Below are 132,654 nucleotides of genomic sequence, written 5' to 3' on the forward strand. Positions count from 1 at the left end.
TACAAACGAGACATACAAAACAAACGACAGAAAACATAAACACTTCGTCCGTCTCCGGCCGCTCTCCTCGCGGAGAACACGGAACCGCGGATTAGGACTCCGCACTCACTTCGTAGCTATGCTACGTCTCAGTCACACAGGGGTACTCACGGGATCCCACACATTCACACAGCGGTTTCGCTTACCCTTCTCCTGCTCATTAGCGGGTTCGTCCTGGCTCCCAAAATCTGAGACGCAGCGAAAACGCGGAACTTGCCTGGTTTACGTCCGCCCCCAGCTGGCAAGTTCCTAAACCCACCGGACCCACTCTGTCGGTGAGTCCCCTGCTTGCAAGACCTACCTACCAAGGGGAACTACGCAGTGCGCCAGACGTCTCTGCGCGCCTTACCAGCAGCCCCGGGTCAAGCGTACGACTTATAGACCCCCAAAATTACTGAAATAAATTTTAAAGCATACCGTTTCTCCGCAGCCGGCACAGGCTGTTGTCTGTCCTCGCAGTGAGGATAATTCCTCAAAGTCATGCGTACCTCAGTGTTGTTTCCCTCTACATTTATCCTCTAAAGTATATATATATTCATAAGGTTGCACAACACGCCTATACATATTCATATCCTACCCCCCCCCCCCCGCTTCGTATTATAATGAGCCAGAAGGTCCTCTGCGCCTGCGCATCGCCCCCTCTGGTCATGGGCAGGGGTCTCAAGATGAAGTAACTGAGTCTTCCTCCTGTGGGTAGGGGTCTTCAAGATGAAGTAAATGAGTCTTCCTCTCCTTGCACTTTTCACCTTTCAGTCTTCACATATGGCCTTAGGGTTTGGCCCGGTATCCCAGCCATAAACCATCTGCTTCTCCCCTTGTTAGTAGATTCAGGCTCTGCTTTTCCTTATCAATAGCTGCTTATCAAAAGGGCCAAGTGTCTGCTTTTCCTTATCAATAGCTGCTTATCAATAGGACCAAGTGTCTTCTTTTCCTTATCAATAGCTGCTTATCAAAAGGACCAAGTGACTTCTTTTCCTTATCAATAGCTGCTTATCAAAAGGACCAAGTGTCTGCTTTTCCTTATCAATAGCTGCTTATCAAAAGGACCAAGTGTCTGCTTTTCCTTATCAATAGCTGCTTACCAATAGGACCAGGTGTCTCCTTTGCTTATCAATAGCACCAGGTGCCTTTGTTCTGTTTAGCAGACATTTACAACAGACAATACTTTTGTTTAAGCAAGCAAATTCCTCTAACCCCCTTGTACAACCCCCCGGTACAACCCCCTTGTACAATATCCCTGTACTACCCCCCTGTACATTGGTCAACCCTCTGTATCCAACTCTGGACGCTAGTTCAGGAGGAACATAATAAAACTCATTGAGATAGCAAGTCTTTGTATAAATACTTAGATGAGCAAATTGAAGGAAGGAATCTATATATCATAGTTCAATTAGACAAATAAATTTTTACCAATATTTGGTGTTAACGAAATACTTTTTTAGGGTGGCCAGAAGCATTCCCTTGTAGGTTTTGGAGTACCAGAGGCACTTTCTTCTGACCAAGGCTCGCCCTTTAGTGCAAAATAGTTACAAGGGCAACTACTAAACCTCGGTCGAAAGAAGAGGCTATCCTATGTAAAAATTTTCTATGGAAGACCATATCAGTCCCAGTTTAAAGGAGAAAGTCTTCTGGAAGTGGGAGAAGGTTATCTCCTAAAATTTCTGGTCAATCTGGGAAAACAATTAGAAGAAATAAGAAAATACTAAGGACAAGAGTGAGACGCAAGGATTACCCAACTCACGCTTTTAGATCTAGAGACTGGGTTTATGTTAAGAATTTTTCAGGAGATCCTCTACAGGAGAAGTGGAGCGGACTGTATCAGACAATATTGGCCACCTTAACAGCAGTGAAGATGAAGGAACAACCTGCTTGCAAGAATAAAGCAAGCACCAGAACCAGAGAAGACATGGCGGATTGAACCTTCAGGACCCTCGCATATGAAATTATATCAGTCATAATTTGGATTTATGTGATAACTGACATACCATCTTGGGACTAATACTTATACCTGAAATTAATGCAGAATGTTACTAAAGTTGTTAATTGTAGTGACTGTTGGGTGTGTGCACAGTTGCCTGAATCAGAAGAAGATCAGGGCCTTCCTGAAACAGATAAGAAATGAAATTTAAATATGTATTACACCAGGAACCAGAATAGGAGACTATGTTTATTTAAATACCACAGGTGTAAGTCACTATTCAAATTGTATAGATGGTATTGTGGTTCAGTGATAGCTTGATTCCTGAAGGGAAAGGATGGTATTGGTCAAGCGAGGGTTTAACCCTATTGCTGAACAGAATACTGCATTTTGTGAGGCAGTCATAAATATCTCAGCAACCATAGAGGAAATGGAAAAAGTTAACTTCATGGTTACTGGATCTCTCCTGGTTAAGGCAACTGGTTACAGGAATATTACTATTAATTGTTTTAATATTGATTACTTGTGGTATAACAAAATTTTCTTCCTGGAATTGTAAACGATCTATGATAAAAAAACAATGAAAATTGAAAAAGAAATGAAATTTAAGTATCAAATAGAAACATCCGGATTGGATGAATGGTTAAATAACCTAGGAGTTACTGGATGGTTCAGGGGCATAATGAAACAAGGCCTTTTAATCTTGGCTATAGGACTACTCATTTTAATGACTGTACCTTGTATAATATAGTGTATATCAAAATAACTTCATAAATCAATAGAAGGAACATAGATAGCTCTGTCATGAATAATATAGTAAAAGAATTTACTAACTTTATAGAAAAAGGGGGGATTGATGCAGAGAGTTGACCAATGTACAGGGGGGTTGTACAAGGGGGTTGTAGGGGGTTACAAGCGGTTAGAGGAATTTGCTTGCTTAAACAAATGTATTGTCTGTTGTGAATGCCTGCTAAGCAGAACAAAGGCACCTGGTCCTATTGATAAGGAAAAGCAGACACTTGGTCCTATTGATAAGCAGCTATTGATAAGGAAATGCAGACACTTGATCCTATTGATAAGCAGCTATTGATAAGGAAAAGCAGATGCCTGAATCTACTGATAAGGGGGAGAAGCAGATGGTTTATGGCTGGGATACAGACCAAACCCTAAGGCCGTATGTGAAGACTGAAAGCTGAAAAGTGCAAGAAGGGGAAGACTCATTTACTTCATCTTGAAGACCCCTACCCACAGGAGAAGGACTCAGTTACTTCATCTTGAGACCCCTGCCCATGACCAGAGGGGGCACTGCGCAGGTGCAGAGGACCTTCTGGCTCATTATAATACGAAGCGGGGATAGGACATGAATATAGGCGTGTTGTGCAACCTTATAAATATATATAACTTTAGAGAATAAATGTAGAGGGAAACAACACTGAGGCACGCATGACTTTGAGGAATTATCCCCGTGCGTCTCAGCGCTGAATAAAAAGCATATCTACTTTACAACTTTAAGGAGTTGTGGAGTCAATCCGCGCATCAAAGTGATCTTTAAAGCATGGGAAGTTGCCAGCGTAGGAAAGATCAGAGGGCAACCCTCCCCGCTACTCTGGTTTCACACAGAACTCGCTGGAGGGGAAATTGGGAAGGAAAAATGTGAAGCCAGGTACCTAAAGCAGTGCTGGTGCCTTTAAGACAGGGGGTGGGAGCTGAGGGCCCGGTGTATGTTAAGGTACCTTTCTTGCCTGGAGATTTAATCATCTGGAAACAATCAGCAGGAACATATAGAGAAAACCCTGATAAAGTAGCCTGTGTAATGAAAATGATTATGAAAACTCAAAATCCAATTGGGAGAAAAAGAAGTAAAATTTTTAGTGGACACAGGGGCTACCTATTCAGTCTTAAATGACTTACACGGAAGGTTAGGGAAAAAGACAACCACAATCGTAGGGGCCACAGGGAAGGAGGAAACACGGCCGTTCCTACAGCCCCTAGATCTGCGATTTAGAGGGAAGGAATTAACACATGAATTTCTATATGTAGCTGAATGCCCCATTCCCCTTTTAGGACGGGACTTATTAGCCAAATTAGATGCAATGATCATTTTTGAAATTGTGAATTAACAATGCAGATTCCAGAATCCAAAGCAGGACAAATTTTGGTTTTGAAAGATAAACCTATTGCTCGAATCCCAGAGGAGGTAGAACAAGCTGTAATACCAACAGTTTGGGAAACAGAAATTCCAGGAAAATAAAAAACTGCTCAGCCAGTAATAGTGGAATTAAAGGATGGAGCTAGGCCAGTAAGAGTTAAACAATATCCCCTAAAATTAGAAGCAAGATATGGAATTATAAAAACAATTGAGAAATTTTTAAAATACCAAATTTTAGAAGAATGTGAATCAGAATATAACACCCCAATTTTTCCAGTGAAGAAACCTAATGGGGAGTACAGGTTAGTCCAGGATCTGAGGGCCATAAATGAGATAACAAAAGATATCCACCCAGTGGTTGCAAACCCTTACACATTGTTAACATCTGTGAAGGAAAAGTATAAATGGTTTACAGTAATTGATTTAAAGGATGCCTTCTTCTGCATCCCCCTTGACAAAAGTAGCAGGAAACTGTTTACATTTGAATGGCTAAAACCCACAGAATGGATGAAAGACACAATTAACATGGACCAGACTCCCGCAGAGATTTAAGAACAGTCCAACTCTCTTCGGAAACCAGCTGGCCAAAGAACTGGAAACATGGACCACTCAAGGAAAAATACAGGTACCGAGATCACAATATCTCCTATTGCAATATGTTGATGACATCTTTATTGCAACAGAACAGGAGTCATTGTGTATAAAGGTAACCATTGAAATCTTAAACCAACTAGGCCTGAATGGGTATAAGGTCTCAAAAGAAAAGGCACAAATTGCATGCACGACTGTGTTGTACTTAGCATGTGAAATTTCACAAGGGCAGCGAAAGCTGGGAATAAATCGCATAGAGGCAATTTGTGCCATTCCAGAACCGCGGAACCTACATGAGTTAAGAACATTTTTGGGTATGGCAGGGTGGTGCAGATTATGGATAATGGACTATGGACTCATTGCTAAACCCCTGTATGAGGCCCAAAAATCACCTGTTTTTGTTTGGAATAAACCACAGAAAGAGGCCTTTAAGAAACTGAAAGAGGCATTAATGAAATCTCCAGCTTTGGGACTCCCAGATCTGACAAAGGACTTTCAGTTATTCGTCCATGAGAGACAGAGATTAGCGCTGGGAGTGTTAACTCAGAAACTTGGAAGCTGGAAGAGACCAGTAGGATATTTCTCAAAACAGCTGGACCCGGTAAGTGCGGGATGGCCTGTATGTTTGAGAGCAGTAGCAGCGACTATTGTTCTAATACAGGAGGCCAGAAAACTGACTTTGGGAAAACACATGGAAGTGTTTGTGCCACATATGTTGACAATCGTCTTGGAACAAAAAGGGGGGTACTGGTTATCCCCTAGCAGGATGATGAAATATCAAGCAATTTTAACAGAACAAGATGATGTAAGTTTAAGGACTACTAACCTGTTAAATCCAGCAGCCTTTCTAGGAACGGACCTAGAAGAAGGGACGCTTGAACACAACTGTATAGAGGTCATAGAGCATACATATGTGTCGTGGTTTAAACTCAGTCAGGTAACTTGTTCACTCACTTCCCCCCCTTTCCTGCCCTCCCCCTGCTCCCGGAGGGACGGAGAGGAGAATCAAAAAGAATGAAACTCCCACGGGTTGAGATAAGAACAGTTCAGTAACCAAGGTACAACACAAATCACTACTGCCACCACCAATGACAACAATGGCAAAGGAAATAACAAGGGAAGAGAACACAACACCTCAGCACCAGCCGACCGACAACTCGCCCCCCTCAGCCCAACCAAGCACCTACCGATACCTCCTCCAACCCTGCAGTCTCCCAGCCCTTCTGGCTAACTCCCAGTTACATCCTGGGCATGACGTGCTGTGGTATGGAATACCTCTTTGGTCAGTTTGGGTCAGGTGTCCTGTCTCTGCTTCCTCTCAGCTTCCCCTCCTCCCTGGCATAGCATGAGGCTCACAAAGTCCTTGGCCAAACCAAAACATCGCTATCAGCTCTGTTCCCAGGCCGAAAGTCAAAACACTGCACTGCACCAGCTACCAAGAAGGAGAAAAATGACTGCTACTGCTGAACCCAGGACAATATGCAACTAGAACAGATTTAAAGGATGAACCTCTTGAACAACCTGACTGGGAACTTTTCACAGATGGTAGCAGCTTTGTGGAAAATGGAACACGGTATGCAGGATATGCTGTAACAACACAGCAAAAGATAATTGAAGCAAAAGCGCTACCTCCTGGAACATCAGCACAACGGGCTGAACTCATAGCTCTTATGAGAGCACTGGAACTGAGTAACAACAAAAAGGTAAATATCTGGACAGATTCAAAGTACGCGTTCGGCGTAGTACATATACATGGAGCATTATGGAAAGAATGAGGGCTTCTATCTTCTCAAGGGACTAATATAAAATATCAAAAAGAAATTTTGGAATTAATAATTGCTGTGCAAAAGCCTAAACAGGTGGCCATCATGCATTGCAAAGCGCATCAAGGAGGAACTTCAAAGATATCTGAAGGAAATACATTGGCAGACCGGACAGCTCGACAGGTGGCCCGGAAGGTATGGAATATAATGGCACTGATACCTCTCAAGGTAAGCCCACTCCATACCTATCTCTCACAAGATCCAAACTATTCAAAGGAAGATGAGAAATTGGCAGGACTTTTAAAGGCTCAAAAGAATTCTGAAGGATGGTATATAACAGTAACTGGACAAATAATAGTGCCACCAGCTATAATGCAAAAAATTCTACAGAACGAACATCAGAAATGTCATTGGGGTGCAGAAGTGACTTATTTAAAGCGAGGAATAATTTCCACACAGATGTTAACCATGGCAAAATCAGTAGGGTCAAAATGTGAAATTTGTTTGAAAAATAACCCAATAGTAAGGAAACAGGTTGAAATGGGAAGGATCAGAGTAGGGATGGAACCAGGAGATTATTGGCAAATTGATTTTGTGGAATTACCAAAGACACAAGGGTACAAATACTTATTAGTAGGGGTTGACACCTTTTCTCGATGGCCGGAGGCCCTTCCCTGTCACACCAATCAGGCAAAAGAGACAGTAAAGTGGTTGCTCAGAGAAATTATTCTACGATTTGGTGTTCCTTTAGGAATATCATCAGACAGAGGCCCACACTTTATTGCAACAATAGTACAGGAGATAAGTAAACTGCTAGGAATATCATGGAATCTACATATTCCCTGGAGACCTCAATCTAGTGGACAGGTGGAAAAGATGAATCAGACAATAAAAAGGCAGATCAGTAAAATATGCCAAGAGGCCAAAATAAAGCGGCCACAGGCACTGCCCATAGCCTTGTTGCGAATCAGAATAAAACCTAGAAGTGGAATGTCAGTAAGCCCCTATGAAAAACCATATGAGGCACCAGAACCTAATCCCAATACCCACATTAAAGGGAACCAGGATGTTTACAATTATGTGCTATCTCTAGGTAAAACCCTAACCAGACTGAGAAGCACCCTGGTGTGGAACAGGCCATTGTCCTTGAAAAATCCAGTGCATGACATTCAGCCAGGAGATCAAGTATACATCCGAAATTGGAATGAGGAACCATTAAAAGAAAGGTGGGACGGACCTCATCGAGTACTATTAACAACGTTCACTGCAGTAAAGGTAGAAGGGGTGGATTCTTGGATACATTATACGCGGGTAAAAAGAGTTCCAAAAGTCTGGGAAACACAGATACTAGGCCCTATGAAACTGAAGCTGAAATGTAAATAAGATGTCTGGGTTTTGTTACAAAATTTTGATTGTCATTTGGTCATTAACACAATTGACATTTAGCCCTATCCTAGGAATTTCTCAGAAAAATGGTTTGACAAAACTTAAAACAAGATGCCATTCTGACCTGCAAGTTCACGGAAACCATTCTGATGGGACCAACACTTTTAAAGGTAAACGGTTCTATAGGACTGAATCTGCAGTTAGCCACAGCGAAATCGAAGTTATGGGAAAAAGAACTAAAAGATCAGTGAATCCCACACAGATAATCCAATCATATCACCGAAATCCTGAAGAAAACCTAATGATAGGTCTGATTAAGGATTTCGCAAAAATGAAAAACACAAGTAGAATAACAGCATGTTTGCCGGTACCCAAAGCAGCTGGAGTAATACCGTTTTCACTTTCAGAAATTAACGGAACAATCATTTGTCAGGAAAAAGAGGTAACGAGAAATATAACAGTGATAGAATATCAGGAAAAAGGTGTCTTTGGGGATCCTGCAATTTTGATATTAAAATCAGTATGTGAAAGGTACCAAAATGCTCAGTTTACCTCTATAAGAAACGAGTGGGGAAAGTGTGTCTATAATAAAGGGAAGAAGATAAACAAACAAGAAAAAGTATGGGAATGTGAAAAAACAAATGGTTTAAAACAAAACTGGGACACGGCTTGGTCAATGAGCATTTTGCAGAAATTTCAATATATTGGAAACACATTTTGGTGCCTTAGATGGACAGGAAAGCAAAATGTGACAGAAAACATAAACATCAATAATTTGCTGTCCATAAACAGAGTTAGTCGAGATGTTATCAAAAATGTTCCTTGGTGGAATTGTACCAAAATTTTAGATTGCGACTCTGACCCCGAAGAAATCACAATGCCTCCAGTTAAAATTGCTTTAATGGCAGGATGTGCATGTCAAGGACTGAGAATTGGAGGAAAAGTGATACAGGTCCCAATTGACAATGTAGACTGTAAATATTCTACGGTGCGTAGTATAGGACATTTTGTTTGGGCAGCAAGTGATGGAACTTGGACTACCCACTTATCTGTGGATGGTCCAGCTAAAGAAATCACCTTAGAATTACCAACTCTTTGTCCAATTTGGAAGAAGTCGCCATTCAAAGGCAGATTAGAAGCCCTGCAGATTCGAACAAAAAGAGATATAGGTGATAACAACAGTGATGATGAAGACACTTGGCAGGAACCCTCCACAGGAGTTAAAAAAGGATGGGCTTTTGAATCCCTATTTGCCCAAGTAGCAGCATATCGAAATAGAGAGATGATTGACAGCCTGATTGGCCAAACAAAAAGATTAGCCAGAATAACAAAGAAAGGATTCAAAAATTTAAATTTGCAATTACAGGCAACAACTAAAATGACTTTGCAGAACAGAATGGCATTAGACATGTTGTTACTTAAGGAACATGGTGTCTGTGGATATTTAAAGGACAGAGTGGATCATTGCTGTATTCACATTCCTAATGTGACTGCAGATATAGAACACGACATTTCCCAACTAACCAACATTGAACGAGAAATAGAAAAAGAAAAAGAAAATGCTGAACAAGATTGGCTAGGGACAATATTTAGCAGGCTGGGCATTCACCTTACTGGATGGATTCGTTCCCTCATACAAACCGCAATTGTAATATTAATTGTGTTTTTGATAACATATCTGATGTATTTTTGTATCCGAAGGGAAATGACTCGCAACAGTGCCTGGACTCATCGAATCATAGGAGCAGTAACTAGGGAACATCCAAAGTACCCCACACCTCCACCTACCTATCAGGAGACAGCTACCTAAGAGAATGAAAATACTTGCTTAAGTTAAATGAAGTATTTTCAAAGGGGAGAAATGTTAGAGAGGGTGAAGTTTTTACAATAAAATAATCATATAAAATAGTAAAGTGATTATATTTGAGAAATTTATAAATCAATAGTGAGGCTTTGTATAGTAGAAGACGTTGTAACTTTGCCATTTTGTATCATAGTTACTCTGTAACTACATGATACAATGGTAGTCTTGGTAGCAAGAGCTAACATAACGGTATATGGTGAGGGGAGTATAGGTGTATGTATTGTAAAACTCTACCCAAGCAGAACCTAAGTTTAAGATAGCCCAAAACGGCATACCAGAAGCATCCTGGTGAAGATAAGAGAATGCTAACGTCCACAAGACGATTGGGACCTGGCCAAGTAGAGAAAAGGTGAAAAGGACAACCTGAGGAAGACTTCTTACTTCATCTGAGGAAGACTCCTTACTTCATCAGGGCGACCACCAGAGGGGGCTGCGCAAGCGCAGAAGAGGCTGATGTCGTAATAGATTGATGTAGCAATCTTTGATGCACATGTATTAGTCAATGATGTAATCTGTGTTGAATATGTATTAGTTACGAAATTTTTAGTGTATAAATTGCAAACGCGATGTGACGGGAATTGGAACCAGATTTGGGTGCGTACCCCTGGTTCCTGGCGCCTCAATAAAGCACCTCATATAACCATCCCAGTGGTCATGTGTTTGTCTCGACGCTAACACTGCAAGATGAAGTGGGCATCTCGTACAAAAGGTTTTGCGTTTTATTAGTATTGATTCGGAGAAAACTCCAGGAACTCGCCAACAAAGTTTTAAGTTGACAAGCAGGTATTCTTTTTTGCGGCCCCGGGAGACATGGGGGTTAGCTCCTCCAAGCGTGTCTCTCCCAGGCATCAACCAGGCTGTGATTATATTGTCCTAAACATACATATTCATTAGATCACATACATTACATCATACTTCTTGGACAATGCCTCCTGTATGCATACAAAGATGTGGTAGTGGGCTTTCGGACCCCCAGTGGTTATTTCTTCATCACTTTCTTTTAGGATCATTGTTGTATCAGTAACCACTAGGTGGTTCTGGCAAAGCTTATCTTAGTAATTTTCATTTTCTCTATAGTTGCTAACAAAGCAGAAGGTTCTTGAGGTTATTTATTTATAACCCTATTCTCCAGTCAACCGCATTCTTCAATCAACCCCATTCTTCAATCCACCCAATTCTTCTATCAACCCCACTCTTCAATCCCCCCTTTTTCTTGTCCTATTGCAAATTCTTTTGCAACTGAGTTATTTTATTTTTATTTAAAGTTTTCTGAAGTATTTCCCTGTTTCTACTTGGTGCTTAATTTTGTTTCTCTTCCATTCATCATAGTTCATCATGGTTTGTTTGCAACACCAAAAGGAGCATTGGACCGTTATGCATGTAATTACAACCATTCCTATTATTACAAATACAGTAAAAAACAACTGTCTGAACCAGGAGAGATTGGGTACCCATGATGTTAATTTTTCCCAAATTTCTTCAAATCCCCATGATGTGTTGTCCTGTGCCAGCTAATGAAATATTTTAACTTGTTTCCACATTTCCTTTAGATCAGTAGTAATTCTTCCACTTTGATCTATATAGGAACAACAGCTATCATTGACTACAGAACAAACTCCTCCTTGGGATGCTAACAGTGTTTCTAATGCCATTCTGTTTTGGAGCACTACTTTAGACAGGCTGGTTATTTCTTCTTGTATTGCTAGAATAGCATCAGTAGTTTGATTTCCCATTTCCTCAATTGCAGCTGAGATATTTACATTGCCCAGCTGCAATATGGGTAATTTCCTACTGACATGTTGCCTTGATTAAGAGTTTTTTTAGTGGTTACACATTTAACTTCTGACATATTTGAGGCTTGTATCCTTAAAACCTATCAATTTGTATGGCCCTTGTTGGTATAAAGAAGATCTCTCCATAATCTATTCCAATTTGTCTTAAAGGGGATAGGGAGGCCAATTAAAGGAAAACACAGTCTCTCTCCTGATTTAGGTAGCTGAGTACAGATCCAACAATCACTCTTGTTTAAGACATTAGTAACATTTTGTATCAATCTCAGATATAGATTTTGATTCCATGCTTCTACACCTATTATTATACAAGTCCAAATTATGATCAATGTAGTCTCATATGTGTGGGTCCTGAAGACTCAACGCACCATACTTTTTCTTGGTTCTGATGTGTTTCTGGTTCTGGCGCCTTATTGATTCTTGAGTAATGTATCCAAGCAGGCTGTTCCTTTATCTTCACTGATGTAAAGGTAGTCAGTAATACCTGGTATGGTCCACTCCACTTCTCTTCTAGGGGATCACCTGCAAAATTCTTAATAAAAACCCAATCTCCTGGCTTAAAAGGATGAATAGGATAATATAAACCTCTGGCCCTGGTCCCTAACACTCTGCCATTTGTTTCTTCTGTTTTCTCAAGTTTACCAAGAACTGTTGAAGGTATCCTTCTCCTTCTTCCTGAAGGCTCTCTCCTTTAAATTGAGATTGATATGGCCTTCCATATAGAATCTCAAATGGGCTAACTCCCTCCTTTGACCGAGGATTTGTTCTGATTTTCAATAAGGCCAATGGTAATGCTTGATACCAATACAACTTAGTCTCTTGACAAATCTTCCCAAGCTGTTGTTTAACTGATTCATTTTTTCCTCTTGCCTGAGGCCTATACGGAACATGTAATTGCCAATCTATTTCCAATTTCTTGCTGATTTCTTGTAATAATTTTGCACTGAAATGTGTACCCCGGTCAGAGGAGATAGTTGCTGGTACCCCAAAACGAGGTATTATTTCATTTAATAGCACCTTAATCACTTGTTTTGCATTATTTGTCTGGCAAGAAAATGCTTCTGGCCACCCTGAAGAAGTATCTGTCAATACCAACAAATATCGATAACCTCCTTTTCTAGGTAATTCAGAAAAATCTATTTGCCACTGTTGTCCTGGATAATTCACTTTTCCAGTTGTTCCTACCTGATTCCTGTTTTCAGTCTTAGGGTTATTTTTCAGACATAGTTGACGTTGTTTTGTCACTAATTGCACTATGGTATATAAATTTCTTCCTATGATCTGTTTGTTTAAATGTTTATACAAGGCATTAGTTCCCCAATGAGTTTTGTTATGTTCTTCTTGTATCAACTTCCATAATTGATTATAGGGGATCACTATTCGCCCATCAGGCATTTTTATGCAACCCTTTTCATTTCCCTGTCTTTCCAAGTCTTCAATTAGTTTCATATCTTCTTTAGAGTACATAGGTTTATTTTGCTCAATTACCCGTTTACCATCAGGAATTAAGGACATCACCTCAACTCTTTCTGTTTCTGCTGCCTGTTTAGCCTCACGATCAGCCAAATTATTTCCAATCTCTTGATCAGAGTTACCTCTTTGATGTCCTTTACAGTGTATGATAGCCACTTCATTGGGTAATTGTACAGTTCCTAACAATCGTAGAATTTCCATTGCATGTTTAACTTGTCTTCCCTGGGTATTTAAAAGTCCTCCTTCTTTCCAAATTGCTCCATGTGCATGACCTACACCAAAGGCAGATTTGGAATCAGTCCATATGTTTATCCGCTTGTCCTTTGCCAACTCCAAGGCTCTAGTCAAAGCTATTATTTCTGCCTTTTGTGCTGAGGTGTTAGAGGGTAATGGTTTAGCTTCTATTACCTTTGAAGTTGTAGTTATGGCATACCCTGCTCTTCATTTACCATCTTTAACACAGCTGCTGCCATCGGTGAACCAGGAATCTGCATTCTCCAGAGGCTCCTCCTTCAAATATGGTTGGCTTGAATATACTGTCTCTATAGTGGCCAAGCAGTCCTATCTATTTAGCCCTAGAAAGTTTAACAGTTCTACAGTCCATTTTACACATTCTTTCTCAGTTTTGATAGCAATTAACAGGTCATCAACATATTGCAGTAAAGTGCCTGTCTGGGTGGGTGCTTCCCAGGATTCTAAATTTCGTGCCAATTGATTTCCAGAAATGGTTGGACTGTTTTTAAATCCCTGAGGTAACACTGTCCAGGTGAGCTGTTTCCTTCTTCCTGTTTCAGGGTTTTCTCATTCAAAAGCAAATAAATTTTGACTTTCTTTGGCCAGGGGCAGACAGAAAAATACATCCTTTAAGTCCAGAACGGTAAACCACTCTTGATTAGCATTCAATTTAGTCAATAAGGTATACAGATTAGCTACTACTGGATGAATATCCTCCACAATTTTGTTGATTGCTCTGAGATCTTGAACTAATCTGGACCTTTTCCCATCAGATTTCTTTACTGGCAAGATAGGAATATTATATTCTGATTCACATTCAATTAATCGTCCATACTTTTAAAAATTTATCAATGATTTCTTTAATTCCCTTCCGATCCTCCAATTTTAAGGGATATTGTTTTATTCTAACTGGGTGGGCCCCCCCTTTTTATTTCTACTTTAATAGGAAAAGCATTTTTTGCCTTACCTGGAATTTCAGATGCCCATACTCCTGGATATACCTGATTAAAGACTTCTTCTATTTCAGGAAGGCTCTCATTAATTTTCTGTTGGATTAAAGATAAATTTAGAATTTTAATCAACTGATCATCTTTTACCTTCAATTCCATTACTCCTTCTTTAAATGTTATTATTGCTTTCAAATGTTCTAATAAGTCTCGTCCTAATAAGGATTTCATTGAATTTGGCATATTTAAGAATTCATGCACACCAATCTGTTTTCCTGTCTTATATCTTAAAGGTTTTGGAAAGAATGCTTTTTCTTGACGGCCAGTAGCTCCCACAACCGTTACAGACTCTTTTCCTTTTAATGTTAGATCTTGGTTCAGGACTGAATAAGTTGCCCCAGTATTTATAAGAAATTCCACTTCTTTTTCTGTGGTCCCTAGGTTGATTTTAACCAGTGGATCTGCTAGGGTAGATTCCCCAGGTCCCCGTCAATCTAATTCTAGTTCAGTAGTCAGTTGAGTTTATTGTTTTCCTTGTGGACATTCCCGTTTCCAGTGTCCAAACCCTTTACAGTTTGCACATTGATCCAGACTAAGGGAAGTCCTTCTATACCCCCCCCCCCCAATCACCATTCTCTGGCCACCACCTCTACCTCTCATTCCACTGTATCCCCCATTCGCTTGTTCCAATGCTGCGATTGTGGCTGTTGTCAAAACCTTTCCTAATTTCCTTTCTTTTACCTGTTCTCTATTCCTGTATACTTTCCGAGCCACTTCCAATAATTTTTCTATATCTCTTATTTCAGTCACAGATAATTTTTGGAGCTTTCGCCTGATATCCTCCGATGACTGCCCCACAAAGGAATTTGCAAGCTGTAATTTACCTTCCTCTGAGGAAGGATCCGTTGTGGTGCATTTTCGCATAGTTTCTCTGAGCTTGTCCAGAAACTCTGTCAGTGACTCCTTTGGCCCCTGTCTTATTTCAAACAGCACCAACCAATTTACTGCTTTAGGTATAGCATTTTCAAGCCCATATTTAATCCAATTTTAATATCTCTTTAGAGATGTGTAATCTCCAGCATCATTATAATCCCAGTATGGAGCTGTAAGGGGGATATGATCTTCAATCCTCCCAGCTATTGCCCCTGCAGTAATTTGAGCATTTACCTGTGTACAAGCAGTTTTTACAACCAGTTGTTTTTCTGTCTCTGTTAATTTACCCAATATTACATCTATGTCCTTCCAATCAGGATCCTGACTTTTTACCAGCATCTCAAATTTCTTATCTACCCCTACAGGGTCATTTCGATAGTTTTTTGTAATCTGCTTCCAATTATCCAAATCTCCTAAAAAGAAATTTACTTTTATCCTGGTACGCCCCTACGGTCCCATTGCTTGCTTAAGAGGGGCTTGCAGGACAGTCTTAGTTTTACTACGGACATGGGCAGCAACAGGAGTGGAAGAAATTTTTTCTATATTTTGTTCTTGCTCTTCATTTGAATCAGAGGATTCCTCCTGAATCGGAGGTGTTCTCTGATCCAGTACCATTGGAAAAACAAAATCCTGTCCCCAACCATGTTATCCTCAGCTCTTTCCTTAAGTTTCAAACACGTTTCCCCAATATCACAACCAGAACAACATCTTTCCAATCTATTCCCACCCTGCTTCCTTTCTTTTTCTAAAGCGAAAATTAAAGGATCCGAAGATGCTATATTAATTCCACATCCTTTCTGCCACTGGGGGTGGTTTCACAACGTGAAAAACATATCTGCATACATTACTTCATCCTGTTTTCCCTGCTGCCTCAAAACCAACATTAATTGTAACAATGTATTATAGTTCAAAGTTCGATTTTTAGGCCATTTCTCCTGATCCTCGAGAGTATACAATGGCCACCATTGGTTACAATATTTCACCAACGTTTTCTTATTTACTGAGCCCCCAGGAAACCCTCCCAGTTCTTTCCAATGTGCCAAAATGCACCCTAAAGGACTCTTTTTCAAGATCTCTCCACTCTGCTGATTTCCCATTATTAATCTTGCATTCACACACACACACACAGAGGATACCACAGACACACTCCACACAGTTACAACACTTGAGACAGAGACAAAAAATTGTATCAAACGAACAACAATTAATAACACAGCTATTCTGTCACCAATACCAAAATCCTTATATGGTCACTGGACATACTACATCATTTTCCAGAAAGTTTCCGGCAATCTAAGGACAGGATGATTGCTATGTCTGTAATGTTAATTAAGCTGGTTATGAAGACTTTTGGAAAAATAAGCAACCCTTACAGACAACCACCACATTTTTGTATGCATGCCGGAAACTTTCTGGAAAATGATGTAGTATGCCCAGTGACCATATAAGGATGGCCTGCATGGCAATACGGTCACACATGTTAGGAGGAGCTATCCCCCCTGTCTCCCGGCACCGCAATAAAGAATACCTGCTTGTCATCTTGAAACTCTGTTGGCGAGTTTGATCCTGGTGTTTCCTCCAAATCACTTCAGCTCTCCTCCAGGCCAGCCACTTAACACAAACGAGTTAAGGACATGCAGCTAGCAAGGCATCAGTGCTTCCAAGAACTCATATGACAATTAAATCCTTCCTAATCTGTCGTTTTAATCCTGTAGATTTTCAGATGTGAAATTTGAAAGAATGGGTTCTGCAAACCTCATCACACAACTTTTAAGCAAAACAACCCACAAACTCCCCTCGGCTGTGCTTTCAGGGCACGGTGACCTCGAACCCAGGGGCTGCTCATGATTCTTTGGCACCAACTCCACAGAAGTGACACTGAGGGATGTCTAGCCCTATTTGACTTCTCTGAAAAGTATCCGGATGACAGGGGCATCCCCAACACCGAGGCACCGACACAACCGATCGCCGCCAGGGGTCTTGCAGCCTCCCGCCCCCTCCACCTCCTCCTATTCAGTCAGCTATAGGCAACCTCCACCTGCTTCAGGTCGGTGAGAGACTGAATCTGCTCTATGGGGATTCAGAGAAATCTCCAGGAACTCGCCAACAAAGTTTTAAGTTGACAAACAGGTATTCTTTATTGCAGCGCTGGGAGACATGGGGGATCGCTCCTCCTAGCATGTCTCATCCAAGCATCAACCAGACTGTGATTATATTGTCCTTAAACATACATATTCATTAGATTACATACATTACATCATACTTCTTAGAGAATGTCTCCTGTATGCATACAAAAAAGTGGTAGTGGGCTTTTGGACCCCCGGTGGTTATTTCTTCATCACTTTGTTTTAGGATAATTGTCGTATCAGTGTTATAAAACCCTAATATTGCCAATCTGTTTTAATTGATTTTTATCTTAATTAATATTGAGAGGCAATAAGCAAACAGTGCTGGGAGCACCGGGGAGTCTCTGCTCCGCCCAAGACGCACGAGGGGAACTTCTGGGGATAGTCTCTTATACTTTTTGGTCTTGGGTTTCAGCCAATCCTGTTGTCTTCTTTTCCCGGGCTTCTTGGGTTTCAGACAATCCTGTTGTCTTCCTTTCCTGGGCTTCTCCACCTGTTGCTGGGGTCTTGTCTCCAGGTGAAGAAATAACTTTGAAAGGTTACTAAACGTCTTGGTAATGCATTAACAGGAAGATGTCTATCACAAGTCTGACCACCATCTTAGCACCCATAAATTCCACTTCTTATGTGTTTATTTGTTCAGTGCACAGATTTCACAATGTTCTGTAACAGGACATATCTCTAAGTTACCTACCCCCCCCTTTTCTAACAACATTCATGCAATTTAAACAATGAACAAAACATTTCTTTGCACAATATTGCAGTTGACCCAGGGGAATTATTCCCTTTTTTCTTCTTCCTCCTCACTGTGGTATTGACAGGGACACTTATCATACCCTTTGCACATAGCACAATGATCACAGGGGATTCCATCTCCACACAAAGTGCAATGATCGCTAGGAGTTGCTGACACGAATCACTCTGATGTAACTCACAATTCCCCCCTTTGTTTTTGTGTAAGTTATTGATTCGTGTCTTGGCCTCCAGTTTAATGACTGCTTTGCGAGCCACGGATAACATTGGAGTCATTAATGACTGGGTTTCCCCCTTGTTCGCTACCTCTGGTTCCAACGGCATGGCAGTGAATTGCATGTTTTGTACAACCGTATGTATCAGTCTGGTGAAACATGGGATTATATGTGGAATAATTAGTAATCCCCCAAATATTCCCAATATTCTTATGCCATCTTTAGTTATCCAGTCTCATTGAAAAATTGTCCCCAGGATCCTATTCCTCCGAAATTGATTCCATTCCATGTTTGTACTGGAACATGGGCTACCTCTTTCATCTCTCTTACAAGCTCACTTATGGCTTTTCCCTCATCATCTATTTCTAAACAGCAATTACTAAGATTGAATTTTCCACAGACCCTTCCTTCTTGAGCTATCAAATAATCTAAAGGCAGACGATTTTGGTATATTGGAGTTCTCATTTTAGTATTCTGCTTTGCAACTAATCCTAATGCATCTCCTGTTAGGAGTCCTGTATCCCCAGGACTCATCTTCGGCCCAAGTTGCCAGATCATAATAAGAGATTATTCTTTCAGGTGGCCACTCATTGTCCTTCCAATTACCAATTTGTAGTTCTCTTTTATATCATCGTTTTCTCCTTAGTTCTTCTGTTTCTGTGCATAACTGGACTCCTAAGCATTCTCCTCGGCTTATAGGTAATAAAAAGAAACTAGGTCTGATTGTTCCTGATATACATGATCCTGTCCAATTTTGAGGTAACAATGCAAAGGCTATTTTACCACAGATCCAATAATGTCCGTCTGGAGTGGGCCAGCCATTTGGTATATTAATTCCATTTGTCCAGTTACGGAATTGCCGATTCATTTCTATAGGATCTCCCCATTTTTCCCAGTCTCCCTTTGTTTTGTTCCATATATAACCTCCTTCACAAAGTAAATTCCCTACTGGTTTTCCATTACTTTCTAAGTTTTGCCAACAACTTTTTCCAATTATACTTGTTTGTAATATCCATTGTTGCCTCCTATTGTTCCCTTCTTGGTTTTTCCAGATTGTACAAAGAGATTTTTAGTAACTGTGGGAATTTCATATTGGACTCCTGTTTCCATTTCATGATAGAATTAATTGAATAATAAATGATGTTGTATTGATTCCTTAACACTTTCCATAATTTTAACTTGGACTATAGCTCCTGGATCTTTTCCAGCAGCCCATATCTTAGTTAGATTGAGTAGGGTACATTTGTGTGGCCCACAATTTGAGTTTACTGGGACATTCTGAATAGAAGCTTTTAGGTCAGGACAATGGTATTCATAACCCCAATTTGTGGTGGCCCAACATACACAGTCCCATCTGTATCCACAAAGGTGTCCTCCCAATATTGGGGTGCAACCAGGATTTCCATTCGCCATACATATATATTTTGTTAGACTTCCATAATATCTTCTCCACCCTATATCTCCACATATCGGAGACTTAAGGTTAGGGACTCTATTGTTAGAGAGGGTGAAGTTTTTACAATAAAATAATCATATAAAATAGTAAAATGATTATATTTGAGAAATTTATAAATCAATAGTGAGGCTTTGTATAGCAGAAGACGTTGTAACTTTGCCGTTTTGTATCATAGTTACTCTGTAACTAAATGATACAATGGTAGTCTTGGTAGCAAGAGCTAACATAACGGTATATGGTGAGGGGAGTATGGGTGTATGTATTGTAAAACTCTACCCAAGCAGAACCTAAGTTTAAGATAGCCAAAAACGGCATACCAGAAAAATCCTGGTGAAGATAAGAGAATGTTAACGTCCACAAGACAATTGGGACCTAGCCAAGTAGAGAAAAGGTGAAGAGGACTACCTGAGGAAGACTTCTTACTTCATCTGAGGAAGACTCCTTACTTCATCAGGGCGACCACCAGAGGGGGCTGCGCAAGCGCAGAAGAGGCTGATGTCATAATAGATTGATGTAGCAATCTTTGATGCATATGTATTAGTCAATGATGTAATCTGTGTTGAATATGTATTAGTTATGAAATTTTTAGTGTATAAATTGCAAACGCGATGTGACGGGAATCGGAACCAGATTTGGGTGCGTACCCCTGGTTCCCGGCGCCTCAATAAAGCACCTCATATAACCATCCCGGTGGTTATGTGTCAGTTCTTACGCTAACACTATTACTACTGCCAAGGGGTACACTCAGTTCAATTCTACCCAATATAGATAAGGGAGTTCTTTTGGATCAAAACATACTGTTTTAGTTTCTTCTTTATAAAGTCCATATTGGGTTTGGTTATGTATGCAGTAGCCGGTTATTGTTCCTTTACATTCATACATGGTGTGATAGATCAGTGTTTGATAGGTTACTCTCCCTCGTCTAGTTGTGGTAATGCATTCACTACTGTTGTTGGGAATGTCCTTAGAAGCCACAGCATTTCCCCATATGGTTCCTATCAGAACCAATACCAAAAGAGGTCCGGTCAGGATCATAGTGCTCAGTGGTCACAGCCCCAGGGGTTGCAGACCTTGGCAGACCTCTCCAGCTGCAGCACCGATTCCCTCCGGTCTTGCCCTCTCTGGTAGATCAGAGGTATATTCCCCGTCGGCTATTATAGCAATAATATTTGACCCACAACAACTGTTCTAATGAGGTTATAGTTTCACACCAAATGCAAAAGAACTGTAATTGGTTCTTCAGAAATTATTCCTGGTCTCCTCTCCAAGTAATAATATTTTGAGCAATTGGGACACCTTGTCCTAATATATATATAGGTTGCAACGTTTACAGATAGGAAGTGGACTGGTATTAGCCATTATTCTATTATTTATGGAAATGTTTTCAGTTACACCTGTTTTTCCCATATAATATCTATAGGAGTCAATATGGATTCCCCCAGTTACCTGTTTAAGTCCTCTTGAGGGTTAGCTTGGTGTCCCCAGGTTCAGTCACAACTCTCTATTCCTTTATGGGTCCTTTTACTCGTGACGCGTGTGTCCACCCTTTTTCAGCAGTTCTTATTGCTGTTTTGGCAGTTAGAAGAACAAGAAATGGTCCCTCCCAACGAGGGGTTAGACTATCCTCCTTCCAACTTTTTATCAATACCCTGTCCCCTGGTCGGATTTTATGTATTGAAAATTCCAAAGGAGTGCTTTGAGCTAGCATTCCTTTGGCTCTGAGTTCTTGCATGTTTTCATTCAAAATAGTGATATAGTCATATCTTCCAATTTGGGGTGGCTTACCGGTAGCCCTTGAGTGTAGGGCATCCCATATAGCATCTCAAAAGGTGAGATTCCAGTTGTCAAATTTGGCATAGTTCTAATATTTACCAGCGCCAAAGGGAGGCATTTTATCCATGTCATTTTAGTTTCAATCATGAATTTTGATAATTGATGTTTTAAGGTTTGGTTCATCCTTTCTACTCTCTCAGAACTTTGGGGATGCCAAGGAGTGTGATAATGCCATTGGATTCCCAAGGCTGATATAACATTTTTAAGGATTTTAGAGGTAAAATGTGATCCTTGATCTGAATCTATTACTTCGATCATCCCATATCTAGGAATAATATTCTCAAGTAGTTGTTTTGTCACCACCTGAGCCGTAGCCCTTGCAGTGGGAATGGCCTCAACCCAATGTGTTAATTGATCTATTATCACTAAAAGGTATTTATATCATCCCACTTTTGGTAGTTCGGTGAAATCAACCCGTATCCTCTCAAAAGGTCGGTGGGCCAAAGGTCTTCCCCCTTTGGGAGCCTGTCTCATCTGTTTCTTATTAACTTTTTGACATGTTAAACATCCTTGTACTTCTTGTGTTGCCATATCAAAAATTCCCATACAACCATAGAATTTTAAAAATTGATCAACAAGTGCTCTTGTTCCCCAATGTGTTTGCTGATGTAACCTACACAATATTCTTCTAGCATAACCCTTAGGTAACATTTCTCTCCCATCTGGTAATATCCATTTATTGTTTTCGAATTTGGCTCCTAATTTTTCATATTCCTTTATCTCATTTTGAGAGTATGTTTTGGGTTTGTTCATCTGTTCTCTCCCTGTTTCTAGGTGTTCACCAGCGGTTAAAACTAAAAGAGCTGCTCGTCTGGCTTCTTCATCTGCCAGGTTGTTTCCTCTGGTTCTGAACTGGAGCCCCTTCTGGTGTCCTCTAATATGAGTTATAGCTATTGCTTCAGGTTCTCTTATTGCTTGCAATATTTGTCTTATTAATTCCTCATGTATTAACCCTTTACCTTGTGTATTTATCAAACCCCTTTCTTCCCATATCTTCCCAAAGGTGTGGACTATACCAAAGGCGTAGTTTGAGTCTGTAAATATAGTCCCCTTTTTATTTCTTAGTCTTTTTAATGCTCTCAACAAGGCATATAACTCGCATGCCTGGGCTGACCAACTTGCACTCAATGGTCCAGACTCTATTACTTCCCATTTTCTCCCATCTACAATTACATATCCGAATTTTTGTTTTCCATCAATTACCCGTGAAGATCCATCCACAAATAATTTTTCTCCCTCTCCTAATTCTTCCTCCTCTAATTCTGGTCTAATTTTTGTCTGTAATTCTACCATACCTATACAATTGTGAGCAAGAGTTAAAGTTTCCTCCCATTCTCCAAATAAGAATTGTGCTGGATTTTGAGCTGTTGTTGATCTTAATTCCAGATCGGGGGAACAGATTAAAATAGCTTCATATTTTAATAGTCTGTTATCAGTGAGCCATTTATCTGCTTTTTGTTGGAGGACTCCCCAGATATCATGTGGGGTATAAACTACTAGGGATCCTCCAAAGGTTACCTTCCTAGCTTCTTCAACCAATAAGGCTACTGCTACTACTGCTTGTAGACACGTTGGCCAGCCTCTACTTACGGGATCTAACAATTTCGAGAAATATCCAACAGGCTTTTTACTGCCTGCCCAGTCCTGGGTTAATACCCCATATGCAGTTTGATTACTCGTATCTACAAATAATTGAAATGGTTTATCCAAATCTGGAAGGCTTAAAACAGGAGCTCTCATTAAAGTGTTTTTAATATGTTGGAATTTCTCTTCATCCTCGACAATAACCTAATAATCCTAACAGCTGTTGAACCTCCCTTTTTGTTCTTGGGGCAGGTAAGGCTATGATTCCTGCCACTCGATCTGGATCAAATTTCTTTCTCCCTTTACTAATCCAGTGTCCCAAGTATTTCATTTCCGGCTCTGTAAATTGCAATTTAGATTTTGAAACTTTCAATCCCTTTTCTCTGAGAAAGTTCAATAGACCTATAGTATTTTCCCAGACTTCCTCTTCCAATTTTCCAGCTATCAACAAATCATCCACATATTGTAGGAGTTTTACATTGCCCTCAGTTTCAAAGGATGTTAACAATTTTTCCAGAGCCTGTCCAAACAAGTTTGGTGATTCAGTAAAACCCGGGGGTAATACTGTCCATCTCAGTTGCTGCTTTCTACCTGTCTCCGGATCCTCCCACTCAAAAGCAAAATAATCCCTGCTCTTTTCTGCTAAAGGACAGGCCCAGAAGGCATCTTTTAGATCGATTACACTGTACCAGGCATGTCCTGGCGATACCTGATTCAATAAGGTGTATGGATTTGCCACCACCAGAAACCAGGTAACAGTTCTCTGATTAACTGCCCTTAAATCTTGCAATCCTTTCCTTCCTTCCAAGGAGATCGGGTATTGTCTGACCCTAATGGGCTCCTTTGGGTTTGTTATTTCCACTTCCAACGGTTCAATGTCTAATTTTCCTATTTCTCCCTTATTATGCCAGACTTTTAAATTAATCTGTTCTTCATCCGTTTCTGTTAATTGATATAAGTTTACAGTAATCGCTTCCTTTTCCATCTCTAAATTTATTCCTAACTTTATAATTAAATCTCGTCCTAATAGGTTACTCTCTGCCTCCTCCACTAGCAGAAAACCTCCTATGCAAATTTTCTTTTCAGATTCTATTTCTACATTTTTGAAAACAGGGACCCTAAAGGGTTCCCCTTTTGTGCCTACTACTAAGGTGGTATCTTTACTTATCTGACATCCCATAGGAATATGCTGAACCGTAGATCTTTCGGCTCCAGTATCAACTAGAAATATTATTTCTTCTCCCTGGGGACCTATCTTTAAATTTATCAAGGGCTCTGATGATGCTCTTGTCCCCAGAATATATAGCCCCTGACACCCCTATTCCTCATCTTTAAAGATCTTCTCATCCCACATCCGCTTTCTACAATTTCTTTTAAGCTGTCCCTTCTTTCCACAATAATTCTGGTACCTCTTCAGAGAGGGTCCTAGCCTTTTCCTTCTGTTCTGTCTGTTTCCTTTCTCAATACCCAGGTCCTGAAACCTTGGGTATTGATCTTGGCTGTTCTCGTTTCTGAGTGTCTCGCACTGCCGCTACAAATATTTTTGCCTTTGCTTTCTGTTTCTCCTCATCCCTCCATACATAGACTTTCTGGGCTTCTCTCAGCAATTCCTGCAATCCCCGATCTTGCCAATCATCTAATTTCTCTAACTTTCTTCTGATATCCCCCCAAGATCGTGCTACAAATTGGGTTTTTAAAAGTGCTTCTCCTACCAGGGAAGCCGGATCAACTCCGGAATACATTTGCAACGTTTTCCTCAATCTCTCTAACCAATCAGCAGGAGACTCATCTTTCTCCTGATGTTCACTAAAAGCTTTATTAATATTCTGTCCTCTTGGAACTGCCTCCCTAATTCCTTGTATAATAATTTCTCTCAAGTCCGTCATGTTTTGTCTGTCCTGAACATTTTAATTATTCCAATGGGGATTCTGATTAGGCCACTTTTGCTCTCCGGGAGGACCCTGCTGATGTCATCTCTCCCAATTTCGCATTCCGGCTTGTCTAATCATAGATCTTTCTTCCGCAGTAAATAATATCCCCAATATTGACTGCATCTCTTCCCAGGTATAAATATTAGGACCTAAGAATTGATCTAATCATTCAGAAACCCCCAAAAGGTCATCTAATAACCTGCCCAGTTCCTTTTTAAAGGATCTTACATCGCCGGTGTTCAGAGGTACTGCTACAAATCCAGTCCCTCCTACATTTCCTCCCATCGGAACCTCTAGGAGGGGAAATGAAGTTTCTCTTTCTTCTATTTTCTCTTGTGGATTTTTATCCTCCCGTATTTTTGTCTTACTTCTAGTACAACTGGAGGGAGGGGGAGAAGGGGGAGAAGGGGGAGAAGGGGGAGCCATTGGAATAGAATCGGGAGATAATGAAGGATAAATACCGTCTCCACTATTTCCCGTTCTGCCTTTGATAGGGGGGTGGTAAATTATCCAATGGCTCCCATGATGGCTTGTTTGTTTTCTCTGCTTTCCCTTTCTTCTCCCTCAGGGGAAATAGTGAAACCAGGATACTTTCCACAGTGCAGCATAATCACTTTCCTCCTGATTAAAGGGTTCCTTGCCATTTACATATGAATTTAAAGCCTGACAAATCCAATCATCAAAAGTCCCAAATATTGGCCAATATAAATGGTCAGGCTGAATTTCTTCTTTAGTCCATACTTCCATACAGTAATGGACCATTCTCTCCTTACTCTTCCCTTTTTGGGACGGCCAAAAGCCCCAGTTTTTAATCATTACCCCCAAGGGACTGTCTGGGGGTATTTCTGGTAATTCGCTCCCTGCCTTATTCTTGGGACCTCTCTGTGGGCCCCTTCCTGGGCTAGAGTTACGACTTTCACTCTGACCCATTTCCCACTGGGTGTGTCTCCGTCCAGTCGATCACTATCACTTCCCTCCTTCAGCAGCTAAGTCCCTCATGGGAGATTGGAAACACGCTTAGAAGAGGTCCACACTGGCTTCACAGATCTTGATGCCCCGGCCCGTATTTCACAGGCCCAGGATACCCAGTCCGTGTCTCAATCGTGCACAAACACAAATCTCCAAGCACTCCGTCTCTTCACCGGCCAATTCTCTCAGGGGAGATTGGGATCATGGTTAGAGGAAAACGTCTCAGTCACAGACACACACCAGCCTTCCCACCCAACCAAACGATACTTACAGTCCGTTGTTCTCGTCTGGGTCTTCGTGCACAAGAATTAAGGGTAATTTATACTGCAGTTTTCCGGGGAGCTCGAATTTCTTGGTTATTGACTGTTCATTGATCTCTCGAGACTGCCCGGGGCAACCTCTCCCGAGCCACAAGTTGTGGGGCGTCCCTCATAAGAGCTATAGTACCAGGCAGCCACACAGAGATCACATTGGGGTCACCAATTTTGTTATAAAAACCTAATATCGCCAATCTGTTTTAATTGTTTTTTATTATAATTAATACCAAGAGGCAATAAGCAAGCAGCACTGGGTGCGCCAGGGAGTCTCCGCTCTGCCCGAGGCGCACGAGGGGAACTTCTGGGGATAGTCTCTTATACTTTTTGGTCTTGGGTCTCAGACAATCCTGTTGTCTTCCTTTCCTGGGCTTCTCCATCTGTTGCTGGGGTCTTGTCTCCGGGTGAAGAAATATCTTAGAAAGGTTACTAAACGTCTTAGTAATGCATTAACAGGAAGATGTCTATCACAAGTCTGACCACCATCTTAGCACCCATAAATTCCACTCCTTATGTGTTTATTTGTTCAGTGCACAGATTTCACAACGTTCTGTAACAGGACATATCTCTAAGTTACCTTCCCCCCCCCCCCCCTTTTTCTAAGAACATTCATGCAATTTAAACAATGAACAAAACATTTCTTTGCACAATATTGCAGTTGACCCAGGGGAATTATTCCCTTTTTTCTTCTTCCTCCTCACTGTGGTATTGACAAAGACACTTATACCCTTTGCACGTAGCACAATGTTCACAAGGGATTCCATCTCCACACAAAGTGCAACGATCACTAGGACCCCTGAGTTGCTGACACGAATCACTCTGATGTAACTCACATCAGTAACCACCAGGTGGTTCTGGCAAAGTTTATTTTAGAAATTTCTTTTTCTCTATAGTTGCTAACAAAGCCTAACGTCCTTGAAGTTACTTATTTACAACCCTATTCTTCAATCAACCCCATTCTCCAAGGGAGAGGGGTGGAAGCGGCCTCTTCCCTCAGGCCCGATGCTATAGCAGCCGTTATCGTGGGGCTCAGCTGGGGCTGCCGATGTCGGTGCCTGAACGTTTGCCGCCGTTCGAATCCGCCTGGTAGCGCGGGAGAATCACGCTGCCCCGTTGCTCTACAGAAGAAGGCGGCTTAAGAGTATTATTTTTCCTTTGAGGATTTTGGTACAGGTAGCGGCTACCATCGCCCCCCGATCATTCAGGCGCCGCTTCAGGCAGCTACACGTCGCGCGCACGCTGGGCCTGGCGGAAAGGCCCGCCGAAGAGGTTCGGGAGGGCAGTGTTCTCTGGGGTTTATGGTGGTGTGGTTGTTTAGGTAGGACTATCATCCGCTGTCATCTGCTTCCGTACGGTATGGACGGTCCCGCCGCGCCTATTTTGCCTGGGGTAGTAGCTGTGGGTCCGAGTGCCGTGGGCCCCTAGGGTCTTGGCTTACGGGGGGTGGATCTGTGCCTGGTTCCCGGAGCCCGCCTGGGATGCTGGGCGGTGCTGGTCTGTGGGCCCGGCCAGGGCCTCGGTGAGGCTTGGGGCGTTGAAGCCCGGTTCCCCTGGCCTGCCGTCAGTGTGGAGCCCCCGTTCTCTCCCGTGTTAGCCTCGGAGCAAGGAATCGATTCCGGCATTCACCCTAAGCCGTTGTGGGTAGGTTTGGTTTGTGTTAAATGAAATGGCGACACGAGTGATGTGTAACGGCGTAGGATACCTCTAGAGGGATTATTCCCATGTTTTGTTTGGTTTCTGAACAACTAAAGCTGCAAGAGAAGTCATTAGCTCGGTGTCCTGCGCAGGCATGCTGCAGTAAGGAGCTCAGCAGCCTGGTCCTCTTTGAGAGAGCTTTTTGCTTCATAATAAATGCCACATAACTTCAGCTGGGTGGCGGGCAGTCTTCCAATGTGAGGTGATAGACAAGCAGGGGAGCAGTGGTTTTCTGTGCCTTATGGAAGCCTTTGGCTTTGCAGAGTATATATTTTTGGTCTACTTGTTACAGACTCAGTGGAGCTACGATAAAGTAGCACAAACCCGTTGCTAGCATGTTTCTCTACAACCTGACATTGCAGCGTGCTACTGGCATTAGCTATGCTATCCATGGCAATTTCTCAGGTAAGTTTCTCCTCCCTTCACATATCTAGGCTTGAGTGTTTTTGTGTTGTAGTGGAAAAAAGGTGTTTGTGTTTTATTTGGTTTGGTTGCTGAAGCTAGTTTGTTTCAGCATAGGTTTTTATTTCTATTTTTTACTGGTATATTGTCATTTGTTCTTGAGCTGTTGTAACTTGTGGAAGGATCAAGAGAAGTTTGGCTCAATTATCTATATATTTAATTTAGTATTTTTTCTGCTTTCCTGGTCTGTTAAAAGATGTTCAAACAATAGTGGCACTGAATGTAGTTAAGTTGCTTTGAATTCCTCCATAGGAATTGTAAAACTTGTTGGCATTTAGTAGTCATGAAGTTGTATCATCTTTCTTATAGTGCTTCTTAAAATTCAGTGTTCTGCTGCATTGTTGCTAACTCTTTGCCGTGTTTTGGGTTCTTTAGGAACCAAACAACAAGAAATTGTTGTTTCCCGGGGCAAGATCCTGGAGTTATTGCGCCCTGATCCTAACACAGGGAAGGTTCACACCCTGCTGACTGTGGAAGTGTTTGGAGTCATTTGCTCCCTCATGGCCTTCAGGCTGACAGGTGGCACCAAAGACTATATCATCGTAGGCAGTGATTCGGGACGTATTGTTATTCTGGAGTACCAGCCCTCAAAGAATGTGTTTGAGAAGATTCATCAGGAAACGTTTGGCAAGAGTGGATGTCGCAGAATCGTTCCAGGCCAGTACTTGGCTGTAGACCCAAAGGGCCGTGCAGTCATGATCAGTAAGTCAGTCTGTCAACTTGGTTTCACCGTACCTTTTTTTCCTCATGTCTTGTGGATGCTTATTTTGGAGAGAGTTTCTGCCAGGTGCAATTGGAAGTGTTTCTCAAGCAGTTTGTTAAGCTATAAGACATGTCAGAGAGAATGCAGGCATTCAGAATAGTTCTTGATGCTGATGGAATTGCACAAATGAATTCTAATGCTGGAAAGAGGCCATCTTTCTTGGCAGTGCACAGAGCCCCAGAGTGCCATGTCTGGGAGAGAAGTTGGGGTTGCATGCATCAGTGCTACTGTGTAGTCAGTCAGTTCCTGTAGCCTGAAATGCTGTTATGAGTTCCTGTCTCTTTTCTGAGATTTTTTTTTTTTTTTTTGGTGGGGGGGTGGTGTTGGTCATGTGTGTGTGTTTATAAGACTTGCCGCAAGGTGTCTTAGTGACTTGGTACATGAACTTCCTCAATTGCTGAAGCTAGCTTTGTGCAATGCTGCTTTCCTACATGCTGAAATCTTGTAGTGATAGGTACTTTAATAGTGCCTTTTTATGTTAGGAATATCGACAAATAATGTTTTTTTCTAACAAGTCTTGTTTTCATTGGTGAGGAGGTAGCAGAGTCACAGTTATGCCATTCATGTTGATAGTTGAATGGTTATGTTGTGGATACTGTGTATCATGCAGGAGTGGGTTTTCTTAGTTAAAATATTCCTGAGGAGAGGTCTTCTTGCCAAGTGACAAGAATAGTGAAACATCTGACTGTTTTCAATTTGGTTTTCCTTCCCTGCAGTCTGTCAGCACTCGTACAGTGAAATGAGTGAGTAAACCTGTTTGTAGCCATTGTAGATTGACTGTTAGGCTAGATGTACGTAGCTCAAAGGGTAAGGTTTTGTCTTTAAAGAGCTGGAGTTGGCATTTGTGCTTGCAGCCCAAAACATTTAAAATGAGACATTCAGAGTTAATCGGGACACAGAGATAAAAACTATTGGTGAGCTTCAGCAGAAGTAATGCTGACGTTCTTATGCAAGGTTGTGTATTGATACTGGACTGCAGGTATGGTCAGATTTGATCAGCAGGTGCTGTGCTTCAGGCACTGTTGTCCTTGCCTTGCAGGTGCAATTGAAAAGCAGAAGCTGGTGTATATCTTGAACAGAGATGCTGCTGCTCGTCTCACCATTTCTTCCCCGCTGGAAGCCCACAAGGCAAATACCTTGGTTTACCACGTGGTGGGAGTTGACGTGGGATTTGAAAACCCAATGTTTGCTTGTCTGGAAATGGATTATGAGGTGAGAAGAACTTGATCTCCCTTTGCTGTATTTTGAGCTTTGTCATTCCTCTCCTGTGATTAATCTGTCAGCGGAGGAAGGAAATGATGGCTGCTTTTGCTATCTGAGACAATTTTCATTTGTTACTGCCGTGGTTTAAGCCCAGCCGGCAACCCAGAACCATGCAGCCCCTTGCTCACTCCCCCCTTCTTCCCCCTGCTCCTGGAGAGATGGGGAGGAGAATTGAAAGAATGTAACTCCCACAGGTTGAAATCAGAACAGTCCAGTAACTAAGGTATAAAACAAACCACTACTGCTGCCACCAATAATAATAATAATGATAAGGGAAATAACAAGGTAAGAGAATACAACCACTCTCCACCTGCTGACCAATACCCAGCCCAACCTGAGCAGTGATCTAGCCCTTATTGGGTAACTGCCCCCAGTTTATATACTGGGCATGATGTGCTGTGGTATGGAATACCTCTTTGGCTAGTTTGGGTCAGGTGTCCTGTCCCTGCTTCCTCCTGGCTTCCCCTCCTCCTTGGCAGAGCATGAGACTCAGAAAGTCCTTGGTCAGAGGAAACATTACTGAGCAACAACTAAAAACGTCAGTGTTATCAGCGTTGTCCCCCGGCTGAAAGTCAAAACCACAGCACTGCACCAGTTACTAAGAAGGAGGAAAAATGACTGCTACTGCTGAACCCAGGACAGTACCCACCCCTTATTCCATACCATTCATGTCATGCTCAGATCTCACATTTTTCAATATACCATCACTCTTGTCTCGTGTGTGTATATATATATATACACATACACACACACACACAGAGCATTCCTTAGTGCATGGACCAATCCCTATAAAGCTGCTGAGTTCATGCTGTCCATGATGTTGGGCTCTATCTCTTGTAACAGTTTTTCAGAGCAGGAGAGGCTTTTTGCAGTGTTGGATTGTTGCATACTGATGACACAGTGGAACTTGTCTGGTTTCATCAAAGCTCATTCTTTGTTGGGATGATGGTCGGAGGGAAGTCAGAGCCAGTTCCTGATGACCTGAAGATATCTAGTTTGTGGTCTATAAAAGTGCTACATAGCAGGCAACAGCATACAATTGAGTTCATTAGCTGTTTTCCCCTAAATTCAAATTCCCTTGAGGTACACATCGCAATTACCCATCTGCCCGCATAACCCTCTAAGTATGTCCAGCTCTTTGAGCAAAAGCAATCCCACGAGCGGGTTTTCTTTTGCCTGAATCGGCAATAACCCAGACTGGTTGCCCCAGCACATCCTTTATGTGCACCCCAGGAACTTCATCCCCCTCTATGGTATGTAAAGGTTCTGACTGGGCTGCCCTGTTGGCAGATCCTCTGGTGTTGACCAACCAGGTGGCTTTTGGTAAATGTGTATCCCAAAGTTTGAAAGTCCCACCATCCATTGCTCTAAGTGTGGTTTTAAACAGCCCATTGTACCATTTGATTTTTCCCAGAGGCTGGTGCATGGTAGGGGATGTGATATACCCATTCAATGGACTATTTGGCCCAAGTGTCTGTTCTGGACCCAACACCCTGGACAACAGGGTTCTGGACACAACACCCAAGGTTGTTCTGGAAATGAGTCCCACTGTCTGACTCAGTTCTCTCTGGGGTTCCGTGTCACCACAAGACGTGTTTCTCAAGGCCCAGGATAGTGTTCCGGGCAGTGGTGTGGGGCACAGTAAATTTTTCCGGCCATCCAGTGGTTGCTTCCACCATGGTAAGCACATGGTGCGTGGGTTGGTGAGAGTGTGATATAGTCAGTCTGCCAGACTTCACCATATTTGTACTTCAGCCATCGTCCTCCATACCAAAGAGGCTTTAACCGTTTAGCTTGCTTTAATTGCAGCACGTTTCACAGTCATGAATAACCTGGGCAATAGTGTCCATTGTTAAGCCTACCCCTTGATCACGAGCCAGTCTCTGTGTTGCATCTCTGCCCTGATGGCCTGAGGTGTCATGGGCCCCCTGTGCCAAAAATAATTCACCCTTATGTTGCCATTCTAAGTCCATGTGATCCACTTCAATCTTAGCAGCTTTATCCACTTGTTGGTTGTTCTGGTGTTCCTCAGTGGCCTGACTCTTTGGTACATGAGCATCTACATGGCGTACCTTCACCACCAGGTTCTGCACCCAGGCAGCAATAACTTGCCACAGTGCAGCAGCCCAGATGGGTTTATCTCTGCACTGCCAATTACTCTGCTTCCATTGCTGCAGCCACCCCCACAGGGCATTTGCCACCATCCATGGGTCAGTATAGAGATAAAGTACTGACCACTTTTCTCGTACAGCAATGTCCAAGGCCAGCTGGATGGCTTTCACCTCTGCAGACTGACTCGATTCACCCTCTCCTTCAGCTATTTCTGCAACTTGTCATTGGGGACTCCATACAGCTGCCTTCCATCTCCGATGCTTCCCCACAATACAGCAGGGCCCATAAGTAAACAAGGCATACTGCTTTTCACTTTCTGACACTTTATTATATGGTGGGGCCTCCTCTGGTGACATTCCAAAATCTTTTTCCTCTTGCCATTCCATGATGAGGACTTGAATTCCTGGACGACTCCTATTAGAGCTCCTTGTGTAATTAGTGCAGCCCCCTTACTCCATGTAGTATCGGTTGCATGATGTGTAGAGGAGACGCTGCCTTTGAACATCCAGCCCAGCACGGGCAACTGGGGTGCCAGGAGAAGCTGTGCTTCAGTGCCAGTCACTTCTGAAGCAGCTTGAACCCCTTCATAGTCTGCCAGTATCTCTTTCTCAATTGGGGTACAGGTGGCCTCAGATCCTCTGTATTCCCGACTCCAAAAGCCGAGGGGTCAACCTCGAGTTTCCCCTGGAGCTTTCTTCCACAGGTTCCAGGGAGGACCATTCTCCCCAGCTGCAGCGTACAGTACATTCTTTATGTCTGGCCTGGTCATTCTTCTTCCGGGTCACGTGACAGAGAGGGCTTACAATCAAACTGTGATTTGGGATGTGCATTCTCCAGGACCCCACAACACCCAAGAAAGCTTGTGTTTCTTTTTCTTAGTTGGTGGAGACATTGCTGTTATCTTGTTGATCACATCTGTGGGGATCTGTCTACGTCCATCTTGCCATTTTATTCCCAAAAATTGAATCTCCTGTGCAGGTCCCTTGGCCTTACTCCATTTTATGGCAAAACCGGGTTTCAGAAGGGTTTGGATTTCCTCCCTTTCTCAAAAACTTCTTCCGCTGTATTGCCCCACAATATAATGTCATCAATGTATTGCAGGTGTTCTGGAGCTTGCCCCTGTTCCAGTGCTGTGTGGACCAGTACATGGCAGATGGTAGGGCTCTGTTTCAGTCCTGGAGCAGTCAGTTCCAAGTGTACTGGACTCCCCTCCAAGTAAAAGCAAACTGGCCTGCGTTCTGCTTCCCAAGGGATTGAGGAAAATGCATTGGCAATACCATTGTGGCATCCCTCTTTGCTGCCTTTGACTCCAGTTCATACTGAAGTTCTAGCATGTCCAGTACAACAGCACTCAATGGTGTGACTTCGTTCAGACCATGATAGTCTACTGTTAGTCTCTGCTCTCTGTTAGACTTTTGCACTGGCCATATGGGGCTATTAAAGGGTGAATGAGTCCTACTGATCACTCCTTGGCTGTCCAGTCTGTGGATCAGCTTATGGATGGGACTCAGGGAGTCTCGGTTGGTGCGGTATTGCCGCTGGTGCACTGTTGTGGTGGCGTTTGGCACTTGTTTTTCGACCTTCAGCAACCCTACAACAGAAGGATCCTCAGAGACGATGCAAGGTGGGCAGCTGCTCAGTTTCCTTCTTCTCCAAAGCAGCAATACCAAAAGCCCATTGGTACTCTTTTTGGTCTTTGAAGTACCCTCTCCTGAGACAGTCTATGCCAAGGATGGATGGAACCTCTGGACCAGTCACAGTGGAGTGCTTTTACCACTCCTTTACGGTCAGGCTGATTTCAGCCTCCAGTGCAGTCAACGCTTGGGATCCTCCTGGCACTGCAGAAATATTAAATGGGTTCCACCCCTTGATAGCTTGATGGCTTCAGGGTACACTGTGCACCGGTACCTACTAGAGCCTTATACTTCTGTGGGACTAATGTGCCAGGCCATCTGATCCACACAGTCCAGGAAACCTGATTGTCCCTCTCCTCCACCTGACTGGAGGCAGGTTCCCTCTAACAGTGATCACAGCACTGGTCACTTATGTATGGTAGACAGGGATTAGTCTTTTTTATCACAGGAGCTGGAGTAAAATCAGCTCTTCCACTCCATCTGGGAACCTGCTCACCAGAGACTGAAGCCGCTGCTCTCATGGGATGATCAGTCTTGGCCTTTGCTCTCCTCTTCAATTCACTCACCCATTCCTCCAAAGCTGAAGTAGGTTTACCATCCCACTTTGTCATGTCTTCTCCGTGATCCCTCAGGTAATACCTTAGTGTGGCCCATGATGTATACCTTCTATATCTTCTTTCTCGAGCAGTAGGACGCCTTTTGTTAATATCCTAGATGTGTGTTGCTGCACTTGGGGAGCTGGATAGATCATCTCTCAATTGGTTGAGGTCCTGGGACAGTTTTTCCACAGCTGAGATGATGGAAGGGGTGAGATTGTCTTCAAACTCTCAGTTTATGAATCATTTCATCCACTGTTGGTGGTACTATGTCATTCCAGGTTATTGCTGCCATTGAATGGCTATATGATGATGGTGCATTCTGTGTAAATTTTTGCCACATGGGTCATGTACATTCGACTTCATCTGGATCTGTGGGTATATCCTCGTTATTTGGCTTGATGTGATAGATGTGGCCGATTCCCTCAGAGACTGGATGCCTTTCTCTAAAGTAGTCCACTTGGCTGAGCGACTCATAACATCATCCTTGTATGGAAACCTTTCTTTCACAGCTGCCAAGAGCCACCTCTACAGGCTGAGGAACTGTTTCTCTCTTGTAATTGTTTTGTCAGTTCCCCCTTCCTTATCAAGTGATCCCAGCTGCTTGGCTTCCCTACCTTCTAGTTCATGACTGTCAGCCCCATTGTCCCAGCATTGGAGCAACCAGTTGATGATGTGCTCCCCTCCTTGATGGGTAAAATCTTTTTGCATATTCTGTAGCTCAATTGAGATCCAAGGTCAAGAAGTCGACTCTTCTTCCTCTAATTCATGTGATAATGACTCCAGATCAGATGCTGTCCCTGACAGTGAGTGCATTGTTTCTTTTTTGCTTTTCCCCTTACATACAGGGGCAACCTATTGGCATGAATTGGTCCTCTGGTTTAGCTGCAGTGATTATCACTGTGGTTGGAGTGGCTGCAGTGTCTTTTGTCAGGGTTTGGGTAGCTGCTGTACTTGTCACTGGGGCTGCTGTAGCTGCTGGGTTGGAGCTGGATTAGCTGCACTGTCTGTTGCGGTCGGAGTTTGAGTGGCTGCTGTACTTGTTGCCGGGGTCGGTGTAGCTGCTGTGGTTGGTGCTGGAGTAGCTGCGCTGTCTGTTGTGGTTGGAGTTTGAGTAGCTGTTGTTCTTGTCACTGGGGTTGGTGTAGCTGCTGTGGTTGGAGCTTGAGTCCAACTGCGCTGTCTTTTGCAGTCAGTTTGAGTAGCTGCTGTACTCGGAGTTAGAGTAGCTGTGTTGTCTGTTGCTTTGCTGTTGCATCCAGAGACATTTTTTTCCCTTTGAAGGTGCTGGATAGTGTCGAACAGGGCTCTGTAAGCATAGGCCAAGTCCCAGCATGTTGCCATGATTTGTCCTTCTCTGGTATGACCAGGATGACAACATACCTCATTTAAATGTTTTACTAATTTTTCTGGATTTTGCACTTGTTCACTGGTGAATTATAATGGTTTGGGTTGGAAAGGACCTTAAGATCATCTAGTTCCAACCTCCTTGCCATGGGCAAGGACACCTTCCACTAGACCATGTCCACCCAAGGCTCTGTCCAACCTGGCCTTGAGTACATCCAGGGATGAAGCATTAACGCTTCTTTGGGCAACCTGTGCCAGTGCCTCACCGCCCTTTTGGGTTTCATTCTAAAACTGTTTCTCTGTGTGTCAGCTTTGCTCCTCCTTTAGTACCTTTCTTGAAAGACACTGTCATGTTTTCTGTTTTAGGAAGCAGACAATGATCCAACAGGAGAAGCAGCAGCCAACACACAACAGACACTGACGTTTTATGAACTGGACTTGGGTTTGAACCATGTTGTTAGGAAATACAGTGAGCCTTTGGAAGAGCATGGCAACTTCCTCATAACAGGTACTGCCAACTGAACCACAAAGTTATTTTCCCATGGATCTACTTGGTTCTCATTCTCCAGGGAAACAGAATCACTATTCTGCATCTTGGGAGTTTTGTCCATGGTAGTCTGAACCATTAGTATTGATTTAAGGAACAGAACTTCATAACTCACAAAGAGTTATAAAGCAGGTGTGATTATTGCGGCACTGGGTGCGAGGGGGATCGCTTCTCCTAACTCGCACACCGAGAGCTCAACAAACTGGATATTTATTACACACCAACATACATATTCATTAGGTTCCCGAGAGTTTATAATTATATATAATTATATCCTGAGATGTTATAATTAGTTTAGGTACTTATTATCATAAGTCTTCTCCCTTTTGGTGCTTGTGCACTGCCCTCCGATGGTCATGGGCAGGGGTCTTCAGGATGAAGTAAGCAGTCTTCCTCACAGTGCACTTTTCACCCTTGGCACAGTTTCCCCAGCTGGCAACCTCAAGTCTTATAGAAACTAGTTGAAACAAATTCCTGTCAGACATTCATCTTCTTGAGGGAAAGGGGTCTCTGATTTTAAGCCAAGTGTTTCGGCTACTTATTCTATTCTGGGTTATAGCTTAACTGGCAAGAACAGGAACATACCTGTTCCCTATACTAAGTTAAGACAATCAATACATAGTTTGAAGAAAGCTCTTAACCCTTTCCTTAGTCTGTTACTATTCCTCGCATCACTATAAATTAATTGACCTTGGAGTTAGGTAATGAGTGATGGTTCATACATGGAAATGTGCAAGAATCCCTACATACAGCTGTGGTGTCCAAGTGCTCCCCATCTCTTCATTGAGATGTGTTCTGGATATTCTTTGGATTTTCAAGCTAAGAGATATTAACTAGATTGCACATAGCTGGGAGCAGATGAAAAAGCATGTATTTTTAGGTAATGTGTGGATGCTCTTGTACTCTCACGTGGGATTCCATCAGTTAATAGGTATTTGAAAGGCAGTAGATGAATCCATGGACTTAAAAGTCTGCTTACAAGGATTGGATACAAAGCCAGCCTAATGCCTTCAGCCTGGGAAACCACTGAACCACTACAGGTTCCTCTCCAAGCACAAGGGAAGCTAAGCAAGCATGAAGGAAGCTAAGCTATTTGAGCATTCTTGTGTGCTTGCCCTGTTGTTGCATCTTCTGTAGGCAGCTGTTGGACATCCAATACTGGACTGGATCTGACCACTACCACTATTTTGAGGATATTTTGTTATGTTGGCATCTCAATTGAAGCATTTTTAAAAAGTGCTCAAAATAATGAAAGATATGTCAGGAAACAATCTGGTGGATTTTTTTTGATAGCAAGCAAGCATGTCAGTAACCCCAGGGTTGCGTTTAACTGACAAGTTGCTAATGTGGTAATTTGGGCATGGTGTGGCTTTCTAGACAAGAATAAGCCAGGAAGCATAAGCCACTTGTCTGAAGCTTCGTCCTTTTTCTCCTTCCTGGTCTCCTAATTCCATCTGCCCTCTTGTCATGCCAACACAGGCAGCTGTTCTTGGTCTTTTGTCTTCTCCTTCAGTAAGAGCAGATTTGTTATGTGGGGTGATGGGGAGCACTGGAAGCTATATTGCTTTAAAGAAACCCAAAAGTATTCTGCAGGCAACAACTCAGATCTGTGGTAAAGGCTGTTCTCATAATATTTCTTCTGTGTGTTTCAGTTCCTGGTGGTTCTGATGGACCTAGCGGGGTGCTGATCTGTTCTGAAAACTATATTACTTACAAAAACTTTGGTGATCAGCCTGATATCAGATGCCCAATTCCCAGGAGACGGGTGAGACCCTCCTTTTTTTTAAGGTTAACTTTGTCAGTGCTCTGTGAATGCTTGGTATTTGCCTTTTGAGATTAAAAGGTGTCAGGGAGGCTTTAAAGTAGAAAAAAGAAGTAAAAAGTATGTCAGCCTCTCACCTACCTTACTGGCTGCATGTTATCCAGGAGGGAAGATGGAGGTGAGCATAGCCTGAAGTGATGAGCTTGGTTCATGTCTCATCTCTAATACTTATGTTGGAGATACTCCATAGACTCTGATCTGGTAGCGCTGTCAGTGTAACAATGGGATTATTTGAGATGGTCAGTCGTGGTTGCTGTGTGTGCACAGGTGAATTTGACAGCTGCTCTGTTGCATCTAAGACTGCTTCCTCCACCTTTGGTGTTGCAAATTGTTGTGTGCTTTGAACACCTGCCAAGGTTCAGGTGCTTGCAAAGGGCTGTATGTGGATTGCAGCCCTTTCCTCTGTGTTTGGCTTTGATCTGTGATAATTGTCTGGGGAGGGGAGGGCAAATAGGATAGATGGGGTGATGTTTTGGCAGAGTCTCTTGGAAATGTGCTTCCTTCTGAGGCAGACATGTACCATGGGTAATTATGGGTGCAATGGAGGAGATCTGCTTTGTGTTTAAAGCCTCCTCACATGCTGTCAGCACTTAAGGCACCTGAGGAATGGAAATACTTCAGTTGGTGAAATCGCATCTGCACTTGCCAGGTAGTTCCACCAATGACCTCTGCTTTCTTTCTTGACAGAATGACTTGGATGATCCGGAGAGGGGTATGATTTTTGTTTGCTCTGCTACACATAAGACTAAGTCCATGTTCTTCTTCCTGGCCCAGACAGAGCAGGGAGATATCTTCAAAATTACTCTGGAGACTGATGAAGACATGGTAAGCATTGCGTGAAGAGCAACAAAAGCATTTATGGAGAAGAGTCCTTAGTCAATTATTTTGATTTTCTGAAGTGATAAATATTTAGTTTTATGGGTTTATCTGTGTAATGGCACCTGGTTTATGTGATTTGTAATACAGTTGCACCTGCAGTTGTAACTGGTGTTCACTCATACAGAGACACAGCACAAGGTCTGCAACATCCTGTGAGAATTGCACTGCAGAGTCCCTTGGGCATATTTTAGATGTTCTGCAGGTAGTCCTCTCTTCAAAAGATGGGAAGTGTGGTCCATGAACCTGCTGGGGGGGGGATTTCAGAAACTAGTTCTGGGGGACTTAGTTTCTCTTGATCATAGTAGATGCTCTCTATTTCATCTCTTAATTGAATATTTACATGCTAAAATTGATCTTTTTTGCAAATAGAGGTAGAGCTGGTCTGTGAGTTGAAATCACAAGCTTGCAGTGGCTTGCTGCTGCTTGTCCTAGTATTTTGCAATGAAAAGATCTCTGCTGCAGTGAATCAGTTGATGTTTTTGAGTAAATGTTGAATGTTAGTTCTTCCTTCATTTAAACATGTCAGTTTGGTACAAGGGATGATTGTGTGCTATCTTTAAGTGGCTTAAGATCATTCTTGGAAGTTTCACCAGGGGCTGTTGCAACCATATGAAATGTAGAAATTTGTTCAAAACAGTTATTTCTTTACCTGTTGGGGAATGGCTGGTGTTCAGTGAAGCAATTTTTTTTTTTCTATTAGACAACTTGCTATTTTGCAGCTGGTGTGTTTTGTTGGATTTTGTTTTGTTTGTGGTTGTGTGTTTTGTTTGTTTTTGGGGGGTGTGTGTTTGTTTATTTGTTTGTTGGGGAGGGGGGGGTGTGTCCTCCAAACTGACTCAGTGTTACCAAAGCTGAAAGTCTTTGAATAAAACGGGCAACCTGACTTCTGCGTTCAGAATTGGCTGCTGGATTTTGTGATTCATAACCTTCTGCCCTAAACTACTGATGTGGTTAAACCTGGCCCACTCTCCTGCTTCCTTTCTTTGCAGAGCAGCTTTTTTAATTAAATCACACATGTACAACTCTAGTCCTTTGCTAGTACAGTCACATCTTCCTCTGCTTTCAGGTAACAGAGATTCGGCTGAAGTACTTTGACACTGTTCCCGTTGCTGCTGCCATGTGTGTGCTGAAAACGGGGTTTCTCTTTGTGGCATCTGAATTTGGAAACCAGTGAGTAAACAATTTGATGTCAGCATTTTTCCCCTTAAACAGACTGTTTCTGTTCAGGGCTGCAAACTGGCCCTTGAAATTACTGAATGCAGAAAGACACCACCTCTCTTTTAATGGGGTCTGTTCACATGGCTTGAGCAGAGCAGTTGGTTTAGACTATGGCAGGGAGATTTTCTTGTTTGAACCCAAATTAGGTATTGCAGTGCAGAAAACAAAAGATTACATTCTGTTGCAGTAGGTTTTTGAAGAATTGGGCAGTTGCAGTTCATATGGGGTCCACTGTATATCCAGATGAATTATATTTTAGTTTTATAGTTTTCATTGAACTTTTGTGTGTTGTGGCCCACTCAGAAGTAGATAGGGTTTGTTATTTGTAACTGTGGTCCTTTCCTTACCAGATGTGTACTTGAGGGCTTTCTCGATTCTCAGTTTGGTGTTCTAGGGTATGCAAACAGCACACCTTTGAAGATGGTTTAACAGTGTCTGAGTGGGGGATTCACAGGAATGGAGATCTGTACTTGTTTTTTTGTTTTGTTTTTTTTTTGGGGGGGAGGTTGTTTGGTGGTGGTTTTTTTTGTTTTGTTTTTTTTTCCCTGACTATATCTGCAGTCAGCCACCTGAGGGAGCTCCAGCCAGTTTACTGGAGTGACAACTGGGTTGTATAAACCAAGCTCTTGAAGCCATAGTCATTTGATCTTTATTAAAACCAGGAAGTAAACCAGTCTATATCTTGGGTGTTTTTTTGTTTTGTCATGTCTGTCCCCTTGTCTCCCCCCCCATTCCCCCTGAAATTTAACTTGATTATTGTGATATTTAAGTTCATAAAATGGAATAGGGAATGTGGTTTAAAATAGTGAGGTGGGAATATTCCAGTAAAAAAGATAACTGTAGAGTTGCGGTCTTAGCCATTGGCCTTGCTTTTGGCATCAGCTGTTGGTTGCTGTTTTGGCTCTAACATAAGAATTTTTGCAAGCCTCTGATTCCCTTTAGGTATTTTGTCACCAAGACAATCCTTAAGACTAAATTTCAATAGCTGTATAATATCAGGAAGAATTTCTCTCTGCTGCTTGAATATCTGTCTATACCGTACATGGAGAGGGCTACAATGAACATTGAATATGTCATTGCTCTTGCTCTCTGTCTCAAGTTACTTGTACCAGATAGCTCATCTGGGTGACGATGATGAGGAGCCAGAGTTTTCTTCTGCCATGCCTCTTGAGGAAGGAGATACGTTCTTTTTTCAGCCACGACTTCTCAAGAACGTGGTGCTGGTGGATGAGTTGGACAGTTTGTCTCCTATTCTGTGTTGTCAGGTATGTTGCCATCTGCAAGCTCTCATTCACTGCTTAAGTCTTTCTCATCTACAGAGGAGTTGATCATAGATGTATGAATTTTTTTCTTCAGAGTATTTGTGTGTAAGCAGAGTCACCAAAGCTACATGATCCTAGGTTTCCAGAAATACTGCCCTATAGTAAATGGTGGTAGAAAAGCAAGCCTGCTAAATCCTTAGGCCGCTGCCTAAGACTGGTACCTGGCCTGGCAGGCTTTTGATTCCTGAGGTGAAGAGTATATATCTGGACACAGGGTGTCAGCAGTCCTGTGCTGTCCCTCAGCTAACCATCAGACCAGTTCTCTGCTTGACTGGTGTCATGGTTTAAGCCCAGCCAGTAACTCAGAACCACGCAGCTGTTCGCTTACTCGCCACTTCTTACCCCCTCTCCCAGAGGAATGGAGAGGAGAATTGAAAGACTGTAATTCCCATAGAATAAGACCAGCCCAGTAATTAAGGTATAACACAAAACCACTACTGCTACCACCAATAATAATGATAACAGGATTAACAAGGGGAGAGAATACAATTGCTCACCACCTGCCGACCGATACTCAGCCTGACCTGAGCAGTGATCTGGACCTTCCAAGTAACTCCCCCCAGTTTCTATACTGCGCATTATGTGCTGTGGTATGGAATACCCCTTTGGCTATTTGGGGTTGGGTGTCCTGTCTCTGTTTCCTCCTGACTTCCCCTCTTCCCTGGCAGAGCATGAGACTGAGAATGTTCTTGATCAGAGTAAACATTACTGAGCAACAACTAAAAACATTGGTGTTATCAGCATTATTGCCAGGCTGAAAGACAAAAACACAGCACTGTACCAGTGTCCTGGGTTCAGCAGTAGCAGTCATTTTTCTCCTTCTTGGTAGCTGATGCAGTGCAGTGTTTTGACTTTCAGCTCGGGAACAGAGCTGATAGCGATGTTTTGGTTTGGCCAAGGACTTTGTGAGCCTCATGCTCTGCCAGGGAGGAGGGGAAGCCAGGAGGAAGCAGAGACAGGACACCTGACCCAAACTGACCAAAGAGGTATTCCATACCACAGCACGTCATGCCCAGGATGTAACTGGGAGTTAGCCGGAAGGGCTGGGAGACTGCAGGGTTGGAGGAGGTATCGGTCGGAGCTTGGTCGGGCTTGGGGGCGAGTTATCGGTCAGCTGGTGCTGAGGTGTTGTATTCTCTTCCCTTGTTATTTCCTTTATCATTATTATCATTGGTGGTAGCAGTAGTGATTTGTGTTATACCTTAGTTACTAAACTGTTCTTATCTCAACCCGTGGGAGTTGCATTCTTTTGATTCTCCTCTCCATCCCTCCGAGAGCAGGGGGAGGGCAAGAAAGGGGGGGAAGTGAGCGAACGAATTACCTGACTGGGTTTAAACCACGACAACCAGCTACTAAGAAGGAGAAAAAAAGTGACTGCTGCTGCTGAACCCAGGACATGGGGCAGGAGAGATGGTGTGTAGTGTTGGATTGTTGCCTGCTGATGACACTGATGAACTCATCTGGTCACTGCTGAGCTTGTCCGGTTTCATCAAAATTCATTCTTTGTTGGGGTGATGAGTGGAGGGAAGTCAGGGTCAGCTGATGGAGATTTGAGGACAGTTCTACTGCTGCTGGCTTTTCCCATTATTTCTCTGCCGATGATCATGACAGCACATACCTTCTTTTCAAAGCCCAGAGTGGAGATGGGCATGTAGCTGATAGACTATAGAAGTGTTAGCAGAAAACTGCATATAAGTGAGGTTATTGGCTGTTTTTCCCCAAAATTAAATCCCATTGAGGTACACACCTGACTTCCCACTCTTCCTGCAGTACCCAACAAGTATATCTGGGTCCCTGAGCAAAAGCAATCCCAGGAGTGGGTTTGCCTTTACCTGCAGCAGGAATAACCTAGACTGTCTTCCCCAGCAAGTTCTTTATGTGCACCACAGGAATTTTATCCCCCTCTACAGTACAGAAAAGTCCTGATTGGGCTGGGCCAGCCATGTTGACAGATCCCCTGGTGTAGTTTTTAACAGCCCATTGTACTGTTAGATTTTCTCAGAGGCTGGTGCATGGTAGGGGATGTGATATACCCACGCAATGCCATGCTCTTTGGCCCAAGTGTCTATAAGGTTGTTCTGGAAATGAGTCCCACTGTCTGACTCAATTATCTCTGGAGTGCCATGTCACCACAAAATCTGTTTCTTGAGGCCCAGGACAGTGTTCCAGGCAGTGGCGTGGGGCACAGCTTATGTTTCCAGCCATCCAGTGGTTGCTTCCACCATGGTAAGCACATGGTGCGTGGGTTGGTGAGAGTGTGATATAGTCAGTCTGCCAGGCTTCCCCATATTTGTACTTCAGCCATTATCCTCCATTGGTTGCATGATGTGTAGAGGAGACCCTGACTTTGATCATCCAGCCCAGCACAGGCAACCTGTGTGCCAGGAGGAGCTGTGCTTCTGTGCCAGTTCTTCTGAAGCAGCTCGAACCCCTTCATAGGCTGCCAGTATCTCTTTTTCAGTGGGAGTATAGCCAGCCTCAGATCCTCTGTATGCCCTACTCAGAAAGTTGAGGGGTTGTACTTGAGCTTCCCTTGGAGCTTTCTGCCAGAGGCTCCAGGTAGGATCATTTTCCCTGGCTGCGGTTTAAAGCACATTTGTCACATCTGGCCTGGTCCAGACTGGTTCAAGGGCTACTGCATCCACTATCTCTCGTTTCATTTCCTCAAAGGCTTGTTGTTGCTCAGGGCCCCAGGTGAAATCATTCTTCTTCTGGGTCACATGATAGAGAGGGCTTACAATCAGACTGTGTTGGAGAATGGCTTAGAAAGAAAGGGCACAGTGGGTCTAGTGACCCTCTGTATCGAGAAAGTCAGTTTTGATGATTGCGGCCTAGTCTGGTTCAGCGGCCTTGACATCTCTACTGCTACGAGATTGACGTGGCAGTGGAAAAGTACCGACCGCTAATAACCCTAGGTCAAGTTCGGTTGAGGACAAGTATGCTAAACAACTTTGAGGAAGTGCCCTCTCAGGAATAAGGATGTTATCCTGCCGTTAAACCGCAAGTAAACCGCAAGTAGGAGAAGTATATTAATGTAACCTTTAGGCTTGCAGCCTATCAGCAACTGACTAGTAGGCGTAAATCATTGTAAGAGTATAAAAGATGACAAGTTGAATCAATAAACGAAGTCTGCTTATCACTCATATTGAGTCTGATTGCATTCTTCCTCCGCCGATGAAAGATGACACTGCTTGCGGGTCTGGGACTCTGACTCAATAACCACCCGACAAGACTGTAATTTGGGATGTGCATTCTCCAGAACCCCACAGCACCCAGGAAAGCTTGTGTTTCTTTCTTGTTAGTTGGTGGAGACATTGCTGTTATGATTCGGAGAAAACTCCAGGAACAAACTTGCCAACAATGTTTTCAAGCTGACAAGCAGGTATTCTTTATTGCGGCGCCGGGAGACACGCGATAGCTCCTCCTAACGTGTGTCTCCCCATTGCCACACAAGATGTCCTTTTATAGCCACTGGGCATACATACATATTCATGAGGCTATGTATGGATTACATAATTTTCCAGACAGTTCCCCGCATGCGTACAGAATTGTGGTGGTGGTCTCCGAGGGTCGTTTACTTCTTCCAACAATCTTCATCACTTCTGGCAGTCTTTGAAGCATGCGCAGTAGATGCTCATACCATTTTAATTGGTTCATTAGCACCAGAGACATAATAATCCTCCTATCCTCCTACTTACCAGTTAGTTTAACTGTAGCCCATCCTGGACACCTGCCTTTCCCAGATACTTCTTATCCCTGTGTCCTGTTCTTCTAGACTGTTTTTCTTAAACTATGTCAACTGTAACTATTTATCTTGTGAGAATTCTCAGTATGTTCTCTAGCTGTACTCTACCTTGTTTTTTTTTTCTGTGTATCATGCACCTCAGTAATTTTCTGTTGCTACTGTTACAAAGCCATCAAATTTAACATTACTTAAATCTAATTCTAAAGGTTTCTATATTCCATTTTGTGATTTTGTGCCCCCTTGTTTCAGTTATCTTGTTGATCACATCTGTGGGGATCTGGTGACGTCCATCTTGCCCTTTTATTCCCCAAAATTGAATCGCTTGTGCAGGTCCCTTGACCTTACTCCGTTTTATGGCAAAACCGGTTTTCAGAAAGGTTTGGATTTCCTCCCTTTCTCAAAAACTTCTTCCGCTGTATCACCTGTTAGTGGAGAGGAGAAGCAAGACACGCTAATCCAATATGGGTGATAAGCAAGCTTCTACTTTATTCGTGGCGCACATCGCTTATATCCGCGTGGTGTTAGCCACGCCTACTAGTCACAACAGTATTGGTTAGTTCTACATGGATTCCTTTACATTCTCCTGCTACGTCCGGTTTCCGGTTACCTGTAAGGCCTTCACTTTGCTTTGCTCGCACAAGGCCTCTAAGGATCCATGGCCTTGCTCTTGGAGCCATTCTGCAACAATTCCCCCTTTTTTCTTTTGTGCAAGCAAAACATTGTGGGTCATTCTGTTCACTTGTTTCATTAAAGAACTATAAGCAAGTCTAACAACTACAATGATTAAAATAACAATGATACATAAGCGCAATCCTTCAAATAGCAGTGTTTTAAGCCAACCTGTTATGCCCCATGAGGACAACCATTTAGTTATCCCTAGGTCATTGCTCACTTGCAATTGCTGGGTAAGCTGAGCCAGGGTTTTCAGCTGTGCATGTATCGAATTAGAATGATCAGAAAGATTCATACAACACATTCTATCAAACTCTTCACATCCATGTCCCTGTGCCAACAACAAAAAGTCTATAGAGGCTCTGTTCTGCAGTGTTGCATGTCTCACAGAATCAACATCAAACAACAAATCGGAAATTGCCTTCGATGTAGCATTTGTCTGCTTAGCAAGCCAACAGCCTAGCTTGTTTAACTGAGCCAAGGCCCCGGCTGAAGCACTTACAGTGATTTGGCATATTATGATTGGATACATGTCTTGAAGACCCTTAACATATAATTGGTTAAACACAGGTGTGAGAACTCAACCTTGAAGGCTTGCCAACAGTCCACAGTTCTCATTAACTCAGTGAATTCCAGCCTCTTATCCTGCTTGCTTAAGCTTCTTTGGGCCTCTCATGGCCTTGCTGTATCTTTCAGGATTATTCAGAGTTTATGTACCAATTATGCATTCTCCCGTGAGAACACTGTCTCCACATCTCCCCCCTTTGGTTTTATATCTAGTAACAAGTCGCTACTACAGCAAAGCACACACAAATTTACATTAGCAGAGTAACTATTACAGGGTGCAGCAGCATGTTGAAGATGCTGGTGGTAGTGTGGGACTAGTCAAAGAAATTTCTTACCAGTGGAATTTTCCCACCCTCTTAATTTGTTCCATCACCTGCTTTATAACACTACCATTGTATTAAAATCTTTCTATCTTTTGCCTTTAGCATTTTCTAGCAGCTACTGCAAATTTCCATACTCTAACATCTCTTTTACAAGTGACAAATCTATACAATACAAGGTGTAGTTTCTTATTAGCAACTAGCTAGTAAATACAGGTGATTTTATAGACAAAATCACAACCTCTAATAATAGCTACTTTACAAGCACACATATTCAGGATGTTACTTTTCAGTTGTCCCCAAGTGATGTTTTGCAATCATTCGTTTTTCTCTTCCTCTATCTCATTCTGCTTGGGGTATTCACGGTCAGCTCCTGTAGCTGAGGCATCAGGTTTCTCCATTCGTCTGTCCAGCTCATGGCAAGGCTTGACAAACTTTGCAGGCAGTCGTCATGGACCTGTAGGCAGGAGGACACAAATATACCCCCTCCCCCAGCTTATCAGTTCTTGAGAAGTAGACAGGTTAAATGCAGCATATTTGCAGCATCATTGCTCTCTCTCCCCCCCCCCCTTTTTCTTTTTTTTTTTTTTTTTTTAATCCCTGCAAAAGCTGGCCTGCCGGCAGCCGCACTTTTACATTAACCCTTTCATGCCGAAATGTTAGACAGCTACCCATTAAAAACTTTTACATGAACCCAACAATACACAAAACACCGATCGCCCTCAACACATACACACGCACACAAACGCATATGGGATCCCACAAGCACACACCACACAACTACAATATTTGAAGCACAAAATCCAGACAATCATTACTCCCACTACAGTTCCACGTACAGAACGTGGCAAAAGGACCCTGTGGAGACTAATAGCAAACCAGCTCCGAGAAGCATTATTGCAGTGTGAGGTGGCAGGCTCAACCTTAGCGGGCGTCCCTGCAGAGGCTCTGCCTTCCCCACATCGTATGAGGCTTGGACTTTTATACTGACCAAAATGCACACTCATTCCGACACAGGTGGCCAGCCTGTGCTGGAAGAAGTGGCCAGCAGTATCTACAAAGGTCTCCAAAGTTTGATAGAAACCTGGACATACTTATATTTACCAACTTCTAGTACATGAGTATCACAGAGAAACTGTATGGGCTCCCCCTGTCAATCGCAAAAAAAAAATCATAACATATACAGCCTTAGTATAAGAGGATTTTAACCCATACGTGGTCACTGTTTGTCAGGCCTCCTTAATGTCGTGGTTTAAACCCAGTCAGGTATATATATACTTCTGTGGGACTGATGTCCCAGGCCATCTGATCCACACAGTCCAGTAAATCCGATTGTCCCCTACCTCCACCTGGCTGGAGGCAGGGCCCCTCTAATGGTCGTCACAGCTTTGGACACTTAAGTCGTGGTGAAAGGGATTATTCTTCGTTATCACAGGAGCTGGAGTAAAATCGGCTCTTCCATTCCATCTGGGAAACTGCTCACCAGAGACTGAAGCCGTAGCTCTCATGGGACGATCAGTCTTGGCCCTTGCTCCCCTCTTCAGTTCACTCACCCGTTCCTCCAAAGCTGAAGTAGGTTTTCCATCCCACTTTGTCATGTCTTCTCCGTGATCCAGCAGGTAAAACCATAGGGTACCCCGTGGCGTATACCTTCTGTATCTCCTCTCTTGAACAATAGGACGCCTTTTGTTAATAGCTGAGACGTGTGTTGGACCACGTGAGGAGCTGGATAAATCAGATAGATCGTCCCTCAATTGTTTGAGGTCCTGGGACAGTTTTTCCACAGCTGAGATGATGGATGGGGTGAGGTTGTCTTCGAACTCTCGGAGTTTATGAACCATTTCATCCACTGTTAGTGGTACTATGTCATTCCAGGTTACTGTTGCCAATGAATGGGCATATGATGACAGTGCATTCCATTTAAGTTTTCGCCACATAGGTTGTGTACATTCAACTTCATCTGGATCTATAGGTGTATCCCCGTTATTCGGCTTGATGTGATAGATCATCTCAACGATGGCCGATTCCCTCAGAGACTGGATGCCTTTGTCTATAGTAGTCCACTTGGCCGAACGACTCGTAACATCGTCCTTGTACGGAAACCTTTCTTTCACAGCTGCCAAGAGCCGCCTCCAAAGGCTGAGGGACGTTTTCTCTCTTGCGATTGCTTTGTCAATTCCCCCTTCTCTAGCAAATGATCCCAGCTGCTTGGCTTCTGTACCTTCTAGTTCGTGACCATCGGCCCCATTGTCCCAGCATCGGAGTAACCAGGTGATGATGTGCTCCCCTGGTTGACGGGTAAAATCTTTTCGCATATTCCGCAGCTCAGTTGAGGTCCGAGGTCGAGAAGTTACCTCTTCTTCTTCTTCTTCGTCATGTGATGATGACTCCTGATCAGGTTCTGTACCGGGTGGTGAATTCATTGGTTCTTCATCTCGCTTCACCCTTTTTGCCTCCTTTTTGCTTGTTCTCTTGCGTACAGGGGCAACCGATATTGGTACGAATTGGTCCTCTGGTTTGGCTGCAGTGATTATCACTGTGGTTTGAGTAGCAACTGTACTTGTTGCTGGGGGTGGTGTAGCTGCTGTACTTGCCACTGGGGTAGCTGCTCTGTTCATTGCAGCCAAAGTTTGAGTAGCGACTGTACTTGTTGCTGGGGGTGGTGCAGCTGCTGTGCTTGGAGCTGGGGTAACCGCGCTGTCTGTTGCAGTTGAAGTTTGAGCAGCTGCTGTACTTGCTGCTGGGGTAGCTGCGCAGTTCATTGCAGCCAAAGTTTGAGTAGTGACTGTTGCTTTGCCCTCAGATCCGCCGACATTCTTTTCCTTTTGAAAGTGCTGGATAGTGTTGAACAAGGCCCTGTAAGCATAGGCCAAGCCCCAGCACGTTGCCGTGATTTGTCCATCTCTGGTATGGCCAGAATGACCACACACCTCATTTAAGTGTTTTACTAATTCTTCTGGATTTTTCAGTTGTTCGGTAGTGAAATTCCAAAGTACTGGAGGGGCCCACTGACCTAGATACTTGCCCATACTATCCCCCACACCCTGCCACTCATGGCTGTCCAGCCTCAGGGAAAATCTCTCGGTCCTCCTACATCGTCGTTTGACCCCAGACAAGACCCAAACCTGAATCTGCTTAACTCTTGAAATCAGTAGTGGGCAAAACACACTCTGTATGCGTGTTAGCATGGTCATTCCCATCACCATCAGCAAACAAGTCTCAACAGCATTAAAAGGCCATTCAAAAAATTCAAAACTCTCAAATGTAAATGGTCTGGGGGGACGACTGGGAGGGTAAAAGAATGTCTCCTTCACAGGTTGAGCACCTGAGAAGGAGAAAAAAGATGTGTAATTGCTAAGCACCTCCATCATATACCTCCCAAAGTATAAAGGTGGTGACCACACTGGGAACATAAGCCAGATCAGTTTCATGATCAATGATTCTATTGTATTACAAGTCATTACCATAAAGTACAATGGGACAAAAACCTTAGCCCAAGCCCCACACTTGAAAAACACTAATACAGCAAATACCGGATGGACATAAGATACGATATACTGAAACTGTGAGATCAAGAGGAACAACCTTGAGAGCCAATAAATCAGCATTGTGATGAGTGACTACCAATCCAGTCAGATCTGTTCTTATCTCAACCCCTCGTGCCCCACGTTGGGCGCCAAAATGAACTGTCGTGGTTTAAACCCAGTCAGGTAACTTGTTCACTCACTCCCAGTGAGTGGTGCCGAGCTGACAACAATCGAGGTCCGTGTCCCCCCCCCCCCCCCCACCGGGGTTCTCCCCCACTCCCGGAGGAACAGGGAGGAGGATCGAAAGAATGCAACTCCCACGGGTTGAGACAAGAACAGTCCAGCAACCAATGTACACAAATCACCACCGCAACTATCAACTACAACAATGATAAGGGAAAATAACAAGGGAAGAGAATACGATACCACCGGGCAAGAAGACGAGTTCCACCCGGAAGCCGCGTGTCCTTCCGGGTAACTCCCAGTCACCCCCCACCCCGGCCATGACGTGCTGTGGTATGGAATACCTCCCTGGCTAGCCCGAGTCAGGCGCCCCATCTCTGCTTCCTCACAGCTTCCCCTCCTCCCTGGCAGAGCATGAGCCTCACAAAGTCCTTGGTCAGGGTAAACATCACTTAGCAACAACTGAAAACATTGACTTCACCAACACTGTTCTCAGGCTGGAAGTCAAAACACAGCACTGCACCAGCTAGCACAAAGGAAAAAAAAAAAAAAACATGACTGCTACTGCTGAACCCAGGACACTTAACTATTTTGAGATCAAAAGCTTCCCACTCTTTAGCCCCCTGCTGTGTAGTAAACACAGGATATGCAGAGAGGCCCATTGCAGAAAATTCACCAGTAATAATCTCATCTTTGATTAACCCATGCCAACAGTGCGCAGGATTTTTGCCCCCCCCCGATAACTCCTCCAACCCCCTCCACCTGTTTGCCTTCTTTAAGGAAGGGGTTTTACGGAGTATAAGGTGCAGTCGCCGATGGAGATGTGTCAGTCAGAGTCTCAAGGGCTTCAAGCTTTTTCATCAGTTGTTGCAGCTGAGCGTTTCCAGGGCCAGTGAGTAGTTGCTGATGAGCTGAGCAGACCAACCCGGGAGACGAAGAGTCAGAGTCTGGAAGCAGAGGATATAAATCTGGCTTGGATTCAGGGGACTCGGAGTCTGATCCTGGGTCCAACTCAGGGTCTCCGTTGTTCACAGCTATGTCTTTCTTGTCAGATGTTTCTCGTTTGGTATGTGGCCATCTGCAGACCTGGCTCCTCCGTAACTGAGTTAAAAATTTCCGATCTAGGGCATAATGGGTTGGAAAGGCTTGCAGTTCCTCCAAATCTCCCGCTAGCGCATGATCTCTATTTTCTACTGCGTGCTTCAAAATGGCGCCCCAATCGATCCGGCACCGAGGTACCACCCTCTTCCTTTCCGCTTCCTCGACATTCATCATGCGTATCCCTTCTAATATACTTTCTCTGTCCTTTTCAAAGTCCCTACTTTCGGAATCCCTCTGCTTTTCGGAACTCAACTGGGGTGGTGGGGGAGCAGGGAGTTGCACCTCCTCCGCTGCACCATCTGATGAAGAAGGAGGGGGGGGAAACCCTGTGCTCCAAGCACAGGGGGCACCCTGCGCGTTGGGGGAAACGAGTTGTAATCTTCCCCCGGCTTCAACCGACCGGGGACGTCTGTTCCTAGTTTCTCCGTTGCTACAGTGGCAGTTTTCTTTTCCGCCTTGTATCTTTTTATACAGTTTATTACTTCTCTCCGCGGCTTACCGAGTTTCTTTGCCGTTTTATCATCATTAAGCATTGAGTCAAATAGTTCATCACCAAACTTTTGCCACTCACTCTCCTCAAAAACTGTATTAGGATCTACAAAAAATCCTTTAGCCTTCCCTACAGCCACTAGACCTGCTAGCTGCTTTAGAGTCTCAGGCTTAATTCCCTTCTTTTATAAAAAGCGCTGTAATAAATCAGGGGCTACTTCTCGGTCCATTTTCTTGGCCGGCCTTTTCCGGATCGTCCTCTTCTGGATTGTCCTGTAACCTCGGTCTCCGGATCGTCCAGTACTGGATCGTCCTCCCGATGCAGCTGTATCTGGCTCACCCCAGTGGCGGACTCCTTTTGGTCAGTCCAAGCACCCAGGTCAGTCATGCCACCGTAGTAGCACTGCCCGCGCTCCCTGGCCGCTGCCGCCGGTGCCGCTCACACTCGCCGTTCCGGGTCCCCGTTATCCGGGGCCCTGTTATCTGCGTCCCTGTTCGGGCGCCATTTGTTAGTGGCGAGGAGAAGCAAGACATGCCAACCCAATATGGGTGAAAAGCAAGCTTCTACTTTATTCGTGACGCACATCGCTTATATCCGTGTGGTGTTAGCCACGCCTACTAGTCACAACAGTATTGGTTAGTTCTACATGGCTTCCTTTGCATTCTCCTCCCACGTCTGGTTTCCGGTTACCTGTGAGGCCTACACTTTGCTTTGCTCGCACAAGGCCTCTAAGGATGCATGGCCTTGCTCTTGGAGCCATTCTGCAACAATCACCCCACAAGATAATGTCATCAATGTATGGCAGGTGTTCTGGAGCTTGCCCCTTTTCTAGTGCAGTCTGGATCAGTCCATGGCTGTTTCCTCCCCTGGAAACAGCCCCTGGTTCTAAGTGTACTGGATGCCCCTCCAAGTAAAAACAAACTGTGGCCTGCGCTCTGCTTCCCAAGGGATTGAGGAAAATGCATTGGCAATATCAGGTGTGGCATACCACTTGGATCCAGTTCATAATGAAGTTTTAGCATGTCTGGTAAGGCAGCAGTCAATGGTGATGTGGCTTCGTTCAGGCCATGATAGTCTGCTGTTAGTCTCCTCTCTTTCCATTAGACTTCTGCACTCTCCACATGGGGCTATTAAAGGATGAATGAGTCCTACTGATCACTCCTTGGCTCTCCAGTCTATGGATCAGCTTATAGATAGGAATCAGGAGTCTCGGTGCAGTATTGCTGCCAGTACACTGTTGTGGTCGCGATTGGCACTTGTTCTTCGACCTTCAGCAACCCTACAACAGAAGGATCCTCTGAGAGATGAGGCAAGGTGGAGAGCTGCTCAGTTTCCTCCTTCTCCAAAGCAGCAATACCAAAAGCCCATTGGTACTCTTTTTTGCTCTTGAAGTACCCTCTCCTGTGGTAGTCTGTGCCAAAAATGCATGGAACCTTTGGACCAGTCACAATGGGGTGCTTTTACCACTCCTTTACGGTCAGGCTGATTTCAGCCTCCAGTGCAGTCAACGCTTGGGATCCTCCTGGCACTCCAGAAATACAAATGGGTTCCACCCCTTGACAGCTTGATGGCATTAGGATACACTGTGCATCAATAACTACTAGACTCTTATACTTCTGCTGGTCTGATGTGCCAGGCCATCTGATCCTCACATTCCTGTAAGCCCGACTGTTCCTCTTCTCCACCTGGCTGTAAGCAGGGCCCCTCTAATAGTGATCATAAGATTCTCCAATTACGTCTTGTAGAAAGGAATTATAGTTCCTTATCATAGGAGTTTGAGTAAAATCAGCTCTTTCACTCTGTCTGGGAAATGTGTCAACAGAAACTGGAGCTGCAGCCTTCTTGGGAGGATCTTCCTTGACCAGTTTTCTCTTCAGTTCATGCACCCATTCCTCCAGAACTGATGCAGGTTTTCCATCCCACTTCCTAATGTCTTCTCCATGATCCTGCAGGTAAAACCATAGGGTGGGCTGTGGTGTGTACCTCTGTCCTGGGTTCAGCAGTAGCAGTCATTTTTCTCTTTCTTAGTAGCTGGTGCAGTGCTGTGTTTTTGACTCTCAGCCTGGGAAAAACTCTGATAACACCGATGTCTTTTATTTGTTGCTAAGTAATGTTTACTCTAACCAAGGAATTTCTGAGTCTCATGCTGTGCCAGGGAGGAGGGGAAGTCAGGAGGAAGCGGAGGCAGGACACCTGACCCAAACTAGCCAAAGAGGTATTCCATACCACAACATGTCATGCCCAGTATAAAAACTAGGGGGATTTACCCAGAAGGCCAAATGGCTGCTCAGGTCAGGCTGGGTATCAGTCAGCAGGTCGTGAGTGGTTGTATTCTCTTCCCTTGTTATTTCCCTTATCATTATTATTATTGGTGGTAGCAGTAGTGGTTTTGTGTTATACCTTAATTACTGGACTGTTCTTATCTCAACCCGTGGGAGTTACATTCTTTCTGTTCTCCTCCCCATCCCTCCAGGAGCAGGGGTAGGAAGAAGTGTGGGGGGAGTGTGTGCGTGTGAGTGAGCGGCTGTGTGGTTCTGAGTTACCGGCTGGGCTTAAGCCATGACAGCTTCCCCTATATTCTCTCTCAAGCAGTAGGACACCTTCTTTTCATAGATGAGATGTGGGTTGGTACACGTGGGGAGCTGATTAGATTGGATCGCCTAAATTGTTTGAAGACCTCGGACGTGTTTTCCTCAGCTGAAATGGCAGGGTGAGTTTTTCTTCAAACTCTTGGAGTTGATGAATCTTTTCATCAACTTGATCGTGCTGCCTCATTCCAGGTCATTGATGCCACTGAGTCAGCATGTGATGATGGTGTACTCTGTGTAAGTTTCTGCCACATGGGTCATGTACATTCAACTTCATCTGGATCTTTGGGTGCATTCCTGGTATCTGGTTTCCAACAGACCATCTCTGGAATGGCTGATTCCCTAAGGGACTGGATGCCTCTCTCTATCGTGGTTCACTTGCGTGAGCGACGCATAACATTGTCCTTGTAGGGAAATGTTTCCTTCACAGCTGCCAAGAGCCACCTCCAAAGGCTGAGGGTTCGTTTGTCTTTCTCAATTGTTTTGAAAGTTCCCCCTTCCCTAACAAGTGATCCCAGCTGCTTGGCTTCCCTACCTTCTAGTTTGTGACTGTCGGCCCCACTGTCCCAGCATTGCAGCAACCAGGTGATGATGCGCTCCTCTGGAAGACTGATGAAATCTTTTTGCATATCCTGCAGCTCAGTTGATGTTGAGGATTGAGAAGTTACCTCTTTATTTTCTTTCTCTGATTCCTCTAGTAAAAACTCTTGTTCAAGTGTCACCCCCTCTAGTATGCACATTGTGTCTTCATCTTTGTTCAGTCCATGAGTTGTTCTTTGTGGCTGTTATTTGTTTTTTCCCTTTGCTTACAGGGGCAACTGATATTGTCACAGATTAGTCCTTTGTTTTAGCTGCAGTGTCTGTCACTGTGGTTAGAGTGACTGCAGTGTCTGTCACCAGCATTAGAGTGGGTGCAGTATTTGTCACCTGGGTTGGAATGTCAGCTCTGTTGTCAGGGTTGGTGTAGCTGCTGTGCTTTGGGGTTGAGTATCTGCGTTGTCTTTTGCGGCTGGGGTTTGAGTAGCTGCTGTGCTTGTCGCTGGAGTTGGTGTAGCTGCTATGTTTGGGGTTCGAATAGCTCTGTTGTCTGTTTCTTTGCCAGCAGACCCAGGGACATCTTTTTCTTGCTCCTTACAGGACAGAGTCCTATAGGTGTAGGTCAAGCCCCAGCACATTGCCATTAATTGTCCCTTTCTAGTATTGCCTGCATGACTGCACACCTTGTCTAAGTGTTCTGCTAATTTTTCTGGATTCTGCATTTGTTCAGGAGTGAAATTCCAAAGCACTGGACAGGCTAACTGGCTTAAGTGCTTACCCATATTATCCCACACACCCTGCCACTCATGACTGTCCATCCTTGGGGAATATCTCTTGGTAGTATTCTTAAATAGTCATTTAACCTTAGACAAGACCCAAGGCCGACCTTTCTTAGCTTCCAAGATTGGATAAGATTGGGAGTTCTCAGGGCGGTCACGCTGTAGGCAAAACAGAGAGAGCATATGCAGCAACGTGCTGGTTCCCAGCAAAAGGAGCAGGCTGTTTTCATGGGCATTGAAAGGATATTCTGAATCATTAAATTTTCCAGAATCTACTCCTACTGTAAATAGCCTGGTGGGGGAGCAGAGGGTCTCTTCCATAGGTTGACCCCCCAAGGGAAGGAAAAAGAAAGATGTGTAATTGTTAAGAATTCCCATTGCATACCTCCCAAAGTATAGAGGTGATTGCCATGCTAGGAATGCATGACAGACCAGTTTCATAAGCAATGAGTCTTGCATTACAAGTCATTACCATAAAGTACAGCGAATCAAGAACCTTAGCCCAGGCCCCCCAGCCAATAAACACTAAAACAGCAAATACTGGCTGTAAGATACAACATGCTGAAACTCTGAGAGCCAACAAATCAGCATTGTGAGGAATGACTATTAATCCAAAACAATGAATGCTTATCACAAATACGATTAGACACACTCTGGTCAGATCTGTTGTTATCTCAATCCTTCCTGCCCCATATTGGGCGCCACAAAGAACTGTCGTGGTTTAAGCCCAGCCGGTGACTCAGAATCACGCAGCTGCTCGGTCACTCACTTCCCCCTTTCTTCCCCCTGCTCCCAGAGGGATGGGGAAGAAAATCAAAAGAATGCAAATCGCATGGGTTAAGAACAGTCCAGTAATTAAGGTATAATACAAAACTACTACTGCTGCCACCAATAATAATAATGATAAGGGAAATAACAAGGGGAGAGAATACAATTGCTCACCACCTGCCAACCGATACCCAGCCCAACCTGAGCAGTGATCTGGGCCTTCTGGATAACTCCCCCCAGTTTCTATACTGAGCATGACATGTTGTGGTATGGAATACCCTTTTGCCTAGTCTGGGTCAGGTGTCCTATCTCTGCTTTCTCCCAGTTTTTTGTGCCCCTCCTCCCTGGCACAGCATGAGACTCAGAAAGTCCTTGATCGAAGTAAGCTTTACTTAGCAGCAACTAAAAACCATTGGTGTGTTATCAGCACTGTTCTCTGACTAAAGTTAAAACCAGCACTGTACCAGCTACTAAGAAGGAGAAAAATAACTGTTACAGCTGAACCCAGCTGACAGCAGGGAGCTTGGTTAAAACCTGATGTTATTTCAGTGCAGCAGATGGTACACCCTATGGCATCTTCACTGTTTTCAGTGTTTGAAAAAAGCATTCTTAAAGCAGTAGTGTGGCATATGTAGTTTAAGTCTCTCTTCCTGTGGTTATTGTTTGACACTGTTTCTCCATGCAGATAGCAGATTTGGCCAATGAAGACACACCACAGTTGTATGTGGCTTGTGGTCGGGGGCCCCGGTCATCTCTGAGAGTTCTAAGACATGGACTTGAGGTAAGACTTCATCACTTCAGGAGAATGGCTTGAGAGGCAAGGACATTAAGAAAGTCCTTGAAGTAAGGGTGCTGAAACTGAAGGAATTATTCTTTTGCCGTGGTCTAGAGAGCAACTTTATCTATACTTGCTTCCTGGAAGTAGAAAGGTTGCACTGTTTACTCTTAAAGTCTCAGAGACTTTTTGTTCGGTTGACTCCAACCATCTGCATTTTTTCTCTTCTAATACGTGCATGTATTGAGTGAGAACATTCTGGTGTTTCTGCCAGCTGCTGCTGCTCTCTTTGCTGGGGGTGGGTGACCTTGTTTTAAAGCTTTGATTTTGCTGTAGCAGTGCTGAATGTATTCTACCCAGTAGCACATCTGGCATGGGGAGAGAGCATCAGAATTGGGAATTATTAGCTTTCCTACCATGTTGTGGGAAAGCTTAAAAGCTGCTAGTGGTTTGGTGACTTACTGTAGTTAATTCTAAGCATTTGTTTGCTAAAGAACCTTCTTCCTGTTTACTCTTAGGTATCCGAAATGGCTGTCTCGGAGCTGCCTGGGAACCCCAATGCTGTGTGGACAGTGAGGAGACATGTTGAAGGTATGCGGTATTTTCCTAAAGCACAAGGAGGTGATAATGTTTTTTGGTGTGTTTTGTTGTTGTTCTGTCCAAGGAGATAGGAAAGGTACTTCATGGTGGTTGTGTGCCATCTCCAAAAGTTGGGCTTTGAATCAGCAGCCACCTCTTTGTACTTAGAAGCCACCCTCTGGTCCCCTAGAATTGTCATGCTTCCCTCTGACAAAGAAGCCCCTGCTTCTTTGGAAAGGACAGGACAAGGTGGAATGGCTTTAACCTGACAGAAGGAGATCGAGATGAGATTTTAGGAAGAAGTTGTTCCCTGTGAGGGTGGCAAGGCCCTGGCACAGAGTGCCCAGAGAAACTGTGGCTGCCCCATCCCTGGCAGTGTTGTTCAAGGCCAGGTTGGATGGGGCTTGGAGCAACCTGGTCTAGTGGAAGGTGTCCCTGCCCATGGCAGGGGATTGAAACTGGATGAGCTTTAAGTTCGTTTCCAATCCAAACTGTTCTAGGATTCTGAGACTTACGTACTGCCTAAGCAGCATGGAAGGAACTTTGAGCGCAAAGTTCCTTCATGTTCCTCAGAAATAAAAGGGTCAGCGGGAAAGTATTTCCACAGTTCATGTTAAAAATAATGTGCTTTTCTTAAAAGAGGAATTCTAGTTTGTTAGAGACAAACCTTTGCTCCTGCTTTCTGGAGAAGGAGTTGATAACATTTGCTCCCTCTGAGAGATGGAGACTTCTGACATCACTTTGCAGTTTGAAAACCTCTTGAGGTTTCCTCTTGAGGTTCCAGAGGATGACTTTGACTTTTCAGGAGATGGAGGACCATTGTTAACCTACATGAAACAGACCAGTCTCACTGTTTCTTTTTTCCTCCTTGCAAATTCTCCAGGCTGCAGCATGGAGAAGATCTTCAAGATTTCAGAAGGCTGGAAGCTGTGGCTGTTCTGAACCATGTTACTTTGTGAATACATTTTAAAGTTACATGAAACTGATCGCCAAGTTACATCTCTTTGAATTCAGGAATGATTTGACTGAGTTTTAATCGGAAAGCCTGCAGTACCTTTTCAAATGTTGTACCCAATCTTGAAGCTGCCTGGGTGCTGGTTTTTGAGTGTTCAGTTTGCAGTGCCAGGTTGCCTGACTTCGCCTTGCTGCCACAGTGTCTGCTGCAAGGCCTCTGTAAGATATGTACAGGTTTGCAGCCTTCAAAGCAAATACTAACCTTGGCTGGTACATGGTGATAGACACTACCAATACCAAGCCTTTTTTTTTTTTTCCCTCCCAGCTGCTTTGTACAGACCTCCAAGAGAAAATGATGACATATGCTTGAAGTACCTTATAGGTATTTCTGGCATGGGAATGCCCTGTGGTTATGGGATGCATCTGCCCATCAGACAGAAGCACATGGGTTTTGAATCAAACCTTCTTGGCAGTTGAATATCAAGGTCTGGGAAGCTAGATGGCTGGGTGCTTTGCTGTAGAGATAGGTGGTCAGGTCTCACCTTACACCAACGTTCCCTACCTGGCGCTCTTGCCTGAAAACTTTGCTGAGGAAACTTTGAAGGAAAAAAGGCTTATAAAAGGTGGAAGCAAGAACAGGCGGCCTGGGAAGAACAAAGGGACATTGTCTGGGATGCTAGGGACCAGGTTAGGAAAGCTAAGGCCCAGTTAGAATTAAACTTGGCTAGGGATGTGAAAGATAACAGGAAGGGATTCTATAGTTACATTGCAAATAAAAGACTAGGGACAATGTGGGCCCTCTCCAGAAGCTGTCAGGAGAACTGGCTACCCTGGATTTGGAGAAGGCTGAGGTTCTGAATGACTTCTTTCCCTAAGTCTTCACTGGCAGAGGCTCTGACCACACCGCCCATGTCTTGGAAGGCAGATGCAGGGACTGTGAGAATGAAGACCTTAGGTCCACTGTAGGAGAGGATCTGGTTTGAGATCATCTTGAGAACCTGAACGTGCACAAGTCCATGGGACCTGATGAAATCCATCGATGGGTCCTGAAGGAGCTGGCAAATGAAGTTGCTAAGCCACTGTCCATCATATTTGAAAAATCATGGCAGTCAGGTGAGGTTCCCAACAAATGGAAAAAGGGAAATATAACCCCCATTTTCAAGAAGGGGAACACGGATGACCCAGGGAACTACAGACCAGTCAGTCTCACCTCTGTGCCTGGCAAAATCTTGGAGCAGATTCTCCTGGAAGGCATGCTAAGGCACATGAAAATCAACAAGGTGGTTGGTGACAGCCAGCATGGCTTCACTAAGGGGAAATCCTGCCTGACCAATTTGGTGGCCTTCTATGATGGGGCTACAGAACTGATGGACAGGGGCAGAGCAGCTGATGTCATCTACGTGGACTTGTGCAAAGTGTTCAACACTGTCCCACATGACATCCTTGTCTCTAAATTGGAGAGACATCAATTTGATGGATGGACCGCTCAGTGGATAAAGAACTGGTTGGATGTCTGCATGCAGAGAGTCGTGGTCAATGGCTCAATGTCCAGCTGGAGATCAGTAATGAGTGGTGTCCCTCAGGGATCAGTGTTGGGACCAGTCTTGTTCAACATCTTTGTGGGTGACATGGACAGTGGGATTGAGTGTGCCCTCAGCAAGTTTGCTGATGACACTGAGCTATGTGGTTCAGTTGATATGCTGGAAGGAAGGAATGCCATCCAGAGGGACCTTGATGCGCTTGTGAGGTAGGCTGATGCCAACCTTATGAAGTTTAGCCATGCCAAGTGCAAGGTCCTACACCTGGGTTGGAGCAATCCCAGGAACAGCTACAGGTTGAGCAGAGAAGATATTCAGAGAAGCCCCCCTGCGGAGAAGGACTTGGGGGTGTTGGTCGATGAGAAAATGAACGTGAGCCGCCTTCAGTGTGTCCTCGCAGCCCAGAAAGCCAACCGTATCCTGGGCTGCATCAAAAGGATCATGACCAGCAGGTCGAAGGAGGTGATCCTGCCCCTCTACTCTGCTCTCGTGAGACCTCACCTGGAGTATTGTGTGCAGTTCTGCTGTCCTCAACATAAAAAGGACATAGAGCTGTTGGAACAAGTCCAGAGAAGGGCCACGAGGATGATCAGGGGACTGGAGCACCTCCCATATGAAGACAGGCTGAGAAAGTTGGGGCTGTTCAGCCTGGAGAAAGCTGCGTGGAGACTTCACAGCAGCCTTCCAGTGTCTGAAGGGGGCCTACAAGGATGCTGTGGAGGGACTCTTCATTAGGGACTGTAGTGATAGGACAGGGGATAGCAGGTTAAAACTTAAACAGGGGAAGTTTAGATTGGATATAAGGAAGAAGTTCTTTACTGTAAAGGTGGTGAAGCACTGGAATGAGTTTCCCAAGGAAGTTGTGAATGTTCCATCCCTGGCAGTATTCAAGGGCTGGTTTGACACATCCTTGGGTGACATGGTTTCATGGGAGGTGTCCCTGCCCATGGCAGGGGGGTTGTAACTAGATGGTCTTAAGGTCCTTTCCAACCCTAACTATTCTATGATTCTAAAACCAATGTGCAGCGACTCCCAGGTATGGAGTCTCCATGCAGTACTCAACAGAAGCCCAGGAAAGTACTGTCATCCCATCAGTATCTTTTAAGTGAGAATAATCCTGATATTTGTCACTGCTCATCTGTTTGTTCACTGGACAAATCTGAGCTAGTGGTGTCTGCATTTGTATCGGTTGAAATTCAGATGCTGCAGAGCATGAAAAAACTGTATCGGGCATGGGCTGGTATATAGGAATGGAATTTTCATGGAGTAGCTCAACCGGAATCCATGACAATTAACAAAAAGAGTAGGATAGAATTGGTGGGCTGAAATGTGATATTTTCATAAGTGGTCGTGACGTGTGCATGATGCTGCAGAAAATTTGTAATGAATGCATAGGAAAATGTGTCCAGTTGTGGTTTTCCAGAGTCTTTAAAATGTCTCTGTTACTTGCTGAAAGGAGCTAACTGGAGCAATTAGAACAGTAATAAGCATCTCTGAAATCTTGTGTCTGTGTACAAAATAATATCTGTCTGTTCAGAGCTCTGGGGAGCTTCTTGTTATGCTTGGGATTGTGCAGAGCTAAGTAGCTATCTTTTCATATTAAATTCTATAGATCTTTTTGTAACTGAGAATACTTCTCAGTGTGCTGCAGGGATCCCTCCTAATCTCAAGTAGGCTGCTATATTTTCTAAACCAAAATTGCATTGTTTGAATCTAGATGAATCTTATTCATTGACTTAATTCTGGTAAATAAAACCATTTATTTCAAAAGCTCCAGCCAAGAGGCATTAAGCAACACTATTGGACTTGAAGCAAAAAATGCACTTGTTACTGTTATTGACACAGACTTAAAGGTATGCTCTGATATAATTGTAAAAAGTATCAAGAGGTAGGAATGAGTTTTTATTTAGAGTAAGACTAAGGGAATCTGTTTTGCTTTCAAATAGGAGTTCTTTGTCCTGCTCCAAATCACATGGTTAAGCCTCCAGCTGGGTCATGGTGGTTTATCATGAGAATGACAGCCCCCAGGGGGAAAGGCAGCAGCTCTCAAGAAGTTTGGAAGGCAGCAATGGTCTTTGAAATGGAATTTGTAGAACATCCTGTCTACAGGACATTTTTTAATTAAATGCTTAGCCTGTGAACTGCTAGAACCTTTGTTTAAAGCAATCGAGGAATTCTTGTAGACTTCTGTTGTTGAAAAAAACATGCAGGTTTGTAGGAGCAGCTGCTATTTAGTGTAGAAAATAACTAGTTTGTAACAGTGCACTTCTTGCATGTCTCTTGCCAATGGCATCTCTTGACATTGGCTGTTAATGTTAGAGAAGTTCTCCTGTTAAGCTGTTTAAGTAGTTACTGACTGGTTTCTATTTGCAGGTTCTGTTCTTGTGTTGTCATTTCCACAAGTGGGACCTGCTCCTGTCTGTGGGCTTCAGGAGCATGTTGGAGGTTTATGCCACAGGCTGCTGTTAGAGTTGCTTTAATGGTAAAAACACTTCAGTTTGATCAGAGCTGTGGTCTGTATACCAGATGTTTGAGAGAAGAATGATGTGGTGTTTGGTTTTTCTTTTTCACTTGCATATTTTTAGCTGTATGTAAGGTCTTTCTGTTCGTGACATAGCAGGTTTGGCAGCACCTTCCTCTAAACAGGGTGGATAAGAAAAGGATCAGTTCCTGGAGCATTTCAGTTGACCCAGTTCTGCTTCTTTAAGCTACTGTATGGTGTTTGCTGGCATCATGTATTCAACCTAGTGAGAGTTTTCTATTTTCTTTCTCTATAGAGAGAGTCATTAACCCTTCTCCATGTCTCCTACCTTTACAAATTATGGAGAAACTCTGCTCAAGAGCAGAAACTGTGACAGCTCTCTTATACCCTCACCTCTGCTAATTGTCTTGTGCTGTGGTGCATAAGTCTGAGCTTTGGGTTGAGTTGGGTCAAAATGGGGATTTTTTTCTTTTTAAGAAATAGCACTTGCATGACAACAGCAGCAGAAGTGGAGTTGCTTATCTGAGGCAATCCTCCATTTCCCAACAGACTTCATTGTTTCTGTTGCTTTTGTTATTCTGTTTTAATGACTCTCCTCTACCCTTCCTTAATGCCTGTCACCTTCTGCAGAATCAAAATGGACAGCAGTAAACCAGGGCATTCCCTTTACCCAGTCCTACTACCCTTGTTTCCCACAAAGTTTCCCTAATTCCAAATAAGCTCTTACAACTATTTTAATTAGCATAGCTCTTCCACATGCAAGCTACTGGACGCTCTCAAGCTGTCCCTCTTAGGAGAAGCCAGTACTGGAGATAGTAGTTGCAATACTGTCACTTGTTCCAGTAGAAGTAAAGGTCAGTGTCTGCTCTATCTTAAAAACATAATTGTTTCTCATCCCAGGAGACTATGGGTGGCTGTGTGATGAATGTAAGCCAGCTGAGCTTCTGGATGAGGGTAGAGCAAGCTAAGCCTGAGCTCCTCTGCTGCACTGCACCTGACTCATTCTCTGCAGCCTTTAATTATGTGGATGCCGGATAGATATGAGGTCCTGTAACCTCCTGTTTGCAGCATCCATGGTGTGGTTTCTGCAGATGAGTTCCATGTGTTCACATTATTGGGGTATTTCTTTTTACTTTGTTGGGTGTTAAATCTGGATTCAGCTCCTGGTGTGAGATGGGGTGAATGTCTTAAAGGCTTCAAGACCTTGTGCTGCCTTTGAAAAAAGTAGGCTGGAGTCTTGCTTGCCAGAATCCAGAGTATGATGAATTGACTCTGTATCTGGATCATCATTTGATCCTTGGTTCAGTCTTGCATTGTTTGGAGTCTAGCAGTGGCTGGCTTTCAGACAGTGTGTCCTAGAATTGCATAATACTGCCAGCAGAAGTGATTACCATAGGAATTCTGAGTAACTGCTGGACATTTGTCAGGCTGCTAATTTTGTTGGGAAGCTTTGCATTTATTTAATCAGCACCCTTTTTTCCTGTCTCCCTTGATCAGATGAATTTGATGCCTATATTATTGTGTCCTTTGTAAATGCCACACTGGTGCTGTCTATCGGAGAGACTGTAGAAGAAGTGACTGACTCAGGATTCCTGGGTACTACACCCACCTTGTCTTGCTCTCTTCTTGGTGATGATGCTTTGGTACAGGTAATGGAAAGCTGCTTCTGACGTGTCTGCTTATGTCTGCCACTCTCCGCTTGCTGCATGGCTGTGGCTTCTACAGTAGTGCAACATATATCATATCTAAAGGTGTGGATTGTCAAAGAATTACACTTGATTTGTTTCCTTTCCTTTTTACATCCTGCTAAGTGAAACTGGACCAGATGAAGATGGTCCTAATCTTCTTTGTTGTGTGCCTAGTAGTTCCTTGCTGTAGCTCAAAGGTGCAATGCTTCCAGCTGGCAAGTGGCTTTGTGCTAGTTCAGCCTGTTGCATAGCTAGTAGATCACCACTGCCAGGAGTGCAGTGTTTACCTTTGGCTTTTCTGTGTCAGAACCACCAGTGAGATGGGAGTTGTGAAGGGTGGTAAATACAGAATTGCTGTGACCTTATTTTTTCAGGTTTATCCAGATGGGATCCGGCACATCCGAGCAGATAAGAGAGTAAATGAATGGAAGACACCAGGGAAGAAAACCATTGTAAAATGTGCTGTGAACCAGAGACAAGTTGTGATAGCACTGACTGGAGGAGAGCTGGTTTACTTTGAGATGGACCCAGTATGTGCGTTAATGTGGTGAATGAGTTTGGAAGAGCAAGGTGGAGTACAGGACATGCCAGAGACTGATCCTTGATCAGACTTGCAGACAGGGATTCTGTAGTGAAGCATCCTTCTTGAATGGGTAGATAAAAGCCCTGCAGAGATGGAGTGTATCTGTCTGAGATGATTAAATTAAAGTCTCTGAAGTTCATAACTGAGGCTGGAAATTGTGTACTTATCCTATTGCTATTCTGGTTCTTCCAACTGTAGCTGAAATAATGCTGTAAATAAATGTTTTTTAAAAAATATGGAAAATCTGAAGCACTGTCTTAAAGCAGGGGGAGAAGGTGTGGAGAAACATTTTGGTGCTGGTTTGCCACATTGGGTAGTCAATAAGTCTCTTGCATTTTTCTTTTTCAGTCAGGACAGCTGAATGAGTACACAGAGAGAAAGGAGATGTCGGCTGACGTCGTTTGTATGAGCCTGGCCAATGTTCCTCCTGGGGAGCAGCGCTCCCGGTTCCTTGCTGTTGGGCTGGTGGACAACACTGTCAGAATTATTTCCCTTGACCCTTCAGTGAGTAGCTGTGCTGTTGCTGCCTCTTCCATTGGCTTGAAATGTTGAGAAGGGGTATTCCAGAGGTGGGCTGCATCCATATTCAGGTGGATGACCAGGAATGAATAGTTTATGTGGCTTTTCTGTGGGAGGAAGCATGGCTCCTCATCCTAACCTGTAACAATTCCCTTGTTTTATCTAGTCTTACCCATTCCTGGAGGCTCATCTGATGAGAAATTAAAGCATTTTCTTCATTGTTTTGTTTTAGGTTTTGGTTTTGTGTGTTTGGGATTTTTTGTTTGTTTTCCTCGTCTCACTGTTTATACCTGTACTAAGGCAGACTCATTCTGCAGTCAGGGTCAGCACTACCTTCCTCTACCTGCACCAGAGGAGTGAGTGTTCAGAGGATGGCTGAAGTAATATAAACTTTGCTTAGGTCTCCCCATGCTAAACAGCTGCAAACTGCTGGAACAGTGGAAAGGATCTAGTTTATCTTCTCCAAACCCCAGGACTGCTACCACTCTTGCTTGCCAAAATCCACAGAGCCAGTGTCTATTTGGACTTTTTCCTTTTTGCTGTGCTAAATACTTCTTTTTGGAGATTTAAAAGGGCATCTTGAAGTTTCTTAGATGGAGCTTGAATCCCCTCTTGCCATGCCAAGCCTTGCTGACTGCTGTATCACCTCTTTTCCATCTCCCACAGGATTGCTTACAGCCGCTGAGTATGCAGGCCCTCCCTGCACAGCCTGAGTCACTGTGCATCGTGGAAATGGGTGGCACGGAGAAGCAGGATGAGCTGGGGGAGAGGGGATCCATTGGCTTTCTGTACCTGAACATTGGACTGCAGGTGAGAGGCACCTGCCTGGTTCTGACAGGCGTGTCTTGGTGAGCTTTTGCTTGAAAGATGGATTGTGAAAGTAGCCTTGTCATCATGCAGCGCAACACAAAGCCTGTCTCTTCCCTCTTTGTTACAACAGGCTTAACAACTGAGATTGGGAAATTCACTGTGTGACTAGAGGTACAGCCACTCACTCACTCCCCCTCTTCCTCCCCCCCGGCATGCAGAGGAGAATTGAAAGAATGTAACTCCCACGGGTTGAGAGAAGAACAGTCCAATAACTAAAATATAATACAAAACTATTACCCAGCCCAACCTGAGCAGTGATCTGGGCTTTCTGAGTGACTCCCCCCAGTTTCTATAATGGGCATGATATGCTGTGGTATTGAATACCCCTTTGGCTAGTTTGGGTCTGGTGTCCTGTCGCTGCTTCCTCCCAGCTTCTTGTGCCCCTCCTCGCTAGCAGAGCATGAGACTGGAAAGTCCTTGATCTGAATAAACATTACTTAGCAGCAACTAAACCATCAGTGTGTTATCAGCATTGTTCTCAGCCAAAACACAGCACTGCACCAGCTACTAGGAAGGAGAAAAATAACTGTTACAGCAGAACCCAGGACACATTACTAGACTTAAGACGAGTCAAAAGACAGCTTATTATCCCAAATGTCATGTAGGACAAATTGCGCTTTTCCCCTTCCAGAAAGAGGTCATATTCTAAAAATATATTTCTGGGTGAAATGTTGGGCGGTTCTTTAGAAACTGCCTGTAGGGCCAAGTATCAAAGAAGTAACTGCCCATAACCACAGGCTCTGTTCTAGTAACTGCTGTTACACAGCTTTTTGTTGCATCCAGTACTGACTATGTGATCTTTGACCAAAAATGTTGTTGTGACAGGTCAGCGTGTGGTAAAAACAGCCAGAGTAGTCTAGGTTCTTTCACATACCTCAAGCTTGATGTCAGCATGCAAGCTCTTTTTAAGTAGTGTGATGTTTTGGGTAAATGCATTTGTACCAACAGGGATTTGGATCTGGAATTAGCCCTCAGGTTTTTATGGCTTATGGGATGTACTAAATTTCTTGATCTGTGGTCTGGTTTTTGGCTTTTTCCTGTTTGAGAGGTGTGTGTGTGTTACAAGTAATTCCTTTTGGCCCTGTGGAAGTGTGCAGGAACTTTTTTCATAAAATGAAACATAAAATGTGCATGAACTCTTTTTCATATTAAGAGCCAATTTGTATACAGTGTGGTTGTAGAAGAGAGTTGTACCGGAAGCTAGGAATAAGCACCCAATTCTTCAGAAATTTCCTCTTTGTTTTGAATAATGGCTGTTCCTTCTTGTCTGTAATCTTGATCCAACTTTTTGGTTTGCTAATGTCAAGAATGGTGTGCTGCTGCGAACTGTCCTGGATCCTGTTACCGGTGATCTTTCTGATACCAGGACCAGATATCTTGGCTCCCGGCCTGTGAAACTCTTCAGGGTCCTAATGCAAGGCCAAGAGGCGGTAAGTGAGGCGAGCTCAGAGGGGTACAGATCCAGTCCTCAGATGTAGCATCCTGTTTTTCTTTATTGACGGGCAGGGTGGGTGAAAAGGAAAAGGAGAAAAATAACTGTTACAGCTGAACCCAGGGCAGTGGGGAAGTGTCCTGCTGTGCTGCAAGGACCCTCTGTGTAAGGGTGGGAAGTAGAATGACTTCATTATGGATCTGCCTGGCTCACAGCTTGCTCACTCACAATCAGCCTTGTTCATGTTGGCATTCCCCTTACTGCTTAGGAAGTAATGTGTAGTGCTGCCCTGTGTTCTTTGAACTAGGACTCATCTGACCCATAGGTTGTGTTTGCAGCATGCCTGGAAAGCTCTGAGCAGATACTTGGGCTTAGAGACACTGAAAAACCTCACCTTGCCTGTCTTAGTGCACAGGGCAGAAAGAGCCCCTTGCAGAAACCTTCCCCTTGACTGCTTAATGCAGCGATGGTTGTCTCCTGTGCATGTTGAGAATGGCTCAGCCCCTGGCTGGACAGCTGCCGCACATGGTTCAGGGAAAACATTTGCAGGCTTTGGCATAGAGGGAAGAAAGTGTTTCATCAGAAGTGCCATTTCCAGCCCTTGTGATGTGGTACTGGGGAGGTCAGCTACCCCCTGTTTGACTCATTTTGGGATGATACCTTCAGAATTGAGAAATACTGCTGGTTAGTTCAGGGGGCTGGATCAGGGAATCCAAGCTCTGCTTCAGTGTTATGGTACACTGGGTGAATCTCTTCAACTTGCTTCTGCCAAGTGTACCTTGGAGGTGAGGTGCTTTGCAGCTCTAGCAGAGGATGAGTATGGAATAGCTGAGTGCTTTTCTGCTTTGAGTCCACTCTTGGTTCATTGTCTCACAGTATGGAGAATAAAAATAAACTGTTTATGGCCGGTCAGTGATAAGTGTGGGGTTGCCTGTGAGTGTCAGTGTAATTCCAGCTGCTGTTGCCCAGGCAGAAAGTAAGGTTACACTAAAATTGAGTTAACTAAGTGTATAAAGCTGAAGAGTTTAGAAGTCCATCTGCTTCCTTTGCTTCCATTAACTTGATTGAAGATAGGCTACTGATGATTTTAAGTAAATTCCACTTGAGTGCTATAGCATAGCATTTGGATGGTGACAAAACAGTAAATATTTATTATAAAAGACTTGTTCCTATTAGAACAGGCTGTTGTTTTTTTTTAAAAAAAGCTATGAAAGTATTTATCTTGGCTTTTTACAGATAACAGTTTTTATTGCACCTCAGTTTGAGTATTTGTTGTCTTAATAGTGCTTTAAAGTTCCTCTTCATGCCATACGCAATTTCTAGATAAAACTGTTTCTTGAAAGCAAGCAGAATCTTGTGCAAGATTCTGCACGAGAGCACAAGAGAGGGTGTGCTCTGGGCTCGATGGAGTCCACCCCCAAGAACTCAGGTGTTCTATTGGGTAAGAGTCTGGCACTGTACATCCCTTTGTATTGCAAGGAGTGAGCTTGTTTCCATCCCCAGACCTAATAAATTTGTTGTCTGCCTTCCCCAGGTGCTGGCCATGTCAAGCCGATCCTGGCTCAGTTATTCCTATCAGTCACGCTTCCACCTGACTCCACTGTCTTATGAGACACTGGAGTTTGCATCTGGTTTTGCTTCTGAGCAGTGCCCAGAGGGCATTGTAGCCATCTCCACAAACACACTGAGGTAAGAACTGATGGGGGAACATGGAATAGTTAGGGTTGGAAAGGACCTTAAGATCATCTAGTTACAACCCCCCTGCCATGGGCAGGGACACCTCCCACTAAACCATGTCACCCAATGCTCTGTCCAACCTGGCCTTGAACACTGCCAGGGATGGAGCATTCACAACTTCCCTGGGCAACCCATTCCAGTGCCTCACCACCCTTACAGTAAAGAATTTCTTCTAAGTAACATGCTTACTTCCAGGCTGGGATGCAAGGCAGGCAGAGGGGTGGTGAATTCTCACTAAATATTCAAAAGGAAAGAGGTAAAATGACTTAAGAATTAAGGTCTTTTTGAGGTTATTTGATTATGGATAATGATTTGGTGGAAACACTCTGGATTTTGGAAAACAAATAGAATACAAGGGTAGTTATGCTATCAGAAAAAAATAGGTTGTGCTTCTCTGACTTATATTTCCCAGCTTCTTTAAATAATAACTGAATTTCGGGTTATCCTTAAATTCTCTGATCCTTAGAGGGAAGCTTTTGATAGCTGTGAACCTGTTGTGTATTAGGATCTTGTGGCTTGTGATCTGAATTTGCTACTTTGCAGAAAACAAGCCACGTGATTTAAGAAATCGGAGGCATGACAGGGGTGTATTTGTTGCCTTTTTTGAAATTTCAGCTTAGATGCTAAAAACACAAATGAAAATAATGGACCACAAATTCAGGAGCTCTGTCATATGCACTTGAATAGGCACTTTTTTCATATTTGTCCTCACTGAAATATTACAACATTCATTGCTTTTAAAGGAGTTATTCTTTTTGGAGAGACTTGTGGTTTTTAGTCACCAAATGCCAGAAGAACTGTCATTTCAGCTGGCAAGTCACAGGAAAAAAGAGTTGGCATTGCGTTTCTCATACTGTTTTAACTGAAGTGCCCCCGAGGAGCATTTGATTACGTGTCCAAGTCTGTTTCACATTTAGATTCAGATGGTGTTTCTCCAAATGTACACTTCCCTTCTTCCATGTGCCCTTTGTTCCTCTTGGGATAGACTTGCTTCAGCACCCTGGGACAGAGAAGCCCTCAAGTCAACCTTGTGTTGCAGAGCACTCCTGTCCCACAGCATTGTCTCCTGTTTAGGATGCTAGTTCTGCTCTGCACTCTTGGAGCTGTTTGCTAGTTGCTCTTTGGCCTGAGAAAGGTGCTGCTTGTCTCCAGCACTAGCCAGTTTCACAGATGTAAAGTTCAACTTCAGTTTTGTTGTCTTGGACAGCTGCTTTTGGATCTTATTCAACACGTCACATCTTTCTCCCCCAGGATTTTGGCACTGGAGAAGCTGGGGGCAGTCTTCAACCAGGTTGCCTTCCCGCTGCAGTACACACCCCGAAAATTTGTCATTCATCCAGAGAGCAACAACGTGATCATTATTGAGACGGACCACAACGCTTACACTGAGGCCACCAAGGCGCAGAGGAAGCAGCAAATGGCTGAGGTAATTTGGGTTAGGGACGGGTATACACTTCTGTTCCCTCGAGGGAACTTCTGCAACTGGAAATCCTGCCTGCTTGCCAGTTCCCAGATGCTGTTGCCGGCAAGTTCTTGTGCCCTGTGTGAATGCAGGGGCTGAAGGGAGTGAAGATCTGCCTCAAAACATCCATTTCATCAGAATACACTACTTTCTAGTGCTCCTTTCTTTGCGTGTTATTATGGCAGGCTTTAAGAACCACATATTGGAGGACAGTAATGCTTTTGTAGCACATTCTCTGGGCTTTCTGTGACTGAGGATGTTTGGATTTTAGTGGGTTATTTTCTTCTCAATGTTGTTTCTAGTGGCTGAATTAAAGAAAGCTCCCCAGACAACTGCCCCTTGGGCAGGGCAGAGCTGACACGGCTGTGCTCTGAGCTGCAGAGGCTCCCTTGGGAATAAGCTCAGGGTGGGTGGAAGCTTTGAGATTTGGTGGTTTTTGTCCTCACAGGCAGTACCTTGCCCTGGAATACCTGGGCTTAGGGGAAACAGGGAGGCTATATTTTTCACACAGTATCTGCCGACGGCGAGGAGAAGCAAGGCACGCCAACCCAATATGGGTGATAAGCAAGCTTCCTACTTTATTCGTGTCGCACATAGATTATATCCTCGTGGTGTTAATTACGCCTACTAGTCACAACAGCATTGGTTAGTTCTAAACGGTCTCATTCACAGTCTCCTCCCACATCTGGTTTCCAGTTACCTGTGAGGCCTACACTTTGCTTTGCTCGCACAAGGCCTCTAAGGATCCATGGCCTTGCTCTTGGAGCCATTCTGCAACAAGTATCAGCATGTATGGTAAGGCAATTCACTGAGCTGTTCTTTTTCTCTTGTCCCTTAATGTGCCTTAGGAAATGGTGGAAGCTGCTGGTGAAGATGAGAGGGAGTTGGCTGCTGAGATGGCTGCAGCCTTTCTAAATGAGAATCTTCCTGAGTCCATCTTTGGTGCTCCCAAGGCAGGGAATGGACAGTGGGCTTCTGTTATCAGGGTCATGAACCCTATCCAGGGAAATACGTTAGATCTGGTCCAGCTAGAGCAGAACGAAGCTGCCTTCAGGTAAGAAGCATTGCTACGTGCACCAAGAATCTGCTTGTGATGAGTCTTCTGTGGGGTTTTTGTTCCTTCTTTTACTTAGCTGTTACCAAGTTGAAATGCAGATGCAGTGTGTTATCAGGAGACTGGCTTGAATCCCAAAAGTGATTGACATATGCTTAAAGCTTTTGTCTTGCCTTTCCTTCCCACCCTGTTCTGTCTGCATGTGACAGCAGGAGGTGGTGCTCCAGATGGGTTTGCTGGACCCCAGCGCTTAAAGAACACCATGGGGATGTAAATGACAGATAAGAGAGCTGGGAACAAGACAATGTGATGCAGTCTCTCACTTTCCCTTCTCATCCAGATAAACTGAGGATAGATTAAATGGAAAGGAAGCGTTAGAGGGTCTGGAGGGGAAAACCAACATAATAACCACAAAAAATAGCAAATGCCTCAGCAGGTGAAGTGGAGCTAGGTCACACTAGTCCAAAAGGCTGACTCTGCCCTGTTCTTTCCAGGATTCCCAACCTGACTGAGCTAGGCACTGAGCAGGAAATAACACTGGAAGATGAGGAAAGTTTTATGTACATGTCCAAATTGGGACAGCTTTTGAAAAATGAATTCTAATGGAGCTTTGCACATTGCTAGGCAGTGTCCAGCCTGTGAAAGCATATGGATATACTTGACAGCTGGACCACATCTTTTTATATGGGGAGTGTGGAAGAATGTGCATTAAACATTTCTCCAGGGGGGAAAAAATTACCTCTGAAAATGAGATGTCAGTGTTGGAAGTTTTGGCTTCCATATCTCTGCCTGGCTAGGTGCAAGTCATGCTGTCAGGGAATCCAGTCTATGTGTGTAGTGTTAGTCATGATCATATTCATCTCCTGACATGTCCTGTCATCTCCAGTGTGGCCGTGTGCCGGTTCTCCAATACTGGTGATGAGTGGTACGTGCTGGTGGGAGTTGCTAAGGACCTGATCCTGAACCCACACTCAGTTGCTGGGGGATTTGTCTACACGTACAAGCTGGTGAATAGTGGTGAAAAGCTGGAATTTCTGCACAAGGTGAGAGGGATAACTGCGTCATTCACAGGCAGGGTGCTGGAATAGCTGTTACTTCACCCTGAATGCTACAGTAATAGTGCAGTACTCAATCCTGGGCAAGATTGTCATGATGATGGTACGCACTAGAAGCAGCCTTGGAGAAAATATAAGCTGCCTCCTACAAAATCATTTGGGACAGCTATTGCAGGGCTGAGGGTTGAACACAGGTCTCCTGAGAGTCAGAGTCTTATCCATGTCATTGGGTAAATGGGAAAGGAGCAGTGTTTTTTCATGCCCCTGTTAGGGAGGGGAAGGGACACTGTGCTGTTTACTTTTTGGAATATTAGCTCAGGGAGCTGCTCTGAGCACCTGTTTACAATGCAAATTCATATTGGGTCACTGGGACCCTGGTGCTAAGGCTCTCAGTCCTTGGCTGGTCAGATGAAGGAAGCTGGTGTGAGCTGTCATGTTTCCTCTGATGCAGTTTTGGTCGAGTGTAGAAATGATTAGTTGCCTCGTGACCAGTTTGCTTGACAGGTGTCTGTGGCTTGAGTGAGTGTTTCAGCAGAACTCTGTTCAAACTAAATGCTGTTCTCCTTCCCATGTGCTTCCAGCATGGCTGAGATTTGAGTTCTCTGGACTTGCTTCAACAGCCCCAGGTCCTTCTTATGTTGAGGACATCAGACCATCACACAGTACTCCAAGTGGGGTCTCATGAGAGCAGAGCAGAGTAGAGGGGCAGGGTCACCTCCTGACTGGTCACACTCCTTTTGATGCAGCCCAGGATACAGGTGATTTCTGGGCTGGAGCACACACTGAAGCCAGCTCATGTTCAGTTTCCCATCAACCAACACCCCCAAGTCTTTCTCCGCAGGGCTGCTCTGAATCTCTTCTTTGCCCAACCTGTAGCTGTGCCTGGGATTGCTCCGACCCAGGTGTAGGACCTTGCACTTGGCATGGTTAAATGTAAGCAGCGAGGAGAAGCAGACAGGCCAACCCAGTATGGGTGATAAGCAAACTTCTACTTTATTTGTGAAGCAGTTCACTTATATAGGAGTGGTATTTAGCCACTCCTGCTAGGCACAACAGTATTGGTTAGACCCACACAGCTTCCTCCACATTTTCCTCCCACCTCCGGTATCCGGTTACCTGTGGGGCCTGCCCCTTGCCTTGCTCGCACAGGCCTCTAAGGCTCCATGGCCTTGCTCTTAGAGCCATTCTGCAACAATTCCCCCCTTTTTCTTTGTGCAAGCAAGGCATTGTGGGTTATTCTGTTCACCTGTGTTATCACACAACTATAAGCTAGTTTAATAGTTACAATGATTAACCTAACAATGATACATAAGCGCAGTACTTCAAATAGCAGTGTTTTAAGTCAACCTGTAATGCCCCATGAGGACAACCATTTAGTTATCCCTAGGTCACTGCTCACTTGCAGTTGCTGAGTAAGCGGAGCCAGGGTTTTCAGCTGTGCATGTATCGAATTAAAATGACCAGAAAGATTCATACAACACATTCTATCAAACTCTTCACATCCATGTCCCTGTGCCAACAACAAAAGGTTCTGCAGTGTTGCATGTCTTAGATAGTCAACATTTAAACAACAAATCAGAAATTGCCTTCGATGTAGTATTTGTCTGCTTAGCAACTCAGTCTGCTTAGTTGAGCCAAAGCCCCGGCTGAAGCACTTACAGTGATTTCGCATATTATGATTGGATACATGTCTTGAAGACACTTAATGACTAACATATAATTGGTTAAACACAGGTGTGAGAACTCAACCTTGAAAGCTTACCAACAGTCCACAGTTCTCATTAACTTGGTGAATTCCAGCCTCTTATCTTGCTTGCTTAAGCTTCTTCGGGCCTCTCATGGCCTTGCTGCATCTTTCAGGATTATACAAAGTTTATGTACCAATTATGCATTCTCCCGTGAGAACACTGTCTCCACATCTCCCCCCTTTTGTTTTATCCAGTAACAAGTCTCTACTACAGCAAGGCACACACAAATTTACATTAGCAGAGTAACTATTACAGGGTGCAGCAGCATGTTGAAGATGCTGATGGCAGTGAGGGACTAGCCAAAGAAATTTCTTACCAGTGGAATTCTCCCCCCGTCTTAATTTGTTCTATCACCGACTACCATTGTATTAAAATCTTTCTAGCTTTTTTTTTTTTTTTTTTTTTTTGCCTGCAAAAGCCATCCTGCTGGGCAGCAACTATAGCGACCTGCCTGCTTCAGCAGCAGCCATAAATACCCGCTGGCAACCGCACCCTTTACGTTAACCCTTTCATGCCCGAAATGTTAAACAGCTACCCGTTGAAAGCTTTTACATGAACCCAACAACAAGAAAAATACACAGAACACCGTCTGCCCTCAGCACACACAAACACACGCGTATGGGATCCCACAAGCACACGCCACACAACTACAATATTTGAAGTACAAAATCCAGACAATCATTACTCCCACTACAGTTCCACGTACAGAACGTGGCACAAGGACCCTGTGGAGACTAACAGCAAACCAGCTCCGAGAAGCATCATTGCAGTGCGAGGTGGCAGGCTCAACCTTAGCAGGCGTCCCTGCAGAGGCTCTGCCTTCCCCACGTCGTATGAGGCTTGGACTTTTATACTGACCAAAATGCACACTCATTCCGACACAGGTGGCCAGCCTGTGCTGGAAGAAGTGGCCAGCAGTATCTACAGAGGTCTCCAAGGGTTGATAGAAACATGGACATACTTATATTTACCAACTTCTAGTACATGAGTATCACAGAGAAACTGTATGGGCTCCCCCTGTCAATTGCAAGAAAAAATCATAACATATACAGCTTGAGTATAAGAGGATTTTAACCCATACGTGGTCACTGTTTGTCAGGCCTCCTTAACTATTTTGAGATCAAGAGCTTCCCACTCTTTAGCCCCCTGCTGTGTAGTAAACACAGGATATGCAAAGATGCCCATTGCAGAAAATTCCCCAGTAATGATCGCATCCTTGGTTACCCATTGTTACAGCTGAGCATCTCCAGGGCCAGTGAGTCTGAGCAGACCGACCCGGGAGACCAAGAGTCAGAGTCTGGAAGCAGAGGATATAAATCTGGCTCGGATTGAGGGGATTCGGGGGCTGATCCTGGGTCCAACTCAGGGTCTCCGTTGCTCGCAGCTGTCTTTCTTATCGGATGTCTCTCATTCGGTATGTAGCCATCTGCAGACCTGGCTCCTCCGTAACTGAGTTAAAAATTTCCACTCTAGAGCATAGTGGGTTGGAGAGACTCGCAGTTCCTTTAAATCTCTCGCTAGCGCATGATCTCTATTTTCTCCTGCGTTCTTCAAAACGGCGCCGGAATCGATCCGGCGCCGAGGCACCGCCCACTTTCTTTCGGATTCCTCGACATTTATCATACGTATCCCTTCTAATATACTTTCTCTGTCCTTTTCAAAGTCCCTACTTTCGGAACTGGGGTGGTGGGGGAGCAGGGGGTTACACCTCCTCCGTGGCACCTTGTGATGGAGGGGGAGAAAAGGAAGGGGGGGGAAACCCTGTGCTCCTGCGAGTTGGGGGGAACGAGTTGTAATCTTCCCCCGGTTTCAACCGACCGGGGACGTCTGTTCCTAATTTCTCCGTTGCTACCACGGCAGTTTTCTTTTCCGCCTTGTATCTTTTTATACAGTTTATTACTTCTCTCCGTGGTTTACCGAGTTTCTTTGCTGTTTTTTCATCATTAAGCATTGAGTCAAATAGTTCTTCACCAAACTTTTGCCACTCACTCTCCTCAAAAACTGTATTAGGGTCTACAAAAATCCCTTAGCCTCCCCTACAGCCACTAGACCTGCTAGCTGCTTTAGAGTCTCAGGCTCAATTCCCCGCTTTTATAAAAAGCACTGTAAAAAGTTCAGGGCTCAGTTCCCCGCTTTTATAAAAAGCACTGTAATAAGTCCAGGGCTACCTCTCGGTCCATTTTCACGGCCAGCCTTTTCCGGATCGTCTTCTTCTGGATCGTCCTGTAACCTCGATCTCCGGATCGGCCTCTCGACGCAGCAGTATCTGGTTCGCCCCAGTGGCGGACTCCTTTCGGTTAGTCCAAGCACCCGGGTCCGTCACGCCACTGCAGCAGCATTGCCCAAGCTCCCCGGCTGCTGCCGCCGGCGCCGCTCACTCGCCGTTCCGGGTCCGTGATACTCAGAGCCCTGTAATCCGGGTCCCTGTTAACCGGGGCCCTGTAATCTGGCTCCCCGTAACCGGGGCCCTGTAATCCAGGTCCCCGCTAACCGGGGCCCTGTACTCTGGGTCCCCGTTAACCGGGGCCCTGTATTCCGGGTCCCCGGTAGCCGGGGCCCATTAGTCCATGGTCCCTATTCGGGCGCCATTTGTAAGCGGCGAGGAGAAGCAGACAGGCCAACCCAATATGGGTGATAAGCAAACTTTTACTTTATTTGTGACCCAGTTCACTTATATAGGAGTGGTATTTAGCCATTCCTCCGAGGCACAACAGTATTGGTTAGACCCACACAGCTTCCTCCACATTCTCCTCCCACCTCCAGGATCCGGTTACCTGTGGGGCCTGCCCCTTGCCTTGCTCTCACAGGCCTCTAAGGCTCCATGGCCTTGCTCTTAGAGCCATTCTGCAACAGTTAAACTTCATAAGGTTGGCATCAGCCCACCACACAAGCCTGTCGAGGTCCCTCTGGATGGCATTCCTTCCCTCCAGTGTATCAACCGAACCACACAGCTTGGTGTCATCGGCAAACTTGCTGAGGGCACACTCAATCCCACTGTCCATGTCAGTGACGCAGATGTTAAACAAGACCGGTCCCAACACCGATCCCTGAGGGACACCACTTGTTACTAGTCTCTAGCTGGACATTGAGCCATTGACCACAACTCTCTGCGTGCAGACATCCAACCAGTTTTTTATGCACCGAGTGGTCCATCCATCAAATTGATGTCTCTCCAATTTAGAGACAAGGATGTCCTGTGGGACAGTGTCGAATGCTTTGCACAAGTCCATGTAGATGACATCAGCTGCTCTGCCCCTGTCCATCAGTTCTGTAGCCCCATCATAGATTGCCACCAAATTGGTCAGACAGGATTTCCCCTTATGAAGCCATGCTGGCTGTCACCAACCACCTTGTTGTTTTTCATGTGCCTTAGCATGCCTTCCAGGAGAATCTGCTCCAAGATTTTGCCAGGCACAGAGGTGAGACTGACTGGTCTGTAATTCCCTGGGTCATCTGTGTTCCCCTTCTTGAAAATGGGGGTTATATTTCCCTTTTTCCATTTGTTGTTGGGAACTTCACCTGACTGCCATTTTTCAAATATGATGGACAGTGGCTTAGCGACTTCATTTACCAGCTCCTTCAGGACCCACGGATGGATTTCATCAGGTCCCATGGACTTGTGCACGTTCAGGTTCTTAAGATGGTCTCCGACCAGATCCTCTCCTATAGTGGACCTAAGGTCTTCATTCTCACAGTCCCTGTGTCTGCCTTCCAAGACTTGGGTGGTATGGTCAGAGCCTTTGCCAGTGAAGACTGAGGCAAAGAAGTCATTCAGAACCTCAGCCTTCTCCAAATCCAGGGTAGCCAGTTCTCCCAATAGCTTCTGGAGAGGGCCCACATTATCCCTAGACTTCCTTTTGGTGGCAACATACCTATAGAAGCCTTTCCTGTTACCCTTGACATCCCTGTCCAGACTCAATTCTGACTGGGCCTTAGCTTTCCTAACCTGGTCCCTAGCTTCCCTATGTCCCTGTATTCTTCCCAGGCCACCTGACCTCATTTCTACCTTCTATAAGCTTCTTTTTTCCTTTTACGTTTCCTCAGCAGTTCCTTATCCATCCATGGAGGCCTCCTGGCCTTCCTGCTACATTTCCTTCTTGTTGGGATGCAGCAATGCTCCTGAGCTTGTAGCAGGTGATCCTTGAATATCAACCAAGAGTCTTGCCCCCCCCCGCCCTCTAGGGCTTTATCCCATGGAGCCTTACTAAACAGGTTCCTGAAAGAGGCCAAAATCTGCTTTTTTGAAGTCCAGGGCAGTGAGCTTGCTGCGTGCATGCCCCGTGATGATGTGAAATAACTTCTCTTAGCCAGTGCAATGAAGCTAGGAATGCTGTAACTGGAAACTCTCTACATGTTCCCATTCTCTGCTCTGGCTGATCCTTTTGGATTGATCAGTGGTGGATGATTTTTCAGTTACTGGAGTTGTTTGTGGGCACACTGTAGTTTGGGTTTAACACTTTCTTCAGTGGCAGCCTCGGAGCTGCTGTGGCAGATGGCTGACTTAAATTTATGCCTTTGTTTTAGAAACAGACAGTCTGGATGGATTTAGGCAAAATATAAAGTTCTTCTGTTGGGTATAAAACAAAACTAAGAACTGAGGCAACAAGATCCTTGTCTTCTTTTGCTGCCTGCCCAGCATGGGGTTCTTGCAGCAGTCTGACGCTTCAGTTGAGGGTACACTGCCAGCAGTGTGTACAGAGCTCTGCTAGCACCATGTGTGGTATGTGCTGCTCCCCAGAAGCCTTTTGCTGCTCCTGTAGAAAAAGATTGTAATTTACCTTTTACATTAAAAGCCTCGGCATAGGCCAGTGAGCTTTAACTGAACCATTGCCTGAATCCATTCTGAAGCTTGGTGTAAGGTTCATTCTGTTAATGAGGGTCTCACAGTCTTCCTTTTCCCTCTCTAGACCCCTGTGGAGGAGGTTCCTGCAGCCATTGCTCCATTCCAAGGCAGAGTCCTAATTGGAGTTGGAAAGCTCTTACGTGTATATGACCTGGGCAAGAAGAAACTGCTTCGCAAGTGTGAGAATAAGGTACTGGCTTTTGTTCTTGACCAGAGCTGTTAAATTGGAGAGAGTAATGCTTTGCAGCAGGAGCAAAACAGGGGGTTAGCTGCTACTCCAGCCAAGATGTGTCTGTGCACTTGGGTCTCAGAGCTGCATCTGTGCCTTGTGATGTGCACTGGATGCATGCATCCAGAGCAGTGTTGGCAGCTCTGGCTTGGCTGGCCTCTCGTGCTGCCCTTCTGCACCCTGAGCACATATTGCTTTCTTGTTGCTGTTCACACAGTTGTGTTGCAGGTTCCTTCTTGTAGCAGCTCAATGTAGGCTGTTAATGGCCACGTGCAGGAAGCCTTGTACAGACCATACCTTTGGCCAACTGCTGCAAATGCAAGAAGTCTTGTCCACATGCAAAATGACAGCTGTTGGAAATCCTTAAGTTAGTTGGTCAGTAGGCTGGGGACAGAAGTTGGAAGGTACTTACGAGCACTTCTTCATATCCTCAGAATCTTGAAAAGGGGATTTTGTCCTTGAAGTAGACGGTCCTTGCTGAGCATTTCTGGTACTTTAGGGAAAGAAACTGCAGAGCATGGCTTTCTAACTGTTAATGCCTGCTCTTCCCTCTCTCGTGCAGGCTGCAGAACCTCTGCCAGTAGCTCATTATTGCATAAAGGAACTCCAGCAAGCTCCCAGGCAGACTGGGAATTTGTAGGGAAAAGTATTTTTGTGTGTGTGTTGGGTGGTTTTGGGTGAGAGGACACTGAAGCAATGCCTGCTTGCAGGACTGGCCCTGGAATTTCAGTTCACAGGCTCACCAGCAGTGCTTGTTCTCTGGATGCTACTCATATTCAGCATGCTGAGAGTGGTGTGTGGTTGGGTTGCAAGGCCCTGTATTGACAGTGTATTTACCTCAGGGTTGTAGTATACCAGAAATAAGAGGTAGTTTTGGAGGAAATGATGGGAAATGGAGAGTGACCCATAGCTCCCAGCGGGAAATAATGTTTCAGTTTGCATATGGTAGAGTTAATGGGTTACACTTCCCTGTTTTGAAGCACCAGGGTTTTGTCCTTTCTCTCTCAAAAGCACATTGCCAACTACATCTGTGGGATACAGACCATTGGGCACAGAGTGATTGTTTCAGATGTTCAGGATAGTTTCATCTGGGTGCGCTACAAAAGGAATGAGAACCAGCTCATCATCTTTGCTGATGACACTTATCCCCGGTGGGTCACTGCAGCCACCCTCCTGGATTATGACACTGTGGCTGGAGCAGACAAGTTTGGCAACATCTGTGTGGTAAGCGTGCCTTGGAGAAGTCGGGGCTTCTTGGACAGGATGTATTTTTCCTTAAAATACCCATTATTTGTCCTAAAAGAATGAGGATCTGTGCATTGCTGCAGACAACGCTCTGTACCAGTCACTTGTTTTTACAGGGCAAGTAGCCATCGTCATAGTGGACGGCTGCAGTTTATCAGTTTGTGAGAAAGCAGACAAGTTAAAGCATCAGCAGGTCAAAAAACATGTTTCGGAAGCATTGTGTATTGGAATTGTCTCAAAACTTGCTGTGAAATAAGCCTTGAAATTAAGTTTGTGACTGAAAGGGCACATGAGAACTTGGGTCAGGGCTATCACTCTTACTTTCCCTGGTTAAACCTCATTGCTGACATTTAGCTTTCTCTGTCACTTTCTCTTGAAAGCTGGCTTTGTCAGTGCTGACACTGCCTCACTTGGCTGGATTTCAGCAGGGGAAGAGGAGAGAATAGATGGTCTTTCTGACAGAGCGTTGATCTCTTTCTGAAGTGTACTTAGCTGCTTTGGAGTGCAGAGTTCAGCAAGTGTCAGACACTGCACCCATGGTATTTAGCTGACTCACACAAATCAATCCTCTTTGGTTTTCCTGCCATACATCCATCAAACTGTTGCCTTAGTGGGAACCACCCTCAGGCCATTTTGACCATAGCTCCCAGGGTGATCGCAAGTGCTGGTCCAGGCAGAGATTGGTCATGAGGCCCTGCCCATGTTTTTGAGTGATAGACCATTGATCTTGACAACATGGTTGTCATTTAACTCTGAAGGCCTTGTTGAAGGGGCAAGTGGATTATTTTGCTCATAAGTGTGAGGTGATTCTTGTAGAGTCCACCATAGCAGCCTTTCAAGGGTCACAGGGATTCTCCAGAGATAATGTGCTGCTTCTCTGCAGCTTGCTGACTCTTTCTCTTTCAATGCAGGTGAGATTGCCTCCCAACACCAATGATGAGGTAGATGAGGATCCCACAGGCAACAAAGCTCTCTGGGACAGGGGGCTTCTTAATGGAGCATCACAGAAGGTAATGCTTCATGGGAAGCATGCAGTTATGGGAAAAGAATGTGCTGCTTTTCTGTGAAGTTCTCTGCAGTGTTGTCCAGGAGATGTGCAGGAGCAGAACTGCAGCTATATCTACTGTGCTGCAGGTGATGGGTTTTCACTGTCACTGGGAGCCAAATTCAGTTTCTGAAGTCACAGGTGCTGGGTGTTTGGTGATGTTTGATTGAAGCAGCACACTTGTTTTCTTCTCCTGCTTTCCCTTTTTACTTGCATCTGTTTGTCCAGCTCAAGAGGGTATATAGTTCAGCAGCATGCTGAATTTTGCCATCTGGTCCCAAGTGGAAGGCAGCTCCTCTTTAGAAAGGCATTTCAGAACTAGCAGGTGGCCAAATTTATTCTGCTTTTCACTCTCAAGCCTTTTGATGCTTTTATATAAGCTAAAGAAAAAACATGTTTCTGCGGTTGACTTTTAGGCTGAAGTGATTATGAATTACCACGTGGGAGAGACAGTGCTTTCTTTACAGAAGACCACGCTGATCCCAGGAGGCTCTGAATCGCTGGTGTATACCACCCTGTCTGGAGGGATAGGAATTTTGGTCCCTTTTACTTCCCACGAAGTAAGCAAGCCCCATCGTCATACTGCAGACTCGCTGCTTCTCTGTGCACTCACCTCCAGCCAGTATATTAATGTGCTGCATCCCTTGAGTGTAACTCCAGGGGTTTGCAGTGTGTGAAAACCTGGGCTGCAGGAGAGCCTGTGGCTGTGGGACAGGCTTTGATGTGAAGGGAAAGAGGGGGAGCTTCTTAGCTCTATGAAGAGTTGAGAGCTATTCTTGTTGCCCTGCTGTTGTAAATCTGCTTGTGCTGCAGAGGGGCTCTTGGGTGATTTAGTGTCTGTGAGGAGGAATCCTTTGGCATGCTTTGTGTAGCTTGTACACTGTAGTGATGAGGCGCTGATGCTTCAAGTGCTGAGGGTGGTTTTCTCCTCTCTCTTTGCTGTGGCCTCCTGAAGCAGTGGATGCCAAGACATTCACTCTTAAAGCTGCACCTCTGTGCTGTACAGCTACTGTATGTTCCAATTCCTGGGAGGCTGATCCCAGCCAAGGTGGCACAGTTGGCTGCCTGGCTCTGCTGTGGGTGCTCCCAGGGTGGAACTGTTGAGGGGTGACCATGACTCTGGCTGATGTGTGCAGGGCCACTCTAGCAGAACCTGATCATGCCAGTGTTCCAGCCCCGGTGGGTGTTGTCTTGCCTTGCTGGTGGCATTGATGTGTAACAAACTGTTCTCTTACCAATTCTTCATCTCCCCAGGATCACGACTTCTTCCAGCATGTGGAAATGCACTTAAGGTCTGAGCACCCTCCTCTCTGCGGGCGAGACCACCTCAGTTTCCGCTCCTACTACTTCCCAGTGAAGGTCAGTCCAAGTATTTAGAATCAGCTGGTCATGGGGGTGCAGAGACTTGCTTTAGGACATGGAACAGCTTTGAGGGCCTGACAGAAGCAAGTCAGGGTTGCTGTTCAGCAGGGAAGACTGGGGCAGTGTAAGCCATAGTTTGTGTGGGAACTGAAGCTAGCTCCTGAACAGCACTCTGATGACAGTACTTAGCGCTTAATACCGTGTCTGTTTTGGTTTCTTAACCCTTGTAATGAGCCTTCTGAGGGTTGGTCTCCAGACCCAAGCCCAGAGGTGCAGCTGTTGTGCTTTTGTACTTGGCACAGCATCTCCTTTCTCCATCAGGAGAAACAGCACTGAGTAGCTGTTTGCCTGCCACCTCAAACTGGGTGCTGCCTCAGGGATGTATTTTTCCACCACCATTTGAAAAGGGAAATCCCATAACAAACAGCTGTTCCTGTTTATTTCTGCTTTTGAGGAGCTGTGTTTGAAGCTGTCAAGTACTAAATGCTGTGACCAGAATGGTCTAGAGTACTGCACCAGAGTATCTGTGTGGTGACTACTACCAGGGTATTATTCATAGTAGCAGTCAGAAAGCTGTGCAAATGCAGAGGGTGTTCTTGTTCTTAATGTTCTCAGGGCTGATTTGCAGCATGGCCAGTCTCAAAGATGCCTCACATTTGGCTACAGCTGCCTTGCAGTCATCTTTTACAGCCTCCCCAGCATTCCCAGCACAGCGCTTGGACTCAAGTTGAATCCATCTTCCCTTCCCTTGTGTGATTCTTCACCTGCACCTAGGCTTTTGGGGTTTCTCCTTCATTAATCAAGCTGGCCAGTAATTAATTTGTTGCTAACTGCTGCTATTCAGCAGATGAGGTCACTGAGCATGGTCTTGTTTCCAGGACAGGATTAAGAAGCTCCTGGGAACAAATTGTTGCCATTAATTCCCACTTAGTCAGGGTTCAGTGCTTCTGTGTGGTATGGATTCAATGCTCACCTCTTTGCCCCTCCAGAATGTGATTGATGGGGACCTGTGTGAGCAGTTCAACTCCATGGAGCTGAACAAACAGAAGAATGTGGCAGAAGAGTTGGACCGGACCCCACCTGAGGTGTCCAAGAAACTGGAAGACATCCGCACACGCTACGCTTTCTGAGCAGCCACCGACTGGAGCAGAGCATCTCCTCAGGCCTCCTGTGGACATTCTTCCAAGCACTGTTGGGAAGAGGATTGTGTGCTTTGCTTCCCTTTTTAAATACTGTTTTGCTCCTCTTGGTTTATGTTTTAAAGCAACATGACTCCAGTAAATACAGTATCAGATATTAGGTCTCCCACCACATCCTGCCATTTCTGTGAAGACTCCCAACATCCTGGTTTTGACCAGAGATTCCCTCTTGGGAAGTGCCCAAGGAAGGGTGTGGTGACCCCTCACCCTCATTTCCTTGGCCTCCCTTTAGGATGGGGGAGCCCGAGGGTATCTTGTGCTGGCCTCACAGAAAGCCCTGTAGGGCAGATCCAGTTGAGCCTTTGTAGGATCAAGTGGGTTTTGCAATTTCCCAGCGTTTTGGTAAAGGAAAGAGCTATGGCATGACTCAGGATTGCCAGGCTCTATTCAGTAGTTGGTGGTGAGAAAGTCTCTTCTTCCACTAGCCCTGGGAGCAGCTGGTGGGAAGCTTGGCTGTGTGGAGGGTGTATCTGTCATACTTGTCTTGAACATTCTCTTCTGAATTGTGAGAGGTTTTTTTTGGACTTGCCATTTCTGACTGTGTTCCCTGTAAATAGAGTTTTGTACAATGTTGACTCTTGGGGGTGGGGAAGAGTGAGGCCTGAGTCTGGGACTTGATTTGTTTCATAATAACTTTGGCAAGAGCAGTGTCTCCAAGCTGTGACTGAGAGCAGCACATGAAGAATAAAAGCCTGTTTTTTTTACAAGCCTGACCCTGGGGTTCTCTCCTTTGCAGCAGCTATCCTGACCTGGTGGCAGCAGGAGGGTGCAGGAGTACAGAAACATCCGTGCCCTGTGCCTTGGCTGTGGTTCTGGAGCTGTGCTGCAGCCCTGCAGGTATCAGACCATGAGTCCTCCTCCTCTTCCCTGCCTGCTCTGCCTGGAGCTGGTCCCAAGCCCAACGGCATGTCCTGCAGCCAGATACTGCTGTCCAGCACCACTTTATGCCTGGACATGCACAAAGTGGGGTATGTGGAGAAAGGGTGTGAGGGAAAGGTCTTCCCTCCCACTACTGTTTCTCCAGCCCTTCCAGGGCAGGGCTGCGGCTCTGGGAGGAGCAGCTGGCTGCCATGATGGCAGGAGAAGGTGTGTCTTCCTTGCCAACCACACAGCAGGTGCCTCTTGGTTTTATCTTCAGTCTGGGCTTTGATCCCTGGCTTACTGGGACCGTGTGGGTCCCAGTGGGCCTGTCTCTGGGGAGCTGGGAGCCCTCCCTTGATGTGTGGTATCCAATGAAGGAACCCTGGCCTCCTCCCTGCTCAGAATGATGGGCAGCCCCTGGCCCAGTGCTGCACTCGCATTGAACAGCATCCGTGTTTCTCTGGTGCATGTACTGTGCAGGGTGAGGGCAAACCCGCACCCTCCTCTCCCCTCTCCTGCTTTGGGTTTTTGCTACAGGCCTGTGGTGCCAGGGGCTTCACACAGGGCTTTGCCCTTTGGTTGCACTGTGGCACCCAGCCTCTGCCCAGGGTGAAAGGCTTTGTGCTCCTTTCCCTTCCTGTACGTTACCGGAACGCCTGCATCAGGGAGCTGTAACCACCTGAGCTGAATTTAGTGGGAGTCCAGCCTCTGGCTCATCATGCACATGGGGTGCCCACCCTGTGCTCCCCACATTCCCCATAGCCTTATCCTCTTCCCCCCCCCCCCCCCCCCCAGTGTGACATCTGCTCTGGATCAGGGGATGCTCTGGCAAAACTTGTCTGTCACCATGTCAGTAGTCCTAAGGGTGAAATCACACCCGGGGGGGGGGGGGGGGGCTTGGGGTGTTCCCAAACAGGTTTTCTTCCTTGGCTGGGCCTGTGTAAGTAAATAACCTGTCTCTGGAGCAAGGGGCAGCCACCAGCCCCCTTTGTGTGGGGGGCTCCAAGCTCGGGTCCCACCCGCCTCCCTGGGGAGCAGGGGGCTTTGTAAGCAGAAGGAGAAGCAGATAAGCTGTAAGAAACTAAGGATAAGGGTATTGTTTATTAAGATTTATGTTAAGCCCAATGTAAAGGTTAGGCAACAAAAGATGTGAAAACTTACTCAAACAATCACCAGACACAGCTTGTGCAAGATAAGATAACCATAATCGCTTACACAAACTAAACCAAGTACCACTTAGCAGATGTTGACTAAAGATAACTGTAAGATGTTCCAGGAACTGGCGGAGATAAGACAAACAACTCCATATAAGGACATATGAGTAAAAGGTCAACTATGGAACAAAGGAGGAAAACTTCTTACTTCAGTCTCAACGATCACCAGGAGGCAGAGGTTGACCCCCTAACAACAGCGGAAGCATGCGCAGAGTACCTCCACTACTTCATGAACACGGAAGTGAGATGTATAAAAAGGGGCTGTTTGAACTGCTCAGCATGGCAGTTGGCAGAGCTCAGACTCCCCTGTCGTCCAGCGATGTTTTTGCTCATATTCTACTTGCTATAATTAATAAAATTTTAATTGGATTATGATCCGTTGTGGTCTCAATTTATGACAATTTTCTGGTGCCGTGACTCGGATAAGGAACGGTGGGTTTTGGTCCTCCGGGGAGGCGCCCCGCGACATTTCGTGGCCCCGCGACCAACAGCTCACCCCAACCTTACCGACGAACCTAAATTCTAGAATAATGAGCAAAGGAGAAACCGGTAAAATCCCATAAAATTCTGTGCACGGGAGTCCGGACGAAGACGCAGGACACGTAAGTATATTGCGAAGTTGTTCGCGGGTTTGCCGTTCGGGCGGGATTGGGTTTCCTGGAATATAACGAGTGAGAGGTTCGATATACTGAACCAAGCGAGTGTGGACTCTTAAGTACTGCGTCTCCCATCTCCTGCGAGGGACTGGGCCAGGAACAAGAAGAGTGAGTGAGTGTATGTTTGTGGATATTCCAGAAGATGGGGGGGAAGGGCAGCAAGCCTTCGACTCCCATGGGAAGGGTACCCATTGTACCTAAGAATACCCCTCTGGCATATATCTTAGACAATTGAGAATATTGTACTAAGATATGGGGAGGGAAGAAGATTTCTAAAAATGTCTTTTGGCCAGTCTATGGGTCAGAAGAAGATTGGGTAAGACAGCAATTAAACCTCTGGGTTAATAATAAAAAACCCCTTAACCCGGAGGAGAGTCAATATGCGGAAGTGTGGCTAGAAAGACCGGGAGCTAGACTTTATCCGCTGAACGAAATAAAAACTAAACAAAAGAAAAAGAAGGGACATATAAAGAAGAATTGCAGAAAAAGGATCAGAGATGAGGAAATATTGAAAACGGAATAGGAGAGTCAGGGGCTCTATATCTTAGGGGACCGGAGTCATCATGAGCCCTTGATAAAATTAAAAATAGGTCCCCATAAACAAGAGTTCACCTTTTTAGTAGACACTGGGGCTGAGAAATCAACTATTAAGCAAATACCTGAGGGATATAAAGTTTCCCCTGAAAAAGTACAAGTAATTGGGGAAATAGGAGAACCCTTTAAAGTAAGCAAAATTAAAAATGTGGTATTCGAAACTAAAAATAAATTTGGAATGGGTGAACTCTTGCTCGTCCCTGAAGCAGAATTTAATCTGTTAGGACGAGATTTAATTGTTGAATTGCAATTAGAAATTAAAGTGAAAAATCAAGAGCTGACAGTGTCTGCTTATCCTTTGACCGTGGATGATCAAAAACAAATTAACCCCGATGTCTGGTACTCTCCGGACACAATTAGTAGACTGGAAATTCCACCGATTAAAATCCAAATTTCCGAACCCCACATACCTGTGAGGGTAAGGCAATATCCCATATCCCTAGAAGGACGGAGAGGATTAAAACCAGAAATTGATCGATTGTTAGCACAAGGAATCTTAGAGCCTTGTATGTCACCCTTTAACACCCCCATTTTGCCTGTAAAGAAACCAAATGGGAAATATCGGCTCGTACATGATTTAAGGGAAATAAACAAAAGAACTATCACCCGGTTCCCTGTAGTAGCAAATCCATACACACTGCTAAGCAAACTAGGACCCCATAACTCCTGGTATAGTGTGGCTGATTTAAAGAATGCCTTTTGGGCCTGTCCACTGGCAGAAGAATGCCGTGATTATTTTGCCTTTGAATGGGAAGACATAGAGACAGGCCGTAGACAACAATTGAGATGGACCGTGCTTCCCCAGGGGTTCACTGAGTCCCCTAATCTGTTTGACAGGCCCTGGAAGAGCTCTTAAAAGAATACCAGGTACAAACGGGGAACATGCTGTTACAGTATGCAGATGATCTGCTCATAGCAGGGAATAATAAGGAGGATGTAAGAAAAGAAAGCATTCGACTTCTAAACTTTCTTGCACAAAAGGGCCTACGGGTATCACAAGAAAAGTTACAATTTGTGGAGGAAAAAGTGAAATATTTGGGACATTATTTGTTTAACGGCCAGAAGATATTGGATCCAGAGCGCATTAAAGGAATTTTGGAATTACCTATGCCTGTCACTAAGAGGCAAATTTGGCAGGCATTAGGGCTATTTGGGTATTGTAGGCAATGGATAGAAAACTATAGCTTTAAAGTTAAATTCTTATATGAACAACTGTCTAAAGACAAAATACCCAAGTGGACCCCTCAGGATCAAGAGCAGTTTGTCAGTCTCAAAAGAGAGCTAAGTCAAGCACCGGTTTTAAGCCTACCAGATTTAAAGCGGCCATTCCATTTATTTGTTAACATACATGAAGGAACGGCATTCGGAGTATTAACTCAGGAATGGGCTGGACAGAAGAAACCGGTGGCATACCTATCAAAGCTGTTGGACCCTGTGAGCAGGGGTTGGCCGAGTTGTTTACAAATCATTGTTGCTGCTGCCTTATTACTTGAGGAAACGAATCGCATTACCTATAATGGAGAAGTTGTCTTATATGCGCCTCATAACATCAGGGGAGTGTTACAACAAAAAGCAGAAAAATGGCTTACAGATAGCCGATTATTAAAGTATGAGGGAATACTTATAGAATCCCCTAAACTATCTTTGAAAACTATTGGAGCAGTTAACCCCGCTGAATTTTTATACCCAGGAGAAGGTAATGAACTATTGCACAATTGTTTTCAAACAATTGAACAACAGACACGCATTAAAGGCCCAGTGACGAGACCCCACTGGAAAGTAATCAGTACTCCAGGTGACACCAAGATAACCCTGAAAAGATAACGTAATGATAGAGACTTTATTTGATTATTTCACCGCATTATCTTTTGGTATAAAGTGTGTATTGCTGTTTATATTTGCTATAATTATTTCTCTTTTTTTCTATTATATATGGAAGCGTACAAAGTGTGTTGAAGGAAATTGCTAAACTTATGCAACCACACAATAGTGAATATAGAAGATATGCTGATGTAAATGATATATGTACTCTAGATATACGAATTAGGTGTAATAATTTGAACTGCAATTGTTATCCATTTGCTTGTTTTAGGTGTAAGGTATGCCAGGATAAATGGTGGACACACTGTGAATATGGATACCCTCCGATAGGAGTTTGCACACAGTGTTGGAAAATCCAAAGAACTCTCACTGAGTGGAAATTAAAACAATTAGAGTCTAAACAAGAAATTATTCGGGAATCCCATGAGTAATTGAAGATTTTTGCCAAAGGAGTAAACCCTCAATATTATTGTTACCACTCCAACGAACCAGTCCCCTTTGTAACTGAAATTTTGGTTATAAAGTGTAGAAGGGAAGTACTAACCGTGCCTTGCTTTGCCCCATTAGTTAAAGCTGCAAAGTGGGAAGCCTATGTAAATAGGCAGAAAGCCCGAAACAGCTACTCTCCTGAAGAATTCCCTTGCTGCCAAGAAGATGGTACACCCCGTGGCTCGAAGCAACTGAGTCGACGGGTGAGGCAGAGGAGGAACAAACTGTGGAGAAAAGGGCCAGAACAATGGGACGCAAAAGCAGCAATGGCCAAACTTCCCCAGGACTGGTAAAAATATACTTAAAATAGCAAAATTGACAGACACCCTTTTTCCTGGTATACCGTTAGTTTTGTTATTGATAATAACCCAAGTAAATGGAAACCCGCATGAACCATTAAGATGGGAATTAATATCCTGGGAAACATCCAAAGTGATAGCCACCTTCATTGGGTAGCGGGACAACCTAACTTGGACCCCTGTACAACCTGTATGTAGATTTCTTTCAGCTAAATTGTGAAAATGTATCACCATTTTATATGTGTCCCTCTTCTGGAGTGCTTATTGTAACCTCCCTGGACATTATTATAATGCGGATACTGGGGATGTGAAACAATTGCTTCTGATTGGTCGGTATACAATTCCCCCCTTTTTCTTTGTGCAAGCAAGGCATTATGGGTTATTCTGTTCACCTGTTTTATCACACAACTATAAACAAGTCTAATAGCTACGATGATTAACCTAACAATGATACATAAGTGCAATACTTCAAACAACAGTGTTTGACTCAACCTGTAATGCCCCGTGAAGACAACCATCTAGTTATTCTTAGGATATTGCTCATTTACTATTGCTGGGTAAGCTGAGCCAGGGTTCTCAGCTGTGCGTGCATCGAATTAGCATAATCAGAGAGACTCATACAACACATTCCATCAAACTCTTCACATCCATGTCCCTGTTCCAACAACAAAAGGTTCTGCAGTGTTGCATGTCTTACAGAGTCAACATTAAAACAAATCAGGAATTGCCTTCGATGTAGAATTGTCTGCTTAGCAACTCAGCAACCCAGTCTGCTTAGTTGAGCCAAGGCCCTGGCTGAAGCACTTACAGTGATTTGGCATATTATGATTGGATACATGTTTTGAAGACCCTTAGTGACTAAAATATAATTGGTTAAACACAGGTGTGAGAACTCAACCTTGAAAGCTTGCCAACAGTCCACAGTTCTCATTAACTTGGTGAATTCCAGCCTCTTATCTTGCTTGCTTAAGCTTCTTCAGGCCTCCCATGGCCTTGCTGTATCTTTCAGGACTATTCAAAGTTTATGTACCAATTATGCATTCTCCTGTGAGAACACTGTCTCCACATCTTCCCCCTTTTGTTTTATCCAGTAACAAGTCGCTACTACAGCAAGGCACACACACATTTACATTAGCAGAGTAACTATTACAGGGTGCAGCAGCATGTTGAAGATGCTGATGGCAGTGAAGGACTAGCCAAAGAAATTTCTTACCAGTGGAATTCTCCCCCCTCTTAATTTGTTCCATCACCTGCTTTATAACACTACCATTGTATTAAAATTTTTCTAGCTTTTGCCTTAGCATTTTCTAGCAGCTACTGCAAATTTCCATACTCTAACATCTCTTTTACAAGTGACAAATCTATACAATACAAGGTGCAGTTTCTTATTAGCAACTAGCTAGTAAATACAGGTGGTTTTATACACAAAATCACAACCTCTAATAATAGCTATTTTACAAGCACACATATTCAGGATGTTACTTTTCAGTTGCCCCCAAGTGATGTTTTGCAGTTATTTGTTCTTTCTCTTCCTCCATCTCATTCTGCTTGGGGTATTCACGGTCAGCTCCTGTAGCTGAGGCATCAGGTTTATCCATTCGTCTGTCCAGCTCATGGCAGGGCTTCACAAACTTTGCAGACAGTCACCATGGACCTGTAGGCAGGAGGACACAAATATACCCCCTCCCCCAGGTTATCAGTTCTTGAGAAGTAGACAGGTTAAAGTTAAATGTAACATCATTACTCTCTCTCTCCCCCCTCTTTTTTTTTTTTTTTAAGTCCATGCAAAAGCCATCATTACTCCCACTACAGTCCCACGTACAGACCGTGGCACAAGGACCCTGTGGAGACTAACAGCAAACCAGCTCCGAGAAGCATCATTGCAGTGCGAGGTGGCAGGCTCAACCTTAGCAGGCATCCCCGCAGATGCTCTGCCTCCCCCACATCGTGTGAGGCTTGGGCTTTTATACTGACCAAAATGCACACTCATTCCGACACAGGTGGCCAGCCTGTGCTGGAAGAAGTGGCCAGCAGTATCTACAGAGGTCTCCAAGGGTTGATAGAAACCTGGACATACTTATTTTTACCAACTTCTAATACATGAGTATCACAGAGAAAGTGAATGGGCTCCCCCTTCAATTGCAAGAAAAAATCATAACATATACAGCTTGAGTATAAGAGGATTTTAACGCATACGTGGTCACTGTTTGTCAGGCCTCCTTAACTATTTTGAGATCAAGAGCTTCCCACTCTTTAGCCCCCTGCTGTGTAGTAAACACAGGATATGCAGAGATGCCCATTGCAGAAAATTCCCCAGTAATGTTCACCTCTTTGGTTACCCATTGTTACAACTGAGCGTCTCCAGGGCCAGTAAGTCTGAGCAGACCGACCCGGGAGACAAAGAGTCAGGGTCTGGAAGCAGAGGATACAAATCTGGCTCGGATTCAGGGGATTCGGGGGCTGATCCTGCGCCGAACTCGGGGTCTCCGTTGCTCGCAGCTGTGTCTTTCTTATCAGATGTCTCTCGTTCGGTATGTAGCCATCTGCAGACCTGGCTCCTCCGTGACCGAGTTAAAAATTTTTTCACTCTTAAGGCATAGTGGGTTGGAAAGGCTCGCGGTTCCTTTAAATCTCCCGCTCGCGCATGATCCCTATTTTCTACTGCGTGCTTCAAAGTGGCGCCGCAATCGATCCGGCGCCGAGGCACCGCCTTTTTTCTTTCGGATTTCTCGACATTCATCATGCGTATACCTTCTAATATACTTTCTCTGTCCTTTTCAAAGTCCCTACTTTCGGAACTGGGGTGGTGGGGGAGCAGGGAGTTACACCTCCTCCGCGGCACCTTCTGATGGGGGGGGGGGGGGGGGGGGGGGGGGGGGGTGCGGGGTGGAAACCCTGTGCTCCCGCGAGTTGGGGGGGAACGAGTTGTAATCTTCCCCCGGTTTCAACCGACCGGGGACGTCTGTTCCTAGTTTCTCCGTTGCTACCGCGGCAGTTTTCTTTTCCGCCTTGTATCTTTTTATACAGTTCATTACTTCCCTCCGTGGTTTACCGAGTTTCTTTGCCTTTTTATAATCATTAAGCACTGAGTCAAATAGTTCATCACCAAACTTTCGCCACTCACTCTCCTCAAATATTGTATTAGGATCTGCAAAAGAAATCTCTTAGCCTTCCCTAGCCACTAGACCTGCTAGCTGCTTTAGAGTCTCAGGCTCAATTCCCCGCTTTTATAAAAAGCACTGTAAAAAGTTCAGGGCTCAGTTCCCCGCTTTTATAAAAAGCACTGTAATAAGTCCAGGGCTACCTCTCGGTCCATTTTCATGGCCAGCCTTTTCCGGATCGTCTTCTTCTGGGTCGTCCTGTAACCTCGGTCTCCGGATCGGCCTCCCGACGCAGCAGTGTCTGGTACGCCCCAGCGGCGGATTCTTTCGGTTAGTCCAAGCACCCGGGTCCGTCACGCCACCGCAGCAGCATTGCCCGCGCTTCCCGGCCGCTAGCCGCCGGCTCTCTTCCATCCTTGGGCCCCTGCAGCCGCAAGGTGCTGGGTGACAAGGTGGAGTGAAGCTCCTGGAGCCATGTGCTAGGAGCTGTTTTCCCTGGGCTCACACCCGCCGTGACTTCCAGCCTGGCACAGCCAAGGAGGGCAAGCCACTTCCAGCAGTGTGCTATGTAGCCCTGACCACTCCCTTCTCTTCGTCAACCCATCCTGGCTGCCAAGCTGATGACTACGTGGGCATGGAATGCTATTAAATGGCTTGCTCTATTGCTTGCAGCAGATGTGGACAAAATCCCTGTGGACATCAAAGAGCTGGACAAGCTTCTTCCCTGCTGGAGCTGAGCATCTTGCCCCCAGTGCAGAGCTGGGAGGGCCTGGGGGATGCCTGGCAGAAGTGTGGCTGTGGTGGCCGTGACTTGGCGCCAGGGGAATCCCAGCAGGCTCTCCTTGCTTGCAGAAGTGCATTCCTTCCTACGGTTTCCCTGGGAGTGCTGACCTGCTTTTTGATAGCTGATTTATCTTTCCCGACCCCCTGGATGCCTGTCAGCCCTGAGTGCCCTCTTCCACGGGGCTCCTGTGGGCTGGAGTGACAGTCATCAGGAGGAGCAGGTTGCAGGGTTGTTAGCCAAGGCCCCCAGGTGCCCCCAACAGTGTGAGCCAAGCACCCTGGGGACACCCAGGAGGCTTAGCTGAGCACCCCAGGGGCATCCAGCAGGGCAGCCGAAGCACCCCAAGGATATGGGAGGGCCTTAGGAGGCTCGTCCGAGTCCCCCCGTGGGCACCCACCCGGTCTGGCCGCACACCCCGGGCACCCCCCGCGGCCGGGCCGGGCCGGGCCGTACGAGTCCCGGGGCGGGGCGGTGGCTCGATCCCTGCCCCCCGGCAGCCGCCCCGCCCGCTCCCGGCGCCACCGCCCACCTCCCGGAAAAGCGGGCACGGCCCTCCTGCTGCTGCCCGCGGGGAGACGCGTTCCACGCCCGGTGTCCCCTGCGTCGCGCCAAGTGGGTGTGCGGGGACTCCCCTACCCGGGGACGCGGGGTGGGGGCGCGTGAGGGGCTCACTTTGTGCAGGGACACGGTAGGGGCCCTCCTGTGCGGGCCATGTTGCGTGGGGACACAACGACCCCCGGCAGCGTGGGGCCGCGCTGCGGAGGATGCAGGACATTCTGTGGGGTGACAGTGCGGGGACACAGCGTGGGGTGTCCACTCAGCCAGCCCCGTACCCCAGCGCTCCTTAGCTGAGCTCCTGCTGAGGCCGGACGAACTCATTGCTGGGATAACGGGACTGGGCTCTGTGTGTGTGTGTGTCCCGGGGATGGAGCCGGCCACTGGAGCCGGTGCCCTCCCTGGGGCTGCAGCCGGGGCTCTCTTCTCCCAGATCCCTTCTTGCAGTGCAGGGGGAGTCCTGCACACAGCCCCCCCCGGGAGCGCATCCCTGCCGGCACCCTGCGATGTCCTCGGGACCTGCTGCCTCCCTGCAGACAGCCGGAGAGGAGAAGCTATCGGGGACGGCCAGGAAAGGGAACTAACCCCTCATCCATAGCAGGGGACAACTGCCCGGGGCTACCGGAGAGCAGTCCAGTGCCCGGGGCCTGCGCCCGTCCCTCGTCTTCCCGCCATGCACAGTGCTACTCAGGAGGCTCCCTGTGAGTCCCGGCCATGTAGGCACAGCCCAGGGCTCTGCCGATAGCCACTGTCAACATGCAGCAGGGCTATGCGGCCGTCCTGTGTGAGTACAGCTTGGGGACAGGGATGGGAGGTGGCCTCAGGGGTCACCACAGAAGGTGTCCCCAGGGTGGGGGGCTGACATCCCTTGCTTTTGGCTGCCCCAGGGGTCCTGGCTGTGCTGGGAGTGGAGGCTACTGCACTGGGTGAATGCTAGCTCACCTGCCTGCTCCAGGACAAGCTGCAGTAGGAGATGCGCCTGCAGTACATGGTAACCTCCAATTTTGGGGGGGGGGGGGGAAGGGGCACATGGCATTGCAGAGCCCCGGTTTGCCCCAGGGGTGAGGGGGTCATGGGAGGCAGCACCCACTGCTGCAGTGACTGGGTGCTGGGGGTGGCTTTTCTACTAGGAACAACATGTGCCAATGGTGCCGAGCTGCTTCTGCTGGTGCATCTCCAGGGTTGACCATGTCAAAGGGCTTTTGCACCAGTTCCCTGGTGTCACGCTGGGGTTTGGGGTTGGCAGGGATGTCCCCGTCACCCTGCTGCCAGCCCCTGAGCTCTTCTCCACCTTTCCAGAAACACTATTTCCCCATTGACTACACGGTCCAGGTCCAGTACGAGGAGATGCTGAGGCCCTCCAACATCACCCACCTGGCAAGACAGTGGCAGGGGATGGCCCCATGATGGGGACACTCCAGCAGCCCGCAGGGGCTCACTTGGGCCACCCTCTTGCCCCCAGCGCAACAGGACAGTGTCAGAGGTGGCACTACAGTATCTCTGGTTCCATGTCAGCTCCCAGGCTGTTCTGAGGATCCATGAGGTGCTGCTGGAGAAGCACCCATCCTGGAAGTACACACAGGAGCTCTGCCAGCTCTTGGATGCCCTGGGCAAGGAGTACAGCAAGTACTGGCAGGTAGGGAGACCCTGCCCCCCCCCCTGCACCCCAGCTCTATCCACACACTCATATGTGGCCTTACACACCCCTTGCGGGGGTGTTGGGTGCACCAGGTGCCTGTGCATACAGGCGTGCATGGTATATGGACACAGCTGTGGGGTACATTCACACACAAGGTGCGCTGTGGAGACATGCACCCATGGGTGTGAACACCTCCTCCCTGCATGGGGGAATTGGAGAGATGGCATGGATGGGCTACTGTGGGCAGAAGTTGGCACCTGGGGTGCAGGGCCATGGAACAGCACCCAGGGATGCCCAACATCTGGCATCGGTGATTCAGCGGCAGAATTCCTGCCTACAACACAAGAGACCTGGATTTGATTCCTGGCCAATGCAACAGCTGTGGCTTTTGCAGCCTGCCGGGGTGTCCGGGGGTTTTCCCTGGGCACCCAGGGGCACCACCACCCTGACACTGTCCAGGTACTCCGGTGTGGGTGCACAGTGCTGACAGGGCTCTTTTTGACTCCTGTGGCAGGGAGATGCTTAGGGCTTGGTGGCAGTGAGGGGCTCTGGGATGATGGCAGTTGGACCCCCTGGCTCAGGGCAGTGATGGGCCCTGGCTTGGTGGCCCTGAAGGGCTGTGGCCCAGGACGATTGGGCTGCTTGGGGTTGGGAGGCACTGCCACATCCCAGGGGCAGTTGCCTTTGGCTGCTGGGTCGTGGTGGCCTGTCACAGCTGGGTCTGCAGTGTGAACCTGAAGTGTATCTGAGTTGTCCTGTACCATGGCACAGGTTCTGCAGCGCCTCCAAGATTTTCTCATTCTGCTGTTAATTCTGAAGGCTATTGACAACCTCCCCTTGCTGGAGGTAGTGTGAGGCAGCAGGAAGAGGTGGTTCTGTGGCTGGAGCCCTGGCAGCATCTGAGCTGTCTGTTGGGGTCCTCTCTCTATGGAGAGGGGTGTACCAGCCAGCAGTACCTGTCCTTGCTGCAACCACCGCTGCTGGGTTTGTGGGGGCCATGGGTCAGATGTGTAGGTTGTTCCACATTTGGCATTGGTGGTTCAGTGGTATAAGTCTTGCCTGCCACGTGGGAGGCTTGGGTTTGATTCCTGACCAATGCAACAGCTGCAGCTTTTGCAGTCCGGTGTCCCTGGGTGGGGACTATGGTGAAGTTCCAATGACCTGTCCCTGCAGACGGACGTGGAGGTAGTGGTGGCTGACCTGGTGAAACTGATTCACAGTGCAGGCATGGAGAGCCGGAGGAAGGCAGTACGCCCCAAGGCACTGCTGGACAACTGCCTCAAGGTCATGCGGATGCTTTACAGGGCACCCTGTGAGTGGGGACTGGGGGGGGATGACACAGACCTATAGGGATGCTGGAGAGGGACTCTTCATTAGAGACTGTAGTGATAGGACATGGGGTAACAGGTTAAAACTTAAACAGGGGAAGTTTAGATTGGATATAAGAAGGAAATTCTTTCCTGTTAGGGTGGTGAGGCACTGGAATAGGTTGCCCAGGGAGGTTGTGAATGCTCCATCCCTGGCAGTGTTCAAGACCAGGTTGGACGAGGCCTTGGGTGATATGATATAGTGTAAGGTGTCCCTGCCCATGGTAGGGGGGTTGGAACTAGATCATATTAAGGTCCTTTCCAACCCTAATTATTCTATGATTCTATTAATGGAGGGTGGCATGTTTTGAGGTCCTGTCCCACCTTGTAATGCCTGTCCCTTCTGCCCAGGTTGGTGGGAGTCCACCTAACATTGCAGAAGACCCTTTGCTTGATGCCTTCTCCTTGCCCTGAAGCCTGGGATGTTGCCTCTGCTCTGCTCCCCCAGCAGAGCCCCTTGAGGGGTCCCAAGGAAGGGGAAAATGCCACTCCTTCCAGGACCATGGGACTATGCACAGCCATGGGGTTGACCCCATCTGAAATGCCAGGAATCTTCTGCATGGGTGCAGGCTGGGTGGACTTGGACATTGCCCCATTCCTCTCGGTTTGTATTTTTTCCTCAGCTTTCATTAAATAGCAGTTAATTCTCTAGTATTGCATCTCAGCTTCCAGCCAGGTTCCAGGATCCTCCAACCTCAACCAAAATAAAGGACTAGCAGAGAACAACCCCAGCTGCCTCCACTGCCTCCTCTTTTGGGGTGTCAGTCCCCTCCTTGGTTTTGCAGGGGATATATTCCTCTGACACAGGGACCTCCAGAGCCACTGCTTGCCAAGCTGCCTTCATCAGCCCCTGCCATTTCCCTGCAGGAAAATATCTGGATTTGTTTGTTGTGCTTGGTGGCGCAGTGCAGGCAGTGTTACAGAGGGGCTGAGGACCGACCAGCTGCCTTCCCCTTTCCAGCTGTCCTGGGTTCAGCAGTAGCAGTCATGTTTCCCCTCCTCGGTAGCTGGTGCAGTGCAGTGTTTTGACTTTCGGCTCGGGAACAGAGCTGATAACAATGATGTTTTGGTTTGGCCAAGGACTTTGTGAGCCTCATGCTCTGCCAGGGAGGAGGGGAAGCTGAGAGGAAGCAGAGACAGGACACCTGACCCAAACTGACCAAAGAGGTATTCCATACCACAGCACGTCATGCCCAGGATGTAACTGGGAGTTAGCCGGAAGGGCTGGGAGACTGCAGGGTTGGAGGAGGTATCGGTCGGAGCTTGGTCGGGCTTGGGGGGCGAGTTATCGGTCAGCGGGTGGTGAGGTGTTGTATTCTCTTCCCTTGTTATTTCCTTTATCATTATTATAATTGGTGGTAGCAGTACTGATCTGCGTTATACCTTAGTTACTAAACTGTTCTTATCTCAACCCGTGGGAGTTGCATTCTTTTCGATTCTCCTCTCCGTCCCTCCGAGATCAGGGGGAGGGCAAGAAAGGGGGGGAAGTGAGCGAACGAATTACCTGACTGGGTTTAAACCACGACACCAGCTTCATTAATTACCTTAATCAGCTATTGGAGACCTTAACTGGTGTATTTCTGGCTGCAGGCTGCTTATGCTTACAGGTCTATGAGATCGTGCAGATGAGGCTGTGGGCACTGCAGCATGAGCGGATGCAATGTCTTCTTCTACATGGAGAAAGGAGTGGAGGTATCAGGTGTGGGGGGGCTCACTAGGAGGATGGCCCCATGCTGTGCTGGGGTGGAAATTAGGTGGCCCTGTGTGACATGGCCACAGGTTCTGACAAGCCCTGGTGGGAGAGATATGGGGTGAGTCACTGCTTCTCTGCACCCAGCTGAGCCCAGCAGCTTCAAAGGACCCTGATAGTGATGCTCCCAGCATGGGCGGGCTGCAGGCACTCCCCAGACCCCAGCACCCCCCATCCCTTCTATGCCAAGAGGAGAAAGCCAATTAAATAAACATATGTATTTTTTCATGCTAGTCACAGTACAGGATGCTGATGCTCGGCCCCCCAAAGCCTGGTGGGGATGGTGGCACTCCCAGGTGCTGTGTTTCCCAACCCATTCTGGAGCTACCCCCCCTTTTCCCCTCACCCAGCACCCTTCCTACATTCCCCTGGGGGTCCAGGCAAGCAGCAAAGAGGTGCTGAGGGGTTCTGCTCTGCTCCAATAAGCCCTTCAGCAGCCCCAGGACCCTGTTGCAGTTGGTGAACAGGACGCTGCCCACACCAAGCTCCTCCATCCCCTCTGCTCGATGCAGCTGGCTGTGCTGCACAGGAAAGGTTTGGCAACAGGCCTCCATAATTTGGGAGGAGGCAAGGCGGATGCTGTCAGGATGGGTGGAGGTGGTGGTGGTGGTGGAAAACCACCTGCACCCCCTCTCCTGGAGGGGATGGGGAAGGGGGATGCTCTTCTGCATCCTCAGGGGGTCACCCATAGAATCATAGAATAGTTAGGGTTGGAAAGGACCTCAAGATCATCAAGTTCCAACCCCCCTGCCATGGGCAGGGACACTTCACACAAAACCATATCACCCAAGGCCTCGTCCAACCTGGTCTTGAACACTGCCAGGAATGGAGCATTCACAACCTCCCTGGGCAACCACCTGCCTCACCACCCTAACAGGAAAGAATTTCCTCCTTATATCCAGTCTAAACTTCTCCTGTTTATGTTTGAACCCGTTACTCCTTGTCCTATCACTGCAGTCCCTAATGAAGAGTCCCTCCCCAGCATCCCTATAGGCCCCCTTCCGATACTGGAAGGCTGCTATGAGGTCTCCATGCAGCCTTCTCTTCTCCAGGCTGAACAGCCCCAACTTTCTCAGCCTATCTTCATACAGGAGGTGCTCCAGTCCCCTGCTCATCCTCGTAGCCCTTCTCTGGACTTGTTCCAACAGTTCCATGTCCTTTTTATGTTGAGGACAGCAGAACTGTACACAATACTCCAGGTGAGGTCTCACAAGAGCAGAGTAAAGGGGCAGGATCACCTCCTTCGACCTGCTGGTCATGCTCCTTTTGATGCAGCATAGAATATGGTTGGCTTTCTGGGCTGCACGCGCACACTGCCGGCTCATGTTCATTTTCTCATCAACCAACACCCCCAAGTCTTTCTCCGCAGGGCTGCTCTGAATCTCTTCTTTCCCAACCTGTAGCTGTGCCTGGGATTGCTCTGACCCAGGTGTAGGACCTTGCACTTGTTACGGTTAAACTTCATAAGGTTGGCATCAGCCCACCACACAAGCCTGTCGAGGTCCCTCTGGATGGCATTCCTTCCCTCCAGTGTATCAACCGAACCACACAGCTTGGTGTCATCGGCAAACTTGCTGAGGGCACACTCAATCCCACTGCCCATGTCAGTGACGAAGATGTTGAACAAGACTGGTCCCAACACCGATCCCTGAGGGACACCACTTGTTACTAGTCTCTAGCTGGACATTGAGCCATTGACCACGACTCTTTGTGTGTGGCCATCCAGCCAGTTCTTTATCCACCAAGTGGTCCATTCATCAAATTGATGTCTCTCCAAATTAGAGACAAGGATGTCCTGTGGGACAGTGTCGAACGCTTTACACAAGTCCAGGTAGAGGACATCAACTGCTCTGCCCCTGTCCATCAGTTCTGTAGCCCCATCATAGAAGGCCACCAAATTGGTCAGGCAGGATTTCCCCTTAGTGAAGCCATGCTGGCTGTCACCAACCACCTTGTTGTTTTTCATGTGCCTTAGCATGCCTTCCAGGAGAATCTGCTCCAAGATTTTGCCAGGCACAGAGGTGAGACTGACTGGTCTGTAATTCCCCGGGTCATCCATTTTCCTCTTCTTGAAAATGGGGGTTATATTTCCCTTTTTCCAGTCATCAGGAACTTCACCTGACTGCCATGATTTCTCAAATATGATGGCCAGCAGCTTTGCAACTTCATTCGCCAGCTCTTTCAGGACCCACAGATGGATTTCATCAGGACCCATGGACTTGTGCACATTCAGATTTTTAAGATGGTCTCGAACCAGTTCCTCTCCTACAGTGGGCCCAAGGTCTTCATTCTCACAGTCCCTGTGTCTGCCTTCCAAGACTTGGGTGGTGTGGTCAGAGCCTTTGCCACTGAAGATTTAGGGAAAGAAGTCATTCAGAACCTCAGCCTTCTCCAAATCCTGTGTAGCTAGTTCTCCCGAGAGCTTCCTGAGGGGGCCTACGTTCTCCCTAGTCTGTTTTTTATTTGCTATGTACCTGTAGAATCCCTTCCTGTTATCCTTAATATCCCTAGCCAAGTTTAATTCTAACTGGGACTTAGCTTTCCTAACCTGGTCCCTAGCTTCCCGGACAACATCCCTGTACTCTTCCCAGGACGCCTGTCCTTGCTTCCACTTATTATAAGCCTCTTTTTTTCATTTGAATTTTCCTCAGGAGCTCCTTATCCATCCAAGGGTGGATCCTGGCCCTCCTCCTGCACTTCCTTCTAGTTGGGATACAACAGTCCTGAGCTTGTAGCAGGTGATCCTTGAATATCAATCAACAGTTTTGGGTCCCCCTGCCCTCTAGGGCTATATCCCATGGAACCTTACTAAGCAGGTTCCTGAAGAGGCCAAAGTCTGCTCTTTTGAAGTCCAGGGCAGTGAGCTTGCTCCATGCTCTTCTCACTGTCCTGAGGATCTCAAACTCGACCATCTCATGATCGCTGCATCCAAGGCTGCCCTGGAGCATCACATTTCTGACGAGCCCTTCCCTGCTGGTGAGCAAGAGGTCAAGCATGGCACCTCTCTGCCGCAGAAAATATATGGACTCAGTCAGAGATCAGTATGATCAGACAAAAGCCATTTATTACAAAGCCTTAACCCCTTAAATACTGTTTCTTACATGCACTTACAGTGATTTTGCATATTATGATTGGATACATGTCTTGAAGACCCTTAGTGACTAACATAATTGGTTAAGCACAGGTGTGAGAACTTGACCTCGAAAGCTTGCCAACAGTCCACAGTTCTCATTAACTCAGTGAAATCCAGCTTCTTCTTATCTTGCTTATTTAGGCTTCCTTGGGCCTCTCATGGCCTTGCTGTATCTTTCAGGATTATTCAGAGTTTATGTACCAATTATCCATTCTCCTGTGAGAACACTGTCTCCACACCTCTCCTTGTTGGCTCCTCTATTACTTGCAGAAGGAAGTTGTCTTCCACACAATCGAGTAACCTTCCGGAGTGCTTGTGCTGGGCTGTACCATCCTTCCAGCAGATGTCAGGGTGGTTGAGAACAAGGGCCTGTGAGCGTGAGTCTTTTCCTATCTGTCTGTAGAGTGCTTCATCCACAGGTTCTCCTTGTTCAGGAGGTCTGTAACAGATCCCCACAGTAATGTCTCCCATAGCTATACTCTCTTTAACCCTGACCCACAAACTCTCTTTTGACTGCTCACCTGTCCCCAGACAGAGTTCCATACTCTCCAGCCTATCCCTAACATAAAGGGCAACTCCCCCTCCCCACCTGCCAGGCCTGTCTTTTCTAAAAAGCCTGTAACCTTCCATTCCAACACTCCAGTCATAGGAGCCATCCTACCATGTTTCTGTGATGCCTATTATATCATACCCCCATAGACATGCACACATCTCTAATTCCTCTTGTTTGTTCCCCATGCTAGGGGCATTTGTATAGAGGCATCTGAGCCGAGCTCCAAATGAAGCCGGCTCATTGGCTGGAGCAGCTGGAATGTATCTACATTTCTCCGAGCATTTATTATAGGTGCTGGCAACTGACTGGGTGTGTTGGGATGGAGTGATGCTCCCCTCCCCCAACACATCTAGTTTAAAGCCTCCTTGATCTGTCTGGCAAGCCTCCTACCAAAACTGCTCTTTCCCTTCTTTATCATCAGACCAGCTCCACCAGCCCCCACTAGGCCTGGCCTACAAAGTTGGGTCCCGTGTTCAAGGCGCCCAAACCCCTGACTATGACACCACCCTTTTAACCATTTATTAACCTGGTTAATCCTCCTAGCTTTTTTTAGGTCCTCCCCTGTATCCTGGAGAATTGACGAAAAGACTATCTGAGCTCCAGAGCCCCTAACCACCTCTCCCAGGGCTCTGTAGTCCTTCCCATCATAGAATCATAGAATCTTACAATGGTTTGGGTTGGAAAGGACCTTAAGATCATCCAGTTCCAACCTCCTGCCATGGGCAGGGACACCTTCCACTAGACCGGGTTGCTCCAAACTCCATCCAACCTGGCCTTGAACACTGCCAGGGTTGGAGTGTTCACAACCTCCTTGGGCTACCTGTTCCAGTGCCTCACCACTCTCCCTATAAAGAACTTCTTTAGATCTAACCTGAACTTCCCCTGTTTCAGTTTGAACCCATTACCCCTTGTCCTATCACTACAGTCCCTGATGAAGAGTCCCTTTCCAGCATTCTTGTAGGCCCCTTCAGATACTGGAAGGCTGCTATGAGGTCTCCACACAGGTTTTCTCCAGGCTGACCGTGGGTATGTCTTATCCCACCACACTCTGAAAGTACCCACTTCCCCGCAACCAAGCACCAAAAGGGATGATGGGACCTTCTTCCCCATCTCCTATTACTGGGGTGACTCCAGGGTACCACAGGACTGCAGACAAGGCTATTAATTACAGTACAACTTTTATTAATACTGGAATCTTCACAGTGCATACATTACTTGTAGCAGTGACTATGGAAATCAGGGGGGAAAGGGGGTGGGAAAGAGGGGAATTACCACCAAAAGAAAACCCAACTAAAAAAAAATAAAAGAAAAGAGGGAATGAAAGAAAGAGAAAGAAACCTGTCAGAGGGATAGGGAGGGGGGAAGTGGCAGCAAAGGCAGGAACATGGAGAGGAGATAAATTTAAAAAAAAAAAAAAAAAAGGACCAAGTTAATAACAGCACCAGAAAAGTTACTTAGGTCGAAAGACAAGTCAATTTTTTTTCTTTTCCAAGGAATTTTTGTTTTCTGTACAAAATAAGAGACACTCCCTCTCCCCTCCCCCAAACCCAAACAGTTCTGGGCAGGAGAAGGGGGGTGTGGGAGGGAAACAAAATCAATATTCCTAAGGGAGGGAAAGGAGGGCTGTGATGAGGGGCAGCAGGGGCTATGTAGAGCAGGGCTGGGGGAGTTGTGCTTTCCTCCAGCTGCTTTGCTTTGAGGGGGTCTGGGTGAATACCCCTGTCCCTCAGAGTTCCCCCAACAGGACCTTGCATAGGGTCTGTGGGTGCTGAGGGAGAGAGAGAGGGTGTTTGGGAGGCTGGGGAGGGTCCACAGTGATCCCTGGGGGGTGGGGGGGGGAAGAGAAGGTTTGGAAGCCTCAGGTGTCTCGCTATCCCCCCAAATTGGAGGGGGCTGTAGTGCCTGTCCCTTGCCCGTCCCCTGACCTTTCACACATGCCCCTCCTCAGCCCCCTCCCTGTTGCTTCTTCCCCCCAAATATGGGGCTGAGCAGTACTGGCTCCAGCAGGCAGCTGGGGGAACAGGGACAGCCCCCCCCCCGCTCCTGGTGCTGCTCCTCCTGTGGCCCCACTGGCCCTGGGGCTGGGGCACCTGCCTGTGCCCAGGAAGGGAGGGGGAAAACACAGGAAGAGGAGAGGAAAAGAGAGGGGGGAAAAAGGAAAAGGGAAAGAGAGGAAAAAGGAAAGGGGGTAAATGGGAAAACGGGGAGAAAAAAGAAGGGAGAAGAAAAAGAAGGAAAAGAGGAGCGAAAGAAAATAAAAGGAGAAGAAAAGAAAAGGAGAAAGAGGAGAAATATGAGGAAAGGAGAAGAAAAGGAGAAAGAGGAGAAAGATGAGGAAAGGAGAAGAAAAAAGGGAAAAGAAAATAGAAGAAAAAGAGCAAAAGAAAAGTAAGAGAAGAATAAGAAGACACAAAAAAAGGAGAAAAAATTAAAAAAGAAAAGAGAAAAGAAAATGAGAAAGAGATTTGAAAAAGAGCCTGAGAGAACAAGCAAAGGAAAGACGCTAGGAAAGGAAAGGGCCAAGGGGAGGGAAGGAGGAGACTGAGGAGCAGGAAGTGGGGGGCAGGGAGGAGGGGCAGCAGGTGCTGGGAGGGGGGGGTCCTGGGAGGAACAGAGGGTGCCCCAGGGGGGTCAATTTGCCGCGGTGGGCACATCATCACGATATCCGTGGGGCCGACTGGTCATTGGTGACAGTCCTGTGGAGACGGACCCCACGCCAGATGGCCACCAGCATGTTTTCAGCCAGGGGGTCCATAGAGGCTTTGGGGGGGGGAGGTCACCTCACTGGGGCCAGACCCCATGAGGGTGGTGGGGAAGGGGAACTGGCCTTCACCTAAAGCATGGACGCTGGCCACCAGCTCACTGATCTTTTCCATCAAGCTGTGCCGGTTGGAGGCCAACTGTTGGTCCTCTTCTTCCTTGTCAGAGAGGTGCTGGCTGGCCCCGGGGTAGAAAGAAATATCCATGGCCCCGCCACCCCAGGCAGTGCTGGGAAGGCTCAGCCTCTTGGGAGAAGCTTTGGCAAAATCCAGGGGGTTCGGCAAGGCATCATCAGTGTAGAAGACACACTCTTCACTGCCCACCCGTGTGGGACCAGCATAGCTAGGGGAGTTGGGCACTGTGAGGGTCTTCACAGGGACAACAGGGGGTCGTATGGGGATGGGACTGACATTAGAGAGGGTACATCGGACCGAGGGTTTGGTGGAGGGCAGGTGGCAGATGGTAGATGGCGGCTACCCCTGGGGTGGTGCCAGCTGGGAGATTGGTGTCCGTGGGCTGACCTGTAAGCGGCGAGGAGAAGCAGACAGGCCAACCCAATATGGGTGATAAGAAACTTCTACTTTATTTGTGACGCAGTTCACACATATATAGGAGTGGTATTCAGCCACTCCTTCTTGGCACAACAGTATTGGTTAGCCCCCCACAGCTTCCTCCACATTCTCCTCCCAGGTCCGGTCTCCAGCTACCTGTGGGGGCCACCCCCTGCCTTGCTTGCAGTCCTCCAGAACTCTATGGTCCTGCTCTTAGAGTCATTCTGCAAAAATTCCCCCCTTTTTCTTTGTGCAAGCAAGGCATTATGGGTTATTCTGTTAACCTGTTTTATCACACAACTATAAACAAGTCTAATAGCTACGATGATTAACCTAATCAATGATACATAAGTGCAATACTTTTAAACAGTGTTTGACTCAAGCTGTAATGCCCCGTGAAAACAACCATCTAATTATTCTTAGAATACTGCTCATTTGCTATTGCTGGGTAAGCTGAGCCAGGGTTCTCAGCTGTGCGTGCATCGAATTAGCATAATCAGAGACTCATACAACACATTCCAACAAACTTTTCACATCCATGTCCCTGTTCCAACAACAAAAGGTTCTGCAGTGTTGCATGTCTTACAGAGTCAACATTAAAACAAATCAGAAATTGCCTCGATGTAGAATTGTCTGCTTAGCAACTCAGCAACCCAGTCTGCTTAGTTGAGCCAAGGCCCTGGCTGAAGCACTTACAGTGATTTGGCACATTATGATTGGATACATGTTTTGAAGACCCTTAGTGACTAACATATAATTGGCTAAACACAGTTGTGAGAACTCAACCTTGAAAGCTTGCCAACAGTCCACAGTTCTCATTAACTTGGTGAATTCCAGCCTCTTATCTTGCTTGCTTAAGCTTCTTCAGGCCTCTCATGGCCCCACTGTATCTTTCAGGACCACTCAAAGTTTATGTACCAATTATGCGTTCTCCCCTGAGAACACTGTCTCCACATCTTCCCCCTTTATGTTTTATATATGGTTTGGGTGACCCTACTTGAGCAGGGGATCTGGGCTAGATTATATCCCTAACATAGGCCAACTAGAGGCTGCCTGGGCCTGCCCCTTTTTTCTGCTGTATGGCTCTCTGATAACAGGCTGTATAGCTCTCTGATCCTTCACATCAAGGTCTGGCATGGCATGTGTCCCCACCGCTCCACGCCTGCTGGGTTGCAGCCAACAGCAGAGCTAAAGGTTTTTCTTGGTGGCAAACACAGAAGCCAACCCAGTCTTGCCCTTGATTGTGGTAGCAGGCATTTGGTCAGCCTCAGTCCTTGCACCTTGTTGTCAATGCACAGTTTCACCTGTTTCATCCAGTAACAAGTTGCTACTACAGCAAGGCACACACAAATTTACATTAGCAGAGTAACTATTACAGGGTGCAGCAGCATGTTGAAGATGCTGATGGCAGTGAAGGACTAGCCAAAGAAATTTCTTACCAGTGGAATTCTCCCCCCCTCTTAATTCGTTCCATCACCTGCTTTATAACACTACCATTGTATTAAAATCTTTCTATCTTTTGCCTTAGCATTTTCTGGCAGCTACTGCAAATTTCCATACTCTAACATCTCTTTTACAAGTGACAAATCTATACAATACAAGGTGCAGTTTCTTATTAGCAACTAGCTAGTAAATACAGGTGGTTTTATACACAAAATCACAACCTCTAATAATAGCTATTTTACAAGCACACATATTCAGGAGGTTACTTTTCAGTTGCCCCCAAGTGACGTTTTGAAGTTATTTGTTCTTTCTCTTCCTCTATCTTATTCTGCTTGGGGTAATCATGGTCAGCTCCTGTAGCTGAGGCATCAGGTTTATCCATTCGTCTGTCCAGCTCATGGGAAGGCTTGACAAACTTTGCAGGCAGTCACCATGGACCTGTAGGCAGGAGGACACAAATATACCCCCTCCCCCAGCTTATCAGTTCTTCAGTTCTTGAGAAGTAGACAGGTTAGACAGGTTAAGTGCAGCATCATTACTCTCTCTCCCCCCCCTTTTTTTTTTTTTTTTTTTTAGTCCCTGCAAAAGCCATCATTACTGACACTACAGTCCCATGGCACAAGGACCCTGTGGAGACTAACAGCAAACCAGCTCTGAGAAGCATCATTGCAGTGCGAGGTGGCAGGATCAACCTTAGCGGGCATCCCCGCAGAGGCTCTGCCTCCCCCACATCGTGTGAGGCTTGGGCTTTTATACTGACCAAAATGCACACTCATTCGAACACAGGTGGCCAGCCTGTGCTGGAAGAAGTGGCCAGCAGTATCTACAGAGGTCTCCAAGAGTTGATAGAAACATGGACATACTTATTTTTACCAACTTCTAATACATGAGTATCACAGAGAAACTGTATGGGCTCCCCCTGTCAATTGCAAGAAAAAATCATAACATATACAGCTTGAGTATAAGAGGATTTTAACGCATACGTGGTCACTGTTTGTCAGGCCGCCTTAACTATTTTGAGATCAAGAGCTTCCCACTCTTTTAGCCCCCTGCTGTGTAGTAAACACAGGATATGCAGAGATGCCCGTTGCAGAAAATTCCCCAGTAATGTTCACATATTTGGTTACCCATTGTTACAACTGAGCGTCTCCAGGGCCAGTGAGTCTGAGCAGACCGACCTGGGAGACGAAGAGTCAGGGTCTGGAAGCAGAGGATATAATTCTGGCTCGGATTCAGGGGATTCGGGGGCTGATCCTGCGCCGAACTCGGGGTCTCCGTTGCTCTCAGCTGTGTCTTTCTTATCAGATGTATCTCGTTCGGTATGTAGCCATCTGCAGACCTGGCTCTTCTGTGACTGAGTTAAAAAAATTTTTTTTTTTTTCCACTCTAGGGCATAGTGGGTTGGAGAGGCTCGCGGTTCCTTTAAATCTCCCGCTAGCGCATGATCTCTCTTTTCTACTGCGTTCTTCAAAATGGCGCCGCAATCGAACCGGCGCCGAGGCACCGCCCTCTTTCTTTCGGATTCCTCGACATTTATCATGCGTATACCTTCTAATATACTTTCTCTGTCCTTGTCAAAGTCCCTACTTTCGGAACTGGGGTGGTGGGGGAGCAGGGGGTTACACCTCCTCCGCGGCACCTTCTGATGGAGGGGGAGAAAAGGAAGGGGGGGTGAATTCTGTGCTCCCGCGTGTTGGGGGGAACGAGTTGTGATCTTCCCCCCGTTTCAACCGACCGGGGACGTCTGTTCCTAGTTTCTCCGTTGCTACTGCGGCAGTTTTCTTTTCTGCCTTGTATCTTTTTATACAGTTCATTACTTCCCTCCGTGGTTTACCGAGTTTCTTTGCCTTTTTATAATCATTAAGCACTGAGTCAAATAGTTCATCACCAAACTTTCGCCACTCACTCTCCTCAAATATTGTATTAGGATCTGCAAAAAAAATCCCTTAGCCTTCCCTACAGCCAGTAGACCTGCTAGCTGCTTTATAGTCTCAGGCTCAATTCCCCGCTTTTATAAAAAGCACTGTAAAAAGTTCAGGGCTCAGTTCCCCACTTTTATAAAAAGCACTGTAATAAGTCCAGGGCTACCTCTCGGTCCATTTTCATGGCCAGCCTTTTCCGGATCGTCTTCTTCTGGGTCGTCCTGTAACCTCGGTCTCCGGATCGGCCTCCCGACTCAGCAGTGTCTGGTTCGCCCCAGCGGCGGATTCCTTTCGGTTAGTCCAAGCACCCGGGTCCATCATGCCACTGCAGCAGCATTGCCCGCGCTTCCCGGCCGCTGCCGCCGGCGCCGCTCACTCGCCGTTCCGGGTCCCCGTCGACCGGGGCCCTGTATCCGGGTCCCCGCTAGTCGGGGCCCTGTATCCCGGGTCCCCGCTAGTCGGGGCCCTGTATCCCGGGTCCCCGCTAGTCGGGGCCCTGTATTCCGGGTCCCCGCTAGTCGGGGCCCTGTATCCCGGGTCCCCGTCGGCCGGGGCCCTGTATCCGGGTCCCCGTCAACCGGGGCCCTGTATTCCGGGTCCCCGCTAGTCGGGGCCCTGTCTCTGGGTCCCCATCGCCCGGGGCCCTGTATCCGGGTCCCCGTCGACCGGGGCCCTGTAATCCGGGTCCCCGCTAATCGGGGCCCTGTATTCCGGGTCCCCGCTAGTCGGGGCCCTGTATCCGGGTCCCTGTCGCCCGGGGTCCTGTATCCGGGTCCCCGTCGACCGGGGCCCTGTATCCCGGGTCCCCGCTAGTCGGGGCCCTGTATCCGGGTCCCTGTCGCCCGGGGTCCTGTATCCGGGTCCCCGTCGACCGGGGCCCTGTATCCCGGGTCCCCGCTAACCGGAGCCCTGTATCCCGGGTCCCCGCTAGTCGGGGCCCTGTAATCCGGGTCCCCAGCAACCAGGGCCCTGTAGTCCGCATCCCTGTTCGGGCTCCATTTGTAAGCGGCAAGAAGCAGACAGGCCAACCCAATATAGGTGATAAGCAACTTCTACTTTATTTGTGACGCAGTTCACACATATATAGGAGTGGTATTTAGCCACTCCTTCTTGGCACAACAGTATTGGTTAGCCCCCCACAGCTTCCTCCACATTCTCCTCCCAGGTCCGGTCTCCGGCTACCTGTGGGGGCCACCCCCTGCCTTGCTTGCACAGTCCTCCAGAACTCTATGGTCCTGCTCTTAGAGTCATTCTGCAACACAGCCCAGCAGTGGAGGCAGGACGCTTGGTCCAGATCATCCACCAGTGGTTCTGGGCGATGTTGCTGTTACAAGGGATGGTGGAGGACTTGTTGAAGTTGATCTGGGGGTTACACTCCATGTCACCATTCATCAAGTAGTAATCGCATTCGGAGCCTGGGGAGGGGGCAGTGTGGCCAGGCAGGTAGTGGCACTGCTAAGCCCAACCACCACCTTCACAATGCAGTCAGAGCCAGCCCCAACCACCACCATCTCAACACAGCCACAACCAAACTCAACTGACATGACTGCAACACAATCACTACTTGGTCCCAACCACTGCTGGGACAACATGCTCACCATCAAACCATCACCATCACAAGGCAATCAGAATAAAACCCAAACATCACCATCTCAGAGCAACCACAATCAAACCCAACTATCCACACTGAGATAACAACCAAACCCAACTGTCACCATCGCAATGCAATCTATCACAACCAGCTGCCACCACTTTCATCATAACATGGTCACAACCAAATGTAGACATGACCACAACTGGTCATGTCAAACCTAACAGTCACCATCACAACCATCCCAACCACTGCCATCTCAACATGATCACAGCTAACCATCAGGTGCTCACAACAGGCTCAGCCATCACCATGACAACATGATCCCTGTGGTTACTTGATTTCCAACTGCAACCTCCACTGCCATCATCAACCATCTGCCATCATCTCCACCTGTACTCAACTGCTGGACAACAAATGTCACTGCGAACCATCACCCTGCTGTGATGCTACTTGTTAATGCGCTGTTTGGCACAACCGTAGCCATCAAGACCAAACTGACACCCAAATAACCAGGTGAAACTGTGGTTATGGTGGAGCACGAAGCTTGTGTCATACACTGAACCTTACCCCCTGTCCTGGGTTCAGCAGTAAGTTATTTTTCTCCTTCCTGGAAGCTGGTGCAGTGCTGTGTTTTCAACTTTAGTCTGAGAATGCTGATAACACCGATGTTTTTAGTTGTTGTTAAGTAATGCTTACTCTGATCAAGGACTTTTCAGTCTCATGCTCTGCAGAGAGGAGGGGAAGCCAGGAGGAAGCAGAGACCTGACCCAAAGTAGCTAAAGGGGTATTCCATACCACAGCACGTCATGCCCAGTATAAAAACTGAGGGGAGTCACCCAGAAAGGAGAACACTACCTGGGTCAGGTTGGGTATCGGTTGGCGGGTGGTGAACAGTTATATTGTGCATCACTTGGGTTTATTGTTGGTTTTTTTTCCCTTCCCTTTTTAGTTCTATATTCTTGTGAAACAGTGATGTTTTCACAAAATTGGGGGTGGGGCTTTGCAATATTAAGTCTTTACAATATAAGAGCTTTAAGATCAATATTAAGGCTTTGCAATATTAAGATTTTTCAATATTGGGGCTGGGGCTAAGTTACTAAGGAAACAAAAGTAAGGATATGAGATACCATAACTTACAAAGACATACTCTGTGGTTAAAGACAGTGTCATCTTTTGGACAAAAGACACACTCTGTGGTTAAAAAGAATACTATCTTTTACAGCCTATGAAGCTAAGCCAGTGCAGGCTGGTTCTGTAGTTAAACAGTAAGTTGGGGTACCACATGTCTGCCAGAGTTATTAAATTGAACCAGAAAAGGAGATAAATAAATAAGAAGAAGGGGCATATGAAATTGAGTAAGGGGAGGTGTAACCAGAGGCGGGACAGTTGGCATGAAGAGTTGTCGTGGTTTAAACCCAGTCAGGCAATTCGTTCGCTCACTTCCCCCCCTTTCTTGCCCTCCTCCTGCTCCCGGAGGGACAGAGAGGAGAATCGAAAAGAATGCAACTCCCACAGGTTGAGATAAGAACAGTTTAGTAACTAAGGTATAACACAAATCACTACTGCTACCACCAATGATAACAATGATAAAGGAAATAACAAGGGAAGAGGATACAACACCTCAGCACCAGCCGACCGATAACTCGCCCCCCTCAGCCCGACCAAACACCGACCGATACCTCCTCCAACCCTGCAGTCTCCCAGCCCTTCCGGCTAACTCCCAGTTACATCCTGGGCATGACGTGCTGTGGTATGGAATACCTCTTTGGTCAGTTTGGGTCAGGTGTCCTGTCTCTGCTTCCTCCTGGCTTCCCCTCCCCCCTGGCAGAGCATGAGGCTCACAAAGTCCTTGGCCAAACCAAAACATCGCTATCAGCTCTGTTCCCAGGCTGAAAGTCAAAACACTGCACTGCATCAGCTACCAAGAAGGGGAAACATGACTGCTACTGCTGAACCCAGGACATTATCCACCCCTTATTCCATACCATTCACGTCATGCTCAGATCCCACATTTTCAATATACCATCACTCTTATCTAAGTGCATGGACCAGTAGCTATAAAGCTGCTGAATCCATCTGGTCCATGATGTCAGGCTCCATCACTTGAAACAGTCTTCCAGAGCAGGAGAGACTGTGTGCAGTGTTCACACTTGTGAATAACCTGGGCAATAGTGTCCATTGCTAAGTCCACCCCTCTATCAGGAGTCCATCTCTATGTTGCATCTCTGCTCTGATGGCCTGAAGTGCCATGGGCCCACCAGGCTTAAAATAATTCACTGTCCCCTTAAGCAGTTTCTGCAGCTTGTTGCTGGGGACTCCATACAGCTGCCTTCCATCTCCGATGCTTCCAAAGCACTGGAGGGGCCCAGTGGACTAGATACTTGCCCATACTGTCCCACACACCCTGCCACTCATGACTGTCCAGCCTTGGGGAAAATCTCTTGGCCCCCCTGCATCGTCGTCTAACCCCAGACAAGACCCAAACCTGACTCTGCTTAACTTTTGAGATCAGACAAAATGGTTGTGGGTAGCACACAGTCTGTGTGTGTGACAACATGCTGATCCCCATCACAATCAGCAGGCAGGTCCCAAGGATACCCAAAGGCCATTCAAAACCTTCAGAACTCTCAAACGATGCTGCTGTACTTGTCACTGGGGCTGATGTAGCCGCTGTGCTTGCCGGCTCTCCCACCGCCAGCTTCTCTTTTCCTGAGTCCAGCTCTTCCTCCTCTGCCTTGCTGGGAAATGCTGCGTGGTCTCCTGCGTCCTCCTGGGGCTCGGCGGGCGGCTTCCGGGGAATGCTCTCGGCCGTCGCGGGGCTGGGCTCGGCCGCGGGGCTCGGCTCCTCCGCGGGGCTCGGCTCTTCCGAGGGGCTCGGCTCCTCCGCCGCCTTCTCCCTCTGCTCGGCAGCCGCCTCCTTCCTCTCCTCGACCGCCCCGACCTCCTCCACGCGCAGCCGTCCCCTCGCGGCCTCCGGCCCCGCTCCCGCCGCCGCTTGGTCCCCGGGGCCGCTCTCCTGAGCCGCTTCGGCTGCCGCCAGCTCCCGGGGCCGCTCCCCCTCGGCTCCCCGCAGCCTCACGAAGATGGAGAGTAGGGTGAGGGCCAGGACTGTGAAGAGCAGCCGGACGGCCAGGTACAAGTCCACGGCCACGTCCGTCCCGCCCTGCTGCTGGAGCCCGCCCGTATTACAAGCCATTGCCATAAAGCACAGTGAGACAAGAACCTTAGCCCAGGCCCCACACTTGATAAACACTAACACAGCAAATACCTGCTCTAAGTAAGTTGCAACAGTCTGAAACTGTGAGATCAACAAGAACAACTCTGAGAGCCAATAAATCAGCATTGTGACGAGTGACTATTAATCCAGTCAGATCTGTCGTTATCTCAACCCTTCGTGCCCCACGTTGGGCGCCAAAAAGAACTGTCGTGGTTTAAATCCAGTCAGGCAATTCGTTCGCTCACTTCCCCCCCTTTCTTGCCCTCCCCCTGCTCCCAGAGGGATGGAGAGGAGAATCGAAAAGAATGCAACTCCCACAGGTTGAGATAAGAACAGTTTAGTAACTAAGGTATAACACAAATCACTACTGCTACCACCAATGATAATAATGATAAAGGAAATAACAAGGGAAGAGGATACAACACCTCAGCATCAGCCGACCGATCACTCGCCCCCCTCAGCCCGACCAAACACCGACCGATACCTCCTCCAACCCTGCAGTCTCCCAGCCCTTCCGGCTCACTCCCAGTTACATCCTGGGCATGACGTGCTGTGGTATGGAATACCTCTTTGGTCAGTTTGGGTCAGGTGTCCTGTCTCCGCTTCCTCCTGGCTTCCCCTCCCCCCTGGCAGAGCATGAGGCTCACAAAGTCCTTGGCCAAACCAAAACATCGCTATCAGATCTGTTCCCAGGCTGAAAGTCAAAACACAGCACTGCATCAGCTACCAAGAAGGGGAAAAAGGACTGCTACTGCTGAACCCAGGACAAGATTATACGCGTCAGATAGGCTGTAAACCTTGGAGTATCCAACCAATGGGGAAACAAGGGTGGGAACTTGTGGACAGGATAGGAAATATAAATCAAAGTTCTGCCTTTGCTGTGTGTGCCTACTTGCTAGGACACCTGTTTTTGCAAAAACGTTAATAAATTGCTTCTTCACTGTTGTGTCTAACTGAGGCCTGCCTGAACCTAGAGACCTATTCTCACATTCTCTCCCCTTGTTATTTCCCGTATCATTATTATTATTGGTGATAACTGTAGTGGTTTTGTGTTATACCTTAGTTACTGGACTGTTCTTATTTCAAGCCGTGGGAGTTACATTCTTTCGATTCTCCCCCCCATCCCTCCGGGAGCGAGGGGAAGAAGAAAGGGGGAGTGAGAAAGTAGCTGCGTGGTTCTGAGTTACTGGCTAGGCTTAAACCATGATAGTTCTCTGTGGTGCCCAACGTGGGGCAGGAAGGGTTGAGATAACGACAGATATGACCAGAGTGTGTCTAATCATATTTGTGATAAGCATTTATTGTTTCAGATTAATAGTCACTTGTCACAATGCTGATTTATTGGCTCTCAAAGCTGTTGCTCTTGATCTCAGAATTTCAGCATGTCGTACCTTACTTACAGCTGGTATTTGCTGTGTTAGTGTTTATTAGCTGGGGGCCTGGGCTAAGGTTCTTGTTTCACTGTGCTTCATGGTAATGACTTGTCATACAATAGACTCATTGATCATGAAACTGGTGTGGCTTGCGTTCTCAGCATGGCCATCACCTCTATACTTTTGGAGGTGTATATTGTGAATTGTTAACAATTATACCTCCTTTTCTCCCCCCTTGGAGTGCCAAATTATGAAGGAGATATCCCCTCACACTCTCTGCTCCTGAACCAGGCTATTTACAGAAGCATTTGAAATTTTAAAGACTTTGAATATCCTTTGAGTACACTCAAAAGCAGCCTGCTCCTTTTGCTGGGAACCAGCATCTTGCTGCATTTGCTACATGTGTTCTCCCTACAGCCATAACACCCTGAGAACGCCCGCTCTCATATGATCTCGAAAGTTAAGCAGGTTCGGGTTTGGGTCTGGACTAGGGTTAGCCGACGATATAGGAGGACCAGCAAGAGATTTTCCATGAGGCTGGTGTCCTGGGTTCAGCAGTAGCAGTCATGTTTGTTTTTTTTTTCCTTTGTGCTAGCTGGTGCAGTGCTGTGTTTTGACTTCCAGCCTGAGAACAGTGTTGGTGAAGTCAATGTTTTCAGTTGTTGCTAAGTGATGTTTACCCTGACCAAGGACTTTGTGAGGCTCATGCTCTGCCAGGGAGGAGGGGAAGCCGGGAGGAAGCAGAGATGGGGCGCCTGACTCGGGCTAGCCAGGGAGGTATTCCATACCACAGCACGTCATGGCCGGGGTGACTGGGAGTTACCCGGAAGGACACGGGGCTTCCGGGTGGAACTCGTCTTCTTGGCCGGTGGTATCGTATTCTCTTCCCTTGTTATTTTCCCTTATCATTGTTGTAGTTGATAGTTGCGGTGGTGATTTGTGTACATTGGTTGCTGGACTGTTCTTGTCTCAACCCATGGGAGTTGCACTCTTTCGATCCTCCTCCCCGTTCCTCCGGGAGTGGGGGAGAACCCCGGGGGGGGGACGACACGGACCTCGATTGTTGTCAGCTCGGCACCACTCACTGGGAGTGAGTGAACAAGTTACCTGACTGGGTTTAAACCACGACAGGCTGGACAGTTATGAGTGGCAGGGTGTGTGGGATCATATGGGCAAGCACCTGGGCCAGTGGGCCCCTCCAGGGCTTTGGAACTTAACTCCTGAACAAGTACGAAATCTGTAATAATTAGCAGAACATTTAGACAAGGTGTGCTGTTGTCCTCGCAGTACCAGAGAGGGACAACTTGCTGCAAAGTGCTGGGGCTTGTCCTATAGCTACAGAGTCCTGCTCAAAACTATCCAGTACCCTCAAGGGGAAAAAAAGGTCTCTGTGTGTGATGACAGCAACAGACCATAGAGCTACTCCATCTCCAGGAATGTGCACTGCAGCCACTCTAACCCCAATAGCAGGCACAGCAGCTGACCCAAAGGACCACTTTGTGCCACTATCAGTTGCCCCTATAAAAAAGGGGAAAAGCAAACAAAAAGAATGAAAACCAGCTCATGTATGGAAGGAAGATGAAGAAGACTCAATGCCAGAACTAGAGGGGGCGACATATGAATGAGAGGAATGATAGAAATAAGTACAAAAATAGGGGAAGAGGTAACAAAGTGATTAAGAAAGACAAATGAGCCCTCAGCCTTTGGAGGTGACTCTTGGCAGCTGTGAAGGAAAGGTTTCCCTACAAGGATGATGTTATGAGTCATTAAGCCAACTGGACCATGACAGACAAAGGCATTGAGTCCCTGAGGGAATCAGTGATTCTAGAGATGATCTATCGCCAGCCAGATGCTGGGAATGCATCCGTAGATCCAGATGAAGTCAAATGTACACTATCCATGTGGTGAAAACTTACAGGCGGTGCACTGTCATCATATGCCCACTCACTGGTATCAATGACCTGGAGTGAGGCAGCACCACCAACAGTGGATGAAATGATTTGTCAACTCCGAGTATCATTTCAGCTGTGGAAAAAATCCTGAACCAGGAGTTGAAACAATTGAGAGACGATCTATCCAATCTATCCAGCTCCCCACATGTACTCCTCTCAGCTATGAACAGAAGGCGCCCTACTGCTCAAGAGAGAAGATATAGGAGGTACATGCCATGGGCCACCCTATGGTTTTACCTGCGGGATCACGGAGAAGACGTGAGAAAGTGGGAGGGAAAACTCCTGTGATAAGGAATTCTAATCCCTTTCCAGAAGATGCAAGTGGAGAATCTTATGTTTGCTATTAGAGGGGCCATGTCTCCAGCCAGGTGGGTTTACTGGACTGTGTGGATCAGATGGCCTGGCACATCAGTCCCACAGAAGTATAAGGCTCTAGTAGATACCGGTGCACAGTGTACCCTGATGCCATCAAACAATCAAGGGGTGGAACCAATTTGTATTTCTGGAGTGACAGGAGGATCCCAAGAGTTGACTGTACTGGAGGCTGAAATCAGCCTGACCGGAGGGACCTGGACACACTTGTGAGGTGGGCAGATGCCAACCTTATGAAGTTTAACCATGCCAAGTGCAAGGTCCTACACCTGGGTCGGAGCAATCCCAGGCACAGCTACAGGTTGGGCAGAGAAGAGATTCAGAGCAGCCCTGCGGAGAATGACTTGGGAGTGTTGGTCGATGAGAAACTTAACATGAGCTGGCAGTGTGTGCTCGCAGCCCAGAAAGCCAACCGTATCCTGGGCTGCATCAAAAGGAGCGTGACCTAGGGTTATTTGGTTTCACTCAGTCATGTTTTTTCCTTGTTTGCTGGAGGTAACATGACCCTTTATCCCTTCCAGGCTTTCCACCACCCAAGCAACATCCTCAGACCCCAAAATCCTCCTGCTGGGATGGGGAACCCTCACTCTGGGGAAATATTTGTGAGCTGGAGAGGGCAGCTCCCCGGGGAGTACCCCCACTCCCGGAACCCTCTTCCAGGGCCGATCATCCGCCAGGGGCAGAAACCGGGGGCTGTGGACAGCGCATCCTGCCAGGAGCCAGCACGGCAGGGCCTGGGCCAGCATCCGGGGTCAGCGCATCCTCCCCGGGCCTGATCCCAGTGCACCCGGGGGTGCGTACTCACCCAGTACTGGGGCAGCTCCCAGTAACCTTTCCCGGGGCGTACCCCGCGGTCCTCCCGCCCTAGGCCCGCTTTCCGCTGCGGTACCTGGCTCGGCTCCGGCACAGCCCCGCCGCCGGGGGCACTAGGGCCCTTCCGCTGCTGCTGCTGCTGCCACCGCCCTCCGCGCCGCGCCGCGCCCTCTGCGTCGTGCGGGGCTGGCCAGGGCCGGGCTGTGCCGCGCCGCGCAGTGCTGCCGGCAGGGCCCGGCAAGCCTGGGAGATGTAGTCCCCGGCCACCCGGCGGGGCTTGTGGGACTTGTAGGAGGAGAGCTCACCCGGCCCACAGGCATCTTAGGTGTCTGTCCCGGTGTACAGCCCGAGGCATCGCAACCCCGCGGCATCTCCCCTGTGGAGAAGGACTTGGGGGTGTTGGTCGATGAGAAAATGAACATGAGCAGGCAGTGTGCGCTCGCAGCCCAGAAAGCCAACTATATCCTGGGCTGCATTAAAAGGAGCATGACCAGCAGGTCGAAGGAAGTGATGCTGACCCTTTACTCAGCTCTCATTTTACCTCACTTGGAGTATTGTGTACAGTTATGGTGTCCTCAACATAAGAAGGACATGGAGCTGTTGGAACAAGTCCAGAGGAGGGCCACGAGGATGATCAGGGGACTGGAGCACCTCCTGTATGAAGACAGGCTGAGAAAGTTGGGGCTGCTCAGCCTGGAGAAGAGAAGCTGCATGGAGACTTCATAGCAGCCTTCCAGTATCTGAAGGGAGCCTATAGGGATGCTGGGGAGGGACTCTTCATTAGGGACTGTAGTGATAGGACAAGGAGTAACGGGTTCAAACTTAAACAGGGGAAGTTTAGATTGGATATAAGGAGAAAATTCTTTCTTGTTAGGGTGGTGAGGCACTGGAATAGGTTGCCCAGGGAGGTTGTGAATGCTCCATCCCTGGCAGTTTTCAAGGCCAGGTTGGACAGATCCTTGGGTAACATGGTTTAGTGTGAGATGGTGTGGGGTTCTGGAGAATGCGCATCCCAAATTGCACTCTGATTGTAAGCCCTCTCTATCACATGACCCTGAAGAAGAATGATTTCAAAAGGGGCCCTGAGTAACAACAAGCCTTTGAGCAAATTAAACGACTGGCAGTTCACGTAGTACACCCTGGACCAATCCAGACCAGGCCATATTTGACAAATGTGCTTTACACCGCAACCGGGGAGAATGGTCCTCCCTGGAACCTGTGGAAGAAAGCTCCAGGGGAAACTCGAGGTTGACCCCTCGGCTTTTGGAGTCGGGAATACAGAGGATCTGAGGCCACCTGTACCCCAACTGAGAAAGAGATACTGGCAGACTATGAAGGGGTTCAAGCTGCTTCAGAAGTGACTGGCACTGAAGCACAGTTTCTCCTGGCACCTCAGTTGCCCGTGCTGGGCTGGATGTTCAAAGGCTCCTCTACACATCATGCAACCGATGCTACATAGAGTAAGGGGGCTGCACTAATTACACAAGGAGCTCTAATAGGAGTCGTCCAGGAATTCAAGTCGTCATCATGGAATGGCAAGAGGAAAAAGATTTTGGAATGTCACCAGAGGAGGCCCCACCATATAATAAAGTGTCAGAAAGTGAAAAGCAGTATGCCTTGTTTACTTATGGGCCCTGCTGTATTGTGGGGAGGCTTCGGAGATGGAAGGCAGCTGTATGGAGTCCCCAGTGACAAGTTGCAGAAATAGCTGAAGGAGAGGGTGAATCGAGTCAGTCTGCAGAGGTGAAAGCCATCCAGCTGGCCTTGGACATTTCTGTACGAGAAAAGTGGTCAGTACTTTATGGATGGTGGCAAATGCCCTGTGGGGGTGGCTGCAGCAATGGAAGCAGAGTAATTGGCAGCGCAGAGATAAACCCATCTGGGCTGCTGCACTGTGGCAAGTTATTGCTGCCTGGGTGCAGAACCTGGTGGTGAAGGTACGCCATGTAGATGCTCATGTACCAAAGAGTCAGGCCACTGAGGAACACCAGAACAACCAACAAGTGGATAAAGCTGCTAAGATTGAAGTGGATCACATGGACTTAGAATGGCAACATAAGGGTGAATTATTTTTGGCACAGGGGGCCCATGACACCTCAGGCCATCAGGGCAGAGATGCAACACAGAGACTGGCTCGTGATCAAGGGGTAGGCTTAACAATGGATACTATTGCCCAGGTTATTCATGACTGTGAAACGTGCTGCAATTAAGCAAGCTAAATGGTTAAAGCCTCTTTGGTATGGAGGACGATGGCTGAAGTACAAATATGGGGAAGTCTGGCAGATTGACTATATCACACTCTCACCAACCCACGCACCATGAGCTTTACCATGGTGGAAGCAACCACCGGATGGCTGGAAACATTTGCTGTGCCCCACACTGTGAAACATGTGTTGCAGTTAAGCAAGCCAAGTGGTTAAAGCCTCTTTGGTATGGAGGATGAGACAAGGGGGAGCACAAAATTGCAAAATTGAATATATAAACCTTTAGAATCAGTTTTAAGTAATGTTAAGTTTGATAGCTTTGTAACAATAGCAATGGAAAATTACTCAGGTGCATGATACACAGAAAAAAAAGTAGAGTACAGCTAGAGAACATACTGAGAATTCTTGTACAAGAAAAATCGTTATAGTTGACATAGTTTTAAGAAAAACAATCTAGAAGAGCAGGACACAGGGATAAGGAGTATCTGGGAATGGCAGGTGTCCAGGATGGGCTACAGTTAAACTAATTGATAAGTAGGAGGACAGGAGGATTATTATGTCTCTGGTCCTAACGAACCAATAAAGCTGGTATAAGCATCTACTGCTCATGCTCCAAAAGCGGCCAGAAGTGATGAAGATTGTTGGAAGAAGTAAACGACCCTCAGAGACCACCACCACAATTCTGTACACACGAGGGGAACTTTCTGGAAAATGATGTAATCCATATGTAGCCTCATGAATATGTATGTATGCCCAGGGACAAGATAAGGATGGCTTGTGTAGCAATAGAGGGACACACGTTAGGAGGAGCTATCCCCCGTGTCTCCCGGCGCTGCAATAAAGCGGCAGCTTGAAAACTTCGTTGGCAAGTTTGTTCCTGGAGTTTTCTCCGAATCAATTTGGCGACCCAGATGGGACCATCTCTGCTTGGCTGCAGGACCTGCTGAGGACAGGGCTCCCTAGGGCCCTCGGGAGTTTTTCCCAGAGGGACCCCTCGACTCATTTGGATCACTGCGGGAGCAGACAAGGACCATCTTCGTAAAAGGTATTCTTTTCTTTTGTATAGTCTGTAAGGTGCAGGGGGCATCTTGCATAAAGACTAAATTGGTAATTGGGTTGGTTTGGTAAGCACACGCAAGGTTTAGAAGCCTTCCATAAATTGAGATAGGAAATCTTGTAGGTAAAGGTGTATACCCGGCTGCTAGCATCGTTTTGGTATACACCCACAAGAAGCAGGGGGCTTCTTGTGGTTTGGGTCCTGCAAGACGTCATTGGCATCTTGTAGAAAAGGTTTTGGATTTTACTGGTATATACCCACAAGAAGCAGGGGTCTTCTTGTGGTTTGGGTCCTACAAGACGCAGGGGGGGTCTTGTGGAAATGGTTTTGGATCTTGTTGGTATTTGATTTATTTTGTGGCTTGTTACAGTAAGGATTTTGGTCTTGTGATTTTGGTATCAGTGACAGACTGTTATAACTAAGCAGGGGGCATCTTGTGGTTTGGGTCCTACAAGACGCAGGGGTGTCTTGTGGAAATGGTTTTGGGTCCAGTGTGCTATCAACAGCCCATAAGGGATTTGATTCAGTGATGCTGTCAGCGTGGGTCCCTGAATAGGTTAGTTGAATCGCCCTCCGATACAGTGGGCTGTCCAGTACGGTTCCCATAGTGGGACGCAGACAGGCTGGTCGGACACAAGGGTCTCGTCCTTCTTGGGACAGTGACAGGCTGGTCAACTATAAAGGGTTCAAGGAAACCCCCCTATTAATGTTACAATATGGTCTGAGCCATAGGGGTTAGGAAGTATTGCTTTTGATTCTACTGGTATTCGTCTTATTTTGTGGCTTGTTACAGTAATGATTTTGGTCTTGTGATTTTGGTACTGGTGACAGGATGTTATAACTGTTTTATTAACTGTTGTTTGTTTGGTTGAATTTTAGTCTGTCTCAAGTGTTGTAAGTGTATGGAGTGTGTCTGTGGGATCCGGTTTGTGTGTGTGTGTGTGGAATTGATAATGGAAAATCATCAGAGTGAAGACATCTTGGAAAAGACTCCTTTAGGGTGCATTTTGGCACACTGGAAAGAACTTAGAGGGTCTCCTGAGGGCTTGGTAAAGGAAAACATTGCTAAAATACTGTAACCAATGGTGGCCTTTGAATACTTTGGAAGATCAGGAAAAATGGTCTAAAAATGGAACTCTGAACTATAATACATTGTTATAATTAATGTTGTTTTGAGGGAGCAAGGAAACTGGGATGAAGCAATGTATGCAGATATGTTTTTCACTTTAAGAAATCACCCCAAGTGGCAGACGGAATGCAAAATTAATATAGCTCTGCCAGATCCCTTAATTTTGACTTTGGAAAAGGACAGGGAAAAACTGAAAGTTAAGCTGGAGATGTTCAGCCTGTGATATTGGGGAAGGATGTTTAAAGTTAAAAAACAGTAATCAGGAAGATAGGTTGGAAAATCATGTATCACAGGTACCTCCGAGAGGATCACCCTCTGTATCTGCCCTATCTGATATTGATAAGGAGGAAGAGATTTCTGTCACTGGCAACAAGAGGCACATTCACATTCAGAGTTAAGAAAGGGTTAAACCAGAAGTGCTGTTGCAGAGGCAGGCATCTGCAGCCCCTGCAGAGCCGGGTGAGCAGCTGTGAGAAAAAAAAAAAAAAGGAAAACCAAGGGGGAAAGAGGGGGAGCTCGGGCAGCTCCTGTGTTTGAGCGTGGGAGGAGGGATGTCGGGCGGAGGTGGGGGAGTGGGCTCTTCTTCTGTGGAACCGGATCGGTGTGCGTGCTATGGGGAGTTTGGACCTTGGAAGTGAGACAGCCCTGGGGGGGGGGGGAGGGGGAGTGCCATGGGGTGGCTCCGGTGACTGAATTGGAACTGGACTGACAGGGACCTGGGGAATCTACCCTAGCAGATCCACTGGTTAAATTTAAGCTAGGGACTAGAGGAAATAAAGAGGAATTTTAGTGGATACAGGAGCAACTTATTCGGTATTAAATCAGAGAGAAAAGAATTTGTTATAGATGTGGGAGCTACTGGCCACCAAGAAAAAGTGAAAAAAAAAAAAAAGCATTCTTTCTGAAACCTTTAAAGTACAAATTGGGAAAACAAATAGGAATGCATAAATTTTTATACATGCCAAATCTTCCAAAAATCTTTATTAGGGCGAGAAGCAACATTTAAAGAAGGCAAAATGGAATTTAGAGTTAAAAACAGTCAATTAATTGCAGTTTTATCTTTAATTCAACAGAAAAGCAAAAAGGAGGACCTCCCTGAAATAGCAGAAATCCTTAATCAGGTATATGTGGGAGTATGGGCATCTGAAGTTCCAGGTAAGGTGAAAAATGCTTTGCCTTTAAAGTGGAAATAAAAAAGGGGGGCCTGCCCAATTAGAATAAAACAATATCCCTTAAAATTAGAAGATCAAAGGGAATCAAAAAATCATTGATAAATTTTAAAACATAGATTATTAATTGAATGTGAATTGGAATATAATACTCCTATCTGGCCAGTAAAGAAATATGATGGGAAAAGTTGCGTACTGGTTCAAGATCTCAGGGCAATCAACAAAATTGCAGAGGATATTTGTCCAGTAGTAGCTAATTCGTATGATTTATTGACTAAACTGAATAATAATCAGAAATGGTTTGCCATCCTGGATTTAAAGGACTCTTTCTTTTGCTTACCATTGGCCAAAGAAAGCCAGAATTTATTTGCTTTTGAATGGAAAAATCAGGAATAAAAACTCAATTAACTTGGACAGTATTACCACAGGGGTTTAAAAACAGTCCAGCAATTTTTGGAAATCAGTTAGCACGAGAATTAGAATTATGAAAGCCACCTTCTCAGACGGGGACTGTTACAATATGTGGATGACCTATTAATTGCTACAGAAACTAAGGAAGAATGTATCCAGTGGACAATGGAATTATTACATTTTCTGGGACTGAGTGGTTATCGGGTATCCAAACAAGTCCCAACTAATCCAAACCAGAGTTTCCTACCTAGGATATGAAATAACAGGAGGACAGAGAGAACTTGAAACTGCCAGAAAAGAAGCCATTTGCCAGACTCCACGACCGTCGACCATCAAGGAGCTCCGGACATTCCTGGGAGTGACTGGATGGTGCAGAATTTAGATCCATAATTATGGTGTTCTGGTAAGACCACTGTATGAAGTGTTTAAGGGAAACCTCCCTCTCTGGACTGGACTGATTCAGCAGAGGAGGTTTTTAGAAATTTAAAAACAGAGCTAATGAGAGCTCCAGCTCTGGGACTTCCAGATGTGACTAAACTGTTTTGGCTATATTCCTATGAAAACCAGGGTATAGCTTTGGGGGTCCTTGCTCAAAAACTAGGACCCTACAGAAGGGCAGTGGCATATTTTTCAAAACAGCTGAATGAAACGAGCAAAGGATGGCCCAGATGCCTAAGAGCTGTGGCAGCAGTCGTCATGAATATTGAAGAGGCTCTCAAATTCACCTTGGGACAAAAGATTACTGTACTAGTGTCCCATGTGATATCAGCAGTCCTGGAGCAGAAAGGAGCCCACTGGTTATCTCCTTCACGTTTCTTAAAATACCAGGCCACCCTTGTGGAACAAAATATAGAAATTATGATCACTAATGTTGTGAATCCAGCATCCTTTTTGCAGCTGTTCAGCTGTTCAGCTACCTGAAGAAGTAGCTATTATGTACTGTAAAGGACATCAACAAGGTGACTTTGATCAGAAAACTGGAAATAATTTGGCCGATTTTGAAGCCAAATGAGCAGCTGAACAATTTCAAATCATGTCCTTAATCCCTGATGGCAAACTAACAATTGAAAAATAAAAACCTAGGTGTTCAAAAGAGGATAGAAAACTGATTGAGGATCTAAAAGGACAGGAAAATAAAGAGGGTGGGGTTCTGATACCTGATGGGCAAACTGTAATCCCCTATAACCAAGTCTGGAAGTTCAGGAGGAACGTAATAAAACTCATCGGGGGTAACAACTCTTTGTATAAATACTTAGACAAACAAATTGAAGGAAGGAATCTATACCCCACAGTTCAATTAGTGACAAAACAATGTCAGCTCTGTCTTAAGAATAATCCTAAAACTGAAAATAGAAATCAAATTGGGACAACTGGGAGAGGAAGTTATCTGGGACAGCACTGGCAAATAGATTTTTCTGAATTATCAAGAAAAGGAGGTTATCAATATTTGTTAGTGTTAACGGATACTTTTTCAGGCTGGACAGAAGCACTCCCTTGTAAGATAAATAATGCAAAACAAGTGATTAAAACATTATTTAATGAGATAATACCTCGTTTTGGGGTACCAGAGGAAATTTCTTCGGACCGAGGCTCACACTTTAGTGCAAACTTGTTACCAGAAATTAGCAAAAAATTAGAAATTGATTGGCAACTGCATGTTCCATACAGGCCTCAGGCTAGTGGGCAAGTAGAAAAGATGAACCATCTGATTAAACAACAGATTAATAAAATATAGAATCATAGAATCATCGAATAGTTAGGGGTGGAAAGGACCTAAAGGTCATCAAGTTCCAACCCCCCTGCCATGGGCAGGGACACCTCACACAAAACCATATCACCCAAGGCCTCGTCCAACCTGGTACTGAACACTGCCAGGGATGGAGCATTCACAACCTCCCTGGGAAACCCATTCCAGTGCCTCACCACCCTAACAGGAAAGAATTTCCTCCTTATATCCAGTCTAAACTTCTCCTGTTTAAGTTTGAACCCGTTACTCCTTGTCCTATCACTGCAGTCCCTAATGAAGAGTCCCTCCCCAGCATCCCTATAGGCCCCCTTCCGATACTGGAAGGCTGCTATGAGGTCTCCATGCAGCCTTCTCTTCTCCAGGCTGAACAGCTCCAACTTTCTCAGCCTATCTTCATATGGGAGGTGCTCCAGTCCCCTGCTCATCCTCATGGCCCTTCTCTGGACTTGTTCCAACAGTTCCATGTCGTTTTTATGTTGAGGACAGCAGAACTGTACACAATACTCCAGGTGAGGTCTCACAAGAGCAGAGTAAAGGGGCAGGATCACCTCCTTCGACCTGCTGGTCATGCTCCTTTTGATGCAGCATAAAATACAGTTGGCTTTCTGGGCTGCACACGCACACTGCCAGCTCATGTTCATTTTCTCATCAACCAACACCCTGAAGAATTTCTCCGCAGGGCTGCTCTGAATCTCTTCTTTCCCAACCTGTAGCTGTGCCTGGGATTGCTCCAACCCAGGTGTAGGACCTTGCACTTGTTATGGTTAAACTTCATAAGGTGGGCATCAGCCCACCACACAAGCCTGTCGAGGTCCCTCTGGATGGCATTCCTTCCCTCCAGTGTATCAACCGAACCACACAGCTTGGTGTCATCGGCAAACTTGCTGAGGGCACACTCAATCTCACTGTCCATGTCAGTGACGAAGATGTTAAACAATACTGGTCCCAACACCGATCCTTGAGGGACACTTGTTACCGGTCTCTAGCTGGACATTGAGCCATTGACCACGACTCTTTGTGTGGGGCAACCCAGCCAGTTCTTTATCCACCAAGTGGTCCATTCATCAAATTGATGTCTCTCCAAATTAGAGACAAGGATGTCCTGTGGGACAGTGTCGAACGCCTTACACAAGTCCAGGTAGAGGACATCAACTGCTCTGCCCCTGTCCATCAGTTCTGTAGCCCTATCATAGAAGGCCACCAAATTGGTCAGGCAGGATTTCCCCTTAGTGAAGCCATGCTGGCTGTCACCAACCACCTTGTTGTTTTTCATGTGCCTTAGCATGCCTTCCAGGAGAATCTGCTCCAAGACTTTGCCAGGCACAGAGGTGAGACTGACTGGTCTGTAATTCCCCGGGTCATCCATTTTCCTCTTCTTGAAAATGGGGGTTATATTTCCCTTTTTCCATTTGTTGGGAACTTCACCTGACTGCCATGATTTCTCAAATATGATGGCCAGCGGCTTAGCAACTTCATTTGTCAGCACCTTCAGGACCCACGGATGGATTTCATCAGGACCCACGGACTTGTGCACATTCAGATTTTTAAGATGGTCGCGAACCAGATCCTGTCCTGTAAGCGTCGAGGAGAAGCAGACAGGCCAACCCAGTATGGGTGATAAGCAACTTCTACTTTATTTGTGACGCAGTTCACACATATATAGGAGTGGTATTCAGCCACTCCTTCTTGGCATAACAGTATTGGTGAGCCCCCACAGCTTCCTCCACATTCTCCTCCCAGGTCCGGTCTCCAGCTACCTGTGGGGGCCACCCCCTGCCTTGCTTGCACAGTCCTCCAGAACTCTATGGTTCTGCTCTTAGAGTCATTCTGCAACAATTCCCCCCTTTTTCTTTGTGCAAGCAAGGCATTATGGGTTATTCTGTTCACCTGTTTTATCACACAACTATAAACAAGTCTAATAGCTACGATGATTAACCTAACCAATGATACATAAGTGCAATACTTTTAAACAGTGTTTAACTCGACCTGTAATGCCCCGTGAAAAGAACCATCTAATTATTCTTAGAATACTGCTCATTTACTATTGCTGGGTAAGCTGAGCCAGGGTTCTCAGCTGTGCATGCATCGAATTAGCATAATCAGAGAAACTCATACAACACATTCCATCAAACTCTTCACATCCATGTCCCTGTTCCAACAACAAAAGGTTCTGCAGTGTTGCATGTCTTACAGAGTCAACATTAAAACAAATCAGAAATTGCCTTTGATGTAGAATTGTCTGCTTAGCAACTCAGCAACCCAGTCTGCTTAGTTGAGCCAAGGCCCTGGCTGAAGCACTTACAGTGATTTGGCACATTATGATTGGATACATGTTTTGAAGACCCTTAGTGACTAACATATAATTGGTTAAACACAGTTGTGAGAACTCAACCTTGAAAGCTTGCCAACAGTCCACAGTTCTCATTAACTTGGTGAATTCCAGCCTCTTATCTTGCTTGCTTAAGCTTCTTCAGGCCTCTCATGGCCTTGCTGTATCTTTCAGGACTATTCAGTTTATGTACCAATTATCCATTCTCCTGTGAGAACACTGTCTCCACATCTCCCCCCTTTTGTTTTATCCAGTAACAAGTCGCTACTACAGCGAGGCACACACAAATTTACATTAGCAGAGTAACTATTACAGGGTGCAGCAGCATGTTGAAGATGCTGATGGCAGTGAAGGACTAGCTAAAGAAATTTCTTACCAGTGGAATTCTCCCCCCCTCTCTAATTTGTTCCATCACCTACTTTATAACACTACCATTGTATTAAATTTTTTCTAGCTTTTGCCTTAGCATTTTCTAGCAGCTATTGCAAATTTCCATACTCTGACATCTCTTTTACAAGTGACAAATCTATACAAGGTGCAGTTTCTTATTAGCAACTAGCTAGTAAATACAGGTGGTTTTATACACAAAATCACAACCTCTAATAATAGCTATTTTACAAGCACACATATTCCGGAGGTTACTTTTCAACTGCCCCCAAGTGATGTTTTGCAGTTATTTGTTCTTTCTCTTCCTCTATCTCATTCTGCTTGGGGTATTCACAGTCAGCTCCTGTAGCTGAGGCATTAGGTTTATCCATTCATCTGTCCAGCTCATGGCAAGGCTTGACAAACTTTGCAGGCAGTCACCATGGACCTGTAGGCAGGAGGACACAAATATACCCCCTCCCCCAGCTTATCAGTTCTTCAGTTCTTGAGAAGTAGACAGGTTACTCTCTCTCTCCCCCCCTTTTTTTTTTTTTTTTTTTTTTTTTTTTAGTCCCTGCAAAAGCCATCATTACTCCCACTACAGTTCGTGGCACAAGGACCCTGTGGAGACTAACAGCAAACCAGCTCTGAGAAGCATCATTGCAGTGCGAGGTGGCAGGCTCAACCTTAGCGGGCATCCCCGCAGAGGCTCTGCCTCCCCCACATCGTGTGAGGCTTGGGCTTTTATACTGACCAAAATGCACACTCATTCCAACACAGGTGGCCAGCCTGTGCTGGAAGAAGTGGCCAGCAGTATCTACAGAGGTCTCCAAGGGTTGATAGAAACATGGACATACTTATATTTACCAACTTCTAGTACATGAGTATCACAGAGAAACTGTATGGGCTCCCCCTGTCAATTGCAAGAAAAAATCATAACATATACAGCTTGAGTATAAGAGGATTTTAACCCATACGTGGTCACTGTTTGTCAGGCCTCCTTAACTATTTTGAGATCAAGAGCTTCCCACTCTTTAGCCCCCTGCTGTGTAGTAAACACAGGATATGCAAAAATGCCCATTGCAGAAAATTCCCCAGTAATGTTCTCCTCTTTGGTTACCCATTGTTACAACTGAGCGTCTCCAGGGCCAGTAAGTCTGAGCAGACCGACCCGGGAGACGAAGAGTCAGGGTCTGGAAGCAGAGGATATAAATCTGGCTCGGATTCAGGGGATTCGGGGGCTGATCCTGCGCCGAACTCGGGGTCTCCGTTGCTCGCAGCTGTGTCTTTCTTATCAGATGTCTCCCGTTCGGTATGTGGCCATCTGCAGACCTGGCTCCTCCGTGACCGAGTTAAAATTTTTTTCACTAGGGCGTAGTGGGTTGGAGAGGCTCGCGGTTCCTTTAAATCTCCCGCTCGCGCATGATCCCTATTTTCTACTGCGTGCTTCACAATGGCGCCGCAATCGATCCGGCGCCGAGGCACCGCCCTCTTTCTTTCGGATTGCTCGACTTTTATCATGCGTATCCCTTCTAATATACTTTCTCTGTCCTTGTCAAAGTCCCTACTTTCGGAACTGGGGTGGTGGGGGAGCAGGGGGTTACACCTCCTCCGCGGCACCTTCTGATGGAGGGGGAGAAAAGGAAGGGGGGGGGGGTGGGAAACCCTGTGTTCCCGCGAGCTGGGCTGGGGGACGACGAGTTGTAATCTTCCCCCGGTTTCAACCGACCGGGGACGTCTGTTCCTAGTTTCTCCGTTGCTACCGCGGCAGTTTTCTTTTCCGCCTTGTCTCTTTTTATACAGTTCATTACTTCCCTCCGTGGTT

General features: G+C 46.2%; 1 protein-coding gene across 4 annotated transcripts; it reads left to right on the forward strand.

The window, feature by feature from the left end:
- Positions 1 to 27,698: 27,698 nt before the first annotated feature.
- Positions 27,699 to 86,305, forward strand: LOC130611955 (splicing factor 3B subunit 3-like). 4 transcript variants are annotated; one of them, XM_057433219.1, is made up of 26 exons: positions 27,701 to 27,909; positions 28,256 to 28,368; positions 28,801 to 29,127; positions 30,228 to 30,400; positions 36,507 to 36,648; positions 38,340 to 38,452; positions 39,197 to 39,334; positions 40,455 to 40,558; positions 41,706 to 41,871; positions 57,891 to 57,986; positions 58,499 to 58,571; positions 65,031 to 65,182; positions 65,596 to 65,751; positions 66,153 to 66,308; positions 66,990 to 67,133; positions 68,501 to 68,623; positions 70,160 to 70,314; positions 71,614 to 71,788; positions 72,673 to 72,878; positions 73,765 to 73,921; positions 80,589 to 80,714; positions 81,765 to 81,977; positions 82,910 to 83,008; positions 83,460 to 83,603; positions 84,298 to 84,402; positions 85,395 to 86,305. In XM_057433219.1, exons 2-26 carry the CDS (start codon positions 28,299 to 28,301, stop codon positions 85,533 to 85,535), a joined length of 3,654 nt encoding a protein of 1,217 aa, XP_057289202.1. In that variant the 5' UTR covers positions 27,701 to 27,909; positions 28,256 to 28,298; the 3' UTR covers positions 85,536 to 86,305. The 4 variants fall into 4 exon arrangements, with proteins under 4 accessions (XP_057289203.1, XP_057289202.1, XP_057289205.1 ...); XM_057433220.1 differs by lacking the exon at positions 81,765 to 81,977 and having other exon boundaries at positions 27,699 to 27,909; XM_057433221.1 differs by lacking the exons at positions 28,256 to 28,368; positions 28,801 to 29,127 and having other exon boundaries at positions 27,713 to 27,909.
- Positions 86,306 to 132,654: the final 46,349 nt, after the last annotated feature.

The sequence above is a fragment of the Pezoporus wallicus genome, unplaced genomic scaffold (genome assembly GCF_028554395.1).
Source record: "Pezoporus wallicus isolate ANWC-B61680 ecotype Strahan unplaced genomic scaffold, APGP_CSIRO_Pwel_v1 contig_913, whole genome shotgun sequence".
In the NCBI taxonomy this organism is placed as follows: Eukaryota; Metazoa; Chordata; class Aves; order Psittaciformes; family Psittacidae; genus Pezoporus; species Pezoporus wallicus.

What these genes read in the sequence shown, in the direction of transcription:
- LOC130611955 (XM_057433219.1), top strand. Translation starts at nt 28,299, where the DNA reads ATGTTTCTCTACAACCTGACATTGCAGCGTGCTACTGGCATTAGCTAT. An exon ending in CTCCTATTCTGTGTTGTCAG is followed by an intron (nt 41,872 to 57,890) that starts GTATGTTGCCAT and finishes TTCTCCATGCAG; the next exon opens with ATAGCAGATTTGGCCAATGA. An exon ending in GGAAGCAGCAAATGGCTGAG is followed by an intron (nt 71,789 to 72,672) that starts GTAATTTGGGTT and finishes AATGTGCCTTAG; the next exon opens with GAAATGGTGGAAGCTGCTGG.